Raw genomic sequence first — 142495 nt, 5'->3', positions numbered from 1 at the left:
GATGATGTTCCAAATATGATGTTCAGGATAGCCAAATTGGTCTTATGGCACCTTCACGATAGCCAATGTCATGCTCCAAATATGATGTTCAATAACATCATCTCTTTCATTTTTTTCCCTTTTTCTTTTCTGAAAGGAGGATAATTCCTACTTATGTTGAGAAAAAATTGAATTAAACATTTTTCAAATAATTCTTCGTTTTAATTGGCTTGTGTTGCATGATCAATTATGCAGGATTCACAGGACCCAAATCCTTTGATTCGTGCTTTAGCCGTCCGGACAATGGGTTGTATTCGTGTTGATAAAATTACCGAATATCTATGTGATCCCCTTCAGAGGTGTCTTAAGGTTGATTTTTAGTGCTTATACATTTTTTGCACATGCTTTCTTGTCGAAACTTAGTCTTAAGTTTGTTAATAATTTGCAGCTTGCAATGGTTACTCTTGAACATGTTGTAAAGTAGTTTAATTGGCTTGGCTTGCATCTTGTTATCTGTTTCTTAGTTTTCTTTACTTCATAACAGGATGATGATCCATATGTTCGGAAGACAGCAGCCATATGTGTGGCCAAACTTTATGACATAAATGCAGAGTTAGTTGAGGATAGGGGTTTTCTGGAATCTCTCAAGGATTTGATATCTGATAATAATCCTATGGTTGTAGCCAATGCTGTGGCTGCTCTAGCCGAAATTCAAGAGAATAGTACTAGACCCATCTTTGAGATCACTAGTCACACTCTGTCAAAGCTCCTAACTGCCTTAAATGAATGCACAGAGTATGTGTACTTTTAGTAGTGCTTACTCAATTATTTTTATGTACTGAATACTATTTATGCGGTTAGATCATGTTATCTTTTTGTTAAAATTCCTTTCATTTGTTTATCTAACTTGATTATGATAAGTGTTCAGGTGGGGTCAAGTTTTCATATTGGACGCTCTTTCTAAATACAAGGCAGCAGACGCTCGTGAAGCTGAAAATATAGTAGAGCGAGTTACACCACGATTACAACACGCTAACTGTGCGGTTGTACTTTCAGCTGTTAAGGTGTGGATTTTATTTTCTAATGTTCTGAATCATTATGCCTTCAATTATCATCATTTGGTTACTTCTGTAATTGTTTTGTCTTTTTACCTCTTTACTTGCAGATGATCCTCCAACAAATGGAACTTATAACTAGTACTGATGTCGTCAGAAATCTTTGCAAAAAGATGGCTCCTCCACTCGTGACACTGTTATCTGCTGAGCCTGAGATACAATATGTTGCATTGAGAAATATCAACCTTATAGTACAAAGACGACCCACAATCCTTGCTCATGAAATTAAGGTAAATAAAAATTAGTATCTGTGTAGAATCTTACTGTTTGATCCAATATAACAAGGAGTTGAGACTTGTTATCAACTATGTAGCCAGATTGTAAGCAAGGCAAGCTCGTATAACTCTTGACTCTTTGTAGGTGTTCTTCTGCAAGTACAATGATCCAATTTATGTAAAGATGGAAAAGTTAGAAATCATGATCAAGCTTGCTTCAGACCGAAATATAGACCAGGTATGCAAATCTTGCCAGGAGTTACTATTTTATATTAGACTTAATTGGTTGAAAGTTGTCAGTCTCAAAGGGGAGTTAAAATCATGCTTGCTCCAACATTTCTGCAGGTTTTGTTGGAGTTTAAAGAGTATGCTACGGAAGTAGATGTGGATTTTGTCCGAAAAGCTGTCCGCGCCATTGGTCGCTGTGCAATCAAATTAGAAAGAGCAGCTGAGCGGTGCATTACTGTTTTACTGGAGCTTATTAAGATCAAAGTAAATTATGTAGTTCAAGAGGCCATTATTGTCATCAAAGATATATTTAGAAGATATCCAAATACGTAAGTTATGGGTTTTCATTTTTTAATTTTAAATTTAAATTGAGATGACGAGGCTTCTTCCCTTACAAACTTTGTAATTGATTGCTATCTTGGTGACAGCTATGAGTCCATTATTGCCACTCTGTGCGAAAGCCTTGACACTTTAGATGAACCAGAAGCCAAGGTACGTATGTTTATCTCCCTGATAAAATATAAATCCCCAGCTTAAGATTTATGTTTTTTCTTTTTGTATTGCTATTCAATATTTCACTGCTTTAGCCTTCTGATTTTCACTTCGTGTTTCCATGCTCATGTTCTTTCTCACTCTCTCCCCCAATAGGCATCAATGATCTGGATAATTGGTGAATATGCAGAACGAATTGACAATGCTGATGAGCTACTTGAAAGTTTTCTGGAAAGTTTCCCTGAAGAGCCTGCACATGTCCAATTGCAATTGCTAACTGCAACTGTCAAACTCTTTCTTAAGAAGCCGACTGAAGGACCACAGCAGATGATACAGGTTCAACTTTTGTATTATTCACACATAGTTATCCTCTCTAGCTTCTTTTTCCCGTCATTTGCCATAAATGCCGTATTAGAATGCGTAGTACCGTTATTAGAGCAGCCATTGTTCTGATTTCATTGTTCTAATATAGTGTAGCATCTAAGAGGCGACACTCTTTTTTACTATGAATGAGAATGTCTAAAGTTATATGTTTGTTCTCCTTTTGAAGTATTTCCTTGCATACTTGGACCATAGTTGTATTTTCTAGATATTATCCAAGTAAAGTTCTCACTTTGTAGATCCGTATTTGCAGGTTGTTTTAAATAATGCTACTGTGGAAACAGACAATCCTGATTTGCGAGATCGGGCCTACATATATTGGCGTCTTTTATCAACTGACCCAGAGGTGGGTTTGGCCAAAACGAGTTTCAGTTCTTTCTCATTATAATAACCTATCTTATTTGTTTCCCTCTCTTAGTCGATATATAGTATTTTGTTTCTTTGTCCATCCAATAGTTAATAAATGCCCCTTTTCTTTTACATGTACAACCACAAATTTGTTTTTCTATTTTCATTTTCTTCGGGGGGACAGTTTGGGTTTGAAATCTATTTTGGGTGAAGATTTCTACCGGTTACCATTAATGTGCTCATGCGTATGCCACTTATGTACAATTGGCCTGCAGTGAACCCTTTGCAAAACCATAGTTTGACAATTTAGAATAACATATCCTGTTAGGGTTGTAGTTTTGAGCTCATGGGCACGCTTCTTATTTCACAGGCAGCCAAGGATGTGGTGTTAGCTGAGAAGCCAGTGATCAGTGACGATTCAAACCTGATTGATCCATCTCTTCTTGATGAGCTTCTTGCTAACATTGCTACGTTATCCTCTGTGTATCACAAGCCTCCAGAAGCATTTGTTACCCGTGTGAAGGCCACAGCCCAAAGAACTGAAGATGAGGACTATGGTAGTGAAACAGGAAATTCTGAATCACCTGCTCATGTTGCTGATAGCTCTGCATCCCCAACCGCAACTAGTTCAGGTGTTCCATATGCTGCAGCTAGACAACCTACACCAGTTTCGCCTGCACCTGCACCTGCTGCTCCAGTACCAGATTTGCTTGGTGACCTGATGGGCCTGGAAAACAGTGCTATTGTCCCTGTGGATCAACCTGCTTCTCCCGCTGGGTAAGTATAATCGAAGTTGCATAGTGATCTTATTTATGTGACAGATTCTTTGTTATGTGGAGTGGACTGACTCTGCTGGCTGTGGGTGATATTGCCTTCCAATTTGTGTGAAAATTAGCTATGAGCTTTCGTCCAAAACAAAAAATTGCATATGAACTGTTTGATAAAGCGATCCAGTGGTTTAATTTCAATGCCGCAATAGTCATTGTCCAATGTAAAGTATCAAAATAACTTAATTTTCTGACCTTGATTGCAGACCTCCGTTGCCTGTCGTTCTCCCAGCGTCAACTGGTCAAGGTTTACAAATCAGTGCTCAGTTGACATGTAGGGAAGGACAAATATTTTACAGTTTATTGTTCGAGAACAACACACAGGTTCCACTAGATGGGTTCATGATTCAGTTCAACAAAAATACATTTGGTCTTGCAGCTGCTGGACCCCTTCAGGTACTTATTAAACAAGTAAATTGTGTGAGATTTCTCACCAAATAAAATTTGTAACAAAATACCTTAATGCCTATTAGGTTCCACAATTGCAACCTGGGAAATCAGCGGGGACTCTCTTGCCTATGGTTACGTTCCAGAATATGTCTCAAGGTCCTCCAAGCTCACTATTGCAGGTTGCTGTGAAAAACAATCAACAACCAGTCTGGTACTTTAACGATAAAATCTCATTGCACGTCTTCTTTACTGATGATGGAAGAATGGAGCGTGCAAACTTTCTTGAGGTAAAATCATCATGCACCTTCTGCTTCCTTTCAACTTTTAGTGTAGGGTCGTTTTCATGGTCAATGTTTGAACTTCACGACACTTACTACTAGGGCCCCGTTTGGTATTGCTTTTTTTTCATCAAAAAATGCTTCACTTTAAAGTTAAGCAATATAAAAGTGTTTGGTGAACTCCTACTTATTTTAAAAGCAGTGGCCTGCTTTAATAAAAAGTGGAGTGAGCGTTTAATGAATATTTTCAATTCCTATAATACCTTCATTAGATTTTGAAAAATGACATTGTTTAACCTTCTACACTCATTTTATCCCTAGGGGAGCAAAGTGACCACCACCACCTACCACTACAAACACTAACCTTACACCACCACTGCCATCGTTGCTACCACCATAACCATAACCGCCACCAACTCCATCACAACCGCCACCACCACCATTGCCACCGCTATTGTTGCCACCACCGTCACTGCTATCGTTGCTACCACCGCCACCGTCACCACCATAACCACAATCGGCACCCCTGCAGCCAATACTGCCACAGCCACAGCTGCCACCGCCCCTACCACCATTGTTACCTCTACAACCCAACCACCACAACCATTATTTTGGCACCACCACTGCCCTTGCCACAGCTGTCATCGCCACCACCCTCACTACCATGTCCATTTTTGTCATTATATACAGTTATATCAAACTATTACATTAAAATTTACCGAACACTTTTACAATGCTTTTCATACAACACTTTTAAAAATAGAGTTTATTAAACGCTCAACTGCTTTATTTTACAATGACGTGGTTTAGTTAGACTTGGAAGGGAGCTAAGTTTGGGAGATGATAGAATACGACAACAATGGACACCTAACATCCCATTAGGGCCATTACTACAGCAATGCTTTGCTTTTGTGCCTGGTTGCCGTATTTCCTTTCAGTTAAAAAAACTCGAGAGGAATATGATGGAATGAAGTTGAAGTGGGTCAAAAAGTAGGCTGTTGATTAAAGTGGGAATTTTAAAGCACAAAGTTGTGGTAGAGAAGTTAAAACGGGGGTAAATGTTTTCGGAAAAGCAGTATAGTCTGGAACTTGTAGCACTTAAAACTCTCATGCTTATCCCCGTTGCAGACATGGAGGTCTCTTCCGGACACAAATGAGATTACAAAGGACTTACCTGGAATTGTGGTGAGCAATGTTGAGGCGACTCTGGACCGCCTGGCTGCTACAAACATGTTCTTCATTGCGAAACGCAAACATGCCAACCAGGACGTGTTCTATTTCTCAGCAAAAATCCCTCGAGGAATACCGTTCTTGATTGAACTCACCACTGTCGTGAATAACCCCGGGGTCAAGATTGCAATCAAGACTCCAAGCCCGGAGACAGCACCTCTTTTCTTTGAAGCCATGGAGACTCTCCTCAAGGATTGATTCTGTTTTATATGTTTATAATTTTTGTATCTCTTATGTTTTTTCTTTAGTATTTGTAAACTCAGCAGCGGATGTCGAGTTTTTTTATCTTTTTTCGTTGTCGATCCGTCTGCCATTCTTTGTACTTTTCCTTCATTGCCACTTACATTGACCTTAAATTGTTCAAACTTTTGAGTTATATATTTCAATGCACTGGTTGTTGTGGTTCGATTCAACTCGGTGTCTAATCGTTATATTCTTCGCCCTTAAGTTTGATGGTTCAATTTGCGTGTATAGGATGTGTTTACCGATCACAGTCGTTAGAAATGTTAGCGACAGTTGCCCTGTCCGTGGATGACGTTGAACCGTTGACCTTACAGGCTCTATTTGCATCAATGGTTGAAAGCCATCCACGCTAGTGGCAGATTGTGGTAACTGGCAAGCACGCCTAGAGTTAGTGCTATGGAACCTGGATTTCCAATTTCTGCGTAATTTCTAATCAACCAAAACCGTATCTTCCATTCCATTGATCTTCATATAACCATTGAGAGCTACATATGACCTAATTTGAGTTTGAGGAATGACTAGATGTACACAAAAAATGAAATTGAAAATGAAAAGGGTGATGTTGTTTACACATTCTTGGCGCTAGGCGACTGATCATTGTCAAGAGTAATCCATAACCGTTTAGAACTAATTCACATTGCTGATACACATTTATCATGAATGGATTTCGTGTGAACTTTTAGGTGGACAGTAAACAAAAATGGAAAAGAAAAGGAAGAAAACACGAAAGTGAATGAGCTTCTTCGCAAGTGGCATTCTACTACAGTGGTGAAGAGGAGTATTGCTCTTGCACCACATTGCACGTGGGAACTGAGGAAAATCGCCCAATTTGCATTTGTTTATACATTTTCTCTCCTTTTGGGTCTGAGGCTGTTTTCTTCTCGTCGAGTTAGGGTATCCGAGTTCACTCAGCAATCCCACCAGCCACAGCCGGAGGTAAATCTTCGTACAATCTTTCTCCCTAGTTTCCATCTAGAGCTTTGAAGCTCTTTAACGCTCGTTTGACCAATAAAAAAATGATGTTCATATATAGTTAGAATATTTCGAGTAAATGTGTTTGATTTAACAGCAAACGAAAAGAGTTTCAAGTTTTGATTTGTAGTATCATTTGTTAGGTTCTAGAGAATGCAGAAACCAAATGAGATTTCAAGTATTTTTTTCTCTAGTTTTTTGTTTTCGAAACTTAATTATGCGTTCCATTCAGTTTAATTCAAACTTTTTATAGCTGAATTATGTACTTTTAGGTGTTAATCACCACCTAGAAAGTAACAGTGATCCTAATGAAGCTGTTCATTTGACTAATCTATGAATCTAAAACCAATTTATCACTGATTAATACACCTACATTATTTGTGGCTGGTAAAATGAATATATGGTTGGAGGCAGGGCTTGCTATTGGTAAAATGAACATATTGAATCAATGATATTAGTCCCACAATTGCTCAATTGATTTTGGTGATTATTGACTTAGGTCCGGTTCGCCACACAGCTCTCCTTCACCTGTCAGAGGCCGCCGGTCGAGATCATTGTCGAGGTCTAGGAGAAGTCGTTCTAGGTATACTGGAAATCTCAAATCCCTATTTTTAACCTGTTTTGGTTTTATGGTTTCTGTTTTATCCAAACCTAAATACTCTGTTCAACGCATTTGTGGAAATTTAATGGCTTCCTTTCCATTTACACTTTAGTCCTGATATTCAAGTGAAGCCTTACTACTTGGTTGTAAAAATAACTGTTCTAGCTTCTAACATAATGTTTTTACCTATCTTGTCCTTTCTTTATTAGACTTCACATATTTAATTGCTTCATGTCAATTTGGAAAGTAATAATCTTTCGAGAACCTTAATACATATTATATTCCTAGAGAATCACATATGAGCTCTTGTTTCAGGTACCGGACTGCCATCTGGTTACAGGCCCTCGCAACCAAGAATCTCGTGGATTTGGCTTTGTCGCAATGGAAACTGTTGAGAATGCAGAACGCTGCATCAAATATTTGGATCGGTCTGTGCTTCAAGGTCGATTAGTTACAGTTGAAAAGGTATTAGTTTCTGTCAAATGATCAAGAAAGTTTCTGTGCAGTATGCTGTTGAATTGTTTATACTTTTTTCTTATGAAGATTTTACCTCTTAAAAATGTTGCCTAACAAGTTTTGGCAGCAGGTCTGGTCACTGTAGCTTTCACTATCTAAGCTCTACACAGTCGAAACTATCCCCTTCACGACATGAGTATTTGCGTCGACATTCAATAATCATCAATACAAACTCAACTATTTTGCCGAGGGTTGAACGCCCTTTATTCCTCTCTTTCGTTTGCAACAGCATCTTCCATGGTTGTTATTTACCTTACTATTTAATGCACTGCTATGGACTGTCCTTTGCGATGATTATGATCCACATGGAAGCAGCCGCAAATGGAAGGTACTGTTACTGTTTTAAGTAGATTGTTGACTTGTTTACCTATCTTTTATTCACTTCGAGTCATCTATTCACGTATTTATCTTGCATGACGCTATTTTGTGTTTTGTGTAAATGTGCAGGCAAAAAGGGAACGAGGGAGGACTCCAAATCCTGGAAGGTATCAAGGTTTGAGAGATAAACGAGGTACAGGCATGGATCAATATTCTAATTTTCTAGCAATTGTGCATTGTTGCTGACCTTAACATGGGTTGGTCACAAAACCGAACTCTTACTTAGAGCTTTTGTCACTCCTCTCCCTGTAACCTTTTACACACACTACCGCAGGAGGTCTACTGTGTTATTTTATGCCTGGCCCTCTAGATCTGAACAATCTGCATTTCGGGTGTACAATCGAGTTCGCCATAGCTAATTTTTGGATTAGAGCCTATTATAATGCTTTGTTTGAGTGGATTCACATCTCATGTGAACCATGGCTTACAAAGATGCAGGACGTGATCGTGATCATGACCCTAGACGATAGTGAAGTTATTCACCTCGTAGGTTTCAAGACAGAGATCCTTATTCCGGGGACCGCCGAGGAACATCACTCTCTCGATACGGTATGAGGGTGGATGAACACTGGGACTCGTACAGGAGGCGCAGAAAACGCACCTTGTCCTGTGGCAGAAACCCTAGATAGAGAAAATTAATCCAAATGAGCTTCTGACCGTCCCTGCATTTGTTAGTTTTACACCTAGATGTGGGGTTTTGGGATCTTTAGTACATTTTCACCAAGTATTTTTGCAATGTTGTTGTACTTGTGTATTGTATTTGTATGTTAACAATTTATTCTTAATAAAGTTGTTTACGTCTTCCATTTTATTCCCATTATCTTCATTTAACCATTAAGAGTACATGTTACCCAATTTGAGTTTGAGGAATGACTAGATTAAGCGAAGGAAGACAAAAAAGCAAAATGAAAAGGGTGACGTTATTTACACATTCTTGGGCAAAGATAATCCTTTCGAGAAAAATTTACTTATAAAAACGCTTTGATTTGGCCTCCAAATACTTTAAATTTGAAACGCTTTTAAGTCAAGATGGTCCTTGAGATTGACATAACTCGTTAATTTAGTCTTAGAGATTTGAAATCGATAAAAGTGATCATTGGGTTTGTCCACCATTAGATAAGGACCAAAATAACAAAAACACCCTCAATTTAATAAACAATGAACCAAAATGATTGGACAAAAATTACGGGTATTTTTGTTATTTTATTCTTATTTCATGGAGATTTTCACATAATAACCAAAATGATTGATAGTGTCATGCCCCGATCCTGAGATACGTCCAGGATCGACACGTGACGTCACCACATACTTGTACATCTATCATGTCCCGCCTCCGAGACATGAACAACACAAAAATCCAGGTCCAATAATGTAGTAATTTTTTTGTTTACTATATGGCTAAATCTAACCTTTGTGTTAGACTGCCTACGTACCCTTAGACGGAATCAAGTCATTCGTAGTTCACTATTCAATAGGCCTCGACAATTATCATAGTACTTTCTAGCAGAAAAGTATAGAATTCTAGAATCAATTAATAGGACTTGACAAGCATTGATTCCAGTTTCTTAAAGCAATCAATTCATGACCAAGGTTGTCATTTTGTCATTCACATGCATCACAATGTTTTCAAACCCATATTCACGATCATAGCAAATAATCAATTCAATGACTCAAAGATGCATAATTTAACTATGTTAATTAATCAATAAGATCAAGTATCAATTCACGAAGCTTAATACAGCAAATCCTCATATTTCCCCTACTTGGATTTCAAGCAATAACATTGTAACTCTAAGTTACAAACACAAATGTCTACCATGAGCAATCTATATTCGCTAGAATCTAAGGTCTCGAACTAACTCAACAAAACCAAACTAGAAAGTGGTCGCCAATCACGGAATTATCAATCAGTCCATACAATTCTAGGCAAGCTGTGAGCACCCATCACGGATGTACCAAGCATGATCACATTTAAAATATGTATGGCCCCTATTGCGAATATACCAAGCAGGACCATAACCTATAGCTCTAGGTAGTGATCACCCATCTTGGATATACCAAGCATGATCACTCCTCTAATGCATATGGTCCCCCATCGCGAATATACCAACAAGAACCATAGCCATAGTCTAATCGTATAGGCAGTGATCACCCATTGCGGATATACCAAGCATGATCATCCTTGTAATACGTACAGTCCCTCATCGCTAATATACCAAGCAAGACCGTCTTCTATAACTCTAAGTAGTGATCATCCATTGCGAATATACCAAGCATGATCACTCCTACAATGCGTATGGTCCCCCCCCCCCCCCCCCAATCGCGGATATACCAAGCAGTCACATCTCCTATAACTCTAGGTAGTGATCACCCATCGCAAATATACTAAGCATGATCACTCCTACAATATGTATGGTCCCCCATTGCGGATGTACCAAGCAGAACCATAAGCATAGTCTAATCGTGTAGGCATTGATCATCCATCGAGAATATACCAAGCATAATCACCCCTATAATACGTACGGTCCCCCATCGTGGATATACCGAGCAAGATCGTCCATGTACCACACTGCTTCATGGTGCAATAGTATGATCAGACATCAAGCATCATACATTCTACGTCATACAATATTTCATCATAGATTGCCACTGTTAATCACATACTTTAACAATTCCATCCACTTGACAACAATTATCCAGTCACACAGATATACATGTTCTACGATATAACTCAAGTATGGTCCTCGACTCATTTACTCATACTAACAATTACAGTTTATCATCACTCTCATCTAGAAGCCAAATAAACATGAAACTCCTTGTAAACTGTCACTTGCATGCAAACCAAGGTGCACATCCCTAGGATGACCCGTTAACGGGAATAAGTCCACTAACTCTATAGGGTTTCAATTAATACTAATTTCAGTATTTAAAAGCTACTCGGAAAATTTGACCCAAAGTCAACCCTCGGTCAACATGGCCAACCATAGGGTCGACAACCCTACGTAACTCGATTCGGAAGATCTACCCACTGGATTCCCAATCCATAACTTCCTAAGAGTCTCAATATGTTTCTACAACAACATATGAAAACTTTGTAACAAACCAACGATCGAATCTCCGCCAATCATAAATTTAAGTAGCAATCAACGATTGGTTCTATAAACGTATGAATTCATTTCTGGAAGATCGTATGCCAGATTTTCGATATGTAATTTCTAATATTCTCAGCTATTACACCCAACGACATATAATAATTTTGTACCGATCTAACGGTTGGATTTGATGTCAACTACAAATGTCAATAATCTAAGATTCGTCAATCCGAATGTTCAATCCAGAAGATCCGTACATCAGATTTCTAATCCGTAAGTTGCTAATGTATTCAAATAATACGTACAATAACATATTATAATTTGGTAACGATCTAACAATCTGATCATTGACTACCGTACAAGGGTCAATAATCCAAGATTCTCCAATTCAAAAGGTCCATACATTGGATTTCCGATTCGTAAGTTCCTAAGGTTCTCAAATAGTACGAACAACAACATATTAAAATTGCATAGGGACGGTCGGATCGACCTCAATTATGAAAATCGAATGCGCGGTGGTTCTAGCAAACGAAAACCAAATTTTCTGATTAGCTCCAAAATTCACCAAACTTCACAGCATGTAAAACAAGTCTAGGGGAGAAATTTTATACCTGAGCTAACCCCCAAAGGTGGTCGAAAAGTGGTGAAAACCATCGAAGAAATCCCAAAGACCGTGAATGACACACCCACAACACACGGCCATTGGACATTCGACGCTCGATCAGAACCCAAATTGTTATAACCTGTACCTTAAAATATTTTTTTTCTGAAAATATGACCCGACCAAAATGCCCTTAATGGGTGTCTTGAGTAAATACAGACTTTTCAATTAATTTCTACTTTCTCAGATTTTCTTATTTTATCATATTAGGTTGCTTATTTACGAGTGCGTAGGCGAAGGCAAAATTGAATTCAGAGTTGTGGAAGTTAAGTTATAATTTTAAGTTGATGAAGGGTATTATCATAGTTTCAGTTAAATATATTTTAAGTGAGAATTACCCTACTCTGATTTTCCTCCCTTCTCACTTCTGCAACTCATCTTCTTTCTCGAACTCCGATTCTCTCTGTCACTCTCTCTAAGCCACTGAACACCATCACTCCCGATCACCATTTTTCCTGACCAGAACCAACTCGAAACCACCAATTCACCATCTAGGTAACCTATGGAGTTGAAGGATGGCTCTGCATATCCAATCCAATGACGGGAAGGAGCTAAACAGAGGGCTCCATATTTCTCGGTGAACGCAAACTAAAACTAGACACTCCGACTGTCAATTTTTACTCAGAAATCTTCTCATTCGTTTCAAGTACCCTTTCTAGTCCCTATGAACTTAGATCAAGCTACACTTTCGAGGTTTTAACCCTTATGAATTTCTGTTTGCATCCTCAGTGTTTCCAACGAGGAAATCCAGTGGAACCTCGGTGAAATCTGAGAAAATCGACCCTAGTTACCAAACCTTAGTCCTTGGCGAATTTCCAGACTTCATGTGTGAAGTTCAAAGTCAAAATCGAAGGGTTTAAGGTGGTGCAGCATCTGATTTCTGTGCCCAAACACCGGCGAGTCTCACCGATGTAATCTCAGTGAACTCGATCAACACGAAGCTTATAGTTAGCACTCTCTTTCCTTGAAGAGGCTGGCTACCCAAGGAGAATTTAGTTGGCAATCTTCTTCTCCTAGGTCACTCATCTTCTTCCTCAACCATCCTTACTGTCGGAACTTAAATACAGTCCGTAAGTTTAGTGTTTGTAGTAGTAGGTGGGGTCGGTCACTTTTTCATTTTTCAAAACTAATAAGGGTATTATAGGAATTTAAAATATTCATTACAAGCTCACTCCGCTCTTTATTAAAGCAACTTACATGCTACTTTTAAAAGCAATAAAAGTTGATGTCTAGAGGTCATTTAAATAAGCATGATGTTTTATTTTCATCAATTTTTTTTTTTTATTGCTTAACTTCAAAGTGAAACAATGTTTGGTGAAATTAAGCTACCAAACATGGGTGATTTGAACATAGGGCCTATATATTCCTTTTGGGAATTGTTATTGGCACTCCAAACTTTCTATACCAAATAGATTAACCTTTCGAACTGCTGCTTAATCCATGGGCAGGCAAGAGACAACCTGGCGAACTGAAAAACATCTTAATTTTAGAAAAAAATATAGATTTGTGAAGAGTATATAATGAGATTTTTTTTTAAAGTGCCAATTACATCTTTTTTTTTTTTTTTTTAAATCTGCTAAGATTAGTAGATTAAACCAACCCTTCCATATCACGTGCCAATCTGTAATTTTTTAAATATATTTTATTAATTTTGAATATGTTGTCAGAGCTCTTACCGCGCCTTGTCATGCACGTGCCTTTAACCCTTCCGCTTTAGCGCAAGTGTTGTATGGCTATACTCTTGAATTAAAAATCAAAAGTACAATAGAAAACGTAAATAATGTCGTATATCCTTATTAACGGTTATTTAAAGTTTTGAAAGCCAATTAACTCGAAAAATAAAAGACGGGATAATTCTATATAGACGCATCTAATTTTTAAATCCCCAAATCCACCAATTTCAAAGAATAAGAACAACTCCACTGTTGGAGTTTGCTCAGGGGACAGGCAAGGAAAAAAGGCCCTAGAGGCCGGGCTGTGGACTCCAGCGTGGGCGAGCCCGAGGGACTGTGGAGGCCTGAGCAGCGGGCCTGTGAGGAATTGCCAGCCCGAGAGCCCGAGTGGATCTGATGCAAGGCGACGTCAGTCATAATATAAAATTAATAAAAATATTAATATTAATAAAAAAAAGTAAAATTAAAAAAATTGTAAAACCCAGCTTCGAACTCAACGGCTCTAGCTGGAGTTCGTCGCCGAGGTGATGAACACCCACAGACAAATGGCAGAGATGGGTGGCTGAGGTGTGGGAGCTGCTGAACTTGAAAAATGGCACAAAAAAATGGCAGAGATAGATCACCGGAGATCAGGACCGTTGATGGAGGCTGAGGTGGGTGGGATGGTGAAGATGGAGGAAGAGAGGCGGCGGTGATGGTGAAGATGGAGGAAGAGCGGCAGCGGTGAGTGTGGTGAAGATGGAGGAAGATAGGCGAGGAGGGATTGGTATGTTGGGGGCCGGGGGGGGGGGGAGACAGGTTGAAAACTAGGTGTGGAGGGGGGGTGTTGCGAGCTTGAAGAAAAAATGGTGCGTTGGCACCATGTGAAAAGAAGAAAAAAATAATAATAAAAAGGTTTTGGAATGGTGTGCTGCACCATATGAAAAGAAATAATAAAAATAATTTTTTAATAGAAAATAGTACAACGAGATCGATTAAAAATCATATCCGAAATTATAAATAAAATTATTTTGTATTATTTATAAAAAAAAAAACTAATATTTTATTACCTATTGCCAGGGCTATTGAAGTGCAATGGTGGAGATACAAAAGTCTATTGCCTGAAGGATTACTGTTCATTAAGACAATTACTGTTCACTAGATAGATAACATAGTGTATTACGTGGGGATGACTCTAATGGTGGAGTTGCTCTAATATCGCGAAACAGAAGTAAAAATGAACCTTCTATTTCTTTGGCCAAAGAAAAGGAAAAAAATCAACCTTCTATTTTTCCACTTTAATCGTACTGAAGTTTCCTGTTTTACCCCTTTTGCTAAGATCAAGATGAAAACCCAAGGGAACAATACCATCTCCTCCCGCAAAGTTTGCGAACTGAACGGCCTCTACCGTGCCGTCGTATTCGTCCGCCAAGGGTCGTCGTCGTCGTAATCTTCCGCTGGCATCGTCTTCCCAGGTTCCTTCCTCCGCCAGAGTCAAAGCAGAGAGAAATAGGGGTAAAACGGTCAGAATGGTGTGTTTCCATTTCACGTTGGAGCTCTGAGGGACACGTGGCTGGTAACGTCACCCGCTGTCCTTTTTTTTTTTTTTTAACGTCTTCTGGAGGCTTTCCTGTGCTTTGTTCACTCCCTCGTCTCCGCCTCCGCAGGACCGCAGCTCTGCAGATTCAGGAAGGTGGTTGCTTTCCAAAGCCAAAACCAAAAAGAAAGCAACCCAGAAATGTTCAGGTAACAAACAACATTTCTGAAACACTCTGCAAATCAAATAGGGCAAAGGGTCTCACACCCTCTGCCCCAAAATTTGAAGTCTTTCAGTTTCTGTTGGGTTTGAATTTGACTTTTTGGGACAAAGATTCTTGTTGGGTTTTCATTAGTCAAATCGAAGTTCATGGCAGGATGGTCATCCTTAACAACTGGGTTTGTCTTAGATTGCGTCGAAACTACTGATACATGTCAGAAAGATGGTGTTTTTCCTGAAACTAATGATGTTGGTTCTGTAAAAGATGGTGTGGATTCTGATGAGGGTGATCAAAAGGGTAGGCTGAGATGTATATTTCATCAAGTCTTGGCTGTTTTTCTTAAGGAAGTTGGTGATAGAGATGGTGTTGTTAGGCCTGTCCCTGCCGTGATTGATGATAGGCAACCTGTGGATTTGTTCAAATTGTTCTGTGTGGTGAAGGATAGAGGTGGGTGTGATTTGGTTTCGAATAACAGTTTGTGGTCTTTTGTTGCTGTTGAACTGGGTGTTGATCCGGAAGTAATGTGTTCTGTGAAATTGATTTACTTTAAATATTTGAACGAGCTGGAGAAATGGTTTACGGAGATTTGTGGAACTAGGAGCTTGGGAAATGGGGAGTCTGGATGCAAAGGGAATTTGCATCCGTTGTCTTCGGAGTTGGAGAGAGAGTTTAGAGGTTTGTTGTCGGGTTGGCCCGAGCAGAAGGGAAAAAGTGATGGAGAGGTTCATCTAGAATCTGGAGAATGCAATGGTGATGATGACGAAAAAGTTTGTAATGACGATCAGAACGATGTTATGATATCACTCTCTAGTCTCAATAAAAATGAAAATGATCGTAAAAGAAAGCGAGAATCCTTAGTAGGAATGCTGAATTGGGTTGGCCAGATTGCAAAGCAACCAAATGATCCTTCAATTGGAGCAATACCAGAGCCAACTAAGTGGAAAGAGCATAGGAGCGATGATGAGTGCTGGGTGCAAGCAATTAGAGCAAAAGAGGCATTGCTAATAAGAAGGAATGTTAATTCAAAGACTGAAGAATATCTCCAGCAGGTACATTTGTTTGTTTGTGTGTTTGTCTAAAGAGTTTTTCCTTTTGCTTCTCGACTACAGCCATTTCTTGAATTTGACATGCATAGTATAGTTAGTCTTTCGAGTATACTCTTCTTGCTTCGTAACTTTTATCTTATGAAATTAAAGAGTTGTTGTTGTATCTTTAAAAATTTTAAGTTATTAATGAGATGATGAAAATCATCCCCTGTGATAATTTGCCATTGTTTCTGCCTCGAGTAAGTTAACCTCCACAATATGATATCATCATCCACCTTAATAGGGCATTGCATTAGTTTGTAATCTGTGTTCTGCTAATATACTTTTTCGGGAACTGCATGGCACTCGTAAACCTAAACAGGTTTGCAGATAGTTCACACATCAACCCTACTTAATTCAGCAATATCCACTCTTTGGTCCGGTGCTTCTGGTTCATCAAGTTTGTCTAGCTATACTCTTCCTTTTCCTTTTCTGCTCCAATTTTTGTTTTCCTGGAACTGTGAATATTCACATATGAAATTAAATTAGTTTCCAATTTTATAAACAGATCATGGTCTAAACTTGCAGAAGAAGCTCAAGACGCATCCATTGTTGTTTGAAGATAATATTGTTGCTGGTCACCAGTGCTCAGGGAGGTTACGATGTAGTGAAAGGCTTCCTCATTCAGTTAAATCTCGCTCATGCCCTTGTTGCCATAAAAAAGAGGTGGAAAACGATTCTGTGGAGCAAGCACCTGCAGAAGTTGATTTATTGGCCACTGATACGGCATCTGAGGATAATCCCCGCGAAAAGGATGTCTCTGTAGGCGCTCACGCTCAAGCTGATGTCCCTGAATGGACTGGTGTGGCTTCTGAAAGTGATGGTAAATGGCTAGGCACACGGGTGTGGCCCTTGAAACATGAAGAAGACAGCCTCCCTAATGAAACAGATGCCATTGGCCAAGGAAGACAAGATAGTTGTTGTTGTGGATTTCCAGATTCTGTTGCATGTTTCAGATTTCACATTACTGAGGCTAAGATGAAATTGAAGAGAGAACTTGGTTCCTTGTTCTATAATTGGCGATTTGATCGAATGGGTGAGGAAGTTTCTCTTCGGTGGACAGCTGAAGAAGAAAAGAGATTCAAGGATTTGGTAAAGTCAAATCACTCAAATTCTCCTTTTATTGAGGGAAATAACTCAAATTCTTCTTCCTTTTGGGATAGTGCATCCAAGTGGTTTCCTAGAAAAACACGGGAAGATTTGGTCACCTATTACTTCAATGTGTTTCTTGTCCAGCGCAGAAGTTATCAAAATCGTGTCACTCCAAAACACATCGATAGTGATGATGACGTAACAGAGTTGGGATCTCTAAGTAATGGTTTTAGGCGTGAGGTAGTCGAACTTTCAACCAATTCTCTGCCATGTTCCCTGAATCAGAAGTCCACTGATTTTGACTAGATATAAAATCTGTCCCTGGAGTTAGAGAACCGGCCTGGAGTTTCAACCGCTGCATTAACATATTAAATGGGGATGCAATTTTCAGGGGTGTGTGTGTCGTTGTGGAAGCAGACCTGGTGGGATTAGTGGTGACGCCAGAGGGTAGAATTGGTGGAATGCGCCGAAGAATGTTGTTGGTACTCAACAAGTGTCTCCAGCTTTCATTTTGAAGAACCATGCTACAATTTTGGATGGCTGCATCGTGATACTGTATCTTATACCAGGTTCTATAACCTTGGATACAACTATAGAAGTAGATAGGGAAACATGAGAGGAAGAGACACAGAGTTGTCAAGTTTTTTGGGGCTTTTCTTTTCCTTTCTTAGAAAACCTTTTTTTCTTTGTTGTAACTTCTGACAGGTTTTTTCTTTCTATAAAAACTAAAATTAGCATATGGAACTAAATGTTGTGACCCTTTGCCTTTCAGTTTTAAGTGATGTGATTTTGTCTTTGCCATTCTCGTTTTGGTTCTCTCTCTGTTCCAACACAAACGTGTCGGTTATACTTAGGCGGGAGCCTTGTGCACTGGGTACGACCTTTTTAGATGTTAGATTAGTCACCGACGGGATTCGAACCCATGATATTTTCTGAAAGTCCTCAACAGGACGAAGTCTTTATTTACTTCTTCTAATTATCCTTACTGGTCCTAATTAAGTTCGTATACATAGAGTTGTTCCAAGAGTTAACTGCTATATATAAGTTTGATGTTTTGATTTGGATAAATTTTGTTCGGTTCCAGAGAAAATGCAGGAAAGTGTTGCCTGATAAGCTTAGCAGCAGGTCTGGTCACCGTAGCTTCATCGAATTCACAATCTAAGCTCTAAAGAGTTGAAACTATCCCATTTACGACATTAGCGTCTGCGTTGAGATTCAAAGGGTTATTCATGTTTCTTTGTTGGCAGCAGCGTCTTCCATGGTTGCTTATTAACCTTACTATTTAAGTACACTGGAGGCATCAAAAATTCTTCTCGTTGCATATGCTGCTATGGACCGTCCATCGCGATGATTATGATCCATATGGAAGCAGCCGCAAATGGAAGGCAGTGTTACTGTTTTGACTAGGACTGAGATACTGTAGTATTCTTATATTCATATCTCATGAAGCACGGCTTACAAAGATGCAGGACGTGACCGTGATCATGACCGCAGATGATCACGGAGCTATTCACGTCGTAGGTTTCAAGACAAGAGATCCTTATTCCAGGGACTGCCGAGGAAGATGACGTTCTCCATATGGTGGGAAGGTGGATGAACATTCGGACTCGTACAGGAGGCACAGGGAACGCTCCTTGTCAATTGGCAGAAAGTTAGAAACTCTAGATGCAGAAAACATACCCAAATGCGCTTTTGACCATCCCCTGCATATTTGTTTTACACCTACATGTGGGGCTTTGGGATCTTTAGTCCATTTTGCCCTTTTATTTTCGAGACGAGCTTGGCTCCTAAGGAGTTACTCCTCAATTCATTTTTTATTCGTTTCACAAGACTTTGTGTTTATGATCGGAATTGTTTATATAATAAATCATTTTGTAAATATCATCTTTATAAAAATTAATTAAAACTAAAGTCGTTTACTTAATCAATTGTAGTAAACAGATAGACGGTCCATAATGCTTTACGATTTCGTTCATTTGTTTTTTTATATAGTTTGATGATTAAAGGATCTTGTATTTTATTTATTTTTTGTAGAAATGATCTTGATTTGATAGAGTAATTTATAATATTAACAGTTCTGACCATAAACTCGAAGTTTTGTAAATCGACCACAAAATAAATTAAACTACTCCTCAACCGTTGAGGAGCCAAGTTAATTCCTTTGTTTTCACCAAGCATTTCTGCAATATTGTTATACACAATTAACAATTTATACAAAAGCGACACCTATCTCGTTTGCTATTGTTATGGCAGCATTTAACGTAACTTTCACTAAGCTTGCAAGTGTATATATGTCGTGTTTTTTTTAACATAAGCTATGTTAAAATAATCTTGGTTTTCATAAATCGCTAATCAATTTTCTTTTTCTATTTGAATTTCAATATTTATTGTAAGTGAGATATTTTAGATCTAATTCTCTTCAGAGATCAAGTTGAACTACATTATTATGACTAGCGCATTGTAAGGCTTAACCCACTTCCCTATCCCTAGGACAGATACTATCGTTTGTTAAAAAAATAGAAGTTCATTTTTGTTGGTAAATGACATGTTTAGCAAAAAGAAATGTGGAAGTTTTATTACACAAGCATATGGTATCTATCTAACTCATGTGACGGATTACCGGCGGTGTCCTAATATTGCAAAATGATTCACCAAGAATTCTGTTCAAATTATTTAGCGACTGATGTTGTCAAACTTTGAATTCTGACTAAAAATTACTTAAAACTTTTTATGCAACATCACTCTTAGACCAACTTTAATAGTTGGGGATGAAGCTTTAACTTTTGGGCTTAACTCACGCCAGCCCACTCGCCCAAATGATTTGGTAGGTCCAAAAGGAATTAAGCCTTGCTAAACTCTTTAGAGTGAATCCAGCTTAAAAATATTTTTTCTCTTCGAGACTTATTTTAGCTCAATAGTTGAAAATGGTCTTATAGTATTGCATATCAAGGCTCTTAAATTTGACAAATAGGAGCTAGCAGTAGTAGATCCAAGAAAAATTATTCAGGGGTCATATGTTAAAAGTTCACAAACATTCTTAAATGTATAATAGCCTTAAAAATTAAACCGTAGTTTCATTATTCATAATTTATAAAACAAATAACAATAAAAGTTACAATTGTCCACGACACGTTTTTATATTTTGAAAACGCTGCATTATAGTTTCATTATCAATCGAAGAAAAAACACTGCTCTCAATATAAACAATCATACTATTACTCAACCGTTGACCTTCCATTCAAAATTACGCAATGGACTTTTCACAATTCATAGAAGAAAGGTTCTCTTCACTGAAGCAGTAACAGCCAGTAGAACCAAACACAATGTAATAAGCAACTACACATGATTATATACTATATTTCACCTCGTCTCAACCCTTTTTTTATTTTTTTTTGCAAGACTACCAATTCCTTTCAATTGAGAAAATTCACTATTCAAACTCATATCAATAATATAATGCCCACGTTAATCTTGAAGTGCCAAGAGTTGACAAGAAAAAAAATTCATTTGGATAAAATTGAGCAAAACAAATTAGCTTTTGTTCATCAAAAGTCCAAAATGAAGCATTCGTGTGATGACCCATCCCTAATTTTCCATGTAATTTTATCCTCAAGTGTGTAAAATGACATTTATGCCCTTTTTGGCAGAAGTGGAACCTGACGTGGACGTAGTTATTCGGCTTTTGAATTATTTTTCTCGATATCATAATTAATTAGTACTCGTTGTTACCATTGCGTGAGCGTGACTTAGACCTAAATCAGAGTTGTAACGAAAAAGTTATGTTTAGTTAAAGTGCGTTAACAATGGGTAGATTTGTACACGTGCGTGCTAATTATTCAGTATTGGAAACTACTATTTTTGATAAGGCGCGTTAGATTTCGTGTGATTTCAAATTTGTACAAATCTTATCCCCTTCTCTCTTTAAATATGTCTCGTGCCCTATTCTCCTTCACCAACCAATCAATCACTTTCCCACATTTTCTCACCCAATCAGACAACTTATCTCTCTTTCTTCTTGACCAATCAGAAAACCTCTCTTTTTCTCTTATTCTTCTTCTTCTTCTCTCACTCCGAGCCTCTCTCTTCCATGTGCAACACAAAGAATCATCATCAAACCTCACAAGATCGACCCTTAAATCACCACTATCATGCTCCCCTCATGCTCACGAGTCCATCTGTACGAGCCGATCTTAAAGTGGTTGAGTTTTGAGTGTCCAACTCGAAGTTCCGACTCGAGTGTAGATTTTTCTAATGATTTTCCGTTCGAGTTGCACGGTTTTGGAAGGTTTGGAAACATCTAGAAAACTCTCTGGAGTCCCTAGCCTAAGTTCGAAGTGGAGCCATTGTGAAAACACATGGTTTTAAGACGACTAAAATAGGTCCGAGACTTTTAAGGCTTTTTCAGTCTATTTCCGTCCACTTTTTGGACTTTTGAAAGGTATAAACTTGTTCTCCTCTTTTTGGGCTTCATTTCAATATAAAGTACGTTGGAAATGGTTGAGAAATGAGGAAGTTATGAAGTTTTAAATTTTTTTTCCAGAAACCAGCAAAACCAAATAGTCGCGGCGAACTGCGGACGACGGAGGACAACCGAAGAAGAAGGAGAATATTCCGTTAAAGTTAACGCAATATTCTGACGCCATTAAACTTAACGGAATATTCCCTAGGGTTTCTATCAGTTTGTCAGGCATGTGGGTGTGCATATGGTCATGACCTGGCGACGCGTGGCGATGCGCGAGGACGCGTTCGGCTTTCGAGTGGTGCGTGGTTGACGCTATAGGTCCATGACATCGAGTAGAATGTTTTCATATATTTAAACCTTCCATTTGAGCAAACTATGGGGGATTCTCTTAGCCTTTTAATGTATGTCCTAATTAATTAATTAGTATAGTTGTTTCACATATAGGTGAGAATTACCTCGAGGAGGTACAAGGACAAGCAAGGCTAGGAGGCTACAATTCGACCATGTATCAGTGAGTGGGCATTTGTTTTTATATATTGTTGATGCACAAAATCAGCGAAGACTTTGGTACAACAGAAAGTGTCAGGTTTTGTGACCTTCGCTTGGTTGCTTGGTTGCTTCAGTCACTAGTGAGGATAAGTACGTAAATGAATAGAGACAGAGAAGCAAACACAGGATGTACGTGGTTCACCCAGATTGGCTACGTCCACGGAGTAGAGGAGTTCTTATTAGTAGTGAAGGGCTTACACAAGTACAAAGGATCAAGCTCTCAATTTAGTGAGTTCTTGTGAATGATTTAACACAAAATGGCATTAGGCAATATTGTGGGGGAATGACCCCTATTTATAGAAAAACTTGTAGCTTTGTCACATTGACATGTGTCATGTTGTGATTGGTTCTTGATGTCGACACGTGCTGCGCTCTGATTGGCTTCTAATCTTGACACGTGTCGAGTAGTGATTGGCCTCCTGGTCGGAGGGGAACTCTTCCTTGACAGTATAGCGTTGGCCGGTGCTCGGTAGTTTCGGGATTGGTCAAGTATGGTACAAACAGTGCTCCCCTAAGTTCCCGAGTGAGGGAAACTCCTCGGTTGGGGACTTGCAAGATCCAATCCCTTGAGTAATCACGAAACTTCTAAGTACCGAAGTGTGGTCTGATCTTCATCTGCCCTTCTCTGGAAGTACCTTTCCTCCATCCGGGAATGGTGTATTTAGCTGATGTTGACGCACAAGGTAATGTATCAATTTCGATGCGACCATAAAGATCTTGTACTGTGGGATATGCCACACCGATCTCCACCATGCTAAGAATGACTGGGGCATCACCATATATCCAGTGCATCACTCCGACGAAAAGTTTGTCACCGACATCATCATCAGCTTCACCCTCGTGGGCCGGGACACCACTTCGGCTGCTCTCACCTGGTTCTTCTGGCTGCTTTCGCAGAACCCATATGTAGAACAAGAGATCTTGAAGGAGATCAACGACACGGCGTCGTCTGAGTTAGCGGCGGGAGGAGGTCACGACGAGGTGAAGGAGATGGTGTACACCCACGTGGCGCTGTGCGAGAGCATGAGGCTGTACCCGCCGGTTCCCGTCGACAGTAAACAAGCTGAACATGTGGCAGCCATCTCTTGCTCAGGCCATGGAAGAGCCTACTTGGACGGCCTGATTTCTTGATGGAAAGGAACCTGTTTCATGCAGCTAAAAGTGCAATTCTAGTAGCTGAGTGGCATAGAATGGGATCACTGGACTATCGGTTTGAAGGAGATGTATCATCATGGAAGAGCATTTCATGCCACAAACCACACCCACGAAGAAGATAAGTGGTTGTCAGAAACTTTATATTTCTTTATGTTATTTCTTAATTATTCTATAAATGGTGCCAGCTTTACTTTGTTTTGTCTGCCTCAATGGTTCTATAAGTGCTGCCCATCTAAAAAGATAAATTTTATTATAATCATTTGATTATTTTAACACAAAAAACAAAGGGAACGTTACATTATATGTTGGAGAAAGCAACAAACCATATATTATGGCACCAAAAGCATTAGTTAGTAGTGACTCAGCAACACATATTTCGAAATCCATTTTTTCTCAGCATTTGATTGATTACACAATGGCCAAACTTTCATCATGCATCCCATTTTCTGAAAAGCTATTACAAATATTATTATTTAATATTACAGGGTATAATATATACCCATTATCCATTTGTCTAACAGAAAAAAAGCCACGGTAAAACTCAAGATAAGAGCACTTTTATTATGAAGTCTCTACTTTTCACTTTGATAATGTCGGCCATGAAATAAATATAATTATGTTTTCTCAATATCATTGTTTATTTAATATCTTATTATTTTATTTGTGTCATGATGACTAATTATAAAATAATAATTTTATTATTTTTTATGTCATGACACATGATTTATACACGTTATTGATTTATACAACATGTGATTTATCAAACAACTAAATAAATCATTTATTCATGATTATATATATATACACACACATTTAGGCAATACCTAATATATTGTTGATATATGATACAAATCATTTACCACACGACTGAATAAATTATTTATTTATAGAAGAACATAGTACAATATTTTGCCTTGATAAACTTTGTCAATTTGATTTATTCATTATACGGTCGTACTTATACTGTCATTTATTGTCAGGAATTATTGAGCAACTAGGTCCACTGATTAACGTTGTTGCTGATTAACGAGGTCTATCAACTTATAGACTGATGAGCCACGTGCTTGTGGTGATCTCTTGTCTGACCGGACATCCACTTGCTCGGACATTCACTTATTGGGATACCTATGTGCCTGGACCCAACTCGATGACCCTACAGATAGTCCCAACTCGATGCCCCTACGTATGGCCCCGATTCAAAGACCCGACTTGCGGACCCGATCCGCGGATCCGACACATAGACCCAATATGTGAACCCGACAAGCAGACCCGAGTCATGTCGAGAATCAACTCATAATGAGTGCATGTCGACATAAAGTAGATACTTGCAATAAGGAATAACACGAGCAAATGCCTCGCCGCGAGCATAGCCTCTAGCCGAGCAGCCTCGTAACGAGCATCGCCTCCAGCCAAGCAGTCTCGTAACGTGTGATACCTTTAGCCGAGTATTGCTTTATGTTGAGCATTACCTTAGGTTGAGTACTGGTTCAAGACATCTAGCCACTTCGGCCCGTACATGGATTGGATTTGAAGTCTCCAGCCAAAAGACTCTCTTGACTGAAGACTTGGGGGACTACTGTTGGTACCATATATTTGGGCCTCGTATTTGGGCCTCACACATTAAGCCCACGACAAATGTAAAATAGGAGGAGCCCCTTATTCTATAAAAGGGGACTCCCCCTCATTCTAAACCAAGTCTGAAGTCCTCATTTCTAAGGGCTAGAGCTGAAAACAAAGGCTAGAAGCCTTGAGAGAGAGTCCTCACACCACCGAGGCTCTCCTCTCCCTTCTCTTCTCTCTCCGGGGGACTTCCCCTCAAACACTTGTATCCATACAATTACAGAGAAACAGAATCAACTACAGTGTGGACGTAGCCCAAACATTGGGGTGAACCACGATAACCCTTGTGTCATTTACATTTCATGCAGATTCACGGTCGGATTTACGTTGTTCCAAGACTTCCGGTTTTGTGCATCAACATATATTATATATAAAGTTTATAGTTTCCACATGTGCTTTTGGATTAATTTTACTCATATCATGCCATGTTTTTTTTAATTTAAAAAAATGCCATTATATTGTTGAGATTTATATATTGTCATAGCATGTTCATATATATTATACTTGCTCATCATGCATGCTTGCACCAGTGTAGTACTCTCCCGGGCCAGGGCTTCACGTGTACGTTCACATCGCATCGCACGCTCACCTTGGATCCATTGTAGGTGACAGTCTTGTTGTATAGGTTGCAATAGGCAACTCCGACTTGTATGTGATGCGCCTAGCACCAGTCTTCACGTGATTGTAGTACTAGAGTGTATATTATGATTACACTAAGTCCTGTTCATGGCAGAACTTATCTGCATGAGCTCGTGTATTAGTATAGGTTGATGAGCACTTGATTTTACTTATGCTACTGTTGAGATATTATGATTGGTGTATTTTTGGATTTATTGTTGACTTACAGTTGATTTCATACTTAAATGTAGTATGATTTTTTGGAAACTATACATATTTTACGGAGAGTGGTTAGTATGTTCAGAAATAAATGTGTTTTTATAAACCTTTATTTTTGCCCACTCACCCTTCTATTTTTTGCCCCTCCAGGACTTAGATAGCTAAACTCGCTGTGGCATACGAGGAATCTTCGGTGTATTCTGACATTTCCATAGATAGATGTAGGGGCTTTTTTCTCGATTGTGTATTAATTACTTTAATTAGTTTCGACTGCACTACTTTTGTTGTACTATCATCTATGCTCCGAACATTTGTGTTTTATGGGTTCTTCCCATTGATGCGCACTTGCTACTTTAGATTAAATAAATGTTAGCTTTGGTTTTAAATTTATCCATATTTTTCTTATGTATCATTTTCCTTTTTGGTTACGTCATATTCGGGTGTCGACCAGCACTCCGGTTGAGGTGTGTTAGTTTGGTATCAGAGCATAGGTTTGGCAACCCTGCATTCCTCGTATGTGTTATAGGTCCCAATAATTTTTTATCTCTTATGCCAGAATCATTCACCACATGTCCCTTTTGAGACTAATTTTCCTATTTTTGAGCAACTCGATGAGGTTATCGCCAACACCATTCAGTCCATAATTCATCCTCCCCAAAGGACTACCTTAGATACCGTATCCCATCTTTAGATAAATAATTTCTTTAGCAACGAGGGACTCGAGAAATCCGAGGCTTGGATCGATCATGTTGACAAGACTTTTCGTGTTATGCAGCGCCAAGGGAATCTTCCAACGGAGAGATGGGTCGAGACATTAACTTGGTTCTTTCGTCTAGGAGCAGAATCATGGTGGGCTCAAGAGTCATGCCCGTTGTCTGCTCAAGATGCCATAGACTGAGAGGTTTTCAGGTGCCTATTTGAGGCTAGATTCACACCTCTAGAATACAAGGATCGAAAGAAAGACAAATTCACAGAGTTGAAGCAAGGTAGAATGTTAGTCACAAAGTGCCACCGGAATTTCACTGACTTATCCCATTATTGTCCCATCATCACTGAGAATCCTAGAGAGATGCTCCATTATTTTATGAAGATGACTAGTAAGTGATTGCGTTCTTTGGCGACTTCTACTCCATGCTCTACCTACCAAGAATTCTTTAAAGTTCTGCTTCGTGTTGAAGATTCCAAGAATGGCCCTGATAATGATGATGATGATGAAGAGGATAATAGTAATGCTCAGAAGAGTAATAACAGGGGGCAGTCATCCTTTGGCCCTCGAAAGACTCAGAATTTCAAGAGAAGTAGTAATAGTTCTGGATCGTCTAGTGGTGGTTTAAATTTTAGTACGCCTCAAATGGGCGGTAAGTCTACTAGTAATTCACGTTTTCAGAGTCAAAGGAACCCTAGCAATTCTGGTGCTCAATTCTGCCATAGGTGCAATAATCGTCATTATGGTGAATGTAAGAAGGGAAGTAGTGGATGCTACACATGCGGTCAGATGGGGCACAGAGCTAATCAATGCCCTCATAATCAGAAAACTCAACCTTCTACCACCTACAGTTTATCTCCAGCAGATTCCAAGTTCTAATGCCTAGCCGCTGACAGGTTATGGTGGTGTTTTCCACTACTAGGCTGAAATATCCCAGTATTTAGAAGAAGCGTATTAGTACCACTTGATGTTCCCTATTAGCAGGGCGGATATCCACAGTACTAGGGGGTTATACGTTGTATCAGGGCTGCTGAGCGCAGTGGTATGCTGGATAACAGTACTAGAATCTTAATGTAGCTTCTAACAGTGGTGGCTTGGCCAAGCTAACTATTCAAACCAATCAAGGTCGAGGCAATTAAGGACGTGGTAATCAAAACCAGGGAAACAAGGGTCGTGGAGGAAGACAACAAATGCAGGGTCGCGTCAACAACATCACCAAACATGATACTCAGAGTAATCCTGATTTGATCATGGGTGTGTTGAATGTTCTTGGCCAGTTTGCTAGAATTTTAATTGACTCGGGTGGTACTCATTCGGTTATTTCCCATATGTTTGCTCAAAAGACTCAACCTCACCCCACTCATCTCGATTATGATTTGGAGTTCTTGATGCCTAGGGGTGAAACTTGTTATGTTAGTTGGGAGTTGTCACGCCCCGAACCCGGGATCAGTAATAAAAACTCAAACCCGAATCCGAAACGTGAGTTAAAAGCTCAATAAATAAAAGGAATTTGACATGGGTTGAAAAATGAACTTCTCTTATTAAAATAATTCATGATTCTTAAACAAATCAAGAATTCTTTACAACCTATATAGTAAATAGATGAATAAACTTTCTCTACTCCAATCTAATTTGATCTCATCCTGCCTACCCTCTTGAATGTCTAGTTCGTAAACCTACATAACAATAGAGGGATGAGCTTCAACAGCTCAGTAGGGACATAACCTTATCACAGTAAATTGACAATATTAAATTAAGTGTCATGAAATCATATAGCCAAATATCAATCATTATCGATAGAAATGCATGAATGCAATGCAACCTCTTCAACTACCCCCGTTAATATAATAAAACATGCGGACCTGCACATCCCATACCATGCATTTTACCCCTACAGAGGTGGTTTGAATATTCTATTATAGAAACTAACCTCCATATGATATCCCAAGTTCATAAACCCTTTTTGCTAGTCATCTTATCTAATTCATTGATCTCCAGCCTAAATCACCCATATCGACAATTCCCGTCGATATCCTATTCTAATGTGCACATCGGGCTTGCCTGGAACTGGTTTCACAATGAATAGATTCAACTACACAAAAGATCCCTTCCAACTACCCTCATTTTCATACTTCCAATCTGAATATTGAAATTCCAACCACATCAACATGAATGATGCACAAATAATGTCATTTTATCTTTCACATATTTAACAGTATATTCTCAACGAATAGCATTCCAGCAATAATTCCATAACCAATAACAAGTAAACACTTAACTGAAGCAATTAGCCAATTAATATCCAATCATATTAATCAACCAAAAAGATCAAGAATATTATAGCACTTCACGAATTTAATAAAATCAATTTCCGTAAACGTCTGCCTTATTTCCCCTACCTAGATTCCAAAGCTAAACCAAAATTCATGTCATTACCGGAGTAGCTAAACTCCATGTACTTATCGACGTCAATACCACAATAGCTAAGTTCCACCTATTTGAGGAAGCTTCTTGATTGCTCCTAACACCGTATCTTTCTTTCAATCTCTTTTCTTTCCTATATATATATCTTACATATAAATATATACACGCACAACATATGTATGTATATATGTATGTATGTGTGTGTACACACACACACACACCAATCTCTACGTAATGCATGCATTGCACGCTATCTCTATCTCTCTCTCCTATGAGAGCTCACATGCCGCATACCCTTCTCCCTCCAAAAACAATGGAGCGAGGCTCCTATTTAATCCTAGTGCATGCAATACAGCTCCTGCTACTAGCTATAACTAGCCAGCAACAATTGAGTGCTCGTGGAGCACCTGGGAGCTCTAAACAATGCCACATTAACCTTTAAAAAAATAAATGAGAATGCCACCACCTAGCTAGAGACAGCTCCACCATTCTTCCTCCTACCAGCACCTCATGCTAAGCCAATATGCTGAGTCAACAACATGTACTCAAACTTCAATATGATCAATATATACATAAATAGATTGTAAACTTATAGGCTAAGTATAAGTTCATTTGAAATACTAGTTATAGTATATCACATGGAAACCCTAAGTCAAAACTAGAAAATAATAGTATATATATATATATACTAAATAGGGGTTCTCACAGGAGTATCGAGGATGTCCCATTCTTATCAAGGATGTCATAATGCCAACTAACCTTGTTCCCTTAGACATCGTTGATTTCGATGTTATCTTTGGCATGGATTGGTTAGATTACAATCGTGCCATGTTGAATTGTTACTTTCCATCGACCGGGCATGGCTATTGTAATTTTTGTAGGTAAACGTAGTGGTCTGAAACACGGAGTTATCTCTACCATGAGGGCGAAGTGAATGTTGAGAAAGGGTTGTCAAGGCTACTTAGCTCATGTAGTGATGACTGAAGATACTCCTACTCATGTGGAAGACGTTCGGGTAGTCAGACATTTTTCTGATGTTTTTCTCTACAATTTACCTGGCCTACCACTGGATCGTGAAGTGGAGTTCACCATCGACCTAATTCCAAGTACCGACCTTATTTCTCTAACTCCTTATTGTATGGCTTCTGCAGAGTTGAGGGAATTAAAAACCCCGTTGCAAGAACTTGTTGATAAAGGGTTTATTTAGCCGAGCACTTCTCCTTGGGGAGCTCCAGTCTTATTTTTTAGGAAAAAAGATGGAACGTTGAAGCTATGGATCAATTACAGACAACTGAATCGGGTGACAATTAAAAACTATTATCCGTTGCCTCGTATCAATGATCTTTTTATCAGCTTCGTGGTGATTGTGTTTTCTCGAAAATCGATCTAAGGTCTGGCTATTATCAGTTGAAGATCAGAAGTTATGATATTCCAAAAACAGCCTTCCGAACTCGATATGGTCATTATGAGTTTCTCGTGATGCCATTTGGGTTAACTAATGCTCTAGCAGCTTTTATGGACCTGATGAATCGAGTATTCCGTTCGTACCTTGACAGGTTCATAATTGTCTTCATTGATGACATTTTGGTGTCTTCTAATAGCGAGGTTGACCATGCTAGACATTTACATCTGGTTTTAAAGAAGCTAATAGAGAATCAATTATATGCTAAATTCAGTAAATACCAGTTTTGGCTGGATCAGGTTTCATTCTTAGGACACATAATATCAGCTCAGGGTGTTCTTGTGGATCCTCAAAAAGTAGCAGCAATGGAAAATTGGGAGCAACCTCAGACTGTTACTGAAGTACAGAGTTTTCTTGGTCTTGCTGGCTACTATCGGCGCTTTGTGAAAGACGCTTTATGAAAAATGGAATGATGATTGTGAACGAAGTTTTCAACAGTTAAAGTACTGTCTCATTCATGCGCATGTCCTGGCACTTCCCGATGACAGTGGGAATTTCGAGATCTACAATGACGCATCTCTGAATGGTATGGGTTGTGTGCTAATGTAGCATGGAAAGGTGATCGCGTATGCTTTGTGACAATTAAAACCCCATGAAATGAACTACCTAATCATGATATTGAATTGGCAGTTATTGTTTTCGCTTTAAAAATTTAGCGGCATTATCTTTATAGGGAAACGTGTTGAATCTTCACTGACCATAAAAGCCTCAAGTATATCTTTACTAAAAAAGAACTTAATCTCCGGTAGCATAGATGGATGGAATTGATTAGTGATTATGACCGCACTATTGAATATCACCTTGGTCATGCAAATACTGTAGCAGATGCTCTCAGCAAGAAATCTCATGGTCGACTTAATGGTCTTTATGCATGTCGTGTTCTTCTTCTAACCGGCCTAATATCTACTAGGGCAGTTTTGGGAGTGGATCACTAGGGAGCCCTACTTGCCAACTTTCAAGTCATACTAGTTTTATTAGATCATATTCTCAAGGCTTAGATGAATGACTCAGAATCCCAGGAGTTAAAGCAAGCGATGTTGAACAGCAATAGGGGAAATCTAAGGATTCGAAGGCCTGATGGTATGCTCATGCAAGGCGATTGAATGTATGTACTAAATGTGGAAAAACTGAAGAAAGAAATACTTGATGAGGTGCATATCTTAACTTATGCGATGCATCTCGAAAGTACTAAAATGTATCATACCATATGACCTTTCTACTACTAGCCAGGAATGAAAAGAGAAATTGCGGCATACATGAGTCGCTGTCTGGTCTGTTAATAGGTCAAAACGGAAAGAAAGAAACCATTTAGGTTGCTACAACCGCTTCCTATACCCCAATGGAAATGGGAAGATATCACAATGGATTTCATGTACAAGCTGCATCGTACACGTAATGGCTATGACGGTATTTGGGTGATTTGTAGATCGGTTTACCAAGTCAGCGCATTTTCTACTTGTTCGTGAGAACTACCCATTAAGTCGATTGGCTGAACTTTTTGTTTCTGAAATTGTCAAGTATCTTAGTGTTCCAATTAGTATTATTTCTAATCGGGACCCCAGATTTACTTCAAAATCTTGGGTAGCTTTTCAAGAAGTTCTAGGTTCAAAATTACCCTACAGCATCGCCTATCATCCTCAGACTGATGGGCAAAATCAGAGAGAACTATTCATACGTTAGAAGACATGCTGAGATCTTCAATCCTACAGTTTGGAGACGCATGACACAAGCACTTACCTTTGATAGAATTCACCTACAACAACAATTTTCACTCCAGCATTGGTATGTCACCATTTGAGGCGCTTTATGGGAAACTTTTTCATACACCGTAGTGTTGGTCCGAGGTAGGCAAAAGAGTTTTAGTGGGCCCTGAAATTGTGGATGAGATGACACATAATATTCAAGTGATAAAAGGCAATCTAAAAGCAGCACATGATCGACAAAAGAGTATAGTAGACAACCATTCGACAGACAAAGTTTATAAGGTTGGAGATTAGGTATTCTTAAAGCTGTCACCATGGAAAAGCGTTGTACATTTCAGGAAGAAAAGAAAGGGAATCCCTTGTTACATCGAGCCATATCAGATCATTGAGCGAGTCGGTGAGGTTGCCTACCGACTTGATCTACCTCCAGAATTGTCAAGAATGCATAATGTGTTCCACGTGTCCATGCTACAGAGATATGTCTCTAATCTGTCACACATAATTCCTCATCAGCCGTTAAAGCTTAACCCAAATTTGACTTATGAAGAGGTTCCAGTGACGATTCTTGACAGGAAAGACAAAGTCCTCAGGAACAAAATCGTTCATATGGTGAAAGTCTTATGGAGAAACCACTCTGTTGAGGAAGCTACCTGGGTGATAGAGGGGCGTATACGAGATCTTTATCCACATCTGTTCTTCAACTATGATCTTTAGTAGTGTTGAAATTTCGGGGACTAAATTTTCTAGAAGGGTAGGTTGTGACGACCCGTCCCTAATTTTCCATGTAATTTTCTCCCTGAGTGTGTAAAATGACGTTTATGCCCTTTTTGGCAAAAGTGGAACCTGACGTGGACATAGTTATTCGACTTTTAAATTATTTTTCTCGATATTGTAATTAATTAGTACTCGTTGTTAGGAATGCGTGAGTGCGAGTTAGACTTAAATTAGAGTTGTAATGAAAAAGTTATGTTTAGTTAAAGTGCGTTAACAACAGATAGGTTTGTACATGTGCATGCTAATTATTCAGTATTGAAACTACTGTTTTTGATAAGGCGCGTTAGATTTCATGTGATTTCAAATTTGTACAAATCTTTTCCCCTTCTCTCTTTAAATCTGTCCCGTGCCCTATTCTCCCTCACCAACCAATCAATCACTTTCCCACGTTTTCTTACCAAATCAGATAGCTCGTCTCTCTTTCTTTTTTACCAATCAAAAAACCTCTCTTCTTTTTCTTCTTCTTCGTCTTCTTCTTCTTCTTCTTCTTCTTCTTCTTCTTCTTCTTCTTCTTCTTCTTCTTCTTCTTCTTCTTCTTCTCTCACGCCAAGCCTCTCTCTTCCATCTGCAACACAAAGAATCATTATCAAACCTCACATATCGACCCTCAAATCACCACCATCGTGCTCCCCTCATCCTCACGAGTCCATCCGTACAAGCCGATCTTAAAGTGGTTGAGTTTTGAGTGTCCAACTCGGAGTTCCAACTCGGGTGTAGATTTTTCTGACAATTTTCCATTTGAGTTGCATGATTTTGGAAGGTTTGGAGACATCTAGAAAACTCTCTAGATTCCCTAGCCTAAGTTCGAAGTGGAGCCATTGTGAAAACACATGGTTTTAAGACGACTAAAATAAGTCCGAGACTTTCAAGGCTTTTTTAGTCCATTTTCGTTCACTTTTTGGACTTTTGAAGCTATAAACTTGTTCTCCTCTTCCTGGGCTTCATTTCCATATAAAGTACGTTGAAAATGGTTGAGAAATGAGGAAGTTATGAAGTTTCAAATTTTTTTCCAGAAACCGATGAACCAGATGGCCAGGGCGGACGATGAAGGACAACCGGAAAAGAAGGAGAATATTCCATTAAAGTTAACAAAATATTCTGCCACTGTTAAACTTAATGGAATATTCCATCAAATCTGACGGAATATTCCCTAGGGTTTCTGTCAGTTTGTCAGGCGCGTGGCCTGCACGTGGGCGCACGTGTGGCCTCAACCTAATGGTACATGGTTGATGCGTACAGGTCCATGACGTCGAGTAGAATGTTTTTGTATATTTAAATCCTTCGTTTGAGCAAACTATGAGGGATTTTCCAAGCCTTTTAGTGTATGTCCTTAATTAATTAGTACAGTTGTTTCACATGTAAGTGAGAATTACCCTGAGAAGGTATGAGGACAAGCAAGGCTAGGAGGCTACGATCCGACCACGTATCAGTGAGTGGGCATTTGTTTTTATATATTATATATAAAGTTTATAGTTTCCACATGTGCTTTTAGATTGATTTTACGCCTATCATGCCATGTTTTATTTAATTTTAAAAAATGCCATTATGTTGTTGAGATTTATATATTGTCATGGCATGTTCATATATATTATACTTGCTCATCATGCATGCTTGCACCGGTGTAGTACTCGTTTGTGCCAGGGTCAGGCTTCATGTGTATGTTCACATCACACCGCACGCTTACCTTGGATCCATTGTAGGTGCTAGTCCTGTCATACAGGTTGCAATAGGCAACTCCGACTCGTATGTGATGCTCCTAGCGCCTGTCTTCACATGATTGTAGTACTAAAGCATATATTATGATCACACCCAGTCCTGTTCATGGCAAAACTTATCTGCATGAGCTCATGTGTTAGCATAGGTTGATGAGCACTTGATTTTACTTATGCTACTGTTGAGATATTATGATTGGCGTATTTATGGATTTACAGTTGATTTCATACTTATATGTAGTATGATTTTTTGGAAACTATACATGTTTTACGGCGAGTGGTTAGTATGTTAAAAAATAAATGTGTTTTATAAACTTTTGTTTTTGCCCACTCACCCTTCTATTTTTTGCCCCTCCAAGACTTAGATAGCTGAACTCATTGTGGCATACAAGGAATCTTCGGCGTATTTTGACATTTCCATAGATAAATGTAAGGCTTTTTTCCGGTTGTGTATTAAGTACTTTAATTAGTTTCGACTGCACTACTTTTGTCGTACTGTCATCTATGCTCTGAACATTTGTGTTTTATAGGTTCTTCCCACTACTGCGCACCCGCTACTTTAGATTAAATAAATGTTAGCTTTGGTTTTAAATTTATCCACATTTTTCTTATGCATCATTTTCCTTTTTGGTTACGTCACCTTCGGGTGTCGGCCATTATGCCTAGACTCCAGTCGGGGTGTGTCAATTCGAGTTTGTTGCAGCATGCCGGTCTACTCTGCTTGTCCAGTGTTTCTTATGAAGTAACCTATTCTAATACTACGTTGTTTTCTCGAAGAAATATTTTTAAGAAAATTAATAAGAAGAGCAACTCCTATATGAGATATTTTATCAAGCAGTTGAAGAGCATGCATAAAGAACAACTCCATAAAAAAAACAACATCTAAGTCATTTATAAAGATTCACAAGAATTCGGAAGGTCAACTAATCATGCTCCTTCATCCATCCACCCTTTGAAGAAAAAGGGAGGTAAAAAAGAAAATTATAAGAAAAGAAAAAAAAAGGGGGGGGGGGAATGGGTGTACCCTAGACCTAGAGAGAGAAAGGGGAACCACACTTTGAATTCCCAAAATCAAGAAAGCGGGAGGGGAGAGTGGGTGCACGCCAGCTACATCTTTTGCAAGGAAAGGGTAGACTTCAAATCAAATTTCAAATTTATTCAATTTTCTTTCTTTTTCCTTTTTTTATTGTATTTTTATTTTTAAATTAAATTGTTAATTTGTTACATAAAAATGGTGAGTGGTATTTTGCTTTCTTGCTTGCTAGTAGTAGGGCAATTTTTTCCACCGTGGTCTCTCAAATGTGCACTTGCTAGGATAAGATCCGACAGCTTTGTTCCTGACACATGTACGTCATTTACCTCTCTCTCTTTTTTGTTTGAGAAATTATTCATTGTAATTGGAATATAAGTGGTACACATAGAAGTGGTGAGAAATTTTATTTTTTAAGTTATTAACATTTTATCACACATACTCTACTATTTTTATATTGACACGTGATGTAACACTCCAATCACACTGCAGAATCTCTCCCTTTTCCCGGTGACCGCTTACTTTATCTCCTCCTTCTTTTTAGCTTCGGTTTGCCTACTGGCTAACGACTATTGGCTGGCTTGGCCTTTTATTCATCTTGGAGGTGGAGCCCAGGTAATACTTTTGAAAAGACTAAACTACCCCCATAATGCCAATGACAGCACATCTGATCGTACTTGGGGAATGATTCGAATGAAGGTGAGTGAATCGCAACCGTAGGTTTGGTTGTCGGACAAATGGCAACAAATTACATCACATGCAGTTTACAAATTACAATATTTTAATACAAAAATTACAAAAATTTACAATGCTTTTTTCAAAAATACTTAAAACAAAGGGAAATTTAACGAAAAGCTTCCGGTACTGTTCACTTTAACGAAAAATCACATTTTTACACTAAAAAGTCAATCATGGTACTATTCATTTTACCCTTTATTTTGTCCTTATCGTTAAAACTCAAAGTTTTCAACCATTTTTCATTAGTTTTCCTTAAAACAAATTACAATGAATATTCTCTCTCTCTCTTCTGATAGGATTTACAATGGTAATAGATTGTTTGTTATACCTAAAGCCTTTTATAAGTATTTTGAAAAGAAAAAAAAAAGTTTAGGAAATTGACTAAATAATTATTCTACAAATTTCAATGAATGAACTAGTCATAATCAAATACTTACAATATATGGATAAAAAAATTAACGAAATATCTATATCGAAACACATTCACAAAACAAAACGCTTGAAGCTAAGTGTCTATGGTTTCTTGGATTGTGGGCCTTAGGCTACATGCCTCTTTCAGGTTCCCACCCTTGGCTACATTCATTACAATAATTTAAATCTCATAGACGCCAATTATTGAACAAGGGTAATGTTAGGGAGAACAAGAGTAATGCTAAAGAGACCAAATTTTTTAACCAAAGTTTGCAAACCAAAATGATGTGGTTGTTGATAATTAGATTATTACTCAAGTGTTGATTAACATGCTTATTTTTTTGTTTGTGGCACATATTTAATTTATAAATTTAGTTTATAGTTTGGTCTTCCTTAGCATTATCCATTGAACAAATGAAAACTACCTTGGGTATCATTTTTTTGTTTGTAATTTCTAGTTTTTACCTACTGTTGTGGTCTATATTTATCTGACAGAGAGACTAGGGCCGGCGGCAGGGAGAGAGAGGAGAGAGATGTGTGTTTGAAGAATTGTAGGGGAATGTGTGTGTTGTTATCCCTCCTACATTGTGCCTTTATTTATAGTAGTAAAAGGAGAGAAGATATTCCTTCTCCTCCAAGTAATACAAGTTGTAATAGGAAAGGATAACTAGAATCAAATCTAATCTAGGATTTACACAATCATACTTATTCTAGGAATGTTTACAACACTCCCCCTTGAGTGTGCAAATACTTAAGGTAGATTCAGCATCATGCAGAAGTTGAGGAAGTCGACTCGTCGGCACTGATTCCAAGGAACAACGCTTATTCTCAATAAGGTATGAACTTGCATAAGTAGTAAGTCTCACTAAAAAACCCTAAGGCTATGGCAAAAACCCAAGTAGGGACAAAATCCATAGTCTAAGGAAAAATGCGTGAGAAATGCAAAGTCAAAAGAAACGTCTACAGGACGTCATCAGGGATATGACCAGCCCAAGGTGGGTGCCTCGTTAAAACCTAGTTAGGTAGCAAAAACCCAGTGGGAAAAATGCTCCTAATCGTAGGGAAAAAGAGTACATTAAGATCAAGCAAGTATCCAGAAGATACTCCCCCTGAGTTTGACATAATTCCAAAGAGAAATAGCAAAGTTACAACTCAGAAAGTTTACGCATACCAATTCCATGAACAAGCTTCTGAAACGTCGCCTTCGGTAGTGATTTGGTGAAGAGGTCGGCCAGATTGTCTTGTGATCGGATTTGCGTGACTTCAATCTTCTGATGCTCTTGCTGTTGATGTGTAAAGAAGAACTTTGGCGTAATATGCTTGGTGTTGTCTCCTTTTGATGTAACCCTTCTTGAGCTGTTCGATGCAAGCTGCGTTGTCTTCAAAAATCGTCGTCGGGGCATTAACGGCGGGATGAAGATCACAGGAGCTTCGAATATGGCTCATTACTGCTCTCAACCAAAAGCATTCCCGAGTTGCTTCATGTAAGGCGAGAATTTCAGCATGGTTAGACGAAGTGGCAACTAAGGTCTGTTTAGTTGACTTCCAAGATATTGCGGTGCCTCCAACGGTAAAGACATAACCCGTTTGAGAACGCGCCTTGTGCGGATCAGATAAGTATCCAGCGTCGGCATAACCAACAAGGCGAGAATCAACCCGATGAGCATAGGGTGCGGCATCACTCGAGGATTCGTAGGGATAGAATAAGCCCAAATCCGTAGTACCCTTAACGTAACGGAAGATGTCTTTCACGCCAGTCCAATGTCTGCGTGTTGGTACATTACTGTATCTTGCCAAAAGATTAACAGCGAAGGAGATGTCGGGTCTAGTGCATTGAGCTAAGTACAATAAAGTGCCTATCGCACTTAGATAAGGAACTTCAGGTTCCAAAATCTCTTCATCATCCTCCTTCGAACGGAAGGGATCTCGATTTGCATCTAGCGTACGAACGACCATAGGAGTACTCGAAGACTTCGCTTTATCCTCATTCAAACGGCGCAACACCTTCTAGGTGTAGTTCGATTGATGTACTAAGATTCCATCCGAACAATGCTCTATCTCGAGACCAAGACAGTATCGAGTATTTCCTAGATCTTTCATCTCAAATTCCGACTTCAGGTGCGAAGCAGTTCTCGCGAGCTCTTCAGGAGTTCCGATGAGATTCATGTCATCGACATATACTGCAACAATCGTAAATCCGGAATGTGACTTCTTAATGAACACACAAGGACATAGTTCGTTGTTCACATATCCCTGACTAGTCAAATACTCACTCAGACGGTTATACCACATTCGTCCGGATTGTTTCAAACCGTATAGTGAACGCCTCAGCCGAATTGAGAGCGTGTTCCGGGGTATGGAAATATTTGAACCAGTCAATGTAAGTCCTTCGGGAACTTTCATATAAATTTCCGTATCAAGATCCCCATAGAGATACGCGGTTACTACGTCCATCAGCTGCATATCCAGTTTTTCGGAAACTACCAAACTGATAAGGTATCGAAAAGTAATCACATCCATAACGGGTGAGTAAGTTTCGTCATAGTCAATCCCGGGGCATTGTGAGAAACCTTGTGCTACAAGACGAGCTTTGTAACACACAATTTCGTTCTTCTCATTATGCTTCCGAACGAAAACCCACTTGTAGCCAACGGTCTTCACATGTGGAGGCGTAGGAATTACAGGTCCAAACACCTTACGTTTCGTAAGTGAATCAAGTTCGACTTGGATTGCTTGTTTCCATTTTGACCAATCAGCTCTACGTTGACATTCATCAACGGAACGCGGTTCAATGTCATCGCTCAACATGATCTCAGTAGCTACTGCAAATGCTCATGCATCGTCGACAATCATCTCATTTCTACACCACACATCATCTAAGCTAGCATAATAGACCGAAATCTCACGATTCTCGAGAGGAGGATTCGTCTCTTCAATGACGCTTCCATAATCTAGAATTTCCTCATGAGTTGGGTAAAATGAGTAAGCGATAGTCGGATTCACGGTAGGCTCTTCAGGACCTTGTGCCGTGGTTTTCCTCTTCCGGGGGTGTGAATCCTTTGAACCAAGGGGTCTACCACACTTTTGTGTAGGGGTAGATGATTGGCTAGCCGCTAATGTACGTGGATCACCAGAATTGGCGTCCCGGGCTTCCAGGAGGGTAGTCCGTCGTACATTTGGTACATCTATCTTTGCAGGCGTATTCGTAGCTGGAATATGTGATCTTGTCACGCGCGCTAGATCGGTGAAAGCATCTGGCATGCTCTGAGCTATGCTCTGGAAATCTAATATGTGCTGCACTTCAGCTTCAGACTGAGCGGTGCGGGGATCTAAATGAGACAAAGTGGGAGTCGTCCACGATAATTCGCGTCGTTCATTAGGAACGTTGACGTTCTTATCTCCCTCTAACGGCGGGAAGATTGTCTCATAGAAGTGACAATCCGCGAAACAAGCGGTAAACAGATCGCCTGTTAAAGGTTCTAAGTAACGAATAATCGAAGGAGAATCATATCCGACATAGATTCCCATCCTTCGCTGAGGCCCCATTTTTGTACGTAAGGGCGGCGAAATCGGCACATAGACCGCACAACCAAAAACGCGCAGATGCGATATGTCGGGTTCGCATCCGGTGACCAACTGAAGGGCACTAAATGGTTGTGTCGCAACAGGCCTCAGGCGGACCAACTTTGATGCGTGCAATATTGCATGGCCCCAAGCAGCGATCGGGAGCTTGGTACGTATGACCAACGATCGAGCAATCATTTGTAAACGCTTAATGAAAGCCTCTGCCAGGCCGTTCTGGGTGTGAACATGGGGTACAGGATGTTCAACTTCAACCCCAACCGACATGCAATAGTCATCAAAAGTTTTAGATGTGAATTCTCCAGCATTATCCAATTGAATAAATTTGATCGGATAATCAAGGTGGTGAGCCCTGAGCTTGATAACTTGAGCCAACAGTTTGGAGAATGCAACGTTCCTTGTGGATAACAAGCACACGTGTGACCAACGAGTAGAAGCGTAAACCAAAACCATAAAATATCTAAATGGTCTGCATGGAGGTTGAATTGGTCCACAAATGTCCCCTTGAATCCGTTGTAGAAAAATGGGAGGATTCGAACGAATCTTGTCATAAGAAGGCTTAGTAATAAGCTTTCCCATATAACATGTTTGACATGCGATTTCATGGATCGAACTTAAGCTTCTGGTTAGTGGATGCCCGTATGAAGTTTTGAGGATACGGCGCATCGCTATTCGTCCAGGATGTCCCAAACGATCATGCCAAAGTGTAATTTCGTGCGCGGTCCCTGTGGTAGGGTCGGCCACATAGTGGCATTCGATAGGGTGTATGGTCGTAGTATACAGACCACTCGGGTTACGCTCCATCTTTTCTAGAATACGCTTCTGGCCATATTCGTAGGAAGTTACGCACAGAAATTCAACTTCGTTTTCTACGTGGGTTTCAGCGTGGTAATTGTTATTTCTAATGTCCTTGAAACTTAGTAACGTTCTTCCGGAACGTGGAGAATAGAGTGCCTCAGCAATGGTCAAGATTGTACCATTGGACAACATTATACGTGCCTTACCGTATCCTTCTATCAGGTTGGATGGGCCTGAGAGGGTTGTCAGAGGTACATTCTTAGGTACGAAGTTAGTGAAATAGATGCGTTCACGCAAAACAGTATGCATGGTTGCACTATCTGCCAGACAACTAACTTCCCCACTAGTCATACCTAGAATGAAAAATTAATTTGAATTGGTCACATGCATAAAAGTTTATAAAAACAAGTATCAATTCAAAATAATTTCATTTATTCAAGGATTAAAACTGAATATCCAAAATAAATCGCCAACTAATAATCCAAAACATGAAGGAAAATTGTTCAAAATCAACCAAAAAACAAGGTGGGGTGCGGCCACTAGGTGGAATTCGGCCCCAATTGTCTTATTTCAACTAAAAAAAAAAGTCTATGTCTAAGATTCTAATCTTCAATAGGAATGGTATCCTCCTGAAAGTCAGAAACCTCCATCTTTGTAGTCTCTGGTTCGTCCACTTGCATGAAGTTTGATTCAATCTTCTTACGACGAGAATGATATTCATCTACAACCTTCTTAGGAGCACGACAAATACGGGACCAATGGTCCTTTGAACCACAACGATAGCACATATCGTCATTCATTGTGGCAAGTGCTTTGCCCTTATTCTTGAAGTTCGGGGCCTTAGGAGCGAGGTTTGGGCGCTTATGGGCTTTGTTTCCTCCCTTGGATGAGCCTTGACTCTGTTGACCTTGGTGGGATGGCTTCTGGCCGCCCTTACCACGCCTGTTTTGGCGTTTTGGGTGCTGATTAGTGCTATAATGTGCTTCAGGCACAGCAGTAGCCCCAGTAGGTCGAGCTTGATGATTCTTCATCAACAGTTGGTTCTGCTTTTCAGCAAGAAGTAAAACAGAGATCAAATCTGAGAACTTAGTGAACTTCTGAGCTCTATATTGTTGCTGCAGGACAATATTAGAAGCAGAGAAGGTCGAGTAGGTTTTCTCCAGGAGATTCTCTTCAGTCAAAGTTTCATTGCAAAACTTGAAAAGTGATCGGATTCGACAAACTTCAGAATTATATTCATTCACAGACTTAAAGTCTTGGAAACGCAAGTGCTGCCAGTCGTGTCTTGCTTCAGGCAATAATATGTCTTTTTGGTGATCAAAACGATCAGCCAAAGCGACCCATAATGCACGTGGATCCTCCTCAGCAAGGTACTCAGTTTGTAGAGCATTATGAATATGTCTTCGGATGAAGATCATAGTAGTGGCTTTTTCAGCTTCGCCAACAGGTTCAGTTGTTGCTTCTTCAATAGCAGGACGCAAGTTCTTGGCAGTGAGGTGGAGCTTCACATCTTGAACCCACTTGAGGTAGTTCCTTCCAGAGACCTCCAAAGCGGTGAAGTCGAGTTTGTTCAAATTCGACATGTTCCTATCACAAATAGATGGACAAGATGTGGTTAGTGTAATAGAGAAAAATCAATCCATTCACATAGGAGTAGAACATACAGGTTCTAATAGACATGTATTGGTTTAATTTTGCATGAAAAACTTCGGGTTTTCATGGGTGATATGTTTAAGAGAAAACTTCAGGTTTTCAAACAAGGCATGTTTATAAGAAACTTCGGGTTTCAAAGTAATTATGAACTTCAAGTTCATATATTCCTGCAGGCAAACACAAATATATATGCAAACAAATATGCAACAAATATATGCAAAAATATTGTATAATGATAATTGAATTAATTTATTTGGTCTTCGAGGCCAAATTAAAGTGTGGGGGAAAAAATAAAAACCCATATGATTAAAAAAATATTAAATAGAAAATCTCGGGGCCTAAAAATATAGGCCGAGAACCCTTGGGTGTAGGCTGCAGGTCCACGGGGTGAGAAGAGGAATGGGCTGCTGTGTGCAGCCCCAAAAAAATCTTTTGTTTCACAGATACGGGCTGCAATAAGCAGGCCCAGAAAAAAAACTAAAAAAATATTTTTTTTTCGGTCTGGACCGCTGCAGGCGCGCCCAGGAAATCAAAAAATTTTCTTTTCTTTGCGGGCTGGGCCGCTGCAAGCGAGCCCAGCAAAAATTTGTTTATTTTTTTTTCTTGTCACACGGGCCGAGAAGCGGGAGCCCGTTAGGGCTTCGGGGTGCAGGACAAAACAAACCCAGCAGCGCTGGGTGTGCGTGGCAGAGGAAGAAGGTCGGAAAATTTGGGACGGCGCCACTGCAGGTGGTTGTCCATGGTTCAAAAATCACGGCGAAGGCCGTGGGGGTTATTGCTAACCATAAATTTGGACGGAGAGTGAGGAATTCTCAACGTAGTAAAACCCTAGACTCGTCGATTGAAATTTCAAAGAAAAAATCGACTGTCAATAAAAAAAAACTCGTCGGCGACGACTGCAGGTTGTCGGGGGTATCAGGGCATGGCTGCAGGCCATGTTGTTTGATGGTTTCATGGGTGGCGACGCCTTCTGGGCGTCGGGTCTGGGTGTTGAGCCTGGAGTCGTGGCTCCAAGATTGGTTCTCGACTCGGGAAAGCATGGGGGATGGGTTGGGCCATCGCAGGCTGCGGGCCTGGTGGCTTGTAGCCTTGCGTGATGCAAAGGCACGGGTTCGAAGAACCCTAATTCCCCAATCGCAAAAAAAAAAAAAAAAAAAAATTTATTTTTAATTCAATTATATTATATGCATGTATAATTCTAATGAATCACATATTTACGTTGATGCATATGCAAATAATAGTTTCAATGCATGTACATATGTAAGATTCAATTCATGGTAAATATCAAATTCACATAATTGTAGCAATTTTGGTTATGAAACATACACAATTTATGTAGAATCTAAAATACGTAAAACGTAAAGTTGGGTCATGCATCATGGTGAATGTTCATGCTATCAGGGCTTGCAAAATATTGAGTTAAAAGCCGTTGTTTGGAAAAGAACATGATTGCGTGATGATATGGATGAACTGGTTTGATGTAGAAAAAAATCTCCAACGTCAAATTCCTAAGCGCAGCGGTAGGAGCGTGCTGATAACGTGTTGTGGTCTATATTTATCTGACAGAGAGACTAGGGCCGGCGGCAGAGAGAGAGAGGAGAGAGATGTGTGTTTGTAAAATTGTAGGAGAATGTGTGTGTTGTTATCCCTCCTACATTGTGCCTTTATTTATAGTAGTAAAGGGAGAGAAGTTATTCCTTCTCCTCCAAGTAATACAAGTTGTAATAGGAAAGGATAACTAAAATCAAATCTAATCTAGGATTTACACAATCATACTTATTCTAGGAATGTTTACAACACCTACATGATTATCTATTTTTTTTGGAGTTAAAAAAAGAGCCCACAATATCACGGGCAAGATATGTATGGGCCACACATTTACATTAGGGTGCATTTGTTACATTGGATTGTCTCGAACTGAACTAGCTTAAGGAACTAAGTTGGACTGGCTTAGACTAAACTAAACTAGACTGACTTAGTGAAGCGTTTGGTACATCGTCAGTCAAAAAACAAAATAATTAACAAACTATAATATTATATTATTTAACACATTTCCAATAATATTTTATTATTAATTAAAAATCTTTCTTTCTTCTTTTTTTTTTTCTAAAAATCTCTACCCCTCTCTGGAAATTTCTTTCCTCTTCTCCCTCTTTAGCTTTGTCCCATCTCTTATTTCTTTCACTTTTTCCTGCAAAAGCCAGATCCTTCCCATCTTTCCTTTGAACTCTATAGTCTATACAACCAATCAATCATCATCTCTATCAGTTATCTGACTAACTCCATTGATCGAGAAAGAAAAAATCCTTGAGCATTATTTGAAATAGAGCAAAAGGGTATTTTAGAGATGGGTAGAAGAAGAAAGCAATTCCTAAGGTTTTTTTGGAAATTTTCTATTCATCCCCAAAGCTAGCCATCTAGGATGTTTTTTAGGAAAAAGGAAGAACAAGCATCACCTACTGCTGGCCACGGTGACGACTCAGCAGAAGAAGAAGGAAATCCAAGGATTGGATGTTGTTGTTTAGCAAGCAAAAGCTGGGGTCTAGATCTTGGCCTCAATTTTATTTTAGTCTCGCTTAATACGAAGCGAAGTATGGAACTAGATAATGGGGTTGAGCAAAGCGGGGCAGGCCTCGTAGTCGAGGCAAGTCCTATTTATTGTAGTCCAAGACCTTATCAAATGTAGGATAATAATCTCAGTTAAGGCAGTCCAAGCCAATCCTTCCTAAGAAGGTGAAACAAACACACCCTTATGAGGCATTTGTTTGCCCTCACAAAGTGGGATTGGACTAGACTGGACTAGCTGTTAATCCAATACCATGTTTGTTCCGTGCTAGGATTAACATTAATGAGACTAAAGGGGACTTGTATGGACAAAACCCTTCACTAAGAGGTCTTAGTGAAACCTCCCAATAACCATGGGACTGCTAAGACCTTCACTGCGTCTTCATCTTCTCACGTTCTCTCTCATCGGCATCCTCATTCTCCTCTCTTTGCTCGCTTCGTCTGCTCGCGTTGCCAACATCGTCAAAACTCGCCAACCCAGAATCGCATCGTCTGCTTGTTTCAAATCTCGCAAAACCCAGAACATTCTCTCCCTGCTCTTGTCGTTGTTTGATTCACTCTTATTTGAATCGCAAAGCCCAGACCCGAAAGTCAGTAGATAGAGCCCAGATTCGCTGAAATTGCAACCCACATTCGAATCGCGAAACCCAGATTCCATTACAAATCCTAGACTCGAATTGCAGAACCAAATTCGTTAGAAGCTATGCATCTTTCAATTGCCAAACACGGATTTACACAGAACAACTTTTCAAGAATAAAACAGTGAGAGCTTTCATTCATTCAAGATAGTTTTCTGGAAAAAGGAAAGGGATAAAGAGAGAGGGAGTTCTTTGGTTCTTGAGATAGTGGAAAAAGGAAAAAGGATAAAAGAAGAGGGAGAGCTTTGGTTCTCAAGAGAGTCTGGAAAAAGGAAGAGTGTTCTAGAAAAAATGAAAAGAAATACAAAAAAGAAATAAATAAATATTTTTTTTGTTAGTCCGACACTGCAACAAACGCTTTACTAAGTCAATCCAGTTTAGTTTAATCCTTTAAGCTCCCACTACACGACAAAACCACCCGGCTCACAAAATCCCAGCCGAGCCGGAGCCTCCCATTTCAACCGGCACTACCCGTTTCTACCGGTTACAAAGGCGTGACTGTACGGCAAATGGCAGGTGGTTTCCTTGGCAGTTGGTAAGCATTTAGTGTGCTCCTTCCTTCCTTCCCCACCCTCTCTCTCTCTCTCTCTCTCTCTCTCTCTACTTTCTCTCTCATCAGCAAATTCCAATCCTTTTCACTCTTTCTCAAAAAAGCTTCTGCATTTTTCATAATCTGCAAATCCTCCATTTCTCCAGTCTTCAAGGTCACTCCAAATTATTCAAAAACTTGTTTTGGGTACTTTTTCTTACCTGGGTTTTTCTCAGAGCTTCCTATTATTTTCTCGGCATCCAAACAGGTAATGCACTTTTTCTCTGCTTTTTTGAATTGGGATTTTGACACATTTGGTTTCACAGCCATTTGCAGTTTTTACTGGTTTAAGTTCAAGTCTTTGCTGAATTTGGCTTCAAAAGCTGCTATTTTTTAGCAGCTCCCTCACTGTTATTAATTATTTGAATATTTTTTTTTGTAAATTTCACAGGTTGTAATGCCATCAAGTTGTAAGAATTCATGGTGGAGCTTATTTTTTGAAATAAAAAATTAAAAAAAATCCAGTAGCGGGGGCACAAACAGTTGAACCAAAAATCCAAAATTTTGTGCCGGTTTTGCTTGTTCTCCTTTATTTAATCATGTTGGTTTTTATTTGTCTGATTAGCTCAGTCAAGTGGGCTTTTTTAAATAAAATTTTAATTCAGTTTTTAAATAGGCCAAAAAATTTGGAAAACTTTTAATTTTTGAATTTCTGACACTTTCTCAGCTGCCAAACAGAAGTTTTGGGATTTGCTTTGGTTGAGTGCTGACGTAATTTCACCATAGAAGTAAATAGATTTATTTATTTATGTTATTATTTTCTGAAAAATGTTCAGCTGTTTCTGGTGAATTTTCAAAGAGAAAAATCCCCTTGAATCTAAATTCAATGCAGAAATTGTGAGAAAACAAATCGAATATATAATACATATGTATATTGTGTGTGTATTGATTCAGGTTTTGCATGCAGAGAGAAGCTTGGTTAAAAGCATATATCTTTGATCTGAAGGAAATAGTGCTTCATTTAATGTGATCAAGCTTAGCCCGTGAACCAGTGATTGAAATTCTATGTTTGGCATTGAAGATTTCCCTAAAGATTTCGTGTCAGAGCTCAAGAATTACTCACATTCATAAAGAAAGGTTCCTCTCTCTCTCTCTCTCTCTCTCTCTCTCTCTCTCTCTCTCTAGAATTAATTCCAGTCCCTGCAGGTCTCTGGTTTTATTTATAACATAAGGCCTCCATTTTTCTTGTGCCACAGGATCAAAGTTGGTGGTAGGGATTTTCTTGGCTAAATTGGTTCATAAGTCTGTCTGGTTAAGTTTAGCAGTAATGAATGTAAGCAAAACCCATGTGAGAAAACGGATTTAAGATTGAAAACGATGGGTTTTTGTATCTCGAATTGTCGAATTCAGAAGTTGGGTATTGAACTGTGAAGTGGTTTTATTTTGGTTGTTTGATTGGGTTTAGTACAAGTTGTACTGTTTGATTGAAAGTGGGAAGAATGCTGGAGGCAGAGCTCTGTGGTTCTCGGATTCTATCGCCTTTTCGCGAAGAAAGCGGGGATGAGGAACTTTCAGTTCTTCCCAGGCACACAAAGGTTATTGTCACTGGAAACAATAGAACAAAGTCTATTTTGGTGGGTCTTCAAGGCGTGGTCAAGAAAGCTGTTGGCCTTGGGGGTTGGCACTGGCTGGTATTCTTCCTTCTCACTTTTTTTCTTCAACTATTTTTGTTTTAATTTAATTGTTTCTTAATTTGGTTTTTTGTGGACTTGTTTACCATTATTGCTTTTATTTTTTAACTGTTTTGCCAATTTTGCTCTCATGTGGATTTGTTGTATTCTATGGAAAGAAAATATCTTTCAAATTATGGGATACAAAATTAGGCATTAGTTGCCAGCAAGGTATATCATTTCATGTGGTTTGTTGTTTCCTGCTGTGAGAATAATTGTACAAATATGATTCCGGATTAACTAAATGTATTCTAACAATAATTGAGGTTCTTGCATTTCAAACAAATTTAGGGTTTTAGGTTTCTTGGAGTGGACAACTACAATTTGTAGTTCTTTTCCAAGTGGGTTTTCATTGGCGGGAATCGGGATTTTGCTCTCATTCTTCTTGATCTTTTTTGCATCATATAAGCAATCATGTCTTCCATTTTTTTTTTTTTTTTTTTTTATGTAATTGTGAATATATTTTGTATCAGAAATTCTGTTCTGTGTTTCTGTTTATTTGGAATCCTTCTCATCATTGGCCATGTAGGGCTTGTTATTATCCAAATTCTTTCAAAACTTGAGTTTCATGTATGGATTTTCATTGTTATCCTATTCTGCACTTTAGGGATTTATTTTTTAAACCGTTAATTTTTTGCGATACAAGGTTCTGAAAAATGGGGTTGAAGTTAAGCTGCAAAGGAATGCATTGAGTGTGCTCGAACATCCTACAGGGAATGAGGAAGATTCCAATCTTGAGTACTCTAGCAGCAGCTCTGACCACGGTGATAAGGAAAATGATTTCTGTAAGTTGCATATACCATACCTAACGAAGCATCAATTGAGTCAATTCTAATTTCTTTAGGTGTGGTATTCAACTGGTAAGGTTGTTCCATCGCAACCTAGAGGTTGTGGACTCGAAATGGGAAAACAGCCTTCAGAGAACGAAGGATACGACCCTACATCTGTCCTGTTTTGGATCTTGATGATGGGATCCTTGTGTATGGGGTCACTCTTTTTATGATGGTTTACATTTGGCTTTCATTTAGAGCTTCAATCTAATGTTAATAATTGTATTTCTTTTGGCAGCTAGATGTTTTGAGTTCCATAAGCATAGTAAACCAAGAGTTCGATTTTCAAGGCCATATGTTCCATCCTCAGCAACCAAGTCAATGAATCGTGGCAGTTATAGAGAAGTTCAATACATCCAAGCACCCCAGTCGGTAAGTAACTTGGAAAGAGAGATCTGGGTATTCATGTTTGTCATTGAAAATTTATCTTGTCTACTAAATGAGTCTCCTCAATATGCTTTCACTTATTTGAAGAACAACGCTGTAAATTTTGTGAGGAATAAAAATTATGAATTGGGAGTTTTACTGCTTTAAGTCCTTTGAATTAAATGGTTTTTATGCTTATGATTTCCTACTCAAGTAATAACAAACGGTTTGCTTCAATATGCTTGTGTCGGTCACTCCAATGGTTCTAGTAGATGACACGTTTTCAGGCTAAGCATAATGTTCATGTTCTGATATATAGTTATCCTTTTACACTTAATGCTGTATGAATATCTGAATTTCTATGTACACCATTATTGTGTTGCCTAATGTGTTGCGTGGATGATCAGAGAGTAAACTTGGGAAAACTAGGAACAAGCTCGTTGAGGAGGTATTGCAGACACTTCAATCTTGTGGGTATCGCTGATTCCTGCTCTTCTTTTGTTTGTTCTGCCTGGTGATGAAATCTTTCGACTAAATCCAGCTCTTGCAATTTGAAATTGTAGTTAAGCGGGAATTCTAATCCAACAAGGGAACAGTTGATCAATGCTGCACAACGACATTTTACCTCGCAGCAGGTCTCTCTCACTCATGATTGTGTACACAGAAAATTATATATATGCTTTACAAGCATAAATAGAATACTCGGTGTCATATTTTTTGTTCTTGGTTGCAGATGCCGTTGGATGAGGTATCTGTGGTCACTGAGTTCGTCGATGCAGGCAGGAGTAGGAAGTGGAAACAAGCAGAGCGACAAATGTGAATGTTAAAAAAAGGAAGTATGTTTGTATAATAATATACATATGTATCTACTACCCTAACCGTTAGATCAGATCTAATCATAGACTGATGTAGAGAGTCTTCGGCTTTAGTATCGTCTCCCTCGAATCCTAACATTGTAGTACAGGGCTCATACCTGAGTTGTTCTATATCAGTATTAGATATTAATCTCATCATTATATCTGCCATTTGAGTATTATATGATGTGCTTGGTTTTAGAAGCATATGGTTTTGTACAAAATCTAATGTGCAGACTGCCGAGGAGGGTGAATAATGTACCTCTCTCTCCTTATCTCTCTTCACGTGATAAGACATGGTCTCACGTGAGGGGAGAGCGGTTTTGCACCGTGGGAGTTGTTTTTCTCCAATCATGTAGTTTTTTCAGGTTCTTTATTTACTGGTGTAAATTGCTGAGATGGTACCTTTATTTCCTGTTTAAACTTTTGAACGATGGAAAAGCATGGTGGAAATAGAACTAATCAATCCTCAATTATTTTTGGTGCATTTTCGATCATGTATTTCAAAAATAGATACGTATGAATTATGTGTAAATGGAAAGTCTTTAGTTCGAATGTCATCTACGAAGCTTGGTAACAACAATCAGCAAACCCAAACAAAAATTTCAACCAAATAAATATAATAATTTTTAGGCATTAACTATTGGACTTGTACTTTTTGCCCGTTTCTTCTTTGTCGGCCGGAACCCAACAACTCCAAAATTATCCATTAATTATTTATTGTAGTTGGCCTTGAAGACTTACATGCATTTATATGTTGCATATTTTCTGTATATATTTCGTTTCCTTGCAGGAACCTATGAATGTGAAGTTTATAAAATTCGAACTCGAATTTTATTTTTCTTCGAATAAGTGCCATGAAAACTTGGAAGTTTTCTTAAAAACACTACACCCATGAAAACCCAAGTTTTTTATGAAAATTTAAACCAAAACATGTCTAATAGAATCTGAACGTTGTACTCCTTGTGTATGGATTGATAATTTTTTATTTCATTGCACTAAGCACAATCTTGATCCCTTTTGTGACATCGACATGTCAAATTTGAATAAACTCGATTGTACCGCTTTGGAAGTTTCCAAAAGAAACTAAGTGGGTAGAAGATATAAAGCTCCACCTCACTACTAAGAGCCTTTCAGCTACCATAGAAGCTGAGACAGATGTCCCAATTGGTGAAGCTAACAAAGCCATTGCCATGATGTTCATACGAAGGCATATGCATGATGCACTGCAAACCGAGTACCTTATTCAGGAGGATCCATGAGTTTTTTGGCAGATCGTTTTAATCACCAAAAAGACATATTATTGCCTAAAGCAAGACACGACTAGCAACATTTATGCTTCCAAGACCTTAAGTTTGTGAATGAATATAATTTTGAAGTTTGTTAAATCTGATCACCTCTCAAGTTCTGTAACGAGGACTTAACCAAACATAATCTCTTGTAAATGACCTATTCGACCTTCCATGCCACTAATATTGTCTTACAACAACAATACAGGCACAAAAGTTTACTAAGTTTTTGAATTTAATGTCTGTTTTACTTCTTGTTGAAAAGCAAAACTAGATGTTGATGAAAAATCATCAAGCTGGACTCAATGGCTCGACCGCTGTGCCTAAAGCACATAATAGCGAGAATCAACACCCAAACCACCATTTTAGTCGTGGTAGGTGCAACCAAAAACCAAAAGCCCAAGGTCGTGAAGTGAAGGCCCATCCAAAGGAGGAACAGAGCCCAAAAGCACTACAACCTTGCTCATAAAACCTCAAACTTCAAGAACAAAGGTAAAGCACCTAACACCATGGATATTGATATGTGTTATTGTTGTTGTTCGACCCCGAGTATGCCGAGCTCCCGCCAAGGTCGTAGCTGAGTATCATTCACATCGTTAAAAGTTTGAATCAAACTTGCTCAAGTTGTGGAATTTGAAGATTGTGGAATTTGAAGATATAAAGATGGAGGTGTCTGACTTTGAAGAGGTATTTGCTCCGATGGAAGAATAGAATCGCAGACATGGGCGTACATGTAGCCGGATTCAAACCCCCTTCCAAATTATTTTATTGGTTTAAGTTTTGAACAATTTCCTTTATTTGGACTATTTGTCGGTGTCTGTTTTAAACTTTGGATATTGAATTTATGGTCATTTTCTCGAATGCAATTTTTTGAGTTTCCTTATATTTGTGACCAATTCAATTAATTTATTTCTAGTTATGACTAGTGGGGAAGTTAATTATATGGCAGGTAGTGCAACCACGAACTCTATTTTGCGTCAACGCATCTATTTTACAAACTTCATACCTAAATTATCGCACCTGGCAACCCTTTCAGGCCATTCTAACCTAATTCAAGAGGCTCTTTATTCTCCACTTTCCAGAAGAAATCACATTCCTGATTTGCGATTGTTGCAGTTTATGTCGACGACATGAATTTCATTGAGACTCCCAAAGAGCTTGAGAAAACTGTCACTCACCTGAAGTCAGAATTTGAAATGAAAGATCTTGGTAAAACTCAATACTGTCTCAACCTAAAGATCGAGCCTTGTTTAGATTCTTGTCCATCAGTCGAACTATACCCATAATTGTGTCGTTTTAATAAGGATAAAACGAAGCCTTCAAGTACTCTAATGGTCGTCCGAACGCTAAATGCTAAATGAGATCCTTTCCGTCCTAAAGACGATAAGGAAGAGCACTTGGAACGTGAAGTTTCATACCTCAATGCAATTGGCATTTTATTGTACTTAGCTCAAATGCACTATACCGGACATCTCATTTGCCGTTAAATCTGGACAGGTGTTGAAGACATCTTCCGCTACCTTAAAGGTACAACAGATTTGGGTTTGTTCTATCCCTACAATTCCGAGAGAGAACTGCTAGCCCCTCGGTTTTCAGGTTGATTCTCACTTTGTTGGTTATGTTGCACAAGGTACTTGTCTGACCCGCACAAGACACATTCTCAAACAGGTCATGTATTTACTGTTGGAGACACGACAATATCTTGGAGGTCAACCAAACAAACCTTAGTTTCGACTTCTTTGAACCATGCTCTCACTTTACATAAAGCTACTTGAGAATGCTTTTGGTTGAGAGTAGTAATGGTATATATTCGAAGCACCTGAGACTTTCACCCATTGTTGACGTCCCTACAAGGATTTATGAAGATAACGTAGCATGTATTGAACAATGTATCGAACAAATCAAGGAGGGATACATCAAAGGAGACAGTACGAAGCATTTTGCGCCCAAGTTTTTTTTTTCTCTCATCAACAACAAGTAGATCAGAACATTGAAGTCAAGCAAATCTGTTCCCAAGACAACCTAGCCGATTTATTCACCAAGTCACTGTTGAAGTTTACTTTCTAGAAGTTTGTTAGAGGAATTGGTATGCGTAAACTTTTTGAGTTGTAACATTGTTAGTTCTCTTTGGAATAATGTCAAACTTAGGAAGAATATCCCGAAGTATACTCGCTTGATCTTAATGTACGCTTTTTCCTTAAGATTAGGAGCATTTTTCCTTTTAGGGTTTTACTATTTTAACGAGGCACCCATCGTGGGCTAGTCATACCCTTGTGTACGTCTCGTAGACATTGGCGGAGCCAGAAATCGAAGCTATGAGGGGCCTCTAAGCCATATGCAAGAAACTAACAAAAATTAATATAACTAATGAGAAAAAAAAGGTTCATTTTTTGTAGTGGAATGAAAAATTTTAATCAAAAGAAAGCGATAAAGTCACGATTTTTTTTTTAGAGGTAATTATATTATAAACACCGAATTCCTTTATAAGTTTCTACATTTAAGTTGAACAAAAATTAACATGCATGGCTTCTTCAATTAGAACACTTTTTTTTTTGTCAATTAGAGAAATATAATAAAGTCAAAGAATGCAGAGTCCAACCAAAAGGATACAAAGAGAAGCTACAAAATGAAAAATTTCAGGGTTGGCCCGGACCTCTCCTGGTCCTCAAGTGGCTCTGCCATTGCCTGTAGACATTTGATTGACTTTATTAACTCACCCTTTTTTTTTCCTTTGACATGAGTTTTTGTCGCATATTGGGTTTTACCATAGTGGGGCTTGTGAGACTTGTGTCCATATGCAAGTTCCCTTGTTTGAGACTAGCATGTTCCTTAATCAATGCCGATGAGACGACTTCATCAACTCTGCTGAATCTGGTGTTACATCTACTTAAGTATTTACACACTCAAGATGGAGTGTAAATAATATGTGAATGTGTAAATCCTAGTTAGATTAGGTTTTAGATTACCTAGGGATTGTACTTACTTGGAAGACAAGTTAATTATCTTATCTTGTTTACTACATTTTAAGGCACTGATATAAGAAGAATCACGCGATTCTAAGCATTCTACAATTTCTCTGCTCTCTTTACTATTGTTGCCGCATCCTCTATGTGAAATAGGCCACAAACAAAAAACATATTTTATTTATTTATTATAGTTCATAGTTTTCCCAACAGTGTACTCTCCAGATCCTTTTGGTGAGGATCTTGACGATCCGTGAATCATGTATGTTCATCGTACATCATGCGGTCAGTTTTTGTTAAGTACTGTTTGTGTTTAATTTTAAATAAAAATATTTAAAATAATTTATGACTGCACAATGTAAATAAACGGACATAATTCATGAATTTTTAAGATCCTCATAAAGAGGATCTAGCGAGAGCCTGGATTCATAGTTTTCAGCCTAACTAATAATTTAGTATTTTTTTTATTTATTTTTCCTTTCTGAAAAGTTCACACATACAAAAACACACCCAAAAACAAAAAGAAGAAGCAACAGCCATCACACCTCCAAAACGCACTCCACCTAGTCCACCCTCTCTCTCCCCCCTCACCTCCTTCCCTCTCTCTAAAATTCCCAATTCCAACTCCGATTCCGATCGAAGCGTCTTCAATCAACAAAAAGGTACTCAAATAATTCTCAAACCGTTGCTAAATTCGGGTTGATATTATTTACTTCTTCTCCCATCCTCTTTGTTTTTTTATTCGGTTTTTGAAGAATTATTCTGTAAAACCCTGTTCGATTTTTTGTTTCCGCTTTTAATTCATTGGTTTCGAGCTTTTACAGCAGATTGTATATTTGTTTCTATAAGTATAATTTGATTGCTTTAGTTGCTTCCATGATGATTTGATGATGTTTTACTCGTGATAATTGTTCAAAAGTGTATAAAATTTGGTGGTGGTATTGGAGAAGTTTGGCTCTTCACTAATTTTTAATTATTTTTTGAGCTCCATGAATTGGGTTTTGCTGCTAAATATGATGGATTTATCGGGTTTTGCAGTAATTAACATGGTGGGGGGTTTTGTACTAATATCACTAGGAACGTGTTGGGTTTATTGTGTTTGAACCGCTGGTTTAATCTGGGGGTGTCAATACTCGAAATGTAGTAATTGGACATGGCGTTTGAAATCGTAATTTATATTTTGTTGGTGTTGTGGAAATTGTTCAACGTATTACCTTGTTACCGTTGTCTAACAGCCTTTTTCGTGTTTTTTATGTTGAAGGGGATATGTGGCACCAAGTGCCTCGAGTTCTAGGTCCGCAGCGAAGATAGTAAGTAAAAGAAGACGATGGGAGGCTGCTGCTGCTGTTCATCCAAAGGAACGGAGCTGAATGCTGCACCAACATACTATTATGTAAGCAAAATGCTTTCCCTCACTCACCCTAAATACTGTTCTTTAGTGTTGAGCTACGTCTCTTTTGTTAAAAACATTTCGTGGGGTTGTTTGTTTCTTGTAAATGTTTAAGTGGATTTAGCCTTTGATAATCAACTTGACAATGAATTCAATCTTTAAGTCAGAGTGTGTTGGAAGTGAAGTCGATTTTGTGATTTATCTCGTTTCTTGTTCTATATATCTCTTGAACTTGAATTGTAATGCAGTGTCCAAGGACCTCGGATGAGCACATTCCCTTATCGTCTCACCAAGGAGGTGCCTCTGCACTCTCTACTGGGCTCCTAGTTGATACAAATTTGGATACATCAATACCTGACACTTATAGACCACCTCCTGCCCCTATTCCATATGATGCGGCTTTAGAGCATCCTCATACTCCACCACCGGTGCAAGAGATTTGTGGCAGCAAGAGTGAAGCAGCATTGCAGATAACAACAAATTCTGATTCTGTTCAAGAAGCAGTTGGTGGAAATACCCAAGAAGCTTCACCCAAGTGTGCAGACCTGAAGGATGTGGACTGCAAAGCCCAAACGGATTTGGAACTTGATCCAGTGAATAAGTCAGAAATTGAACTTGCCAAATCAGTGGAATCTATTACTTTAGCAATAGAGGAAGAGGATGTTTGTCCCACTTGTTTGGAAGGTAAAGTCCTTAGCTCAACCATTCTAGAATTGTATAGTTAAACTGTTATCTTTCTTTTAAAGAGGAAGTTCCTTCATTTAATTTCTAGTGTTCAACAACGTTGTTGCTGGAAGTTGTCTATTCAAACTGCACTCTTTGTTTTCTGCTTGCCTCTAAATATGTGACACATTCAGTTACTAGATCATTTCCTTTCTTCTCTGCAGAGTATGATCCACAAAATCCAAAAATTACTACAAAATGCGATCATCATTTTCACCTTGCTTGCATTCTTGAATGGATGGAACGAAGTGACACATGTCCTGTGTGTGATCAGGTTTGCCTTGTTTAATATTTTCCTATTGTTGTGATTTAATGAGAAGAGATATCCATTGTCACCTACAATATTGAGAGGCCTTTTCTTCACTTACGATGCAGGAAATGATATTTGAGCCTCCAATCTAGTAGCAACCAGCAATTGAAGTCCAGTTATTTCCTTATTGAATTATGGTTTGAGAAGCAGAGGTTACAATGCACGAAGGTTCTTCTTTCCTCAATTTCTGTGTTACTGTTCGGTGCCAGTTACAGATATGGTTGGTCTTTGGTTTTGTTTCTGGGGCTATGCTCATTCAAATGCAGTGCCCTTATGCATTTGTTTCCTTCAAACTCAATGATAATCAAAAGGGAAGAGGGGGGTAGAGATGACACTGGCGTGAAATTAGTATTGAACTCGATTTTCTATTTGCAGTGCATACACATTAGATCTTAGAGCAACGTATTATGAATGATAGAATGACGTGGGTTAAATAGATATTGAAGATGGGAATGGTAGTCAGATTCGTTGTCCACAACGGGAAGTTAGTTTCCAAACAAGAAAGATGAACGTATTCTTCTCTCTTTTTTCCGTGTGTAGTTTCTTTTTTTACTCGTGTGTTGAGCCTGTCCATATGTGAGCTGCTGATTTTTGTTTACTCCCTTGTCATATAAATGGCATCAAATTACTTGTTCGTTGCGGGCGGTGGATTCGATTAGTGTAAGGGAAGATGGAAGGTTCTTGTTGGTTTTCAGATTTCTTGTATATAACTCTTCAGTTTGGCGATCGGTTTTGATTGACATATAGATTCGCGTTATACATGTTCATCGGTCTGTCTTTTATTAATACTATACTTATATACATATAGTTGCTCCTGTTTTTGGGTCACCTTGGCTGCTCCCTTAAAAAAGCACACCGAGTCTGTTAGTATTTAAGCACACAGTAGCTGAAGTTTTCTATATTTTTCTGCGATATTTGAGCTTAGACAACATTGATGCTTATACATTTACAAGGTACTTCCCCAAGCTGCTTCTGAAAAAAGCACTTGTATGATTTTTTATGCTATGCTAAACACATGCGAACGCATACACCTCCAACTGCCTGTTCATGTAGGTACCTTGTAGGTACCTGAGAGGAATGTGATTACATTCCAAGGAATTTTTACTAGTTCTTTCAAACGGTCATTATGCACTCGTACTAGACCTGGTGATCGTGTGGTTTTCGTGACGTACCTGATATCTTAACCGATTGTGTTGTGTCAAGCCTGTTAAAATGAACTAGTAATATGACTCAACCCAAACTCGACGTGTTAAAATTAACGGTAGTATGACCCGACCGTTAATATATTTTATTTCAATAAATAAACAAATGAAAAATGTCATACTAAATTAGTATCTATAGAGCACACTATCGCATAAATATTACTTCAAAACATAAAAACACATTTGTCTTTCAAGTATCTACAACCTAATTTTAAAATACCAAAGTCGTATAGCACATGTTGTGTTAATTGACAACCCTAAATTCTAAATTACAAATTCTGATTATGAAATACCTAATTTTACAATTTCTCTTGAATCGAAAGATACTACAATCAAATTTAAAAAAAAAATTAACTTAATTTGGAAGGATTGGTGGTCAAATATGAATATTAGCTAGGAATTTGTATCTTGATTCGCAACCTTGCATTTAGGTTATGGGCGGGTCGATGGTGGTGGTTGTGATTCATCACTAGTGGTACTAGGAGTCTCTTGACTGGCACGGGAGAGATATGATATATAGAGTGAGAAGGTATTAAAAAATTCAACCCTAAGGATTTAATCTAACTTATGTGAGATTAAATTCTACGGTTATTGTAGTAAACTTTTTTTAATAGTTTAAAGGCTTAAATGCTAAAATGGTCTCTGTGTTATGGACATATGGCCAATTTAGTCCCCGTGTTTTCGATTTGGCTAATTTAGTCATCGTGTTTGTCTATGTTAGTCAATTAAGGACACTTCATTCAATCCTTTTTAAAAAATTCACAAGAAAAATTATATGAGATATAATTATCCTTTCTCGAAAACTAAAAATCAATGAGAAATAACACATATAATAGATAAAACTATTAAGGTTGTGGCATAGAAAAGAAATGCGGTAATGTTAGGGAGGAGGTCGGAGAGTTGGGAGGAGAATAATTTTTCTTACAATTTTTAATTTTATTTCATTTTTAAATATTTTAAATCAAAAATAATTTTATAAATAAGTTTATAATAATTTATAAATTCTTTTACAAAAATTAGATGGAAATGTCCTTAATTGGCTAACGAAGATAAACACAAAGACCAAATTGACTAAATTGAAAACACATGGACTAAATTGACCCTATTACTAAAACACATGGACCATTTTGACATTTAAAGCTGGTTTAAAATTACCAAACTAACATTTTTCTTAATGGATTGAAACGGGTTATCCGCTGGTACCTGTTAACGGATTCTTAGGGGTGATCCGATAACGACTTGATTAATTAACGTGTTGATCAGAAACTTGTTAGCTTTCATGTCCTTTTGTGTCAGGTTAATGAATCGTACAAGAAATTATCATATTTAACTCATACCCTTATTTTCTAAATTAGGAACGAGTGCAAAATGACTACTTTGAAGCGTCAATAACAACTTCATTATTGTAAACTAGTAGCATTTCATGAGGTGTTAACTTTTTCAACTAAAATATAGGATAGCACTTTACATGGTTTGAGGTGATTAGTGAAAATGAAGATTAGCACAAGAAGGGCTGGTGGTTTAAGGTGATTAGCGAAGAGCACACTATAATTGTTATTATTAGCTTTTTATAGTGTGCTCTGTTCGTCATGGCAAGAGAACCGAACGGTGGTGGTGGCGACGACGACTTTCGTCGTCAGAGCACCTTGGAAAGGCGTCGGAAAGACGCGTCCAGGGATCGGGTCGCGGTTACAGAGATCTGAGTCCCTCTGGATTGGCCCGCAGGTCCAACTTCCAGAAATGGTAAGGCCTTCCAAAAAATTTGGGGCATTCTATTTATAGAGGTCCTAATGACTATTTTGCCTCTAACTTTACATGCTTATTTCTTATTCGTTATATCCGTTTTGCGAACGGTTTTCACCTATGCATTTGTGGAATTGAGCTCTCTGCAAAAATTCTAAGATTTACCCCGAAAGTTATACAAAAATTCAAACTTGAAATTGTAAAATTCCTGAAAATGAACGAAAATAAATTTAATTCCTGAAAATACAAAATACAAAATTGAAATAGTAAAATTCAAGAATGGAATTTCACGAATGTACCCATATTAGTATCGATAAATTAATATGAGTAGATTATGAATGGTCGATCAAAAGGCTTATGGGTATAATGCTATAAGTAAAAAAAATTGTACCCATTCCATTGTACTATGAATCTATGTGGTTTGTGTATTAATATAAAATGTTGACGTAATTTAACCGTGACCGTTCAAATAGAAGAAGAGGGAATGGGAGGAAAAAAAAGAAGGAAGATAATCCTTCTCCATATACAATTGGTTATATACTAAATGAGTAGTACATGAAGAACATTGAAAGAGGGCAAGAGAGAGAGAGAGAGAGAAAGATGAATACCCTACTTTGGATATCAATTATTTCTCTACAAAGAAATTTGAAAAAAAATTAGTTAGGGTCCATTAGTTATTTATTTGGATTTGAAATTATAATTTTTTAAGTTAAAAAATAAATAACTAAGATGGAAATATATTAATAGTAAAATAATTATGTATATAACGTTTAGAGACTTGGATCAAAAACTGAAAACAAACAAAATTTCAATCATAAAGCTTTGGTAACTAGGGACTGAAACCTAATTTACACTAAAATTAATGTCCAACTATTAAAATTCTATTGTATTCCACAAAAATATTCATGGTATTTCGATATAATCTATATACTAAAATATTTGAACGCTAAATATTGGTCATTGTATCATTAATCAAGAACCATACGACCAAAAACCGGTGTATCACTGGAAAGCTCAATGGATCATGATTCTATTAACATTTTATGGCGTTACATTTTTTTTATTTTTTATGAAAGTGTTTGGGCCCAAAATAATGGTTTGGGCCGAGTTTTATTCTCGGCCCGGAAGGTACGAAAGGTTATTGTGGATAGTCTAGTCTATGGGCTTCTTAGCCTAGGTCGGCCAAGTATTACTGCCAGACAAGTAATTGAATCCTGGCACAATAAGGAGTCTCGGCAAGATAGGACTGGTCGAGATAGTGTTTGATCAGAATAAGAAGTCCTAATCCGAGTAGGGTTTTAACTCGATCCAGAAATGACCTAATGCTATAAATAAATGAGGTTGTGCATCATTCAAACCCCCCTCCAATTCAACACACAACTGCCATGTGCAAATTCTCTCAACAACCTTGAGATTTTTTCTTTTCTCTTTTCGCCGACACACCTTAAGTTTGGATAAACAGCACTGTGAAGGCAACCGGTGATATCTTCAGTTGGCATAACAGCACTATCACCGTAGAACCAATCGGTCTCGCAGCATCTTCAGTCGGCATAGATAGCACTGCGTCGAGGGTGACTGGTTATCTATCCAAGTCTCGGTCGAAAAGGATTTTCGAATCCTTATTGGTCGAGATCATCTCATTAGTCTTCTCGGCGAAGTGAGGTATTTTATTAGGCTCGGCACATTGCACGCCGAGTTATTTTATGATTGGATACTCTCAAGTGGGATTTAGAGTTCGGCATTCCGACGGCCGAACCACGTTTATTGTTAAGACATATATCCGCTTTGAGTATTTGTGCCCTTACACTTTGATGTCGATTCGACGTGAGTTTACTCTGATGAATACCATCACAGTGACCGAATCCGACGACGACGATTTGTGAACTTCGTAAGAATATTAGCCTCGTCTTCAGGTTCGAGAACTCAAGAGGCCGAGACGTGTTCCTTTCTTGGTCGCAATCGCAAGACACAGAAGTCGGTCGCGCACTCAACACAACATCAGCATATTTTACTCCTCGGCCGAGCTCGGCCAACGAGTTGGCACGCCCCGCATTCAACCGAATGACGTAGTTAGCTCATAGATTACTCGGCCTGCGCGCCACGTAGGCTTGGTAGTTTTTAGGATCAACAGAAAGTTATGGAGTTACATTTGGAGTCTTTTAGGTTATTATCAAATTTTATATAAAAAGTAAGATCATAATGTCGATTACAAATCGTCAACGTGTCTAGTGCTGACGTGTGGGTGCAAAATCAGCTGCAAACGACAAGAGGCAAGATGATTAAACAAGTTTAAAAAACTTTAATTGCAAATTACAATATTGCTTTTTCGATATTTTAAGTCGTTTTTACCCTTTCTTGCATTGTTTTTTCTTAGTACATCGATATTTTTACATTAAGAAAAGAGATAGTTCAACTAAGCCACACAAAAAACAGTTTAATTTGGTATCGAATTTATCATCCATAAGATTCGAACCTAAGACATCTCACTTCCAATTCTTGCATTTTATTTACCCTATCTTTTGACAAACTGTATTATTATTTTACTCAAATTTTAAAACAAGTTTGTTTTCTATTGACATATTAATCTTGACTTTTATTTTTATTATTACATATAAAATAGGGCTTTTTATATTAGCACCCCACAAAATGTTGAATGCACCCCATATTAAAAATTAATATTAATGACTTATTTACTCTACTATGCAATGACAATTTTGACCTTATTAAGTTTAAAAAATAATAAAAAATTTACTGAAAATATGACTTTAGCCCCTGAAATTTAATTTTTTCCACATAAAACCCGTCATAAGTTTTTTACTCAAATAAAACCCATTAACTAGATTCCACATCAGCAAATTCATTAATTATATTTGACTTTACACATTTAAAAAATTTCAATGCCCAAAACACCCCCATTTGAATGTTTGATGTACACAATTAGTTCCATATAGATTGTAAGGGAGAATGAATGATTTTACGAAAATAATAAATAATAAATTTATTGCCTAATATATAATAACAACAAAACATGCCTAATATATGTAATAATACATGCTTAGTTAAGTGAACAAATTATATTTTACATATAAATGTAGGTAAATTATTTCACACACATATATATAACATAAATAAAAAAATAAAAAAATGCCTGGTATACGTAAAAATTCATGCAAAATAATTTACCTACAAAAAATGTTATTTGATTTAGTGCACCTACTCTTCGAATTTTAAAATGTTAGATTGCTTAAAAAAAGCAAAATAATTTCCCCACTGTATGTAAAATACATGCAAAATAATTTACCTACATAATAAAGCAAACCCAATGCATGCAAAATAATGTACCTACAAAAAAAATGTAATTTGATTCAGTGCACCTACTATTCGAATTTTAAAATGTTAGATTGCTTAAAAAAAGCAAAATAATTTCCCCACTGTATGTAAAATACATGCAAAATAATTTACCTACATAATGAAGCAAACCCAATGTATGTAAAATAATGTACCTACATAAAAAATATTATTATTTTATTCAATACTATTTTACCTATTATTTTGTACATATAATAACAAAATGTGCCCAATATATATGATGATACATACAAAATAATATACCTACAAAATATATGTTACTTGCTCATCATAAATTTATATATAGGTGTAGATTAATTAGTATAATATGTTTGATCATATATGTAGTAATGTGCATACATACGTACATACATATATATATACATATATACATTTATACATACATACATATATATATATATATTGAGCTTGTGGTAGTACTATATACATTTGAACATATATATGTGTGTATATATATATGTGTGTGTGTGTTAGGGGTAATAATATGCAATAAATTATTTGTTCATTGTAATTAAGGTGAGTAATAATATTTATTGATTTATTTTGAATGTTGTGGTACAAGTTGTAAATATTTTGTATTAATAGGTCAATTACTTTCCTACATGGGCAATCACTTTTAAATTTGGGTTTTATTTGAATGTTTATAATTGGGTGGGTTTTTATATAGGAAATAAGAGTTACAAGGGTCTATATCTAAAGAACCCAAAAATTTATAAATACACCCCAAATCATTTTTAACGTATTATTTATCTACTTCAACTATCAAAAATCCCTCCCACCATCCATTGTTGAATAAAACCCTACGCAATGAAACTACAAACATGTTGATTGAGAAAAAATATTTTTGACGAATGAAACACGAAATCGGTGTTTCGAAAGCTTTGAAATCATTATTATTGTTATTAAAAAACGTTCAAATGAACCTAAAATTTTTTTCAAATCATTCGGCAAACTAACGTTCAGATAGTTTGAAATCATTCGGTAAAATTAAAAATGAGTGTTGTAAGATTTGAGAAATGTGACATGTTGATTGAGAAAAAATATTTTTGACGAATGAAACACGAAATCGGTGTTTCGAAAGCTTTGAAATCATTATTATTGTTATTAAAAAACGTTCAAATGAACCTAAACATTTTTTCAAATCATTCGGCAAACTAACGTTCAGATAGTTTGAAATCATTCGGTAAAATTAAAAATGAGTGTTGTAAGATTTGAGAAATGTGGGGTATATAAAAAATGTGGGGTGTATGTAGAAAATGTAAGGTGTATATTAAGAATGTGGGGTGTGAGGGTATTATGGGGAAGGAAGTGTGGTGTATTAAAATAATTTTTAATTGAAAAAGTAAATATGGGATGTAGTAAGTATGTGGAGTTTATTCAACAATTTGTGGAGTACTGATATAATAAGCCTAAAATAGTAACATCATATGAGAGTGTTTTTTAAACTCTGTCTGTGTAAGTTTATCTTACATTGCCGGTCCCAAGCCCGGATAAAAGAGGAGGGGGAGGGCGTCAGGTAGTCAACAGCCGGCACTCCACAGTTACATCGAATCCTTATGACAATGAATCTAGAACGAAATCGCACTAAAACTAGGACGTCACCCGTAAGTGGCGCGCTATGTGGCCCGAGCACAGTGATAAGTGAGCAAGGGTCGCTGTATCTCCATCGGCACCCGGATGCAGTGTTAAATGAGCAAGGGGGCCATAGAAACTTCTTTTCGAACGACTCCACTCAAAGTTGTTTGGGAGCATATGCTCCTATCAACTTTACACAGGACACACAAAAGAAGTACTTTGATCCTATTAGACGGGGGATGGTGAAGAAGCTAGGACAGAAGGGTAGAGTTCAAGAGAGTAGAATGCGTTTAGGAACGTGGAATATAGGAACCTTAATGGGAAAATCTATGGAAGTAGTGGAAGTTATGGTGAGGAGAATGATAAATATTATGTGCCTACAAGAAACTAAGTGGGTTGGTCTTAAGGCAAAGGATCTAGAAAACTCAGGGTTTAAGCTTTGGTATTCGGGCACAAATAGAACGAGAAACGGTGTTGGCATCATTGTGGACAAGACCTTGACACAAGATGTTGTAGATGTCAAGAGGGTAGGAGATAGAATCATGGCAATCAAGATTGTAATAGGACAAGAACTCATCAATGTGATTAGTGCGTACACACCTCAAGTAGGGTTGGATACGAGTTCGAAGGAGAAATTTTGGGAAGACCTTGGAGACTTGGTACAAGGAATTGCTCAGACGGAGAAGTTATTTATAGGAGGAGATTTAAATGGACACGTGGGCAGGGAGACAGGCAACTATGGAGGTTTTCATGGTGGCCATGGTTTTGGGGAGAGAAACGAGGATGGGGAAGCTATCTTGGATTTTGCAATGGCATATGATTTCTTCTTAGCCAACACCTTCTTTAAGAAGAGAGAAGAACATGTGATCACCTACAAGAGTGGGTCGTCAAAAACACAAATAGATTTTCTTCTAATGAGGAAAGGGGATCGTATAACTTGTAAGGATTGCAAAGTTATACCGGGGGAGAGCTTGGCTAATCAACATCGCTTGTTGGTGATGGATGTACATATCAAAAGAGTGAGAAAAAAGAACAAGACTTGGAAGTGCCCAAAGACTAGATGGTGGAATCTAAAAGGAGAAAAACAAGTCATTTTCAAAGAGCAAGTAATCACCCAGTGTGTGTGGGATAGAGAGGGGGAAGCTAGCCAAAGGTGGGATTCCATGGCTAGTTGTATCCGAAAAGTAGCAAAAGAGGTATTAGGAGAGTCCAAAGGCTTTGTGTTGGAAGTATGCCCACAAAGCCACTCATTTGATGTAATAGCTTTTGGAATACTTATTGTATTAAACTTTTATATGTTTAATGAAGGGCAAAGCTTATTGTTAATCACTATTTATTGTATCTTGTGTTTAAGCAATAAGGGAATCCAAGGAATGTATTTGATCTAAGAGATAAGTGATTTAAGTAACTTAGATTAACGAGACCTTTCTCTTATGTTCATTCCTAAAACGTTCCTAGGCATAGGATTGCCAATTGGGCATTGACAATCCGCTAAGGTTAGTATGTGTTATGTCGACTCAAATGCGAGTATGACAAGTCTCAAGTCATTTAGTGTTGGACACTAAGACAAACACATAGGTGCTCGAAAGAGTAATCGAGTACACTGAACAACGATCAAAAGAGAATTCAAACATACATGTCATGTAAGAACTCGATAGTTGCAATATGCAAAGTAGTCCTTTGACCTGAGGCATCATAGATGTCTAATGGTTAGGTCCTTGATCTTTGATCATGTTAAATGGCATTCCATTGGAGTTTCCACGGCATTGTTGGGATCAAGCTATCTAGTCATGTAGGCATATGAATGCACAACAAGGGATCTCTAACCTTCCATGGTGGAAGGAGAATATTCTAAGATATGATTCGAGAGTCTTTGGCCAAAGCATATGAATATGACTTAGGAAGTTTGTTCCAAATCATATTTAACATAATCATATGGAGAAGTATCACATTGGATAGTAGACATGAAACAAACTATCACTCAAACAATGTGATTAAGAGTATTGTATTAGAGAATGACCGTATTGCATTGTAGTTGTAACTGGATAGGTTCTCTAACCACTTCTACTTAGCTTGGGTAACCATGATATGCTGCTAGGTGTCACTCATGATTTGTGGAAGCCTTGAAGATTAGCAAACACTAATCAAAGGGAGAATTGAAATGTTGTTTCAATTCACAATCGATCGTTAAGAGTAACAATCGCCCACTGCCTCGCTAATTGGAACATAATGGATCGTACACCGAGTAAGGGTGAAAGTGAAGAAATATAAATGAGATGGATAAGCAATTAAATGGTTTAATTGAGAATGGTCAAGATTAATTAATTAGTTAATTAATTTTACGAAATGTTCGTATTGGGCTTTTAAGTTGGTTTTGGGCTTCGGGGCTCAAAAGCGTTTTAGTCCACAAGGCCCATTATGTTTAAGTTGTATGACAACTAAAACAAAATGGGCAATTAGCCCAATAACAAAGGTAAGGCCGGCCATAAGGGTGAGGGTTGCAAACTTGGATTAATTACAAGTTTGCCACTCACTTGAAATGAAGTATAAAATCAACTTTATAGCTTTATTTCTCATTAGGGTTTTTTCTTGGTGAAATGAGGTGAAACACTTTCTCTCATTTTCTCTAAAGAGGCCGGCCACTTAGAGGGGATTTAGCTAGCAATCTTTTCTTCTCTAAGTCATCCATTTCATCTTCACACCTCACCCTTGGTGTGGAGACTTAGAGACACCAAACCTTTGGTGTTTTGGAGATCCTTTCCTCACATCCTCAAGGAGAAAATGAGCACTAAAAGGGGAAAATTACAAGCAAGATTCAAGTAGCTTGGAGGTGACTTGAAGGCCCTCCACTTGGGTGAATCCCTTGTGAAAACAAGGATGAGCTTCAAGGGTAAAGAAACTCTAAATCTTTACTTCTCTTTAATGTTGTTAAAGAGTCTTTTGGTTCACCATATACTAGGCTTTGAAAGTCATGGGTTTTATGAATTGATTTTGAATGCATGCCTACTTTAATGTGTTAATAGTTTGCACATGTATTCAAATGTTCTTACTTGTTCTTAGCTAGGACAAAATTTTTCCTTCACTTTGCTCCACACCAAAAGGAATCTTGGTGGTGGAATGAGGAGGTACAAACAAAGGTGAAGGCTAAGAAGGAATGTTGTAAAGCCTTATACAAGGATAGGACTGATGAAAATGGTGAAAGGTATAGAAGAGCGAAGCAAGAGGCGAAGAAAGCTGTGAGAGAAGCTAAGTTAGCGGCTTATGACGATATGTATAAGCGACTAGATACCAAAGAAGGAGAGTTGGATATCTATAAACTAGCTAGAGCAAGGGAAAAGAAGACAAGGGACCTAAACCAAATGAGGTGCATTAAGGATGAGGATGGAAAAGTTCTTGCTACAGAGAACGCGGTCAAAGACAGATGGAAATGTTATTTTCATAATCTTTTCAATGAAGGACATGAAAGGAGTACTTCTTTAGGGGAGTTGAGTAACTCAGAAAAGTGTAGAAACTACTCCTTTTATCGTCGAATCAGGAAGGAAGAAGTGGTTGTAGCTTTGAAGAAGATGAAGCATAGAAAAGCAGTAGGCCCAGACGATATACCGATTGAAGTGTGGAAAGCTTTGGGAGAGACAGGTATAACATGGCTCACTGACCTTTTCAATAGGATTTTGAAAACGAAGAAGATGCCAAACGAGTGGCGAAAGAGCACATTGGTGCCTATTTACAAGAATAAGGGCGACGTACAAAATTGCATGAACTATAGGGGTATTAAGCTAATGAGTCATACAATGAAGCTCTGGGAGAGAGTCATTGAGCATAGATTGAGGCAAGAGACACGGGTTTCGGACAACCAATTCGGGTTCATGCCAAGGCGCTCAACCATGGAGGCAATCTATCTCTTACGAAGATTGATGGAAAGATATAGATATGGGAAAAATGATTTACACATGATCTTTATAGATTTGGAAAAAGCGTATGATAGGGTCCCAAAAGACATTCTTTGGAGGATTTTAGAGAAGAAATGAGTACGAGTAGTATATATTCAAGCTATAAAGGATATGTATGAAGGAGCAAAAACTGCCATAAGAACTCATGAAGGACAAACCGAAAGCTTCCCCATAACTGTAGGATTACATCAAGGCTCATCCTTAAGTCCTTACCTTTTTGCGTTGGTAATGGATGAGTTAACAGGACATATTCAAGATGATATTCCTTGGTGTATGCTTTTCGCAGATGATATAGTGTTGGTAGATGAAACTCAGGAAGGGGTAAATGCGAAGCTTAACCTTTGGAGAGAAGTGTTGGAATCTAAAGGTCTTCGCCTAAGCCGATCAAAGATAAAATATATGGAGTGTAAGTTCAGTTCAAATGGAGGCCAAAATGAGTTAGGGGTGAGGATCGGAGATCAGGAAATACCAAAGAGCGACCGTTTTCGCTACCTAGGATCTATCTTGCAAAAGAACGGAGAATTAGATGGAGATCTCAACCATAGAATACAAGCTGGATGGATGAAGTGGAAGAGTGCATCCGGCGTGTTGTGTGATCGTCGTATGCCACTGAAGCTTAAGGGAAAATTTTATAGGACGACAATAAGGCCGGCAATGCTGTATGGCACAGAATGTTGGGCGGTGAAGCATCAACATCTACACAAAATGGGTGTAGCGGAGATGAGGATGCTTCGTTGGATGTGTGGGCACACGAGAAAGGATAAGATTAGGAATGAGGATATCCGAGGTAAAGTAGGAGTAGCCAAAATTGAAGGAAAGCTGAGAGAAAATCGGTTACGGTGGTTTGGACATGTGCAAAGAAGGCCTACTGACGCTCCGGTTAGAAGATGCGACTACGGGACAGAGGTTCAGGGCCGAAGGGGTAGAGGAAGACCTAGGAAAACTTTGGAAGAGACTCTAAGAAAAGACTTAGAGTACTTGGATTTAACGGAGGACATGACACAGAATCGAGCACAATGGCGTTCTAAGATTCATATAGCCGACCCCACTCAGTGACTTGGATTTTTCAAGTCTTCAATCGAGAAGTTTTCCCCACTCGGGAAATTAAGGGAACAATACCTCAACCTACATGCTCCACTCACAAAGCTTCAACATACAAGCTTCAACAAAAGAAAAATTCAAAGAACTTAGTGAAGAAGACTTTGGTGTATTTAACACAATACGTTGAAATGAAACAAAGCTTATTTATTGATATCTCCAATAAGTTACAAATATGTACATATACATAAGTCAAAATAAACAAACAAGAGGGAGCCTTCACAAAGGTTGCTTAGGAGAAGTCTCAGCAGTCGGTAGAGCCCCAGAAAGAGAAGGCACCGGAGGGGGATCATTCGGAGCCTCAGTACTGGACAGCACCCTAGAAGGAGGGGGCATCGGAAGTTGATCATTTGGAGCTTCATTACGCGGTACAGTTCTAGAAGACGAAGGCAATAAATGCCTTTGGAACAAACCCACAAACCTCTGATGATCATGTAAAATCTGACCATCAGATTCCTTCATCTGGTCAAGCTTCATCTTCATGTTTGTAGCATAGTCATGTGCGAGCCGGTGCAACTGTTTATTCTCATGCTTGAGCCCTCTAATCTCCTATTTGAGACTCATCACTTCAGCCGCCAATGATTCAACTTGGCGGGTTCGAGCAAATAGGCGTTGAGCCATATTAGACACAGAACCTGCACACTGAACACTGAGAGCCAGAGAATCCTTAACAGCCAACTCATCAGACCTTTTGGAAAGTAGTCTGTTATCTTTAGGAGTGAGAGGTTCCTGGCCACCACCGCAGTGGTCATATCATTCTTCATCACGGAATCCCCAACGGTAAGAGGACCAGTAGGGGATAAGAAGGATGGGCGCCATATGTTGTCTGGAGAAGGCGTGGCTGCCTCTTCAACAAGGTTCAAGTCAAAACGACGGTCAGAGGGGCCAGACATTTTCAAAGGTGTTGAAGAGAGAAAAGGTCGGACAAATCAAGATCTTAGAAATGTAAGAATGGAGCTTCTACTGGTGGAGATTCAAGTGTGCTTTGGAACTTAATACCAGCCTCTATAAAAATCTGCACTCGATGGAGCTTCAGAAATCGAAGAGGCGCCTGCTCAGAAATCGAAAAGGGTTTGCTTTCTCAAAAGCTAAGCTGCTCAGAGACCACGAGGGCCGATCTCAGGAATCGAATAGGCGTTTGCTTTTCCAAAGGCTAGGTTACTCAAAGACCACGAAGGTCGATCGCAGAAATCGAAGAAGCGCTTGCTTTCTCAAAAGCTGGGCTGCTCAGAGACCACGAGGGCCGATCTCAGAAATCGAAGAGGCACCTGTTTTTTCAACCTTGTAAGCACCTGTCACATGCACACTCAACTTTGCAGAAATTACGGGCATTCTGTCGAAGATTTCTGGTGAAGTAGAGAGCACGTGAATGTTACTGTTCAATCATCCACTTTCCACACGCAACATTAGCTCACGGGTACCACAGATAACTTTGTCAAAAATCTCTGACAAAGTTTAGACACGTAAAGCTTGCAGCTCCCATTACATCGCTATGACCAAGAAGGGTAAAAGAATAGCAAAGAAACAGCACTAAAAAAGTTTAGACACATAAATTTTGAAGGTCTAGCTACCATATTATTACCCACAAGGGTAAAGGAACAGGACCACTGCTGGATAATTGGAAAGTCCCTGTGTGTCAACCTCTGTGCTCCGTGGCAAGGTAGACTAGCAAACAGGCCTAACCTTTACTCACATTCGAGAATACACTCCCAACAAGATTGCTTGCTTCAAGATCGAAGAGGCACCGTCCTCCGAATCTCGAAAGCCAGACTCCCAACATGATTACTTTCTCAAAAAGCGACGAGACACCGCTCTCCGAATCTCGAGAGCCAGACTCCTAGCAGGATTGCTTTCTCAAAAATCGAAGAGGCACCGTTCTCCGAATCTTGAGAGACAGATCCCCGACAGGATTATTTGTTCGAAAACCGAAGAGGCACCGTTTTCTCAACTTCGAGAGCCCCTTAGATAAAGCTTGTCTGTAATCCTCACACCGCTTTCTCAACTTTGAGAGCCAGATCTCCTTGGATAAAGCTTGTCTGTAATCTTCACACGTAACATCAGCTTTCCAGATACCACGGACCACTTTTTCAAAGTGCTCTGACATAGTTAAAACACGTGAAGCTGGCAGCTCCCACTACCGTGCTATGACCAAGCAGGGTAAAGGAATATCATTACTCCTTGTTGTTAGGGAGACTCCTATATATGTCGACCTACATCCTCAACGGACAGGCAGACTTGTAAAATGCTCAACCCTTCCTCATATCTGAGAGGGCACTCCCAACGAAGCCTCTCGAAATACTCAGCTTTCTTTCCCCCCGAGAATACCTCTGCAAACAAGCTACACCAGAGCAAGAATATCTCATATCATCAGGGTTAAAAGCAAGAGTATCTCATATCATGCTTTTTCCCTGTTTTTCCTTTGGCCTTGTTCTTACCTGCAAGATAAGGAGAAAGAGAGCAAACAGTCAGCACTTGGAATCAAGCTTCCAGTTCGGAACTGACTGCCTGGAACCTCTTACCTGATTACTTACCTGGCATTGCTCTTGAGTACTCATCTTCAACATCTTATGCTCCCCGAGAAGATACCACATCTGCCTGAGGAACAAATAGGGCAAGTGAGAAGGATACAAGGAAGCATGTTGAGACAAGCGCAACAGAACACGTGCCGATACATCCACTATTTTGTCAACATCAAAAGTATCCCATATCAGCAGGGTCGAACGTACTCTAGATTTGATGGACTTGTTTTGACCCTCAAATTCTTCAGTCGGCCTTATACTCTGGCGAAAACCAGAAAACCCTCCAGCCCAGTTCAAGAATAAGCCTGTGGAAAGTTACTTCTTCAAAAGCAAAAGTATCTCATATCACATTTTCTCCTTTTCTTCTCTTTATCCTTCATGCTGCCTGCAAGATAAGGAGAATGATAACAATCAGCCGGAACTCAAAATCAAACTTCTGATCTGGGACTGATTGCTTGGAGCTCTGATTGCTTACCTTGTCTGTCACCTCTTTCAGCAGATCCCCTAACTCGGCGACTTGTGGGACTCCTACTACATGGTTTGTATCGCGCTTGATCAAGCCTGAAACTACAAGTAAGCGTCAAGTGAAATTGATACATTACCTTGTGCATCTCCACCAGTTAAAGATACCACCCCTGGAGGGAGGAAAAGTACTTCTAAAGAAAATGCCACATCTACCTATGAGACATATAAGGCAAGTGAAGACGATACCACACTTCGGTACTTAAAAGTTTCGTGATTACGAGATCATTCTCCCACAATATTTCCTAATGTCATTTGTACTAAATCATTCACTTGTACTCACTAAAGGAGAGCTTGAACCTATGTACTATGTAAACCCTTCACAATTAATGAGAACTCCTTTACTCTGTGGACGTAGCCAATTTGGGTGAACCACGTACATCTTGTGTTTGCTTCCTGTCTCTATCCATTTACATACTTATCCACACTAATGACCGGAGCAATCTAGCGAAGATCACAAACTTAATATTTAAGATGATATTCTTTGGTGTATGCTTTTCGCAAACGATATAGTGTTGATAGATGAAACGAAGGAAGGGGTAAACGCGAAGCTTAACCTTTGGAGAGAAGTGTTGGAATCTAAAGGTCTTCGCCCAAGCCGATCAAAGACAGAATATATGGAGTGCAAGTTCAGTGCAAACGGAGGCCAAAATGAGTTAGGGGTGAGGATCGGAGATCAAGAAATACCAAAGAGCGGCCGTTTTCACTATCTAGGATCTATCTTGCAAAAGAACGGAGAATTTGATGGAGATCTCACCCATAGAATACAAGCTGGATGGATGAAGTGGAAGAGTGCATCCGGCGTATTGTGTGATCGTCGTAGGCCACTGAAGCTCAAGGGAAAATTTTATAGGACGGCAATAAGGCCGGCGATGCTGTATGGCACAGAATGTTGGACGGTGAAGCATCAACACGTAGGTGTAGTGGAGATGAGGATGCTTCGTTGGATGTGTGGGCACACGAGAGAGGATAAGATTAGGAATGAGGATATCCGAGGTAAAGTAGGAGTAGCCGAAATTGAAGGAAAGATGAGAGAAACTCGGTTACAGTGGTTTGGACATGTGCAAAGAAGGCCTACTGACGCTCCGGTTCGAAGATGTGACTACGGGACAGAGGTTCAGGGCCGAAGGGGTAGAGGAAGACCTAGGAAAACTTTGGAAGAGACCCTAGAAAAAGACTTAGAGTACTTGGATCTGACGGAGGACATGACACAAAACCGAGCGCAATGGCGTTCTAGGATTCATATAGCCGACCCCACTTAGTGGGAAAAGGCTTTGTTGTTGTTGTTGTTGTATATGAGAGTGTTTTTTACACACAAAATTTTCTCGAAAGAAAATGCGTTAAGAAAAACGGTCTCAACTTGGTTGGTTTGAAATTGAAAATGTACAGACAATTACAGAAAGGGTATCTAGTATGTACTAGTGTGCACCCAAATGGGTGGCTTAGTACATGTCTAGTTAACTTTTTAGGCATCAAGATTTAAAGGCCTAAACTTGGATGAGTACCACTGTCATTTTGTACACATGCATACCTATAAAAAAAATTTCTACCTTTTTCCTCAGTGGTCTAAATTTAAAGTTAGGCAATAAGTGATGTATGTACAACAATAAATGTAATGTTTAAAGAACAAAAATAGTGTTTTGATGAAATTTTTAACAAAGATTAATATAGGCAACAAAACAAGATTTTAGTTTGTGTGGTATTTGCACACACCCCTAATGTTTTTTTAGTGGTCAATGACAATTTTTTCGTAAAAAAAAGTTTTTGATGTGGTTATACATATAAATTAATTCAAAATCAGCCCTGCAAACAAAATTTGAAAAATTCGAGATTTTACTATAAATTATTTTTAAAAAGAACTAAAGTTTTCAACACTCCAGACCTCCAAATTTTTGCATCTGCAAATTTATAGTAACTATTAAGACTCTTATTATTGAAAAAGAATAAAAAAAAAATCTCGTAACAGGTGATATGCACACAATTTATACAAATAAATGACTTAACAAAGTTAAACGCATACTATTAATAAACGCTCATATGCGCACAAATGACTAAAGAACCGTCCACGAATTGCCTATATTTGCAGGGCCGCACGGTTATCCCTAGAACATCTCCTAAAAACTAAAAGGAAATAAAAATTGTCATTTAGTATTACGGTCTAGTGGTATTTCTCTTCACTTGTAAGTAAGAGGTCTTAGGTTTGATCCTTACCAAATGCGAGTTTAAATCACATTATTGTTAACATATTATGAGGCTAAACCCACCCTTACCATCTTAACGTAGATAATATCGTTTGTTAAATAAATAAATAAAATCTAAGAAAAATGCAAATAATCTTGAAATTTTAACTATTGAAGCAAAGGGAAAAAGGAAATTACTTACTATTCGACCACTTTGGCAGAAGAGGAAATTACTGTGGGCCTTAGGAAATCTAGCAGCAACTCAAGAAATTTACTGGACCATGACTGCAAAGCAGGCGACTTTTCTGAACACGTACATATATATTCCAATCGTATTTCTCTGATTGTTTGTCCGAATTTATTTTTGTTGTTGCAGAAAGCTCTCTCAGAATTTCCCTCAGCCTCTATCTCCACCCCAAAAACCCCAACTGAGCCACAAAAAATGTCTTCCCCAAGCAAACGCCGTGAGATGGATTTGATGAAACTGTACAAGTTCTCAAATTTATATAAATATTAATATTTTTTTACTTATTTCTAATTTTGATCGTTTAATTTCAAGTTTGTTCTGTTGTGTTTTGGGTGGTATGAACCAGGATGATGAGTGATTACAAGGTGGAGATGATCAATGACGGCATGCAAGAGTTCTATGTGGATTTCAATGGCCCCAAAGAGAGTAAATCATCCGAACCCAGAACATGATTTTTATTTTTATTTTTTCAGTTTTTTTTAATCTTTGTGTGTTCTTATTTATATTTCAGCTATTTTTTATGATATCTTTGGTGGGTTTTATCCATTTTAGGTAAAGATGTGTTCTTTTGTGTTCATCATGTGCAAGTTTTTTTGGGTTTTGGAATTATTAGTAGTCGGAATTTACTTAAACTTTTCTAAATTAACTGATTTGGCTATAGATTAGAGTGGTTTAGAATTGCATCCATGTAACTAGTATGTGATTTTAGAATTTCGACATGGATTTCGCTTTACTGCTGTTTCTTCAACAGGAGGAAGTCTATGGGTACTTTTGCTTCTGGGTAATATGGATATTGAATGAAAGGTGGGATTTTTTCTTTTCTTTTTTGCCCTTTTTTGAACGGAACGTGGCAGGTCTGTATCAGGGAGGTGTCTGGAGAATAAGGGTGGAGCTACTGGATGCTTATCCTTACAAATCTCCGTCAATTGGCTTTGTCAACAAAATCTACCACCCAAATGTTGATGAAATGTGAGTTGAACGACGCCAAAAATTCACTACTTTGGCATTTAATCGTGTCTTATGTTCTTTTAAATAATGTGGCATTGTTTGTAAAACTTGAACACACTGTAAATCTTGTACTTACGTCTGGCTAATGGTGCTTTTTTGAGTTCCAGGTCGGGATCTGTTTGTTTAGATGTTATCAACCAAACTTGGAGCCCCATGTTTGGTAGGCCTATACATGTTTTCTTGTACCTGTAAAATTGATATGTTTATCCGGAGACTAAAACATTTTACTTTCATTTATACTTTGTAGTTATCCTTTTATAACTAGTGCTGCTACCTTGACGAAATGAGAAATTTACATCTTGTCTTTCTTAACTATGTGTCAGACCTGGTTAATGTGTTTGAAGTGTTTCTGCCCCAACTTCTTTTATATCCCAACCCATCAGATCCATTGAATGGAGAGGCTGCTGCTTTGATGATGCGCGATCGCACTGCTTATGATCAAAGAGTAAAAGGTGGTAATGCAGCTTTCGTAAATTGAATATATATTGGTTGTCACTTATATGGGCTGCCTGACATGCTTGAACTTTCCGTTTGGTTCCTTGTTTTCATTGTTCACATATACAAAAAGCTAAATCCTAACTGTCACATTTAAGAAAGTGTTTGAAGGTCCTGAATCTGTGATGTTTAAACATATAGTTTTTGGTGTAGGTTTAGTGGAACATTTAAACTCGTTTGAATTGTTATGAAATTTCACCGTATGGTAGTCAAAAGGGGTAGAGGAAGACCTAGGAAGATTTTGAAAGAGACTATAAGAAAATATATAGAGTAATTGGAGCTAACGGAAGACTTGGCATGAGCGTAATGGCATTCTAGGATTCATTCAGCCAACCCCACTTAGCGGGATAAAGCTTGGTTGTTGTTGGTAGTCAAATTAGGTGGGAAATATTTGAGACGTCCAAATCTACTTGAGTTCCAGTGTTTTAATTTTAAGACTTGGGGGGCTCTTTAATCTATCTTTCAGGGGACTCCAGGTATCAAATGACAATATTAGTGTTCTGTTTGAAGATTTGAATTCTTTAGAAAATTAAATCATGTGCAAATAGTAAACTTTAGCTGTATTTAGAATTTCAGTGTATGCTTTTGAAACTTCTATACGTCACATATATTTGAAGCTTTTTAATATATATGATTATAGCGTGGAAGATATCTTCTACTCGGGAGATCAGATATTACTGTCTATTCTAAGGTTACAGTTAAATGGATTAGAGAAATTTTTTTCGTAGGATCAAGGGTACAATCAGGTGCTCATCTACTAGGAAAATGCCTGCAATTGTGAAGATTTTGGGGAAAATGTAATTCAATTCTTCCGGTTCTGAAATATTGATCTCACTGAGGATCAAAGTTGGCTGTTTTCAGCAGTCTTTTAAAGGTATTCTTAGGAGAAATTTGTTCTCTGATGTCTAATACACAAATCTATACATCCGTCACTTAAACTGGTTGACTTGTAACACAAGGATGCCTGGAGCTGAAGTGACCCGATGTCTCGGAATTAGCATATAAGAGCTTAAATTTTCATGCTTTGTTGGTCTTTAGGTTCAGTTGAAATTATTGGAGTTGCAGAAAATTAAAATCTTTAGAATCAGTATCTGATCTGATACAAGGATTAAGAACATGGGTCTTAGAGTTTTCAAATAGGAAATAGCTTCACACCTACTCTGTATGTATCAAGGTTTCAAATATTATGACATATTTGGTGACGAGCTCGCTTCACCAAATATAAGTCATGATATCTCCGTGTTCAACATCTTTACTTGGATTGTCCCAACGGCCTCGTACCCTACTTCACCATGTCATTTTGCTTTAGGATCAGTGTTTGTAGATATAATGCTGATTATTCTTTGTATTTTACAGAGTATTGCGAGAAATATGCAAAGCCGGAAGACGTAGGGGGTGCTCGAGAAGATCAATCAAGTGATGAGGAGCTGAGTGAAGGTGAGTATGACTCCGGTGACGATGCAGTCGCAGGCCATGCCGATCCTTAGGGGGGCGTTTGTTTGCCCTCACTAAGTGGGACTGAACTAGACTGGACTAGATGTTAGTCCAATATTGTGTTTGTTCCATGCTGGGACTAACATTAATGAGACTAAAGGGGACTAGCATGGACAAAACCCTTCACTAAGAGGTCTTAGCGAGACCCCCCAATAACCATGGGACTAGCTAAGACTATCTTCTCTCGTCCTCGTCATGCTCAACAACCACTCCGGATAGACTCCCCGTTATCTCCGGTCACCTAGATCATAATAAAATATTAATAATTTATATATTAAATAATATAATATTAGAATTTGTTATTATCCAGCTTCTTAGTCCAACACTGCACCAAACGCTTCACTAAGTTAGTCCAGCTTAGTCTAGTTTAAGCCAGTCCAGCTTAGTCTTTGAAGTTAGTCCAGTCCGAGATAGTCTGGCGCAACAAACGCCCCCTAGGTGTATAATGCTGGCCAAATGAATTGTCTGCTGTACATTATGTTCTGCTTCGGAATGGAAAATTAAACCGAAAAAACTGAGGGATTACGGAAAAAGTCCTGCCCTTGTGTCATTGCTGTTCATGGAGGTTGTGTAAGTTAATCAACTATGATTAATTGTTTTGAATGTTGTGAAAATGTCTCTCTCTGCATAATTACCAACAATAGACGATCAATTGGGCCGAGTATTTGAACTTTGGAGCTTTTCCATTATTAGGAAGAAAAATATCACCGGATCAAGAGTTGGCTGATTGCGAACGGTGAACTATGAACATTGATTAGAACGATCCATTACAAAACTTAAACATGGGATTCAAGAAAGTTTTGGACTAGTGGTAATTTTGACTGAGGAATGCTTGGCTCCAAGGGTTGAGGAGTTCTTCCTCAAAACACTTTGCGACCGATTTATGAAATTTTGTGCTTATAGTTGGAACCGTTCATATTATAAATATTTTGTAAAAAATCATTTCTGCCAAAAAAATCAATTAAAAAACAAGGTTGTTTAGTTAAATCAACTATAGCAAATAAAAAAACGGTTCGTAATGCTTTTGCACTATCCGACCATTTGTTTTTATAAAATTCGATGATTAAATGATCTCATACTTTATTTATTTTTTGCAAAGATTTTTATAGACTGATTTATAATATGAACAGTTCTGAGTATAAGCACGAAGTTCCATGATTCAGTCATAAAGTATTTTGTGGAGGAACTTCTTCTCACCTTTTGAGGAGCCAAATTAATTGCATTCTGATTTCCATTCCATGTAGACAGAGTAAACTCCTCTAAGCCAGACTAAAGGGGAGGTTGAAGAGAAAACCCTTATCCACCAGAGCAATTTACCGTTGATTGCAGCTCTATAAAGTGACACGTATATTTTAAATTTCAATGAATAAAAAATAAATCCATATATTTCATAAAATAAATCAATAAATTATGTTTACACCCTTCCTTCCCACTAAAATTTTAAACTGGAATGTGAACCAAAAATACATTTAAGCAATAAATAAGTATTATTACTATTACGTAAGCAAGAAGCCCTTATAGCTCAGTGGTAGAGCGTCAGTCTTGTAAACTGAAGGTCCGTAGTTCGATCCTGCGTGAGGGCATTTCGTTTTTATCTTTTTGGTTCTTTATTTTTAGTTTTAATATTTTTTCTGAAAATGTTTTTGCAGATTATAATTTCGATGCAGAAGAAGATGTCACGTCCAACAGTTAACTACACTTTCGAATCGGGTCCCACTTTTATCAGAAATCAATCATACAATCTAACAGAGGAGATGGAGGTCACCAGATGGATTCGTGACAATTTGTTCGTTTCCTTACTTATTGTCAGACTATTTACTTGTGTTCGACAAAGAGTCATTTATTATTTTTTGACTTTTTTGTCCATATGTTTTAAAGATTTATAACTGCTACTGCTCACTCTAATTCTCAAATTTAAATTTGATAGTAATGAATTTTGAATTTGTTCATTAATTATTTTAGCTTTTTCGTGAATTTTTTTTTTTGTTAAAGAGGATGTATTCAATTAGGATTTTGAGGAATTTTAATTCTTTTAATGAATCTAAAAGTATTCAATCAGGATTTTAAGTGATTATCTGAAATTACTGGTGTATTCAGTTAAAATTTTAAGATAGTTTATTAAAATCCGTAAAAATCCGGGTGTATTCAATTAGGATTTTAAAGATGTTTATAACATTCTAGGTGTATTTAATTAGAAGTTGATTTTAAAGAATTTGAGAAAGTTGAACAATTAGAGAGAATTTGAGAGATTTCGTAATGTGTTTTAAACATCCATAAATCTCACAGCTCCATGAGATTTCGAGGGAATTGAATCAAAATTTTATATGGAATCTCTACAAATCAATTATAAACTCCATAAAAATTCATGAATTTATAAATCCATTAAAGTCTCTCAAATTCTCAATTAAATACACAAATATCAAAACAAATTTTCTAAGTTTTACAAGTAATGATATATATTGTTAATTATTCAAATTTAATGAATTTCTTGCTCCAATCATTTGCATCGTATCATTTGTACATCACCCACAAGGCTTGTGATGAGAAAGAAATTTCCGCTCAAACCCATTTGTGAAAGAAGGAAAGAGATCTGAAAGATTCACTTCGGATCTCTTCCACCAAGATCATCGGATCAAGTGATTCGGACTATTGAAATTGCATATCACTTGATCCGGTAGCCTTGATGGAAGAGATCCGGAGATGATCTCTTTCCTTGAAAGAAAAGAGTAGTATGTGATTAAGGACTAATATATCATTATAAATTAAGAACAGAATCTCATTACTTTTTGCTTCCTTATAATCGGAACCGTAATAGGACGCTCATTTGAATAAATAATAAGTCAAAATGGTTTACTGAAATTGAGGATACTTTTGTTATTGTATCGTAATCCTAACAAGTTTTCGCAACTCCAGTGTTGCTATAATCCAAACAAGTTTCAGCAACTCCTGTGGTGCATACACGCTCATAAGTTCATCCGTCAAACTTCGGCACAATAATAAAAGAAGCATCTCAATACGTATTCAGATTCACCGTTCCGACAGCGCTGTAAGCTCACAACAAATTCAGAGTCACAAGGACACACCGTTGCATTTCCGACCACGGCAAGACAGTGCGGAGAAACAAAGAAGTTGTTGCAAAATACTTGCCTACAAAATGAGCAGAAAAGCATCCTGTCAATTCAGATATTACATTGATCTTCCTACGTTGTAACACAAGCATGACAAGTACTACGTCGATATCTTGTCAATTATCAAATCCTTAACCATCTGTGCTTGAATTCAGAGATTAATAGACAACTTCAAGTCAAGCATTTGGTCAGACGATCATCGTATGAATTTGTACGTATGAGTGCATTCAGTTTCGGATGTGATACGTATAAACAACTTCGAGCACATGGGAGCCCGTTATCTATGCAGAATGTACATCCAAATGTTAAGCTTTCTGCATCTTTCCGTATAGCTCACACTCCTAATCGAGACATAAAATTACAGCTCGGAAGTTAAGAGATGAAAGAAAGAGTTTACCTGGATTTGCACTCGGAATATGGCGATGAGCTGTGAAAGTTTTCACTCATGACAGCAATTCGGAACTCCTGTGCTTCTTTCTGCCCTCAACGAACATACAACAAAGTAAGACAACGAGATAGAAATACGGTAGAAGACTGATTCTACATCAAATTAAGATCTCGAGATGCCAAACTCAAAAGTAGTAAAAGAGAAACATATTACCCAGAAGTTAACATGGATGCAAACAATATTTCATATGCCCGACTCCCGCAAGTCATCATCGAACAATCCTTCAAAAACTCTGGAGCTGCATTACAGTTTATTTATAATATGAAAGAGCAAAATCAAAATTTTAATCCCCAATCTGGAGGCAGACAAATGTTATTCACATAAGCATAACAAGAAATGATGATGTTATGCCAAAGGAATGGAATCTCTTTCGGACTAAAAATTGGTATAGAAAAACTATCAGAATGGGGTATACAACTGTTTTATTTCAGACTCTATAAATGCTAGAATAAAATCTGCTTACGAAAAAAAAATGGGATCTACGGTGAAGTATGAATTTGAACATTTGCAAGAAGCCTGGTGACTTTGCTAAGAGTTTCGCGAGCAGCTACAGTGTCTTTATGATCTTCACCACAAACAGAAGTTCTGATAAAAAGCGCCTTCCTAATTAGATCATCAGCTATGTCGAATTGTCCCCCTCTTAGCATCAGCTTGGCCCTAGTTTCTAGCACTGTGGCTCTTGATAGCGCAAGCTCCTGCCAAAGATAAGGATTCAGCTGAGCATTAGTCTGGATCGGCCTCCAACAAAGTGATTTATCGAGCCACTTCTCAACTGGGGTTACAAACGCTTGGTCCGCTGCTTCCAGGGCATTGGTGCATAGGCGGAGGAGTTCTAGGGCAGCATTGCAACGAGAGAATGTTATGAAGGCCCGTATTGCAAGAGGCAAAACCACTTCCTTGACAAGATACAGCAGGTCCGAAACCTTAAGCTCAACGACCACAGGGTCATGGCTGAATCCAAATATTAAGAAACAGGCTGCCCAGATATGTTCTGAGTGTTGAGATATTGATCCACGGCTGATAACAGCTTGAACCATCGCTTGTGCAACTCCGCTCGCAACTCTCTTGCGAGCATAAAGCTTGACGAGTTCATGGAAATGGATATGGTCCTGCCTGGTGCTGCTTCTGGCAATGTTAAACCTTAACAACATGGAAGTCGCTTCTGCTTCTGATTTTTTGGTGTATGATGAAGTAAAGCCACAAGTTAAAGACTTCATCAGCTTTCTCCATAACCACGTCCCTTGATGCTTTTCAGGTATCTTGTGAGCAGCTTGGGCCAACAAAGAAACTGGAATCGCGGCCGGTGCAAACCAAGTACTTGCCTGGACCATTCTCGTTGACAAGCTCCTCGGTCCGTCTGCGTGATCAAAAATCGAGAAACACACCTCGAGGAGTTGCATAAGGAAAGTATGCCGCCTCAACGAATTAGTCCCCCTGCTACTCCATGAAAATTCTTTTAATGGCATTCTATTAGTTGTTTCCAACAGCTTACTTGGAAGTATGGGCAGCTCAGACAATATTGCACCTACAATAGAAAGTCCCAAGGTTGAGCGTCCCACTTTCTCCTCAATAGCCCGTAAAGCATCCAATTCTTCATTTTCTGTGTATTCTTTTACGCTACCCTGCATGAGCGACATTGCTTCTGCCCCGGATAAGTACGAGAGTTTCAAAGGCTCCAAATTCATCACAGAAGGAAGGCGTGTGGATATTATTATGTGCGTCTCTCCACCAAAACGGGGAAGAAGATCCATTACAAGTTTGTGGTCCCACCAATCCTTTTCACTTTCTAAGTTATCAATCACCACCAAAAATGGCATGTTTCTCATGAGTTCTCTGCGTACTCTAGCTATGGCTGTGTCTTCCTGTTCTTCAAAGCTTTTGATTCTGTTTTTGTCAAAGCAATTTTCAACCCCTACATCGACTTCTAGAAACGACCAGAGATTCAAGTAGTTTTGCCTAATATACCTACTTTCCCCTCCTATCCATAAAACCATCTTGTACTTCTGGTGATATCTGTAGGCAAATTCAAGAAGAAGTTCCGTCTTGCCAATTCCCGAGTCCCCCGACACACAAGCAATCCCCTTCCCATACACAACCTTTGTTGATCTTTTTCTCCTTGAATATCTTCCACCACTTTTGGGCTTTGATTGTCTTTGAGGAATTTCTGTGCTTTGCATCTCAATCTCTTTCTCTGACTCCTTCCACACAACTGGTTCTTTTCCCTTTCTGCTTCCAATCTCCAGTTTTCGTTCCCTTCGCCTTTCATCAAATGAACTGCTCCTACCCCACCCAATTGTCAAGTTCTTTCGTCTAGGCCTAGCCTTAAGCTCAAAATAATCTCTTTCTGCTTCTCCACTGACATCACCAAAAAGTATGAATTCCAGCTCAGAGAGTTCCTTCTTCCTGCCAATAAAGTTCTCATTTCGAGGGAAAGGGAACTCCTCTTTCTCCACCTTCTCTCTCCACTTGCTTAACCGGTCTACAACACTTCTCCTCCCTAATCTAATTGCTAATAATGTGACGGCCCTTAATATACAATCTCTCCAGTTACCATCCTGAGCCTCCAATTTCCATTCATCCACCCGGGAGAGGCTATGAAGAGCTTCTTTCCACTCCTTCTCGAGTCCTCCATACAAAATCCATAACTCTCCCCCATGTCTTTCCCACAGCTCTCCTCTCTTCTCAACGATATCCCTGACAAGGCAATCACCTGGACGCAAATCAAAGAATATTGGGACCAAGTTCTTCTTGCTAGCGAAAAATTGAAGTTCCTCGATGGTATATGGATTTCGGAATGACTTCCTTGTTAGGATGACAATCCCAAAAGAAGAAACGTCCATGGCCCTCTCAACAATTCCATGTTTGCGAGAGTTCCTACATCGAGCTCTATCAGATACAAAGCAACTCATCCCCTGAACTTCCAACTCAACTCGGAGCCAATTAGCAAACCTCAGCAAAGAGGGTTTACGGCCATGCAAACCTATGAAAACATCACAGCTCCTCAGTCTATTAGATGTCATTGAAACCGGACCAGATATATATGAGTCTCCAGAGTTTCTCCCAGGCCTTCTCTGCCTCTCTCTTTGCCCAGAATACTCATAGACCCAGGCATGGCTGTGACTAGATAGAATGCTATTAGAAATGGCTGTTGAGGAAGACACGCGGTCAAACTTCTCAAAATCACCTGAGACTGAAGCAGCTGGGGCCGGTGACATGTTTGACAATTTATATCTTACATTTGCTAGAGATTCAAGGTCTGGAATTCCAGAGCTGGAACTGAGGGGATCTGTACTTAAAACCATGCTATCACATGGAGCATCAGACCTTGTTGATTCAGATAGTTGACAAGATGGCGATCTTGGGGAGAAAAATGGCGACTGGTTTGCTGAAAAGAATGCCGAAGATGAGGTGGACATATTCCTTGAAGTTGTAGCCGGTAAAGAACAGAACCTCGAGCTATCATCTCCGATATCCATATCTACAAACTTTCCCTCTTTCCGAATGACTCAAATACAGTGCAGTTGCATAAGATGTAAACGCCACTCTGAAATGGAAGACACATCTTCAATCAGTAGTCGAATTCCAAAATCCCATGTAAACAACTTTAAAATGCAGTAGAATTGAATTCTCTTTTCCAAACTAATCGGTTTTAGAGTCGAGAAACTAAGACAAGCATTCTACAACACTGTAAGAAATGTACACATAGTCGATATCTGACAGCAACAGACAAATGGAACCACGAAACGAAAGTCTACTCTTCACACAATTAGGAAGAGGACCAAGACAGCAGTATATGCCTTAACACAGAAAAACAACGTTGTTCGTGTTCGAAACCAAGAGAGAAAAACAAAAGAAATTCATTCAAGCGATACAGTAAATGATATACGGCGACAATGCAAATGGAATCCAAAAATATATGGAAACCCAAAAGTCAATACCTAAAATAATTGCAGCCAAAAACTTACACAAATTTTAAATTTATGCTTCCCAAAAACCCAACCGACACTTGAAACACACTCACTCACTAAAATCATAGAAACGAAATTTGATAGAGGATGGTATTTTGAGGCAATACAGATCCAATGCGAAATATAATAACACGGAAAATAATAAAACTTGAAAATTCAGATATGAACACTTGCCAGGATTCAAATCTAAGAACAAGGAAGCAAAAAATCCATCTTTTCTCCTCGAGTAGAAGAACCCAGTTGGCTGAAATCAATGAGGCCCCCGAAAAAGTTCAGACTTTGGCAAAACCCAAATCTCTGGAAAATGAACACAGCGGAGTTAAACCAGACGTGTAGAGAGAGAAACCACAGGTGTAGAGAGAGAAAGGAAGACTGAAACATGGAAATATGTAATTGCCCCAAAGGCCGAAACGGGGAAAGGGAAAGTATCTTTAGGACAAAGGACAAGATTTTTCATTCGGAAGACGAGGTTTTGACAAAATGCAATCACTGTGGGATTGAAATAATGGGCATTTAAGATATATACCATTTTTAGACACGGTTTTTATTCAAATTTTCAGCCCCAAAAATTTAGAGTTAGGGACAAAGTGAAGATTTTTCGTGAAAAAAATGAATTTTCTGAGTGTTGGGTTTTGGTTTTTACCTCTTTGGAGACTACAAAAAATGGAAAAATCTGAGAGACGCTTTATTTCTGCTCTCTCCCTCTCTCTCTCTAAAGTCACTGTGATGTCTGAGGGACTGAGGAAGTGGTCTGAAGGGGAAGGAACACCGTTGAAGTGAGGAAAAAGATGGGGCCCAGAAGAAGAGATCTGACGAGGTATGCCTGGTAGGCTCCATGTTCATACCTTTTATTGCTGTGAAATTTTTTCAGAGAAATCCACTCTGTTTTGGGGTTCTGGATTCACATTTGTAACTTTTTGGACTTTGGTCACACTGTTCATGTGGGTGTGTGTCTTTAAAAGGTTTTTATTTTTTCATCAATCTTGTATAAATTTCTCTGTTTAGATCTTTAAATTGTTGTACTTTTTAGTTTTTTCATATGGCATCTTGGTGTTTGGATGCTTGACTCAAGTCAGGCTGATTCAAAGATATTTCAGTTGTGAAGCTACGTTCTGTGAGTTTCTGAGATACTTTTTGGGTTTTACAACTTAAAGTCTTAGTCTTTTACTCGCCAAATTGAATAAGTTTTGGTTAGTGGCAAATTGGATTAGCTTTGGTTATATTTGTTCGTTAGTGGTTAATGGTTAACTTGTTTCGTTAGTTATGATATTGTCGCTATTATAAAATTAGGTCATTCGGCTAAATAATAAGCTCGTTTAAGTTACAATTATAAAATTTGGCTGAAGTTGATTTGATTCAAAGATAATTTAATTGTGAAATTCATGGGCTTGTGAGGCAATCTCTCAATTTACCATCTAAACCCTATTTTTGTGAGTTTCAATCAACTCGAATGAGACTTTTATGTATTAATTCGTTAACAGTTAACTTATTATGTAAGAGTATATACGATTTTGTCGCTATTGTAAAATCGGGTCAACCAATCAAATAGTAAGCTCATAAAAACATATATTAAACCTGTATTTAATTAACTCCCACTAATTATACAATAGTTGTTATTATGAATTAATTGAAGGTAAGTGTTTATACCATATTTAGGGTCTCGTATTTAGACCTCGTATAAATACTCGGATGACTTAAATATAATTATGTAATAAAGGAATGGGCAAATATGTAATAAGTGAGGAGTCCTTATTCTATAAAAGGACCCCTCACCCTCACAATTGGGGGAGGCCAATTCCTAGGCCCTCTCTCACCCTCAGAAGCTCTCTCCATCTCTCTCCCTCACAAACAGATAAATACAATATCAATGTGGACGTAGCCCAAACCTTGGGGTGAACCATGATACATCTTGTGTTATTTACATTTCATGCAGATTCATGGTCGGATTTACGTTGTTCCAAGACCTCCGGTTTTGTGCATCAACATTTGGCGCCGTCTGTGGAAATCGATACGAAAAGTTGTGTCGGTTCTCTTTCATTTTTTCACTTCCGCAGTGAATCTGCAAAATCCATTTCAAATCTCCAAACACCACTCAAACACAACTCAAGAAAACCTCAACTCATCATTGTTTATTTCACAATGAACTTCTCTGCTGCTTCAATCTCTATCGTCCATCACGACATCATCACAGTAATAAACTCACACATCACAGTTTACAGGGTCACAGTTTACAGAGCCAATCAACAAATATCTTTTCTTCTCTCTAAACCCACAATCTCAGATGAAGCTCGTTGTTTTTCCCTTTCTCATATTCTCCTGCAATTTCAAATTTGCACTGCCTATGCAAATCTCTCCGACGCCGTCCTCTGCAACCCCTTCGACATCGCCACCTGGGTCTACTCCCTCATCTTTGGGTTTCAGTTAAATACGGATTCAACCAGTCCCGAGCTGCAGGAGCGAGGAACAAAGCTTGGGACTGATGGCCGTGGTATCCGCATAGATCGGTGGGTCCTCGAGAGCTGGTTTGGGCTGTTCATTTCTCGGATGCGGTGCCAATTCGTCAGTGAACACTTAAGCCTGGACATCGGGGTTCACTTCCTTAGCTGAATCAACGGAATTCGAAGCCGTAAAAGTACTGACGCGCTGAGTGGTGGCGGTGATCTCGCCACAACTGCGCCGACAACTGGTGCTGCCTCTGACGACTCATCCATCTCGATCTCGTCGATAACTGGTGTTGCCTCAACTACGGCGACGACCAGTACCACTACTGCTTGCACGTCTTCGTCCGCGCTCACAAACGTCGAGTCGATGTTGGATGATGATCAAAGCAAAAACGAGAAGCAGAAGCACAGGAAGCAAATGAGGAGATTACTGAAAGTAATGATGAAAGATTAGCTGACCCTCCACGACCTCTCATTCCGCCCCCAGGGTCCCCCTTACGGCGTCGATTTACGTCCCCGACACCTTCCACGATGCCCACCAAGTCCTGGTCGACTTTGGCACTAGCTACATCGGAAAGATTTTTGTTGAAGCGGCCCGTCAGTTCCACAATGCAGATTGGGTCACGGTTAGAGATGGGGAGTCGGATTTTGTTAAACAACACCAAAAAAGAGATTCAATGTGCACTGTTCTAAAAGGCCGCGTGTACAAATTGTCTCCATACATGAGATTTCACCCTGGAGGTATGTACATATTTTAGTCTGCTCAAGTTCAAATGTTAGTTGGAGTGAGCTGTGTCATTCCAAGTATGTATTGCTGACATCTCATCAGCCATAAATAAAATATGTAAGCATTACACATGAAAAAGAAAAATGGGGATTTCCTGGGACACAGATGAGGAATGGTTCAAGGAATATTTCAGGAAGTATGGAGAAGTGGTGGAGGCTGTGATCATGAGGGATCGTGCAAAAGCGGAGATAAGATTAATGTACTTATCATTCCTTGTCTGCCATCTGCAAAAGAGAAAAGAAGACAGAAATAAAAGCAAAAGTAAAGCAGAAAAGGAAAAGAGAAAAGAAGAAGAGAAGCACATGGGGACACTGCAAAAGTAAGGAATAAACACCCCACCAAAAAGATGTGATTTACTTTTCTTATTTCTAAATGATGTAAATTATTTTTCTTATCTTTCAGATACATATGTATAAACCCCATCAGAGGGTAATAAAAAATAAAAAATAAATAAAAATAAGGGGGCAAAGCCCAAAACAAATGGGCTGGCATGTTGTGGAGGGCGAAGGCTCATAAGCCCAAAATAACACCAACCAGGTCATCAAAAGTATGCACAGTACTCCACAATTATTCGGCAACCCGCCGCTATTACCACCAATCAAGTGATCAAAAGTACGCCCAGTACTCCAAAATTATTCGACAACCTGCCACTATTACCACCAACCAGGTGATGAAATGTACAACCCGTACTCTAATATCATTTGGCAACTAGCCATTCATGCCACCAACCAGGTGAGGAAATGTACAACACGTAGTTTAATATCATTTGGCAACTAGCCATTCATGCCACCAACCAGATGATGAAATATACAACCCGTACTCTCCTTCATGCCACCAACCAAGTGATCAAAAGTACGTCCAGTACTCCAAATTATACATGAGCATTACTCATGTCATTTATACATAAACATTCATGAGCATCACTCATGACAATCATACATAAACATTCATGACCATCATTCATGTCAACATTCATGAGCATCACTCATGACAACATCCATGAGCATCACTCATGTCAATCAGCTTCAAAAGCTTCATTTACAGAGCTCTAGCTTCAAAAGCTTCATTTACAAAAGCTTCAGCTTCGAAAGTTTCATTTACAGAGCTCTAGCTTCAAAGCTTCACTTGCAAAGCTTCACCTACAAAGCTTCAGTGCAGGGTATACAAATACAGCCTCCGAACAACCGCCACTTCAGCCCATACATGGATTCAATTTGAAGTCTCCAGCCAAGACTCTATTGACCGAAGACTTGGGGGACTACACTATACACCATATATTGGGCCTCAACTGGGCCTCATGAAAAATACTTGGGGGACTTAGCCCATTATTTATGTATTGAGGAGCGAGCCCTTATTCTATAAAAGAGACTCCCTCACCATCATTAGAGAGCATCACTCCTAACCCATTATTCATGTACTAAGGAGCGAGCCCTTATTTTATAAAAGGGACTCCTTCACCTTCGTTAGAGAGCATCGCCGCCAGCTGAGCAACCGCCTCGCCGCGAGCATCACTCATAACTCATCATTTATGTATTGAGGAGCGAGCCCTTATTTTATAAAAAGGACTCATTCACCATCATTAGAGAGCATTAACTCTAGCCCATCATCCATATATTGAGGAGTGAGCCCTTATTCTATAAAAGGGACTATCTCACCTTCAAACGCCACAAGCCAAGCCACCCAAGGCAATATAAGCCACGAGCCGAACAGCCTCGCATCGTGTGCTACTTCTAGTTGAGCATCATTTCAGATTGAGCACCGCCTCATATCGAGCATCAGTTCAAGACAACATCTAGTTACTTCGGCTGACACATGGACTGAATTTCAAGTGTCCAACTAAAAGACTCTCTTGACTGAAGACTTGGGGGACTACTGTTTATACCATATTTAGGGCCTCGTATTTAGACCTCGTATAAATACTCAGGGGACTTAAATGTAATTATGTAATAAAGGAATGGGCAAATATGTAATAAGTGAGGAGTCCTTATTCTATAAAAGGACCCATCACCCTCACAATTGGGGGAGGCCAATTCCTAGGCCTTCTCTCACCCTCAGAAGCTCTCTCCATCTCTCTCTCTCTCACAAACAGATAAATACAATATCAGTGTGGACGTAGCCCAAACCTTGGGGTGAACCACGATACATCTTATGTTATTTACATTTCATGCAGATTCACGATCGAATTTACGTTGTTCTACGATCTCCCGTTTTGCGCATCAACAGTAAGTATTAATAAATTTAGCATAACCAAAAATTGACTTTGGGATAAAGAAAATAATAAGAAAATGTAGAACAATACTTCAATATTTCAAAGAGAGAAATTTTATGAGTGACGCCTCTCATGTCTAGCCTACAAATGGTGGAGGCAGATTCTCTGCCCTCCCACTTCTCGTGCCCTCCCGTACCCTTCTGTTTTATGTGGTCATGGTTAAGCCACGTCAACATTTTATATATATATTTTTTTATAGGGATAATAAGACAAAAATGAATAGTAATATAAAATGTTGACGTGGCTTAACCGTGACCACACAAACGGGAGGGCACGAGAAGTGGGAGGGTAAAGAATTTGCCTCCCCACTTACCCTACAATTGGAAAGCTTTTTAGGTGAAATGATCTTTGAGATTGTCATATTCTTCATTTTGATTCATGAAAATGAAAATCGATAGGAATGGTATTTAAGTTTGTCCACTGTAAATCATTTGATCATCTAGTGGATATTCTGTCAATATCCTCGTTAAATGGAGAAGGTAGTTTGATAAAAAATACCTTTAAAAGGTGGTTACTACTCGTCCATGTGACAATTTAACAAGGTTATTGATAGATTTTTTACAGAAATACCAAATGATTTACGACGGACAAACTTAGGGAACCACTTAAATCGATTTTCTTTGTCAAGGAAAAAAACTGAGTAATGTTAATTTCAGAGACCATTTTGGACAAAAAGTCTATTTTGATATAATATAAAGCGTGCATGTGGTCCAATGTCCTAGTGGATAGGGTGTTGGGTTTTCATCCATATGTTCCGATTCTGAAACTTCCCTTTCTCCTAAATTATTGTAATAGTTTCAAATTTTCTCCCACCAACTTTTGTGGTTTGAAGAACCCTTTGATTTGCTCAGGGATATTTTATTTGAAGAAAGTTTGTAATTTGTTATGTTTGTTATGTATTGTCATTTGAGGATAGTTCTCTATGTCGTCCGGGACGCTCTTTTCCCTTCGACCGGGTTGGAAGCCCCGACAAGGTTTTTTCGATGCCCATTAAGCACACTATCCTCAGTTTGTACGTGTTATATTTCAATGCAATGAATAGCGTACTTTTCCTTTAAAAAAAAAAGATCACTTTGTTAGCCTAATTTATTCATGAATCCAATAAAACTCAACAAAGGCATAAAGCAGCCCATAGATGAAGCAATTCACTTACCATCGATGAACTCAGTCGGAACACACATCTTAGGCGAGGGTTCAGATTCCCATTCTTCCCTAACCTCCAAGGTATCCCTTGCCCACTTATGAGCGCATTTACTCGAGGCGTCGAGCAATCTACAATGATACCTCAGTTGCTCCACACCATTTAGTTTGCTCTACATTGCGCCCATAGCGCCTCAAGTCGTGGCCCCAATCGCACGACCTCCCTTGGCTTCAGCCAAACTAAGTAGCCTAAGCCATAGGCCTCTGCCACGCCACCTCTTCGGTCCACGCCAAGCCGACTCCCAGCCCCTGCCAACCAACGTGTCGCACCACCTCAAAGGTTGCCCCGCGACAGTACCACCTAAGAAGAAGACAAAGAAAAATTATTTTTTCTTACCTTGGTACGGCACGGAGAAGAAGAACAACTCTTTGTCAGGGCAAGCAAAGAAGAAAGCTAGGGGAGGTGGAATAAATTTCCTATGGCTTTCTTTCTTTCTTGTAGGGATAAAGATTCTCTAAATTTATTTAACGAGGCTAAGCGATTTGCCAAAGTTGTGGGATGTAAAAATGCATTGGTAAGGAAGCATTCCGCCTAGAGGGAAGCACCTGCGCTAGCGGTGGTGGATGAAGAGGAAGCGAGAATGTCAGCTTGACTAACATAAACATTGGTAAGAATCCAATGCCCCGAAAACCTAAGGGTTCCTTCTCAAGGTTTGTCCACGGAGGGTGAGTCAAGGCCTAAGATCAGGCCGAAGTGCGTAGTCGATGGACAATAGGTGAATATTCTTGTACTACCCCTTGTTGTTCCTGAGGGATGAAGGAGGCTAGGTTAGCCGAAAAATGGTTATCGGTTCAAGGACGCAGGGTGCTTCTTATTTTTCAGGGTAAGAAGGGGTAGAGAAAATACCTCGGTATACATAGATATCTTTCTATCTATGATTAATATTTCTAGTATCAATACACAACTTTTTCTTGAATCAACAAAAATATTATTAATAAAAACATTAACAGTAATGAAGCAAAGTTTAAGCAGCAGACTACGACTACTCACAGCTCCCCTGCTTATGAACCTGCTCATGGAGTAGAAAAGTCAAAAGGTATTAAAGATAAGGATTAATTACCAAATCCTATCTTTAATGCAATCCTAAATAGAGACCAACACATAAGTAAAGATCCTTATCACAATCAATTAGGATATTCCCATCATCATTCCAAGATATTATGTCCAAATTAATATCTTGGAAATATTTTTTCCTTGCACATCCTGTGGATGACATAACTTGGCTAATAGGAAGCTGCCATGTGTAGAGCAAAACCCTATCCCATGGCCGGCCACCTCCTCCTACATATACCCATCATCCCCACAAAATTTCGGTAAACTTTTCGCTATAAAAAAAAACCCCTATACAATCACTCTATTCACAGTTAGTGAATTAGGCATCAAAGATCCACTGGTCAATTCCCACTCCAAAAAAAAAAAAAAAAAAAAAAAACCTCTTCGTGGGCTTGTGAGGCTTTGGTCTTTGATAAAAAATGTTGATTGTTTTATAGGCACTTTTTTTGTCAAGACTGAAGATCATGAAATTGTCTACTATAGTAATTATTGTTTGATTTGTAATGAATTATGTATAGTCTCATACCTCGCTTGGTGTCGAAGATTGATTTGAATTAGATAACTATTAGATTCAACGAATGTTGAGTGAAAACATGAATGTCAACTTATGTCGTTTATTCAAATTAAAAAGAACATATAAATTTACTTTGTTCATAACCGCTCACTTTTTTGTCTCTCATACGCTCTAAAATAGTGTCTAACTTTCTTTTTTGACCATACAACAAGAGTTTGGAATCAATGAGTGAGGATTAATCGTCATTCATTCTTGAATTTTGTATTAAAGATAGAGATTAGAATATTAAAATAATATATATTTAATTCAATCCTTAATATCAAATATAAGAGTGAATGCTGACACAAATTTCGTAAAAATTTCTCATTGAAAAATTGCGTGTCTTTTAATTCCATTCAAAATACACAGATCTTTTGCCAATCATTTTTAATAAAAAATACATGTGTTTTTATTTTTATTTTTATGAAACGATATATTAACATTAAGTGGGTGAGAGAATAAATTGGTTGTGAATTTGTTCATATTAGATTTGCATTTAAAACTTTTCATTTATAACTGAAAAAAAATATCACTAAATAATAGTATTAAGTGACAACAAAAATACATGTTTGTTTTGGTAAACAATTTACACTAAATTTCCCATGAACCATTAATGGATTATTATAACAGTTTTATCCACCAACTAGAGGACTTACCGGTTGACTTAAAATCATATTGGACATGTGGCTCTTTCAACGTCAGTCCAAAACACTCTTTTGCTACTTACTTCTTGAGAGCACATGCTTCCATGTGAAACCACACACGGATAGAGAGCTATGATTTGTTCCAACTCATTATCCTCCATGCAATCAACGGCTTAGATTGCAACACCTGCATCACTCCCTAAGAAAAATAATAATAACAGTATATTTTACAAATTAAAGATTGGAGTTTTAAAGTTTGAAATGGGTTGAAGTTGAACACACCCCACAGATTTGTAGACAGCTTCTCTGCTTGATTGTGATTACGGACAATGTAAAATTCTTTTTGTGAACCCAAAAATAGTGAATAACCGTGGTTTATCATCAGTTGTCTCCTTTTTTTATGAGAAGAACACAATACAAGTAGGGATGTCAATTTTAACCGTTAAATCCAATAATTGTGGATAATCGCCTGAATGGAACAGTTTTGGGTATGGAAGGTTGGGTATATTTTGGATATGGAGAAAAACCGTTTATATTAGTCAGTTATGGTTTTTGATATGATTATAGGGATCCCCAATGTTAGATCCTACATCGCCCAGGTGAGTGAATCCTCTATGCCTTATATGTACATGCTCACCTCCATATAGCACGAGGCCTTTTGGGAGCTCATTGGCTTCGGGTTCCATCGGAACTTCGAAGTTAAGCGAGTTCACGCGAAAGCAATCCCATGATGGGTGACCCACTAGGAAATTCTCGTGTGAGTTTCCAGAAACAAGACCATGAGGGCGTGGTCGGGGGCTCAAAACGAACAATATTATGCTACGGTGGAATCGAGCCTTGAGAATACAAAAGTTGCATTTTGTAGGAAAGTAAAGTTTTGAACCAAAACCAATGCGAACTCAATTGTGTTTATGAGAGATATCAAAGATAAGCTAACATCATCATTGTTTTAATTTTTGTACTCATCAAGATTCATTCGTTAGATCATTTTATACATCAAATGTTTAATAACGAAATTAATATCTACTAACTTATAATGTCTCAACTGAACTAAAATATATTTTTTGTATTGACGAAGAAGGATATGCTCGTTAACCGATAGAGAATCCGTTACCCGGTGGGTACGGTTATGGATTATACTCAATGGTTAATTTGCGATTATAGATATGGTTAATTTTCGTGGTTATGGGGATGAATATAACATTTTTCGTCTCTAAACCGAACCGTTGCCATCCCTAAATACAAGTTTTCAAAGTAGAGATGGATATAAACTACTCCAACGGTTGGTAACTATATTGACAAAAGCTTAATTATTATATTATCATACTTCGAAGTAGGCTTTACTCGATTTTATGTGTTAAGTTGTTTGTCAATAAGTAACTTGTACTTCGAAACACTGTTTCGTTGTGTTATTATTCGACTTAAATTATAATTAGACATGAACTTAACCATGGCGGAAGAAAAAGGATACATTATATACCAGTGCACCTCAATTCTATGTTATTTGTGAATTATGATTTGGACTTATTTTCTGTTTAATATTTCATTTCAGCATATCGGCTTTTGCCTTGTTGTTAGCTTGTCATACGTGATTTAAAATGTTGTGAAAAGTTTAAAAATTCCTTCTTCTTTTTTTTCTTTTTATAATTTTTCATTTTTGTCAATTTCAAATACATATCAAATCCATATGTATGGGTGGTTCATGGCATTTGCAAATTGCATATTAAAAGTGGATTTGGATTTTATTCAGAATATCTTTGTGAGGATTCTAGAGATTTTCATATCCTATTCATTTGTTGTATATTGTGTAATCAGAAATTATTTTTAATTTTTTATAAAAAATTAAATAAAAATAATATCTAACTATTTCTAATCATACGATGTACAATAAACGAATAAGATGAGATCCTCAACAAAAAAAATATCCAGAGAAATCCTTATGCATTATAAGTGGGGTCATAGGGTAGGGGGAATTCAATTGTCCACCCATCTGCCATCACCATCCTAAAGTTTTGTCCAATCAACTCCAACAATACACACTTGTCCAACTTTAAGCAACATATAGCCAACTAATTGGACAGCAACTCTCAGATTTGAGGTCTCAAAATCTAATCGAATTATATTCACGTCCGTGTCGGGTTGCAAAGTTACCATACTAGATGATGCATAAACATGGTCATGGTGAATAAGTCTTTGTACTATGGTTGTTTCTGAAGAGACCGTCGGTCTAAACGATACTGGTTTACGAGGAAGATTTAAATTCAAATATAACAAAAACAAAAACACAATGGGAATAAACTGACTTAAGGTAAATGATAGATTAAGAGATTTTCTTAAAACTAAAAATTGGAGGTCTTGAGCTCGAAACACACTGCTGGTGTGGAAGCCAGACTTATAACTTTGGTAAGTTTTCTCGACCTCAGAAGAGGTGGAGGATTTATCATCATTTGTCTCCCATATATGTGTGTGTGTATATAACTAACATTTATAAATATTTGATATTTGTACAAATTAAAGTGACTTAAATTTTCAATTATTTTTTTATAAAAGCGCACTAGACAACACGTACAAAGTTACATTAATTCACAGTTTTTGCTCTTAATAATGATGCCCATAATCAAGAAGTTGCCTAAGCTCCTTTTTCTTAAATTAAATATAGCCATTAGCCTTTATAGGTGGCATTACCTCATTGTTTATCAAACAAATTCATTGAGACTTGAGCATTTGAGAAAGATGCTTTGGTTTAAAATTATGAAATTTCCAGTTGTGCTCTCACTTTTCTCTTTCACTTTTAATATACCAATTTTAGACAACTTATTTTAAAACTAATGCGGTCTATAATGAGATGATAAGAAGAAGAAATAGGTTACTTAATGTCTAATCTTCTCGATACGAAAAATACTTTGAATATGATGGGTTATCAAATGTGTTCTATCTTAAATACCAAACGAGTCTTTAACATCTAAAATATACAATTAGTTTTGAAATAATTCAAACACTATAGTAGTATCATATAATTTTGGCTTTTTAGCTAATATGGTATTTGAGATAGGCATAACTCTTCATTCTTCGAGAAAATTGATAAAAGTGATCCCTGAGTTTTTCTACCGTAGATCATTTTGGTCACTCCCTGAAAAATATGTCATTATTTTCGTTAAGTAGAGGGGTTGATTTGACAAGAATACTAAAAAAGGTAGTCACATGGTCGTTCACATAACAATTAAACTAGGATATTGACCAAATTTTTATGAAAGGATCAAAATGATTACAGTGGACAAACTCATGGACCACTTATATTGACATTCATTGTTGAAGGTATGCTATTCATTAGGTTCCTTTTAGCGAGACAGTGAACGATTATAACTCTTATTAATCGGTTATGAATTGAAACTTACTTTTGATTCTCCATTTAGTGATTATATGTCTTCAGGACTTTCACCAACCATGAGTGATAATTAGCAGTACATCATGGCTAATCAAGCTAATCAGAAGACTTTGGAGAACCTACTCCGTTTGGGATTACAATGCAATACGGCCCTTCTCTAATTCAATATCATTGATCACATTATTTGGTTGATAGTTTATTCATGTATGTTTATCCAATGTGATTATCTTGTCTATTTGTCACATTTATCGTCTTTGGTGGCAAATTTGTACTGTTTGCAACTGGTTCTTGTGGTAGTATGTTGGGGTTTAACTTATTTGTTGGATGCGTAAATTAATCTCTAAATCAAGAAATTGGTCATTGAAGAAGATGTACTCATATGACACCCTCATGTATTTGTTCGATTTGTATAAATGAAATCACTCTATCATTATTTGTCAAAAAAAAAAAGAAAAAAAAAAGGGTAGACATCGTGTCATATGAAGCAATTCTACCTTATATTTGGAATTTAAATTGGATCTAACTTCTTCCCTAGAAGCAAAAGTTTTGACTCAATAGACTGCAACCTCAACAGAATCTAATTGCTAAACAAAATCTTATTGCATCCAAAATTTTGATTGCTACACCCACATTCAAAAGAAAAATGTTATTCATGGCTGGTCGAAGGTCAACCATGCTCGACCGTTTGAGATGAGATCCGATGGAGAGTGACCGATCAGCTATGGAATTCGTAGGTTTGAAACAACTGTAAGAAATAAAATTGATGAGGATAAAATTTGAGTACATTTTTTGAGAAACATGTATAATTCGAATGAGGATCATTTCCGGATTCTCTTTGTGGGGATTTTCTCCGGATTCTCACATCGTGATCATTCATTGTACATCGCACGGTCAGTTTTCGTTAGATACTATTTATGTTTAATTTTAAATAATAAAATTTAAAATGATTTCTGACCGCACGATATACAATAAACGGCTACGATGTGAGGATCCCTAGGATCCCCACAATTTGGATTCGAATGGAATCCAAATCTGTATAATTCTATTGATTGAAAGGAGTTACAAGGTTTAGAATTAAAATGGTGTTGTTGATGCACAAAATCAGCGAGGACTTTGGTACAACAGAAAATGTCAGGTTTGTGACCTTCGCTTGGTTACTTCGATCACTAGTGAAGATAAGTACGTAAATGAATAGGGACAGGGAAGCAAACACAAGATGTACGTGGTTTACCCAGATCGGCTACGTCCACGGAGTAGAGGAGTTCTCATTAATTGTGAAGGGTTTACACAAATACATATGTTCAAGCTCTCATTTTGTGAGTTCTAGTGAATAGTTTAGTACAAAATGACATTAGAGATTATTGTGGGAGAATGATCCCTATTTATAGAAGAGAGTTTCTAGTTTTATTCTAACATTGACACATGTCGTGTTGTAATTGGCTTCTGATGTTGACACGTGTCGCGCTGTGATTGGCTTCTGATGTCGACACGTGTCGCATTATGATTGGCCTCCTGGTTGAAGGGAAGCTCTTCTGGGTCCTTGACGGTATAACGTTGACCGGTGCTCAGTAGTTTCGAGATTGGTCAAGTATGGTACAAACAGGTGTAATAAAGCCTTGCATCGATAAAATTTAGTGAGAAGAATCCTGAGAAAAAAAATAGAGTACAACACTGTATCACGAATCAATTTTAGACTTTAATTTAGACCGTTCAAAAGAAATTTAATAAATTAGAGTTGTGACGCATATTTAAACCTTTTTTTTTATTGCTTTTGTTCAAGAATTCTTCTTCTCGTTCACCATTGTTCCCGCCTCCACTTACCCCCTCTTCCATATGCGAGCCATGGTTGGCCATTTTCTATCTCCGTCGGTGTTAAAAAGGTTGAAAAAAAAATTTGATGTTCATGTTTTGGCCCGAGATCCGTCGGACCTTTTAGCCGAAATGTAGAGTAGTTGACGTGTAGCCGGCCACAATGGTGGTTGTAACCAAGGAAGAAAATATCGGTGATATCGGAAATATCGGTAGTCCGAAAACACGGAAATATCGATGGAAATATCGGTAAAATATCGATATCGATAAAAATTACATGGAAACCACGGAAATTGTAAGAAAAACTTGGAAATTTTTATTGAAACTTTGTAGGATGTTTATTTAGTCAATTATCTATTAGTTTATCACAAAAAATTGGAAAGAAATGCATTGCATGATGGATTTAACATTATCAAGTTGATTATATAGCGATCTGACAAACATATTGAGTGTAGAAAATATGTAGTAATTAATGAAAGAAGTCTAAACACACCATAATCATTTATATATAATGAATTAGTACAATATTTTACACTTTAGTACCACATAGAGTTCCTATGAGGTTCAAATTTGTCACTATCTTCATCATCTCTATGTGTAGAATGAGTGTATTGTGAAGAGTAGTTATCAAATGATAAATCCCCAAAATAGTTTTGCATGTAATTGTTAATATGCCACCCATATGGATCCGAGATTGGTTGAGGTTGTCCATAAGAAAAATCATTTGAAGATTGAGGCTGAGATTGATTCCATGAGTCGCTCGATTCCATCCCAACAGGAATGGGATATGAAGGGTAGGGAAATGGTTGGTTATGAGTATAACCATAGTTACTACTTCCCAATCCAACAGAGTCTGAAGTTCTAGATAACGAGTCATCTTCTTGACTTGACAAAATCCCTTTGCCTCTTTCTCTGCGAGTATAGTCCTTCCCTATGGCACCAATTCCTGGTCCTGCCCGCCTACTGCCATGGTCATCATCCTGTGTTGCATGCGTGAAGTTTGCCTCACCAGTGAAGGGGCTCATATATCCGGGAGGTGGTGGTCCATAATAGTTTCCATATCCACCACCACTACCTCTAGCTCCACTACCTCCAGCTCCACTATGTCCTTCATCATTCCCACCTCCGGTGGTAGGTGAGTCTCCTGATCTTGTACTAGAGCTATCATTAGTATCAGCACGATGTTGTGGTTGTGTAGGATTGGAAAAATGTGGAATTCCAGTGTTGCTTGGTCTTGGGTGCAAAAGTTCTTCGAAAGAGTCAGCGCTGCTAGATCCCACCTCCTCCTCTAATACTCTTTCTACATTTATCCCTTCATTACGTGCTTCTTCAGCAACTCTGGGAGCTGGGTTGCCTTCATCATCATCTAAATGAAGAGGTCTAATCCATTGAAAAAGTTGGTTACCCTCTGTATCATCATCTTCACCAACAATATCAAACACATCTAGTGGGTCACCACGGTCGACATGATCGATTTCTGCTTCCTTATCTCGAATTTGAAGCTTCATGTTGTAGTAGCAATAAACTAATTTTTCCAAGCTACTATGAGCCAACTTATTTCTTTGCTTTGTGTGTATGAGTGCAAATGTGCTCCAATTTCTTTCACAAGCAGATGAGGAAGCTGTTTGTGATAATACTTTTATTGCTAACTTTCTCACAGTTGGTGCATCGGTCCCATACATGATCCACCATTCAGCTACAATGAAAAATAATGTTGATAAGCCTAATAACTCCAACAAATTCTATTATAAACTTATAGTGAAATATGTTTATACTCACTAGGAGACATATTTGTTCGAGCAGCAACTGATGTTGGTTCTCCAAATGTTCTTCTTGCATCTTTAAACCATGTTAGCTGAATACAATAAATTGTGTTAGTTTAATCCAACAAAGTAATTATTATAATTTAAGTAATTGTGTACCTCATTTCCAAATTGGCCAACTGCTGGTGATGCAGGGTCTAATTTAGAGTATACATTATGTACAACACGTATAAGGTTACCATCATCTCCAACACCGGGTCTGTATTGGTATCGGGGATTCAAATAATATGCTGTTCAAAGAAACACATACTCTAATAAGATAAATAATACTTATGCAACTAAAGAAATGAATTGCAAATTATGACATAATTTATACCTGCTGCATGCAAATCGTGGTATAATGTTTTATACCATCGGTCTTCAATTATTTTTACGACCCACCTTGCACCATGTTTTCTTTCCAATTCATCCTTCACTACACGCATCAACTCATATACTGCCCCCATAGTAGGATACACTTCTGTGTCAACGATCCGTAAAACTTTGTAAAGAGGTTCAAACACTTGACACACATGTTCTGTTTGACTCCAAAAAGCATGATCAAGCACTATACTTTCCACCATACGACCTGTATTTGAGCGGCTGAAATTGTGGTTGGCCCAATCGTCACTAGTGAATAGTTGCTTCAACCCTGCTTTCTTCTTGAGTAGGCTGTTTAATGCAATATAGTTTGTAGCGAATCGAGTGGTAGCTGGACGAATAATTTCTCCTCTGCAAAATTCACGCATCTTTGCCAACAACCAACCGTGATTGTAAATATAATTTGTGATCGTTCTAGCTCTTTTGACCACAGTAGCAACATTCTCTCTCTTCCCTATTGCCTCAAACATAAGATCAATACAATGTGCTGCACATGATGTCCAAAACACATTATGATGCTTCATTAACTTTTTTCCAGCTTTGACAAATGCAGAAACGTTGTCGGTCACAACTTGGACAACATTATGCTCTCCCACCTCCATAATTACATCCCTCAATAATTTGTAAATATACTTGTAATTCTTTATATGGTCTGAAGCATCAACAGACTTCAAAAAAATTGTCTTTCCCTTGGAGTATACCATGAAGTTGATGATAGATAATCTGGTCGGGCCGGTCCATCCGTCACACATGATTGTGCAACCATTAGTTTCCCACTTTGACCTCAACTTGTTAACATACTCGCCAATGTCTTTATACTCCATATCCAAATATTTGTTTCTTATCTCATAGGGAGTGGGAGGTTGTACTCCAACACCGGCCTGTTGACATCCCACTACCATATTTTTGAAATGATGTGATGATGCCTTCGCAGCAGGGACATTTTCATAGATAAAGAACTTGCTAATTAGACGCCCCATTCCCTCCTTCACATTACCTCCCTTGAAATAACTCCAAACACTCTTTTGACGTGCGTTGGATGACTTATATAAACTTGGGGCTATTGGTGGTGTTGGTTGTGATTCTCTAAGACTGCCTCCCCGTCTCATTTGTGCACCACCACTTGTCCCGGAACCTTGTCCCCTATTAGGAATTTTATGAAGGTGTTCTCTTTCCCATGCTGACTGTTTGGAAGCACGTAATGCTTGTTTCAAACTGCGTCGTTCTTCAGGTCCCATGTCATCATCACATTCGTCCTCATCGTCATCATCGTCACTGTCAACCGCTTGGCCATAGACTTCTCCCCGTAGCCCAGCTCGAATATTTTCCATTCCTTGTGTCATATTTTCCTTCTGCTGTTTTTTATTTTTTAATAATGTGCTGATGAATGCCTTCACTTCTGGGGGGACATTATCGCATCGTTGGACATTTTTTGCTGGATCTAATCCACTAAGATGGTACTTAAGTCGTGTCACTCCACCACTTTTCATTACCCGACCACAATATTTGCAAATTGTGCCATGTTTGTTTCCGTCTATTGGGTCGCCATGTTCCCAAGCTGGATCACGTTTACTAGCTCCACTAGACATCTTAAACGTACCTACATTTATTTTTCATGAAAATTAGACAAAAGAATTAAATAATAAAGTTATTCTACAGAACCTAAATAATAAAGTTATTCTACAGAAGAATACAATATGAAGTAAAGAAAATGATTGTAAAAATTTAAGTAATTAAAAAAATAATATGGAATAATAAAACCTAATATTAATGAATAATAATCCAATTTGATAAAAAAATAATCCTAATATAAATGATGAATAATATTCCTTTTTGATAATAATCCTAATATAAATAATCCTACTATAAATGATGATAATTATGTTTCATGAAAATAATCCTAATATAAAACATAGTGATGAATAATATTCCTTTTTTATAATAATCCAATTTAATAATAATCCACTTTAATAATAATCCAATTTAATGAATAATCCAATTTGATAATAAAAAAAACCTAATATTAATGAATAAAAATGAATAATTCGTATTTTTTTTTTCCTAAGTTTTGGACCTTTTGGTTCAACCCAACCCAACCCAAGTGTGGTTATGTTTGAGATTTGGGCCTAAGGTCAAGTTTGGAGACTACATTAAGTGGGCTTTAATGAATAGTCCAATTTGATAATAAGCCAATTTAATGAATAATCCAATTTAATGAATAATAATCCAATTTTATAATAATCTAATTTAATGAATAATAATCCAATTTGATAATAAAAAAACCTAATATTAATGAATAATAATCCAATTTGATAAAAAAATATTCCTAATATAAATGATGAATAATATTCCTTTTTGATAATAATCCTAATATAAATAATCCTACTATAAATGATGATAATTATGTTTCATGAAAATAATCCTAATATAAAACATAGTGATGAATAATATTCCTTTTTGATAATAATCCATTTTAATAATAACAAGTAATTGTTAACATTACTTAACTACTTACAAAAATTAGCATGCAAGTATTAATTACTTAAAAAAATTAACATACGAGTCCACACAAATTTATTTGTTGTTGTATAAATTACAATAATATAAATATAAGTTTGTAAACTTACCTTAAATATGGAACCCTTTGTATTCAAGCTTTGGAATTGATCTGGAATGGCTTTGAAAATGGTAAGGGAAATAAAATAATAAATAACATTAAACATATTAAAATTTTCCTAGGGAATAATTATACAACATTACTTAATTACTTAAAAAAAATTAACATGTAATTGTTAACAATACTTAATTACTTACAAAAACTAACATGCAAGTATTAACATTACTTAATTACTTAAAAAAATTAACATGCAATTGTTAACATTACTTAATTACTTACAAAAACTAACATGCAAGTATTAACATTACTAAATTACTTACAAAAACTAACATGCAAGTATTAATTACTTAAAAAAAATTAACATGTAATTGTTAACATTACTTAATTACTTACAAAAATTAACATGCAAGACTTAATTACTTACAAAAACTAACATGCAAGTATTAACATTACTTAATTACTTACAAAAACTAACATGCAAGTATTAATTACTTAAAAAAAATTAACATGCAAGTATTAACATTACTTAATTACTTAAAAAAATTAACATGCAATTGTTAACATTACTTAATTACTTACAAAAACTAACATGCAAGTATTAACATTACTTAATTACTTAAAAAAATTAACATGCAATTGTTAACATTACTTAATTACTTACAAAAATTAACATGCAAGACTTAATTACTTACAAAAACTAACATGCAAGTATTAACATTACTTAATTACTTACAAAAACTAACATGCAAGTATTAACATTACTTAATTACTTACAAAAACTAACATGCAAGTATTAATTACTTAAAAAAAATTAACATGCAAGTATTAACATTACTTAATTACTTAAAAAAATTAACATGCAATTGTTAACATTACTTAATTACTTACAAAAACTAACATGCAAGTATTAACATTGCTTAATTACTTAAAAAATTAACATGCAATTGTTAACATTACTTAATTACTTACAAAAACTAACATGCAAGTATTAATTACTTAAAAAATTAACATACGAGTTCACACAAATTTTTTTGTTGTTGTATAAATTATAAGAATATAAATATAAGTTTGTAAACTTACTTTAAATATGGAACCCTTTGTGTTTAAGCTCTGGATCTGGAATGACTTTGAAAGGGGTAAGGAAAATAAAATAATCGAAAAGGCTCCTCTGATACTGATACTCCACCTCTTGAATTTTTTTCACAATGACAACTTTGAAAGAATAACACAATACCTCTGATACTCCACCTTTTAAAACAATATTGGCACACAGTTTTGAATGAAACCACCGTCCATGGTTTGAAAAGACTACAAATTATAATGGTACTAAAAGCTGCATGAAATTGTCCAAATAATTGTAAAACTTGTCGAGAATATGGAGTGAGTCATGTGTCCTCCTGACAGGAGGAACCCACACACACACACACACAAATGACCACCATTCATGGTCTGAAAAGAATACAAATTATAATTGTAAAAGCTGCATGAAATTGTCCAAATAATTGTAAAACTTGTCGGGAATATTGAGTGAGTTGTATCCTTCTGACAGGAGGAACCCACACACACACACACACACACACATATGACACATCGCACGCACACACAACGCACGCACGCAGACAACCTCAGTCTCTCTCTCTCGATCCTTCTCGTTCTCTCTTCTCCCTTCTCTTCTTCCACACACACACTCACACAGAGAGCTCCTCAGTCTCTCTCTCTCGATCATCCTTCTCGATCTATCTTCTCCCTTCTCTTCTCCCACACACACACTCACACAGAGAGCTCCACAGGTTGACATCGGATCCAACACATGCAGACACAGAGATCGGACTCACAGAGATCTCCGATCTCTCTTCTCCCAAACACACACACGCACACAGAGATCTCTCGATCTCTCTTCTCCATTCTCCGATCTCTCTTCTCCCTTCTCCGATCTCTCTTCTCCCAAACACCCACATACAAAGAGAGATCTACGATCTCTCTTCTCCCAAACACACACACACACACAGAGATCTCTCGATCTCTCTTCTCCCTTCGCCGTTAATCGTGGCTCAGGCGAAGTCAGAGTTGTCTCAGTCGTCTGTGGCGGTGCGCCGCTGAGCAAGGATCGTTCGTCTTCGTCTTCGTCAGGTGAGATTCCATGAAACCCTAGACCCTAAACCGACTTCACCCTGCCTTGAATCGTTTATGCATGCGTGAAATCTGCAGTATATATGTGAAATTGATGTTAAGATTCGTGTTTTTGCAAGGTTTTTGGGACGAAACCGGCCTGGGAATCGCCCCACCGTCTCCGGCGTTCTTCTCCGACGTCGCCTCGGATTTCGATTCCACCAACCCATGGATATTTCGCCGATATTTCCAAAATATCGCGATATTATCGATATTATCGATAATATCGCGATATTTGGCCGAAAAGCATTCGGATACCACTTTTAATATCGCCCTCCCGAAAAACCGATAATATCGGCGATATTTCGCCGATATTATCGGCATTTTCTTCCATGGTTGTAACCTCCATTCTTTCATTGGTTTTCTTTTTTGGTTTTTTAGAGATTCAAAGAAACAAAATAAAATGTTTTAAAGGTTATTTTGGGTTTATTCCTAACCGTATTAGTGTAAAAAGACTTTAAAATTTAACTAATGGGTGGTCAAAGAAATTAAGGGCATGTTTGGTATTTTACTTGAATTCAACATTTTAAATTAAAAAACAATTTTCAAATTTTAGGTCTTAAAAACTTGTTTGCTAGGAATATTTAAAAAAACTAAAGTAAAGACTAACTAAAAAATATAATTTATTATCTAAAAACAAAAAAAATGAGTTTGTACAGTTTTTAAACTTAAACTCACTCATTTCTTTTCTCTCCCTCCTCCCCTCTCACTCCAAATCTATCTCTCTATTTTTTCTTCTTTCTCTTTCCTCTTTTTATTTTTTTATTTTTTATCCTTTTCGTTTCTCCTCCAATATGCTCTCTTTATTCTCTCGGTTCTTTCTCTCACTTTTTTTCCTCCCTATCTCGTCTGTTCCTCACCCTTCTTTCTCTTTCCTTCAATCATCTCTTACTTTCTTTCCTCATCTCTCCTCTTTCTCCCTCTCTTGCGACCCCCTATTTTTAGATATTTTTGTCTAGTTAAAGTCGTAAGATTTAAAAATTTTAAATCGCAAACCAATCAAGTCTTTGAGTCTTAAACAAAATTGTTTTCAAGAAATGTTAGTAAGAAATATTTTGTGAAATGATAAATTTTTTAAAATAGGATGCCAAACAAGCCCTAAGTGTCAAGAAAAAAACTTTGGATGTACATAGAATTACTCTTAATTGACAAAAATATTATTCTTATAACTTATTTGTACCATCTTTCTAATAGAGCCGGAACTCACATGTATTGAAGGGCCCTAACTCTTTCAAAGTGATGATACAAATTATGACACAAATAGATGGTAAATGTGACATTACTTTTAAATTTAACCGTCCACAAGTAATGATGACACAATCTAAACAAATCTTAGAATATCTCACCCATCCATGTTGGGCCAAGTTAATAAGGCCCAACTTAGGTGTCCAGGTTGAGGAAGCAGCAGATAATATTAAAAAACATAAAAACAGTCACCCAGCCCAAACATTGGACATCATAGTATTTTGCTAAAAAAGAGGAAAATGATTATCATCAAATATCCCCAACAAAATCAAATGTATTTAGAATATAAAAACATTTGTTTTTTGTCTTATAACAAATAGTTTCAGTGGGGGCACCTATCAATTATCATTGCTCCTTATAGCCCCTGACTTTTCCCTTGCATTTTGATTATCAAATCACACAAGGTAATTGCAGAAGAAACCACCCAGCTTCTCTCTCAATTTTTTTTTTCTTCAGTAATTTTCAGTTTCAATTGAAAACCAGGATTAGTTTTATGGGGGTTTTTTGGTTATTATTTTATTGAATTTTGATGTCCATAATTTGCATTATCCATATATCCTTTATAACGAGTGTATCAGTATCAATGGGTTCTATTCTTTTTTCATCTGGGTCATTTCTGATCTAGGGTTTTAGGGCCTCTTGGGAGTTTTGTTGGGGTTTTGGGCGTCTGGGTTTTCGTTAAAGCTTTGATTACTTATTGGGGTTCAAGGGACTAGTGCTTGGAGTAGGTTTGTTTGGGATTTTTTGAATTGGGATGGCTCGGTTGGTTCTGCCATGCAAGAGTTCTGCTTTAGTGAGGACAAGTATTTTGGGTTTGATCTCATCTACTCCTGTGATTGCTCTAAACCCTTTGTTTAGTGTGTGTGTGTGCGTGTGTGTATTTGATTGGTGTGTGTTTGTTTGTAATTGTATGTATTGAAAGATTGTAACTTGCAAACAGTTTCACTGGTGTGTGTGATTGTAAGAGGTAGTCTATTTTCTAGTAAAACACAGAAGCATATTTGAAATCCAGACTAGGAATCTGCTAAAGGGTTGAAGTCGTATCACTTTTTCGTGGTTAATAGCTTTGAGTCTTTTGTTTTTTTCTTCAACTTTCTTCACATTTGCGATCTCTTATTTTCTGGCCGGCTATTTATCATTCTCTTTGGAATATGGAATGCCATGTCTTTGTGTTGCATGGTTTTGGATAAAAGGATTACGGAGTGACAGCGTGTTTCAATGGTGTAGATGCAATTTTGTATTTGGTTTGAGTATTTGAAACTTAGTCCGCTTGCTGAATGTTTTCTCTTTCTTTTCAGCTTCAGTGTACCAGTCGTGTTAGATTGTTGGGGAATTCAGCTAAAAGGCTTACCAGATACAGGCGCTTCCTTACATCGGAGGTCTGTGCATATTTGTCCACTTTTTCATCAGTTGCATTTCAGTGCTGACTTTGTTATATCAACTTTGAAATTCGAACCGAAGCTTCTGAAATCTAAACTCTCTTAATGAACTGATGTTTTCAGGTCGCATGCTCAAGGAATTATCGCATTCCATATACTGCATTACCTGTGAGTTGCAAATTCTTTTATCGGAAACTGTGTTCTGATATTTCTTTGCACACACACATATTTGTATGTGTTGTGTCCTTGGATCTTTTTGTGTACAGAACAAATTATTCATGCTCCAAACCAATGTTATGGTTGTTCTGTCTTATGGTTTTGTTAATCATGTGCAAATCTTGAATCATTCCAGAGGGACAAACAAGGGAGCAGGAGGCTAATCTGTTCAGTTGCCACAGAAAGCTTGCCAGATCAAGTTGACGAATCCAAAATGGCTGCACCAAAGGAAATATTTTTGAAGGATTACAAAATGCCTGACTACTACTTTGACTCGGTATACTACACTTTAATAAATCAGATTAATATATATTCTTTTGGTTTCTGATCTTTTGTATGCGAAGTTTATCTGAACTTATGGAGCTACTACTTCAGGTGGATTTGAATTTTTCGCTGGGTGAGGAGAAAACAATTGTTAGTTCAAAAATATCTGTCTTCCCCAGGGTTGAAGGTAGTCCTGTGACCACTCTTCGCATTTAGTATTTCATTGGTGAAAATATCTTTGTCTTTGTTATCCTGGTAACTTCCTAGTTATTTTAATGAATTGATTGTGCTTGTCAGAAAATACTATCACTTGTCTGGCGCAATGTTTTAAATCTAGATTTGCTTGTCTTTTCCAGTACACCACATATATTTTTGTTGAAGAATTCCTAGTAATGTTTTTATTAATAAATTTTTGTTATTTTGTATGACAGGGTCTTCTTCCCCGTTGGTTTTGGATGGAACAGATCTCAAGTTACTCTCAGTTCGGATCAACGGCAAGGATTTAAAGGCATGTAATTTGTATTGTGTTTGAGCCATTTTGGTTTTTGGTTAGTTTCGTGATTGCTTTCTGCAGAATATAAGCATTGACTCAAGCTTATTCCTTAATGTAATGTATAGAAGGGATTTTTTCGTACTTCATAAAATTAGGAGTTTAAGTTGCCTCTTTTCGTTGACATCTTACTTGAACCTGAGATCATGATCATACCTTTTCTATTATAGAAATATTCTATGTCCTGATTTCTATTTTCGAAGGTTCTTCCACCCCTTTCTAGGAAGCCAATGATTTATTGCATGCTTATTTCTTTTTCTCCCTTGATAGGAGGAGGATTACAACTTGGATTCACGCCATCTGACACTAAAATCACTACCTAGTGGTGCATTTACTTTGGAAATTTTAACAGAGATGTATCCTCAGAAGAACACATCATTAGAGGTGCATGTCGTCATATCTACAATATTTTTTTTTTGCCTGGTATGTGTTTCTTTTTGGCCCTGATTGTAGTTTAATTTTACTGCAGGGACTTTACAAGTCATCTGGGAATTTCTGCACCCAGTGTGAAGCTGAGGGTTTTCGTAAAATTACATTCTATCAGGTTTGGTAAATTTAATTGATTATTTACAAAATGTTAATTGACTTCTGTACTGATAACATTTCATTTGCAACAGGACCGTCCTGATATAATGGCAAAATATAGATGCCGCATTGAAGCTGATAAATCATTATACCCAGTGTTGTTGTCCAATGGAAATCTCACAGAGCAGGGAGACCTAGAGGTGATCATCACTTACTAAACAAAGCAGTACATGGAGATTTACTGTTGTTTTATTTGTTCTAATTTTGTGGTTGTGGTTCAGGGTAATAGACATTATGCTCTCTGGGAGGATCCCTTCAAGAAACCCTGCTACTTGTTTGCTTTGGTTGCTGGACAGCTCGAGAGCAGAGATGACACATTTACTACTCGTTCGGGTCGAAAAGTGGCTTTAAGGATTTGGACCCCTGCTCAAGATGTACCAAAAACAGCGCATGCCATGTATTCGCTTAAGGCAGCTATGAAATGGGATGAGGATGTGGGTTTCTTTTTCTTTTAAGAGATTATTGGTTTTGATATCAAATTTCTATTATTGAATTGTTTGTAGAGTTTATTGTTATCTGCTAATGCTAACATTTGACTATTCTAATAGGTTTTTGGTCTCGAGTATGATCTGGATCTCTTCAACATTGTGGCTGTTCCAGATTTTAACATGTATGTTTTTCTTCTCTTTCTAGGTAGAAGCTTAAAATATAATTATGCTACATCTAAAATTTGAACTTTATGTGGTGGAATGTGACTGATGGATTCATTTTATTAACCTTAATTTATTCTATAGTTTAACTACTGATACTTTTGGTTCTTATTTGATTACCAGGGGAGCTATGGAAAACAAGAGTTTGAATGTACGTATACTTCCTAGAATCTAATTTTTTGATATATGTATGTATTTATAATTTTATATACATGTATTTATTTATATGTATAATGTTGATTAATTTTTAATTTTTGCAGATCTTCAATTCCAGACTTGTCTTGGCATCTCCAGAAACTGCTTCCGATGCAGACTATGCAGCCATTTTGGGAGTTATTGGCCATGAGGTTTGTTTTTCGCATCTATAAGATTAGGACACAAACCTTCATCCTATGAAAATTTTGAATTGGATGGCAGGAGCAAATTGGTGCTGATTTTTTTTTTCCATCCATTTTTGTTTTGCAGTATTTCCATAACTGGACTGGCAACAGGTTGGTTTGCAAAGTTTTTGGTTTGTAGAATACGCATCCTATCCCATGAGAGGGTTCAGTATTTACACCAAGGCATTAGGGTTTAGCTGGACAACCTCTTTGTAATTGCAAGATTATGTTTAGTGTTGAACTAATTGTTTGGCTAATATACATGCAGAGTGACATGTCGTGATTGGTTTCAACTTAGCCTGAAGGAGGGTCTAACTGTTTTCCGTGATCAGGTTTTACTTTTTATCTTTTCTCATGGAGTATACTTGTCGTTTTGATCTTATGACATGGGGAATATTGCTCATTAAGGACATATATTATGTGTAGGAATTTTCATCTGATATGGGGAGTCGCCCTGTAAAGCGGATTTCTGATGTTTCCAAACTTAGAAATTATCAGTTTCCACAGGTTTGCTTTCTTATTTTGTAGTTCTTTGGTTATGTAGTTTGCACGTCATCTTATTTTATACTATTTTATGGAGCTTATTAGATGAGTTATGAATCTATTTATTGCGTACATTTGATGTTCTAATGATATGTTGTATGGTGCCACATTTAAGTGCTGATATATGTTTTCTGGTTTTTTAGGATGCTGGTCCCATGGCTCATCCCGTGCGGCCACATTCTTACATCAAGGTCAGATGTCATCTTATGTTTGGTACCTCATACAAAGTTGGCTTTTTTCTAATCCCTTTTTAGTTATTGCCTTTTGTTCATATTCATGTTTTCTTTCTTTTATGCAGATGGATAACTTCTATACAGGCGAGTTTTTTTTTTGTTTTGTTTTATACTCTAGGGTAAAGGTCTTTTTTGTTTGTCATAGAAACATGTGCTCTCAGTTTTGACATATTTTGGGTTTCTTGTGCAATCACGTTGGATCTGATTGTTTGGGCCTTCATCAACATCTACTTGCAGTGACGGTAGGGATTAAAAACTATCCTTTCTATCTTGTTTTCCTTTTCTATAATGTGTGGAGAAGACATCTAATTATCCTCTTTTATTCCATTTTCTTCTGACAGGTGTATGAAAAGGTTTTTTTTTCTCTCTTTCTCTCTCTCTCTCTCTCGCTCTCTCTTATATATATATATGTTACATATGCACGTGGACAAAATCGATTGCTAGAGTCAATGATACAATCTTACGGTCCAACTTTATCAGGGAGCTGAAGTGGTCAGGATGTACAAAACCTTACTTGGAAGTCAAGGGTTCCGAAATGTAAGACTGAGAAGCCAATTTCAAAAACTAATGCTTGAATGATTACAAGGTTTACTTCATATGTTCAAGCTCACCATTTTCGAAAGTTAACTTATATGAGTTTTCCCCATTTCAGGGCATGGATCTTTACTTCAAGAGACATGATGGACAAGCTGTAACCTGTGAAGATTTTTATGCTGCCATGCGAGATGCTAACAATGCAGATTTTGCAAATTTCTTACTATGGTGTGCTTTTGTCCCTCACTTAGAGTTTCTTAATTTTGTTCCTGATGGTTCTAATGCTTACATTTTAGAGTGTAACTAAACTGTAGGTACTCCCAAGCTGGGACCCCAATTGTCAAAGTTGCATCCTCTTATAATGCTGAGGCCCGTACTTTTTCTTTGAAGTTTAGGTATGTAATCAGGGTATAATTCTTTATGTTGCCTTTATCTATCTTTTTGTTTGGTGGCACTGCTTACTACCTCTGTTTGATGGTGGACATGATCAGTCAAGAGGTACCACCAACTCCAGGGCAGCCCATTAAAGAACCCATGTTCATTCCCATGGCGGTAGGTTTGCTTGACTCAACTGGCAAGGAGCTGCCTCTCTCGTCTGTGCATCATGACGGGACGGTGCAGTCTATTGCTAACAATGGTCAGCCAGTCTACACAACTGTTCTTAGAGTAACAAAGGTTGGCTCAGATTTTCCATCTTTAGCTATTCATCTTTCATATTTGGGATCTAAAGAATCTTTAGCCCCCACTTTTGTCTAAACAAGACCCTGCGTAAAGCGGGAGCCTTGTGCACTGGGTACGACCTTTTTAATAATTTCACTGATATGCTATTAAGAGTTTGTAGTAGCTTGACTAACAGAAATTTTTGTGTGAACATATTATTTTTAACTTGTAAAACTGAAATCTCTTTTCAAACATGTTAACTGCAAAGCCTCTAATTTGTTTTCTAGCTGGTCAGTCTTAACATATTACTAATTTTGCTTTACTCTCCTATGCAGAAAGAAGAAGAGTTCGTCTTCTCTGATGTGTCTGAACGGCCAATTCCATCTCTGCTCCGGGGCTATAGTGCACCTATTCGTCTGGAGACTGATCTCACGGATAGTGATCTATTTTTACTCCTTGCTTATGATTCCGATGAATTCAACCGGTTTGTCTTGTGCAAAGCAGATAAAATCTCTCACTAAATGAACCCCTGTTTGAAGTTTTCTTATTTACTTGTTTATATTTGTGCTGCAGCTGGGAGGCCGGACAAGTGCTGGCACGTAAGCTGATGCTCGATTTGGTTGCTAATTTCCAACAAAACAAACCGTTGGTTTTGAATCCGAAGTTTGTGATTGGGCTCAGAAGAATACTATCTGACTTAAGCTTGGATAAAGTATGATGAAGCCTTTTATTTTTTTTTCAAAAATATTTTTGTGATGTGGGAAGACTTAATTCTTTAGTGAACTGTATATGCCTTTGGTTGACCAGGAATTTGTGGCAAAGGCAATAACTCTCCCCGGTGAAGGAGAAATAATGGACATGATGGAAGTTGCAGATCCTGATGCTGTTCATGCTGTTCGTACTTTTATCAGGAAGCAGCTAGCCCATGAACTGAAAGCAGAGCTTCTTAACACAGTATGACAGTTTGGATTCACCTAGAATTTTATTTAGCTATCCATCGTGTACTTTGTTTACTTTTTCTATTCTACTGTGAACAAACTTGAACTATACATGTTTCACAGGTTGAAAACAACAGGAGCTCAGAAGAGTATGTGTTTGACCATCCTAATTTGTCCAGGCGTGCTCTGAAGAATATTGCTCTTGGTTTGTTTTACTCTTCTGAGACATAATGTTTTCTATGTTGGTCAAGTTAACTTTTCATGAACGCATTGTGCTAATATTTTGTTTCATCTATAGCATATCTTGCATCGCTCGAAGATTCAAAGTGTACCGAGCTTGTTCTAAATGAGTACAAGACTGCCACAAACATGACTGAGCAGTTTGCAGCTTTGGCAGCCATAGCACAAAACCCTGGTAAAACTCGTGATGATATTCTGGCCGACTTCTACAGCAAATGGCAGGAGGACTATTTGGTAAAGCTCTATTTCCAACTTAATAGTCCCTAAATTGCTAGAATGAGTTATATTTATTAGTTCTTTGGCGTGCATTTTCCTCTTTCTCCCTCCCTCCTTCCTCGTCTGCATGTTTTTCTGAGCTTCATTACATGTAGCTAATGATATCTTGTATGATGTTCATTAAACCTACATTTCCTTCTTGTTAAGTTGCACTGTTTAGGACTTTAATGGAGCAACGTACCAGATTTTTTGTTTTCTTTCCCAAGTCAATTTTAAGGCAAGATTGAACCCAGGAGGCTTTATGATAGTGACTCATTGTCTGTTTTGCTGAGACTTATGTTGTTCTTCATCGAGCTCCTTGTCAATTTCTTATTACCAATTTCAGCTTTTGAAACTCCTTCAATGAACATCTGCTATCGTATATCAGATGTTTAATTTTACCTGCATTTTCCCCACCTATCCACCTTTACATACTAAGTAACTTAGTGCTATTGGACCTCGAAAAAAAAGGGCTTAGTGCTAACCTGGCCTACATATAGTTTTGATACTTTTGTAATAGTTGTTTAGTACCTTTCTCATGATGTATTCTCTCATTTATTCAACTGAAAGATTCTTCATTTGTTATTTTGTATTGTTGTATTCCTCTCCTCAGGTTGTGAATAAATGGTTTGCACTTCAAGCCATGTCTGACGTTCCGGGCAATGTTGAGAATGTGCGGAACCTCTTAAGCCACCCAGCATTCGACCTGCGCAATCCAAACAAGGTGTACTCACTAATCGGAGGTTTCTGTGGTTCTCCTGTGAATTTCCATGCAAAGGATGGGTCAGGCTACAAGTTTTTGGGAGAAATTGTGATGCAATTAGATAAAATAAACCCTCAGGTCCTTTCATCGAGTCCTCTTGAATAACATTTAATTGTGAATTGCTTGGTTGTCGTTATATGTTATTTCTTCCCTAATACCATCCATGGTCATGGATTGCAGGTGGCCTCCCGCATGGTGTCAGCCTTCTCAAGGTGGAGGCGCTATGATGAAACCCGGCAAAACCTTGCCAAGGTAACTATTTCATTCTCATCGCTCGCATTTTTGTTATCTTTTCTACTGTACATTTATCGGGCATTGCTTAGTTTCTCGGACTACAAGGCTCAATGTTGTTATAAAGTTAGAAAAGAAAAATCGATTTTTAATAGGGAACTTTAACGAAAAACACCTGGTACTGTTCACTTTAACAAAAAACCACATTTTTACACTAAAAGTCAATCCTGGTACTATTCACTTTACCCTTTATTTTGTCCTTATCATTAAAACTCGAAGTTTTCAAGTCTTTTTCATTAGTTTTCCTTTTTTAATATGCAGTGTTTGCATTTTTTGTATTCGGGAGCAGCGCAGTAATAGATTTCTGGTATGGTGTTTGCAGGCACAGCTGGAGAAGATATTGTCTACCAATGGACTGTCAGAAAACGTGTTTGAGATCGCCTCCAAGAGCTTGGCCGCTTAGTTTTTGCTTAATTTGGATGAGAAACTGCACATGCATGTGTATCGTTCTCTTAATATATAGAGAAATAATCACCTTTTGACTTGTTATCCAGGAGGAGGATCCTCACAATAAATGTCTCTCTCTGGTCTCTGCAAGTATACTATACATATGCTTGTTTACTGTTTATGCTTTGCACTTGTGAAGTTCCATTTTCCCATGTACAAATTCTGTTAATGGTTATTGGGTTGCTTTTATGAATTGTTATAGTACTCGAGAAAAAGTTCTTCTGCACTCGACGAATTCTTTATTTATTTATTTCCGTTACGGAGGACCGGAGGAGTACTATTTTTTTAGAGTGTCAATATCAGCTTCGAACTAAAAACAAACTGCAAGTGAAAACATCTCTCACCAACTTGATCCAAAGAAAACTACAATGTAAGGAGTTCATTCAACGATGACCTCTGCATTTTAAAAATGTTTTATGCATGGTGCTCAACCAAAGATCTTTGGGAATTTTAACGAAAAGCATCCGGTACTGTTCATTTTAACGAAAATTCATATTTTTACACTAAAAAGTCAATCCTGGTACTATTCACTTTACCCTTTATTTTGTCCTTATCATTAAAACTCAAAGTTTTCAAGCCCTTTTCATTAGTTTTTTTAAGATCTTTAGCTTTATATATATATATATATATATATATATATTTTTTTTTTTTTTTCATGTCATTGTAGCATTTGGGTGTTGCAACATTAGTGGTCTTGCTTCATGTAAATTAGTTTTGAATGTTGCAACTTTAGTGATCCTGTTTTATGTAAGTTTATTCTGCTTAATGGTCATATTTGCAATGGAATGTATTGCTCGACAATGAAAGTGGGGGGCGGGGTATGATAAACTCTCCTTTGCATTATTTGAGATGGAGGTCACGCCCGCGGCACGTGAGATGTTGACTAATAAGAAGCTCAATAACTTATGGAATTTGGGTTTTGCCTCTTTTTCAAACGTCCTAGAAAGGTTGATATCACGGAAGAAAACATGAGTTCCATATTTTCCAACGAGGTATCTACTTTGTTTTGACCAAATGGCCCCAAAGGGAATCCTAATCCATTACTCATGGATGCAATAATTTGTGAAATCTCAATCAAATTTTACTTAATTAGTGTTCTTAAGACTCAAAAGTAGCCACTTAGTATTACAATCTAGCATTATTCCTTTTTATTTGTAAGTGAGATGTCTTATATTTGATTTTCATCAAAGATAAATTTGAACCACGTTATTATGGCAAGTTCACTGTAAGGCTTAACTCACTCCCCAAACCCTAGTGTATATACTATCATTTGTTCTAAAAAAAAAAAAAGAGTCAAAATATCTCTATCCTTTTTTACTTATAAAAGTTAATTTTCAGTTAGGTTTGATGTAGCCCAATCCCAAAGCCTTTTCCTTTTGTACCAACTTTTGTAACTCATTAAATGAAGCATTTCCACTTTTAAATATGATGGTGATTTGCTTTTTAACCTCATATAAAGAGAGAGAAATAGAACATAGTAATGAGTGAATAACATATCCCAAAAGCATGTGGTTGGGAACAATTTGTACCAAAAAAGTGGAAACTATGTTTGTAGGCATATTTGTGCCCAAGTCTCTAAAGTAGAGATGATGAGTAAGCTATTTCCGCACAACCACACATTGGGGTTGAACCAAAAAATAAAAATAAAAATAACAAGGAAACATAGATTGAAAGGCTATTTGTTCTGAAAAAATTCACAAGTGTAGTTCAATAATTAACAGACGAACCTGATGCAAGTTGTATACTTAAACATCCTATACCAAAATTCTAAATGACGCCGTGACGCACACGAAACTATACTTATGGTTTAAGAGTCAATGCGCTTATATTTGTGTATGAAAACAATATACAAAAGGGGTCAAAACTTAAAAAGTAATAAGAAAAGGGAGAAGAGAGAAGAGTAAAGGGCCTTTAACCTTTTGCAATGTGATGAAACGGGATGGGGAGGAGGCTTTTGGCCCTTTGGGGCATAAAATTCTCAAAAGATACATAGGAAAGGCATTACAAAAGGAGAATACTTTTCTGGTTCCGGGAAGGAGAAAAGTCTTCTTTCTCCACTAACGTGGCAATAAGAATAATAAAATAATGTCTTTTTCCTCCATTATTACCATTTAATGATCATTTCTAGAAATATTTATGTGATTTGTAGACTGTTTAATCATAAGTTAATATAACAAATAGCATTATCATGATGAATTAAATAAAATGATGATACATTAAGAGCAGTAACTGCCCAATTGTATCTTCATTCCTAACTAATCAACCTAGCCAATTTGTATTAAAATATTAGTATTTTCTATTTTTATAAAATAATAAAAGGTAACTTTATTTTTAATTTCGGATAATAATAAAAAATTGGTTGAAAGTATTTGAAATATTGAAATGTACTATAAAGTGGAAGAACATGGTTATATATTTATAAAAAAAATTATAATTTTTTTATATATTTTATAAATTTTTTATAATTTAAATTGTGGCTGATTTCACGCGTCGCATAGCCCATGCACTGGGCAGTGATTATTGCTTGACTTCTCTATTAGACTCGCCTTGAGCTCAATTGGCCGACTGGTTTGGAGTGTTTGGGGGAGGTAGAGTGGATTGGGTTGCCCATTTCCAACGCAATTAGCAACAGTGGAGTTGCTCGAATAAGGATTGGGGAAGGATTTTCCTACTTTTCGAAAATGAAGCAAGTACATATTATATTTTTTTTAATACAAAGATATAGTTAAACTAAGAAGATAAGGGGAACAAATTGTTAGTATTATTTTTTAAGTGAAAAAAAAAGAAGTGAGTTTTAACCAAACATTCCTACTAATGTTCATTTTTAACAAAAAATACATTTTTACTTTAAAAAGTCACTCATATACTATTTACTTACAACACTTTATTATCATTTTGATTAAAACTTAAAGTTTTTGAATCATTTTCATTAATTTTCTCAAAAAAAAAAGAAAAAAAAAAGAGGAAGAAAGAAAGAGAAAGAAAGGGGCAAGTGAGAGATGCACCAATCGTGCAAGTAAGTTTAAAGTGGCGGGTAAAGGGGGAGAAATGAAGAATTGTAGGCCCCACATTTGATTAGGCAGTGGCCAGTGGGGACTAGTTGGTGTCGCTCTTGCGCACGAAAGCCATCAAGAACTGGGTGCCCACACGTGCACACTTGTACACAAAATAAAATACCCCCCCAACCTTTTTGTCCCTCTCTCTCTCTCTCTCTCGCCCTATATATATATATATATATATATATATATATATAAACAATTGTTAATTAATCTCCTACTAAAGCTATCACTTATTGTCCCTCCCAGTACGGCAATTGACAGAACTACCCTCAACCGAACCCATCATTTATTAATACTCGGAAATTATATTTACGACTAAATAAGTACTGATTTGATACTGAAGTATTTTTATAAAAAAATGGGTATAAGAAAAAGTTGAGCTCAAAAAAATGTTTGGTAAACACTTGAAAACAACTTATTTTTACAATTTTGGGTGAAAAAAGCTGAAAACGTAAAGCAGTAAAAATGAGCTTTGAAAAAAAGCTGAAAACGTGAAGCAGCATACATGTTGGATTATATGTTGAATGTTGGATTATGATTTTTTTTGTTGAACATTGGATTATGATTTCTTCTTAAACGTTGGATTATATGTTTAAGATCAAGTTTATAAATATTTTTCTTTTAAAAATAAATTATATTTAATAATTCACCTCTATTTGTTAAGAAAATTAAATTAATGGCACATCTAGTATACCATTTTTGGTTATTTCACAAAGTCACAACTGTTTTACATAAAAGTTTACCAAACACTAATATGTTTTTCTTTTTCCAAAAGTACTTTTACAAAAAAGTTTACCAAACACTCAGCTGCTTTATTTCACAGCTGCTTATTCTCACAGCACAGCAGAAATAATTTTTTTTAAAGCACATCAATACCAAACCAGCCATAAGTTAAATAAGATTTATTTGCTACTTTATTTAAAAAAAAAGGGAGAAAATTTAGGTCCTGACCGGTCAGGAGCCAATACACTGACTGTTGCACGTGGCCCAACTAGATAACGACAACTGTCCATTTTAATTCTCTAAACTCATAAGCAAACACCTCTATTTTTCTAACCAAACATCATCTTCTCTCTCGCCAAAAATCTCCAGCCACCGTCCTCTCCCACCCAACCCAATCACTTGCATCGTTCACCGTCCGCTCCCACTGGCCAAACGTCCTTCATTAGAGTTCTTCTCAAACTTCGAATCAGACCATGATACCAAATTGATGACAAATCCTCCGTTGACGACATTCGCGTCTCTTCCTCCTGCCTCTCTCCCCAACCCCAATCCACCATTTTTTTTCGATGCAACCATGGCAGCAAGGAGAGAAAGGTGGCGTGAGTCGCGACCTGTGAATGGGTAGGTGCAAATGTCATTCCATGGCGAAAGAGAGGGTTGGATTATGAGTGGGCAAGGCTGGGTTCGACGAAAGATGTTTTGGTGGAGGCAAACAGCAAAGTCTTAGGAGGAGAGAATGGTTGTTTGGTTATAGATTTAGAGAAGGTATTGGTTGACATGTGTCTTTTATTTGTTGGTGGCCACTGGCCAGTAAAACTATACCCTAACCAGTCAGTGTCTAAGTATTATCCTAAAAGAAATATAAAAATATTGTTTCAACAGGTTAATTAAACGATTAGCTATCTTAACTTTGTTTAACTTGTTGCATCGGCTACCTCTTAATTTAGGGTTTTACTTCATTTTAGGGTAAATCGCCAAAATGGTCCTTGAGATTTGTATAACTCATTACTTTGATCCATGAGATTCCAACTCGATAAAAGTGGTCCTTGAAATTGTCCACCATCCATCATTTTGGTCATTTCATAAAAAACTCCGTTAAGTGTCCCGGAGCTCTTGGCAGAAAGTTTAGGTAATTTTCAAAGTTTCGTAACTTAATCGTTTCTTAACAAAATTCGACCTATAATATATCAAAATGAAGATAGGAAAGTGTAGAATAAGATTATACCTATTTCGAAGCCCAATGGTTGCCGGAGATTGCCGGAAAATAACCTTAAAGTTGACTGGTCCGAATGAAAACTTGAAAACTCGTCGGAAACTGGGTAAACTTTAAACGTTCATAACTTATTCAATACTCAACGAAATCAAGTGATTCAAAAACGAAAATATTATATATATATATTATTTTTATTTTTTAACAAACAATATTATCTACATTATGGGGTTGAGAGGGTGAGTTAAGCCCACAATAGGCTAACAATAATATGGTTTAAATTCGTCTTTGTCAAGAATCACCTAAATTCTCTCAAACAAGTGAAGATGAATATTACTAGATCGTAGTACTAAGTGGCTGAGTTTGCTACTAGTATAACCATGAAAAGAGAAACGAGGGTATTTCAGTAAAATGGGATCCCAATCATAATTTAGAGGTGTTCAAAATCACAACACAAAACAAAGTCATTGCCGTGTTTGACCCCAAAAGTTGTCGCCCAAAAATATTTAATTAAAACAAATATATAAATATATTTACCACTAAATATCGTTTTATTAATTTCTACATAACACACGCGCACACAGTATAGAGAAAAATCAATCAAATCTCGGGGACTCACAAAAGTTGGATTTTTGATTCGTTTTTCCATTTCCCGATTCAGTCTTCAATACCCAAGTCTCCAAAATTTTCGTTTGATCTCTCCGTTTCCTGTTCTGGGTTGTTTGGTTTGTTCAATTTTATCTAGAAAATCCGACTATTTTCTCCCCGGGAGTCGGAAGTCCGATGAAAAACGGCGAGTTCCGGTGAAAGAGAGAAGCGGAGATGAGGGGGGTTAATGGAGACTCGAGAACTGGGAACACCACTTTGGAGACTATAAACGCAGCTGCCACCGCGATCGCAGCCGCGGAGAACCGTGCGCCTCACGCCACCGTTCAGGTAATTTTTTCACAAAATGTTATTTTTGTTGGTTTTTATTGATTCTGAATATGTTGATTGGACTTGGTTTGGAAGGCATTTCAAGTTGTTAATCTTTAGTCCTGGTAAATTTTAAAATTTTATTTTAATCCATGTTTTTATGAGAGAGATTTAAGATCCAGTTGTGTTATGTGAATCATTGTTCTTGTTGGTTACGTAAATTTGATTTCTTTTTTATAAATTGGGTATTTTTTAAATCCATTGGAGCTGCCTTTTTGGAAAATTTCTGGTCTGGAAAGTGCTTTTGGAAGTGGAAATCTCCATAGAATTTCATAGGAGTTGACCTGCTTTTAGCAAAAGCATGGAGCTTTGGTTACAAAATTTTAGAAATGATAAGATATTTTCTTGGGATTATTGAGTGATTTTCATTAGGTCTCGCTTGCGGCCAAATGAATAAAAAAACAAACAAACAAACAAACAAAAAGGAAGAAAAAGTTTCCTTCTGAATTATAATTTGTCATTGTAGTGGATAGGGAGTCTCAGTTTTAAGTTTTAACTACTAAGTATTGAGCTTCCGCGGTGGAAATGATTCAACATTGACAGAAGGCGAGGGAGGGAGAAAGCTATCGTGGTTTATACAAAACGTATATGGAAAGAGAAAGAACGAATGATGAATAAATGAGTTAAGAGTGAAATGGACGTGCGTCTTCTCTTGTTAATAAAAGCAGACTCCTAAGGCTAATAGTGAAAAAGGGACCACTTATGCTTATTCAAGCTAATTTATTTAAGTTGAGAGTAGAATTTGTTCTTAGGTCACGCAGCAGCTGTTTGGATTCAGCATCCCAAACTGATATGATGTAATAGACTCAAATTGTTCGTAACCATCCGTAGTGTGGAACGACAACTAATGCTGTTTTTATTGTATTAAATGTCTGTTTTAATCATGAATTTGGTTTAATGCAGAAGAGAGGATGGGGGAGTTGCCTGAGAACATATTGGTGTTTTGGATTTCAAAGACACAGAAAGAGAATTGGGCACATTGTTCCAGAAACAACGGATACTGGAGGTCATGCTCCAAGAGCGGAAAGTTCAATCCAGGCACCTTCAATTGTATTTCCCTTTGTTGCGCCTCCATCCTCTCCTGCATCGTTTCTTCAATCAGAACCTCCTTCTGCCACACAATCACCAGCTGGTTTTTTCTCTCTTTCAGCCAGCATGTACTCCCCTGGGCCTGCCTCAATTTTTGCTATCGGTCCTTATGCTCACGAAAACCAGTTGGTCTCACCACCTGTTTTCTCAACCTTTACTACTGAACCATCAACTGCTCCCTTCACTCCTCCTCCCGAGTCTGTTCATTTGACTACACCTTCCTCGCCCGAGGTTCCATTTGCTCAGCTTCTTGATCCTCACTTCCGGAATGGTGAAGGCGGTCAGAGATTCCCATTATCTCACTATGAGTTTCCATCTTACCAACTTTACCCTGGAAGCCCAGTTGGTCAGCTTATATCGCCAAGCTCGGGCATCTCGGGTTCTGGTACTTCTTCTCCTTTCCCAGACCGTGACTTTGCTGTTGGTGGTCCTCACTTCCTGGAGTTCCGAGCAGGTGATCCTCCTAAGCTCTTGAACCTTGACATTCTCTCCACGCGTGATTGGGGTTCAAGACTAGGTTCTGGTTCTGTGACCCCTGATGGTGCAAGGTCAACAGCTTCTGATGGTTTCTCTCTAAAGCCTCACACCCCTGAGGTTGTATTAAATCCACGATCAAACAATAGAGGTCGGAATAATGGAATTGTGATCAACCATAGGGTCTCATTTGGGTTAAGTTCTGAAGCATTTGTAAGATGTGTGGAAAAGAAGACTCTGGCATTAGCTGAAGCTGCATCAACATCTATAGAAGAAGCAGAAAAGGCCCAGAGCGAAGAGGATCCTAGCAAAGCAGCGAGCAGTTCTGAGTGCCCTGCTCCTGAGACATCCAGTGAGGCACCAGAGACAGCAGTGGCCGACGAGGAGGCACAACTGCATCAGAAGCAGCGATCCATCACACTTGGTTCTAATAAGGAATTTAATTTTGACAATGCCGAAGGAGGAGATTCAGGCAGCTCTAATACTATTGGTTCCGACTGGTGGGCAAATGAGAAGGTTAGTCCGAAGGAAAATGGGCCACCAAAGAATTGGTCTTTCTTCCCTATGATGCAGCCGGGTGTTAGTTAACTAGTATGCATCTTGCTCAATGCCTCCCTATCCATGGAGCATCGGGGGTAAGGCATGGATTTTGGTTTTCAAAACCGGTTGACGCTTAGTGCCACAGCGCCTCAAATTACCGACAAATTTTGGGTTATAGATTGGGAAATCTGTAGATGATGACTGAGCCAGGTCTAAAGCTGTTCTTTTTGTACATGGTGACCTGGAATTCAAGCTCTAAAGACAGGTATGGATAGTATAAAACCACAGATTAGTGTCAGCTTTTGGATAGGTTCATGTGTTTTATGCATTATAAATTACAATACAAGTAGATAAGGATGATGATCCCATTAAATGAACGATAGTAGACTGCTAGTTGATGAAAGTTGTATCTTTGACTCATTTTCCTTATCACATTTCTTACAACTCTAGTTTTGAGTCTTTTTAACGTCGGTTCACTTGATGAGTGAGATACTAACATGATTTTGCTGGTGCATTCCTTCGGAATTAATTCGAGGGGAATTTAGTAGCAGCAATGTTCGGAATTAGTTTCCTCGAGAGAGTATATGGCTTTATGCGAATTAATCTGCATATCAATAGATTGATCCATACAGAAAACGTGTTCATTTGACACTCACAATTTGTATTTGCTGGAGAAATTGGTCGTTCGATTTCATTACGCTAATTTTGTTATATAATAATTCGTTGGCCAAACAAATCCAAACGGGACCGTTGACCACCTCGAGCAAATATTAAACATATGTATGGGGCCGAAGACCACTTAAACGTTAAAGGGCCCGTTTGGTAATAATTTGGTTCTTTCCATTTTTTGATAGTCTGTTTTTGCTCAACCCCTTTAACCCTGGTGGTAGTATTAGGCCATCTCTAACTGAAAGAAGGTCAGAGGGTTCTCTTTGGCCTTATAGCCCTCTAAGAAATTAATATTTTAATGAACAGTGCATGATCATATTTCTTACTATCTCTAACCGAGGGGTCAGAGGGTCATAGGCCAAACATAGTCATGTGAAAAAAAAAACCATCTCCAGTCGAAGGCTAAACATAATTTATTATTTAAATTTAAAAACTACAACTTAAATTTAAAATATTGTGAAGCATAGTTTTCCAAGATACGTTTTTAGAAGTTGAGCCTATGAATATGAACGTAAAACGTTAAATACATTTTTCCACCAGAGGCTTAAGCAAATTTAGATACATATTGAGATCTCTATAATTGACAAAGGCTTGGAGCTTGGGAAATCACATTTTCCCTTTGGCCTGACCCTCGGTTAGAGACAGTTTTCGTGTCATTTCAAGCTATTTTCGGCTCTTTGGTCCTCTGGCCGGATTGGTTGGAGATGGCCTTACCCCCTTGATCTCTTGGGAAAGTGCAAAAACTCAAAACAAACAACCAAATGGATATAAGACAGACAACTCCCTATGCAGTAATAAGGATGCCTTCATTTTTCAAGTATGTCATCCTAAAACGTACTTTGATAATTTGATAGACTAATGACCTTGAAGCACGTTAATATGTTTTCCTTGAAGTGACATTTGCCCTCACTGTAATTTGAGTTTGCTAAAGGGTCTAAGTAAAATATTTAGAATACAACGAAGTTTGGAATTTTAGTTTGGCAATAATTTAAATTCCCTTAGACTCTTCTAATAAGAAACTATATGATTTTGTTGGAGGAAGGAAAGGAGAAATGAAAGAAATGAAAGATTGAATTGGATGTTGATGATGGATTGTGAGGTGGTGTCACTACTAAAAATCTTTGCAAAACATACTGCTTTTGAAGTGTTCCCATATGGTTCATGTAATCATTAGTTTACTTGCAGGACGAAAAAACAAAAGAAAAGAAAACAAAGTGATCATTTATCATTTTGATGAATTATTCTACGAAATCATCAATTGTGTTATCTATGTACATGTTCTCTAAGGGCATATTTACACGTATGGCTAAATGATCTGTTTATTGGAAGTGAAGTAGATCTTGTGCGAGATGTGTTGACGAGATACGTTTTTGACATGAAGACTAAATCGTTGAGATTATCTATGCCCGTAGAACCTAAGCCAGATGCATTTTTAATTAATGCATATGGAAAGATGTAACGTTTATTCGTTCTATTTTTCTCGATATGTTGTTTCCAGCATATGGTTTATTCGTTCTAAGTTTTGGCTTCAAACTATAAGTTTTTTTCATATTTGTTTTTCTCTCCTCTAAGGGCATATTTACTTACATCGTATGGGTACGAGAAATAATGAGTATGAGAAGAATTGAAGAATAAGAATATAAGGAAAACTAATGAAAATGACTTGAAAACTTTGAGTTTTACTGATAAGAACAAAATAAAGGGTAAAGTGAATTGTACCATGATTTGACTTTTTAGTGTAAAAATATGATTTTTTGTTCAAGTGAACAGTACCGGAAGCTTTTCGTTAAAAGTTCCCAAGAATACATGGGTATGAGATAAACAACTCCTTCTATGGTGATGAGATATCTTCATTTTTCAGGTATGGCATGACTAAAATTTGAGTTTCCTAACGGGTCTAAAGTAAATCATTTTTAGTATATAACAAAGTTTGGAATTTTAGTTAGGCAAGAACTGAAATTTTCAGACTTTTCTAAAAAAGAAACTGTATAATTTTTTGGAGGAGGGAAAGGAGAAATAAGAGATTGAATTGGATGTTGATGATATTTGGGTATTTATAGAAGAGAATGACTGACTACCATGTTGCGAAGCATTATGGTGCAGAGATAAGTGACTCTGTCTGGGTCGAAAGCCCCCCATCTTCGTTTGTTGGTATTCTGAACAAGGACGGACTACCATGTCCTCCTTGCTAGCTTTTGTTAGGAGTTTGTAAGACCATCTCCAACTGAAGGAGGGCCAGATGGCTCGTTTTAACCCTTTGGCCCTCCAAGAAATTAATATTTTAATGAACATTGCAGGGCCATATTTCTTACTGTCTTCAACTGAGGGCCAAGCCAAACATAGCCCTGTCACAAAAAACCATCTCTAATTGAAGGCCAAAGGGCCATAGGGCCAAACATGATTTATTATTTTAATTGAATTGCTATGGTTACTTAAATTAAATTACCTCAATAATTTTATGTTATGAATTTTCAATAATTTTCATGTTGTTAAATGTTTTTAAAAATGTTGTTTAAGTTTCATGTTGTTAATTTTTTTATGTTGTTTAATGTTGTTTAATATTGTTTAATATTGTTTAATGTTGTTTCATGTTACTTAATGTAAAAAAAAAAATCGTTAAAAAAAAAAATCAAATATGACGTCAGCATGTGGCCCAGCCTGGGCCCAACAGGTTGGCCCTTTGGCCCTTTTTTGTCTAGTGAGGTCCATGAACCCTTTGGCTTGGCCCTCGGTTTGAGATGATCCAAGGGGAGGACCCTGGCCCTTCGTGTTGGGTCTCTATCCTTTCCCTTTATTTTCTCTTGTTCCTGTTGTTTCCAGTTAGCCTGCTATGGGCTCTCACATGTTCCTTTTGGCTGCGGCCCTAGTAACGAAGTTTCCAGTTCATTAAAAAAAAAAAAAAAAAAAAAAGAAGAGAATGACAGCCATTCAGAAGGTTGAGATCCAATCAATTTGGGTGAAAGTGTGCATCCAAAAGCCATATTCGTTCATTAGATAGAAATTGACATAGCTTATTAAACGATATCTTTCTCCCAACATCTATTAAAGAAAATCACGTCTTTCTTCATGTGACTGTTAAGTGAAGAGTTATATCTCTTCCTATTCTGGCACGAAGAGTTATACCTCTTCCTTGCAGATGAAGATTTATATTGTTTTACTAGTTGACACATACAATTAGGGGTGGACTCAAAAAATCGAAAATTGAAAAAAAGGGATTGAACACCAAACCGAAATAAAAAAACTGAAAAAAAAAAAAAAACCGAATCGAACCGAACCTTACTGTTCGGTTTCGATTTTGGAGGTTTGGAAATTGACATGCCTTAACCCCGATATCCCCAAATACCAGGATGGACATGTGATGACCGACACCCGAGGATGACGAAGCCATTTTAACATGCATGCAAGTGATAATGGTAAACGAAAGTAAATAAAATATGTAAATATATAGAAATACGCAAATGCGGAAACATGTTTAGAACATATAACTAATCAATAATATTGTGAAAGAATTATTATAAAAAGGTACGAACAAAGGAATGAGTCCTACACTGAGAAGACTCGAAGATACCTATGTGGGAGTGCCCTGATGTCGGGATCGTACGCCTCGATTCTAAGTCCTTAAAGGGGCTCAAAACAAAACATGAGTTGACCATTGTTGATACACAAAATCAGTGAGGACTTTGGTACAACAGAGAGTGTTAAGTTTGTGACATTCGCTAGATTGCTCTTGTCACTAGTGTGGATAAGTATGTAAATGGATAGGGACAGGGAAGTGGTTCACCGAGATTGTCTACGTCTACGGAGTAGAGGAGTTCTCATTAATTGTGAAGGGTTTATACAAGTACATAGGTTCAAGCTCTCTTTTAGTGAGTACTAGTGAATGATTTAGTACAAATGACATTAGGAAATATTGTGGGAGAATGATCTCCTTTTATAGAAGAGAGTTTCTAGCTTTGTTTTGACATTGACACATGTCGTGTTGTGATTGGCTTCTGATTTTGACATGTGTTGCCTTATGATTAGCTTCTGATGTCGACACATGTCGCACTGTGATTGGCCTCCTGGTTGGAGGGAAACTCTTCTGGGTCCTTGACGGTATAACGTTGACTGGTGCTCGGTAATTTCGAGATTGGTCAAGTATGGTACAAACAGTGCTCCCTTAAGTTCCTGAGTGAGGGAAGCTCCTCGGTTGAGGACTTGCAAGATCCAAGCCGCTGAGTAATCACGAAACTTCTAAGTACCGAAGTGTGGTATCGTTTTCACTTGCCTTATCTGTCTCACAGGTAGATGTGACATCTTCTCTGTAAGTACTTTTCCTCCAACCAGGGGTGGTATCTTTAACCGGTGGAGATGCACAAGGTAATGTATCAATTTCACTTGAAGCTTACTTGTAGTTTCAGGCTTGGTCAAGCGCGATACAAACCATGTAGTAGGAGTCCCCCAAGTTGCCGAGCTAGGAGATCTGCCGAAAGAGGTGACATGCAAGATAAGCAATTAGAGCTCCCAGCAATCAGTCCCATATCAGAAGTTTGATTTCAAGTTCAGGCTGATTGTTCTCATTCTCCCTATCTTACAGGCACCATGAAGGATAAAGAGAAGAAAAATGAGAAGAGATGATATGAGATACTTTTGCTTTTGAAGAAGTAACTTTCCACAGGCTTATTCTTGAACTGGGCTGGAGGGTTTTCTGGTTTTTTCCAGAGTATAAGGCCGACTCAAGAATTTGAGGGTCAAAACAAGTCCATCAAATCAAGAGTGCATTCGACCTTGATGATATGGGATACTTTTGCTATTGACAAAGTAATAGATGAAATGGCACGTGTTCTGTTGCGCTTGTCTCCACATGCTTCCTTGTATCCTTCTCACTTACCCTATCTGTTCCTCGGGTAGATGTGATATCTTTTCTGGAATCATAAGATGTTGAAGATGAGTACTCGAGAGCAATGCCAAGTAAGTAATCAGGCAAGGGGTTCCAGGCAGTCAGTTCCTGACTGGAAGCTTGATTCCAAGTGCTGACTGATTGCTCTCTTTCTCATTGTCTTGTAGGTAAGAACAAGGCCAAAGGAAAAGATAGGGAAAAAAAATATGATATGGGATACTCTTGCTTTTAACCCTGATGATATGAGATACTCTTGCTCTGGTGTGGCTTGTTTGCAGAGGTATTATCGGGGGGGAAAAGAAGCTGAGTATTTCAAGAGACTCTGCTGAGAGTGCCCTCTCGGATGTGAAAAAAAGTTAAGCATTTTTTTTATTTGCAGGTCTGCCTGGCTGTGGAGGATGAATGTCGACATATATAGGAATTGTCCCAATAGCGAGTGGTAACGCTGTTCCTTTACCCTTCTCGGTCATAGAAATGTAGTGGGAGCTGCAAGATTTATGTGTTTTAACTTTGTCAGAGCACTTTGAAAAAGTGGTTTGTGGTATCTGGAAAGCTGATGCTGCGTGTGAAGATTGCAGACAACCTTTATCCAAGGAAATCTAGCTCTCGAAGTTCGGAGAGCGGTGCCTCTTCGGTTTTTGAACAAGCAATCATGTCGGGGATCTGGCTCTCGAGATTCGGAAAACGGTGCCTCTTCGATTTTTGAGAAAGCAATCCTATTGGGAGTCTGGCTCTTGAGATTCGGAGAGCGGTGCCTTTTTGATTTTTGTACAAGTAATCCTGTTGGGAGTCTGGCTCTCGAGATTCGGAGAGATGTGCCTCTTAAATTTTTGAGCAAGTAATCCTGTTGGGAGTCTGGCTTTCGAGATTCGGAGAGTTGTGCCTCTTCGATTTTTTAGCAAGCAATCTTGTTGGGAGTGTTTTCTCGAATGTGAGTAAAGGTTGGGCATTTTTGCCAGTTTGCCTTGTCACGGAGCATGGAGGTTGACACACATAGAGACTTTCCAATTATCAAGCAGTGGTGCTATTCCTTTACCCTTGTGGGTAATAGTAGGGTAGCTGGATCTTCAAAATTTATGTTTCTAAACTTTGTCAGAGATCTTTGGCAAAGTTATCTGTGGTACCTGAGGAGCTGATGTTGCGTGTGGGGATTGTTGACATATTACTCAGGAAAATCTGCTTCTCGAAATCCGGAGAGTGGTACATTTTCGATTTTTGAACCAACAGCCCTGTTGCCCTTTCTTTTATAGGCGCACCAATTGTGTGCAAGAAATACGTTCAAAGAGTTATTGCTTGTAGGAATTTTCCCCTTATTTTTGTACTTCAGAGATTTATTGCACCTCATTTCTCTTTCATCATTTCTGAGAATGTCTGGCCCATTCGACCGTCATTTTGACTTGAACTTTGGTGAAGAGGCAGCCATGCCCTCTCAAGACAATATATGGCGCATATCTTTCTTATCCCTCACTGGTCCTCTTACCGTTGGGGACTCTGTGATGAAGAATGATATGACAGCTGCGGTGGTGGCCAGGAACCTTCTTACTCCCAAAGATAATAGACTACTTTCCAAACGGTCTGATGAGTTGGCTGTTAAGGATTCTCTGGCTCTCAGTGTTCAGTGTGTAGGTTTTGTGTCTAATATGTCTCAAACAGGAGATCAGAGGGCACAAGCATGAGAATAAACAGTTGCACAGGCTCGCACATGACTATGCTACAAATATGAAGAGGAAACTCGACCAGCTGCAGGAATCTGATGGTCAGATTTACTTGATCATCAGAGGTTTATGGGTTTGTTCCAAAGGCATTTATTGCCTTCATCTTCTGGGGCTGTACCGTGTAATGAAGCTCCAAATGATCAACCTTTGGTGACTCCTCCTTCTGGGGTTCTGCCTAATATTGAGGCTCCGAATAATCACCCTCCCATACCTCCTCTTTTTGGGGCTTTGCAGATTGCTGAGACTTATTCAGGGCAACCTTTGTGAAGGCTCCCTCTTGTTTGTTTATTTTGATTCATGTATATGTACATATTTGTAACTTAGCGGAGATATCAATAAACAAGTTTTGCTTCATTTCAACATATTGTGTTAAATACACCAAGGCATTCTTCACTAAGTTCTTTGAGTTTTTTCTTTTGTTGAAGCTTGTATGTTGAAGCTTTGTGAGTGAAGCATGTATGTTGAGGTAGTGCTCCCTTAATTTCCCGAGTGAGGAAAACTTCTCGGTTGGAGACTTGAAAAATCCAAGTCACTGAGTGGTCGTGAGACTTCCGAGTATCATGATGCAGTAGCATATGGTAGGAGTCCCCCAAGTCTTCGGCTGAGGGAGTTGACGAATGAGGCATTTCATTTCTAAGTGCTTGCCCAAAACTCCTCCTTCATATATATTTGTTATGAAAGTTGTTAGACCCAAAGAAGATGAGGCCTATACAATTTTTTTTTTTGATTTTTTTTTTGAATTTTTTTTTCGAATTTTCAAATTTTCGAATTTTTGAATTTTTGAATTTTTGAATTTTTGAATTTCTGAATATATATATATATATTTTTTTTTTTAAGCTTTGTAGGTGAAGCTTTGGTGTTGAAACTTTGTAGGTGAAGCCTTGAGGTTGAAGCTTTGTTGGGTACCATGAATTGATTTTGCTTGACACTATCTTGATCAAGATAGTGTGAAGCTTTTGTGTTGAAGCTTTGTAGGTGAACCTTTTGTACGTGAAGCTTTTGTGGTGGGTGAAACTTTTGTTGGTGAAGCTTTTATGGGTGAAGCTTTTGTAGGTGAAGCTATTGTGGGTGAAGGTGAAGCTATTGTGGGTGAATCTATTGTGTTGAAGCTTTGTAGGTGAAGCTTTGGAGTTGAAGCTTTGGAGTTGAAGCTTTGTAGGTGAAGCTTTGTAGGTGAAGCTTTGGAGTTGAAGCTTTTGTTGGGTACCATGAATTAATTTTGCTTCACACTATCTTGATCAAGATAATGTGAAGCTTTTGAGAATTTGTAGTTATCCTCCATTGATGAAGCTTTTGTTGGTGAAGCTTTTGTTGGTGAAGCTTTTGTGGTGAAGCTTTGTTGGGTACAATGAATTGATTTTGCTTCACACTATGTTGATCAAGATAGTGTGAAGCTTTTGAGAATTTGTACTCGTCCTCCATTGATGAAGCTTTGTTGAATTTCCCAATTTATTATTATTATTATTATTATTATTATTTTTTTTTTTGGAAAACTAGAAATTTGAAAATGTGGGAGAGACAACATAAACAAATTTTGCTTCCACACTGTTGAGCAAGAGATTGTGATGCAAGCCACACCTTGTAGTAGTCAAAGGTTTAGACAAACCATATAAATTGAATTTGCTTCGAACAATCTTGATCAAGAGTGTGTGCAGCTTTCTACAAGTTGTAGTTGCCCTTCATTGATGAAGCTTTTGTTGGCACCATAAATTGGTTTTTACTTCACACTGTCTTGATCAAGAGTGTGTAAAGCTTTTAAGAATTGTGGTTGCCCTCATTTAATGAAGCTCTTGTTGGCACCATAAATTGTGGTTGCCCTCCTTGATGAAGCTTTTGTTGGCACCATAAATTGGTTTTACTTCACACTGTCTTGATCAAGAGTGTCTGAAGCTTTTGAGAATTGTGGTTGCCCTCCATTGATAAAGCTCTTGTTGGCACTGTAAATTGGTTTTGCTTCACACAGTCTTGATCAAGAATGTGTGAAGCTTTTGAGAATTGTGGTTGCCCTCCATTGATGAAGCTCTTGTTGGCACCATAAATTGGTTTTGCTTCACACTGTCTTGATCAAGACTGTGTGAAGCTTTTAAGAATTGTTGTTGAACTCTTTTGATGAAGCTCTTGTTGGCACCATAAATTGGTTTTGCTTCACACTGTCTTGATCAAGAGTGTGTGAAACTTTTGAGAATTGTGGTTGCCCTCCATTGATAAAGCTCTTGTTGGCACCATAAATTGGTTTTGCTTCACACTGTCTTGATCAAGAGTGTGTGAAGCTTTTGAGAATTGTGGTTGAACTCATTTGATGAAGCTCTTGTTAGCACCATAAATTGGTTTTGCTTTACACTGTCTTGATCAAAAGTGTGTGAAGCTTTTGAGAATTGTGGTTGAACTCCTTTGATGAAGCAATTGTTGGCACCATAAATTGGTTTTGCTTCACATTGTCTTGATCAAGAGTGTATGAAACTTTCTACGAGTTGTAGTGTTTGCATTGTTACAGAGGGGAAATGTCTAAAGCAGATGGAATAGGGTTGAAAAGCTTGATCTTTGTATGCCATGCACTGAAGTTGTTGTTGGCTTGCAATAAGACTTTCTTGGTGACTATAATTCTTGTTGGGCATAAGTGCTCCCCTAGTTGAGTTATTAAGCTTGAGGGTTTTTGATTATTTGTGAATGCTAGGAGTTCACATGTACAAGTTGTACCACTTGTCTTCTGGTAGGTGGAATGAATGGTGAGTTGCTTTCATCACTTGGTTGGTGGTATGAAGGTGAGTTCCTTCATCACCTTTCATCACCTGGTTGGTGGCACGAGGATGAGTTCCTTCTTCACCTGGTTGGTGGCATGAATGGTAATTTGCCAAATGATATTAGAGTACGAGTTGTACATTTCATCACCTGGTTGGTGGCATGAAGGAGAGTACAGGTTGTACATTTCATCACCTGGTTAGTGGCATGAAGATGTGTTCCTTCTTCACCTGGTTGGTGGCATGAGTGGTAAGTTGCCAAATGATATTAGAGTATGGGTTTTACATTTCATCACCTGGTTAGTGGCATGAATGACAAGTTGCCAAATGATATTAGAGTACGGGTTGTACATTTCGTCACCTGGTTGGTGGCATGAAGATAAGTTCCTTCTTCACCTAGTTGGTGGCATGAGTGGCAAGTTGCCAAATGATATTAGAGTACGGGTTGTACATTTCATCACCTGGTTGGTGGCATGAAGGAGAGTACGGGTTGTACATTTCATCACTTGGTTGGTGGCATGAAGGAGAGTACATGTTGTACATTTCATCACTTGGTTGGTGGCATGAAGATGAGTTCCTTCTTCACATTTCATCACCTGGTGGTGAGAATAAGGGCAAGGTGTTGAGGCACATTATAGCAATTGTCGAATGACACAAAGTATGTTGAACCCTTTCGAAGCACAGTTGGCTTATGTATGAATGTGTTGGAATGTATGATTGAACGAATATATTGTGAAGCTGTTCGTTTATTTGTATAGTCTTGTTAACATAGACTTTGTTTCATGTTGGAAGCATTCATGTTGAAGCTTTGAACCTGAGTGTTTCATTGCTAGGAATGTAAGAGGATTAGGACCGAGTTGTCTAAATCACATTTTTATTGAATTCATTCCAAATAGTCTTCGTTACATAGGATGCCGAACGGCTGAAGCTTAACACTTGTACAATGTGAGTTTACTCGTAATAGTACTTCAAGTGATCAGCGTTCCATGGATGCCCAAGGGTCTTGCCATCGGAGGTTCTAAGCTTGTAGGAGTTAGGGCGACTGATGCCAACAACTTCAAACGGTCCATCCCAGTTTGGACTAATTGTTTCTTCACTTGGGGCTCTGTCGTAGAGTAATCTTTTCTTCAATACCCAGTCCCCTACTTTGAAAGAACGAGGTTTGACCCTTGAGTCATAGTAGTTGAAGATGCGTTGCTTGTAGGTGACATTCCTCAAGTGAGCCTGGTTTATATGTTCCTTGACTAGATCTAAGTTGAGGGAAGTTGTTTGTCATTTTCGTTTTGCACGTAGTTCTGGACTCAGAATGTTGCTTGCTCAAGCTTAACTGAGACAACTGCCTCTGTACCAAATGCAAGTGAGAATGAGGTTTCTCTTGTTGATGTTCGATACGAAGTACGGTATGACCAAAGAACTTGGGGTACAAATTCTGGACAACAACCTTTAGCCTTGTCCAAACTGGTTTTCAAAGTTCGCTTGATTATTTTGTTGATGGCTTCAACTTGTCTATTAGACTGGGGATGAGCTGGGGAGGCAAAACATAAGTTGATGTTGAACTTAGAGCAGAACATCCTGAACTTATTGTTGTCAAACTGTCGCCCGTTGTCAATGACTATCGCATTGGGAATGCCGAATCTGCAAATGATGTTCTTCTATACGAAGTCTTCTATTTTTGCCTCAGTAATGGTTACCAAGGGTTCTACTTCTGCCCACTTTGTGAAGTAGTTAATTGTAACGATTGCATAGCGAACCTTGCCCTTCCCCGTAGGCATTGGGCTGATCAAATCAAGTCCCCATTGGGGGAAGGGCCAAGGGCTGATCATAGGAGTGAGCGACTCGGGATGGGAGTGAGGAATAATTGCGTAATGTTGACACTTATCACATGGGCGGGATATTCTGATGGCATCTTGGTGGAGTGTTGGCCAGTAATATCCTTGGTGAAAAGCCTTGTGTGCTAGGGATCGAGATCCAGTATGATCTCTACAGACTCCTTCATGTATTTCCCGAATGATAGTTTCCGCCTCTGCGGGCGTAAGGTATCTTAGGTATGGTTGGTTAAAACCCCACTTGTAGAGTTGGTCATTAATGATCAAGTAATGGGTAGCCTTGTATCAAATCTGCTTAGCTTGGACTTTGTCATTTGGAAGGGTGCCATGAGTAAGGAATCTATAAATCGGGGTAATCCAACTATCCCCCTGTTATAAGTTGCACACTTCCGTAGCCATGGTGCTTGGTGCTGCCAACAATTCAACCTGAATTTTTTTCCCAATCTTGTCTTTCACCGCTGAGGCGAGGCGAGCCAAAACATTTGCATGACTGTTTACCGCTCGAGGAATTTGGGTGATCTGGTAGTGGAAGTGCTTGAGCAACAATTGTGTTTGTGCCAGATATGCTGCCATGGAGCTATCCTTAGCGTCAAAGTTGTTGGTGACCTAGTTAACCACCAATTGGGAGTCACTGAAGATATCAATTCGTTTAACCCCAAAATGTTTAGCCAAATGTAAGCCTGCTAGGAGGGCTTCATATTCGGCCTCATTGTTCGACGTCTTGAATTTGAAACGAAGAGTATACTCTATCGCCACTTTGTCAGGGGTCGTAAAGACTAGTCCTGCTCCACAACCCTGTTGGTTGGACGAGCCATCAACATATAGACTCCATGTTGGGGCTGTTGGTTATATTTTTTAAGCTTTTGAGGGTAATGAAACCACTTCTTTAGGCGTAGAAACAATGTTAACAGGATATGTGAACTCGGCGATAAAGTCTGCCACTGCTTGGCCCTTCTTAGCTGGCTTTAGTTGGTAGGAGATGTTAAACTCACCCAATGCTATCGTCCATTTGATCATTCACCCCGAAGTGTCAGGACTTTGGAGTATCTGTCGAAGAGGATGATTGGTAAGCAAGAGGAAAGCTATCTTTCGGGCATCCTTTGTTTAGGTCGATGTAGTCGACATACATTCTCCATAAGACCTTTTAGAGCAAGAGACTTTCTTTGGTCAGATTTTTCTTAACAAGGACCACATTTGCTACCCATGTTAGGTAATTGACTTCGCGGACGAAGCCTATGCCTTTGAGTTTTTTAACTTCTGCCTTCATTGCGTCGTATCGTTTAACGTCATAAGATCTTCGCTTCTATCTCACCGGCTTGGTCTTGGGGTCAATACTCAAGCGATGACATATGATATCGGGAGAGATGCTTGACATGTCCTTGTATGACCAGGTGAAGACCTCAGTGTTCTATTGCAAAAAAGAGATCAATGCCAACCAAATGAGTGGTGACAAGGTGGTGCCAATCTTCACTATGCGATCCGGATAATTTTTTGAGATAACTCTTTAGCGGGTTGTGCTTGCTAGGTGAAAGAGTCATCTCGAGGATCGTCGGGTTGACTGTTGCCAATATGAAGATCCAAGTTGGCTTTATCTGGGCTGGTTTTTATTACTTGGTCATGTATAGAAAGGGTTTTCTTGGGCACATACAGGTGCTGTTGCTTGACCGAAGTGTTGTAACATGATCATGCACTAAGGTGATATTCTCTGATGTAACCATTGCCATAGGGGGTTGGAAATTTCATCAACAACATATGTGTGGATACCATGGCCTTGAGATCATTGATGCCTGTGCGTCCCAAGATGACATTGTATGCCGTTGGGCAATCAACCACCAAGAAGTTAGTGGTAATGGTAGTTGTGTAAGAGCCTGTACCAATGGTGAAAGGTAAGTGTATGGTCCCTAAAGGTTGCATAATATCACCGGAGAAGCTTATCAGAGGAAAAATCGAGCGATCGAGCAAGTGTTCAGCTATATTAAGTGCCTTGAAAGCTTCAGCAAACATGATATTGACCGAAGCCTCCGTGTCTACCAGGATTCCTCGTACTTCAAAGTTGGCTATGTGAGCTTCCACGATCTGTGGGTCGTTGTTGTGAGGGTAGATGATACCTTTTTTTTCCTTAGGGTAGAAACATATTGGATCCTAGTTAGGCTTTTGATACTTGCCTCCCCTGATGTCTTCCACGTGAAACACTTAGTGGCCGGACCTTAAAGCTCATTCACTATTTTCATGGCCCTGTTGGAAGATTTAGATATGGGTGTGCCACCACTTATGGAATATATCACATTCACCTGGCATTGGTTACGGTTACCCCTTGGAGGGTGAATGAGGAATTGATCAATTTTTCCTTCACGTGCCGAAGCTTCAATATGATCACGAAGGGCGATACACTTTCCGCCGTCATGGCCGTTATGCTCGTGGTAGCAGCAAAACGTGCTTGAGTTCTTCATGGGCTTGTAACCCGACTGCCTCGACATTGGCTTCGGTATCAGGTGTGCTATGCTGGGGTAAATGGCCATGCATGTGGCGTTCAAAGGTGTGTATGTCTCATACCTCGGGGTGGGGCCTGTCCTGACACGTGCTTAGCCCACTGTGTTGACTACCTGGGGGCATGCACTGTCGTGGCGATACTTTTGGTTATCGCGATAGTGTCCCTTACTTCTTTTATTAAAATGAGACTGGTGAGGGTGTAAATCTTTCCTTTTGCCATGAGATTGATATGTTTGTTGACTTGGCGAAGTATTAAGTAAGGCAGGGGGAGGCACCGCTGCCATTTGGAAGGTTGTGGTCTTCTCATTTGGTTGGATCTGGCTTCCACTCCCTACTTATTGATAAGGGGTGGCTGTGAGGGGTTTCCCTTGATATGTCCTTGCCTCGGCGGAGACATGGTTGTAAGCTTGTGCCATCACCTCAAAGTAAGTCTTCCAAGTGTTGTCATTGATCATGTACTTGAAGAAACAATCACATAGGCCTGCCATGAAGGCTTTCAGGGTAGTCTTGTCGTCTGCCTCGGCACAACGGGAATACTCATGGCTGAAGCGGCCAGCATGCATACGTAATGACTTGTCTGGCTTCTAGCGAATAGTGTACAAGTCATCTGCAGAGTGCAAGCGATTGGTCTAGAAAATATGTTGAGAAACAAACAGTTTCCTCAATTCCTCAAATGAGTCTACCGTCTCAAGTGGAAGACGGCAATACCAGTTTGGAGCTCCGCCAGAGAGGGTGGAAGGGAAGAGAAGACATCGCTCTTTGTCGGTGTACATCCGGTATGCCATGGTGGACTCAAATAGGTTAAGGTGTTCAATCGGGTCCTTCTTTCCAGTATAGAGTTGTAAGCCAAGCTTCTGCTTTGTCTTTACTTGGAGGGGGTGTCGAGGATCCTCCTTGTAAGAGGGCCAGGCCTAGGTTGGTTCCAATCAGGTATCTCAGCTTGTCGTTCGACCTTCAACTTGTTTACTTCCTTAAGGATCTGTAGGATGAAAGGGTCCTGAGTGGAGTCATGTACCATTAGAGCTTTCTGTCGTAAATCTCCATCTCATTTTGGAAGAAGGAAGGTTTGATCAAGAGCATGTGATTTTTCCCTGGACTCGCTGTACTGACTTCCAAGGTATGTCTGTCGGAACATCTTTGAGTCCCCTATACCTTCGTGTTCTTCTAGGACTTGTTTCCCCTTCCCCAAATTGGTAGCTGGCCTGGGACATGAGAGGGGACCGAGTCTTTCAAAGACCCTTGGGTCATTGATCTTCGAGCTTACATGGATGGGATGGTCTTGACGTTGCTTTACATGTAAGGAGGTGCCTTCATCCACTCCTCATGCTTCAGGTCGAAGCAGCTGGGTTGAGAGAAGTCTCATGTTGGTTGCCATTTCGATGAGTAGCTCGCTCCTTAACAAGAATACCCATGTCGATGGCAAAGGACCCTTCGTGTTGGGGGCACCCAGCTGATGGTTGACTTCCACAAGGTTGATGAGCTCGTGTGTTTTAGTATATCTAACCTCATGGAGCATCTCGAAGACATTCTCATACTGCTCTTGAAGGATCTCATTCTTCATCGCTATCTTGTTATTCTGAGCTTCCAGCTTATCGACTTTAGCCTGTAGAGCGAACTTCTTTTGTTCTTTCCTTCATTGCTTCGCACCAGGTGCGAGAGGGGTGTCATTATGTGTGCTGTGGCTTCCTTCGCTCCCCATGTTGGAAAGGGATGCCTGGTCAAAAGAGAGTGTATGAATGGTGGAAACCAACTTAACAAAGCTGAAGAGAGTGCGAATAAGTGTCGTTCCCACAGACGGCGCCAAATGTTAATGCACAAAATCAGTGAGGACTTTGGTACAACAAAAAATGTTAAGTTTGTGACCTTCGCTAGATTGCTCCGGTCACTAGTGTGGATAAGTATGTAAATGGATAGGGACAGGGAAGCAAACATAAGATGTACGTGGTTTACCAAGATTGGCTACGTCCACGGAGTAGAGGAGTTCTCATTAATTGTGAAGGGTTTACACAAGTACATAGGTTTAAACTCTCCTTTAGTGAGTACTAGTGAATGATTTAGTACAAATGATATTAGGAAATATTGTGAGAGAATGATCTCCTTTTATAGAAGAGAGTTTCTAGCTTTGTTTTGACACTGACACGTGTCGTGTTATGATTGGCTTTTGATGTTGACACGTGTCGCCCTATGATTGGCTTCTAATGTCGACACGTGTGACTCTGTGATTGGCCTCCTGGTTGGAGGGAAACTCTTATGGCTCCTTGACGGTATAATGTTGACTGGTGCTCGGTAATTTCGGGATTGGTCAAGTATGGTACAAACAACCATAATTTATAAAAATAGTAATAATACGAAAATCGATTTCTTTCTGAACATACTAACTCCCTGTTTTGAAAATACATAATACTACATAATAAATTTTTCTAAAAACTCTACATGCTATAAATCAAATTAATGATGCACTCAACTAGGGGTATCATAGTCGCCCGAAAGCATAACCATCACCCGAAGCTGAAACTGTACGACATTGGGTTACGCTAGTG

At 38.1% G+C, this 142495-nt stretch overlaps 10 protein-coding genes and 1 non-coding gene across 21 annotated transcripts in view; 9 read left to right on the top strand and 2 right to left on the bottom strand.

Annotated features, from left to right (window-relative positions):
• LOC126599578 (beta-adaptin-like protein C) overlaps positions 1 to 5896 on the top strand; it is a 7399-nt gene extending 1503 nt beyond the window's left edge. Inside the window, exons 3-15 of the mRNA XM_050265975.1 lie at positions 235 to 348; positions 524 to 774; positions 908 to 1043; positions 1145 to 1324; positions 1455 to 1547; positions 1655 to 1866; positions 1966 to 2029; positions 2186 to 2365; positions 2664 to 2756; positions 3129 to 3535; positions 3792 to 3981; positions 4059 to 4262; positions 5382 to 5896. Coding sequence (XP_050121932.1) covers positions 235 to 348; positions 524 to 774; positions 908 to 1043; positions 1145 to 1324; positions 1455 to 1547; positions 1655 to 1866; positions 1966 to 2029; positions 2186 to 2365; positions 2664 to 2756; positions 3129 to 3535; positions 3792 to 3981; positions 4059 to 4262; positions 5382 to 5681 — 2424 coding nt within the window. The 3' untranslated portion in view covers positions 5682 to 5896. The remainder of the gene's footprint in view (positions 1 to 234; positions 349 to 523; positions 775 to 907; positions 1044 to 1144; positions 1325 to 1454; positions 1548 to 1654; positions 1867 to 1965; positions 2030 to 2185; positions 2366 to 2663; positions 2757 to 3128; positions 3536 to 3791; positions 3982 to 4058; positions 4263 to 5381) is intronic.
• Positions 5897 to 6038: 142 nt separating this feature from the next.
• On the top strand, positions 6039 to 9004 carry LOC126599579 (uncharacterized). Its single transcript, XM_050265976.1, has 5 exons — positions 6039 to 6662; positions 7198 to 7281; positions 7615 to 7764; positions 8263 to 8326; positions 8468 to 9004. The coding sequence occupies exons 3-5, from the start codon at positions 7681 to 7683 to the stop codon at positions 8746 to 8748; spliced, it is 429 nt and encodes a 142-aa protein (XP_050121933.1). The 5' UTR covers positions 6039 to 6662; positions 7198 to 7281; positions 7615 to 7680; the 3' UTR covers positions 8749 to 9004.
• A 5930-nt stretch (positions 9005 to 14934) lies between these two features.
• On the top strand, positions 14935 to 18336 carry LOC126600600 (AT-rich interactive domain-containing protein 2-like). 2 transcript variants are annotated; one of them, XM_050267184.1, is made up of 3 exons: positions 14935 to 15177; positions 15269 to 16407; positions 16972 to 18336. In XM_050267184.1, the coding sequence occupies exons 2-3, from the start codon at positions 15508 to 15510 to the stop codon at positions 17839 to 17841; spliced, it is 1770 nt and encodes a 589-aa protein (XP_050123141.1). In that variant the 5' UTR covers positions 14935 to 15177; positions 15269 to 15507; the 3' UTR covers positions 17842 to 18336. The 2 variants fall into 2 exon arrangements, with proteins under 2 accessions (XP_050123141.1, XP_050123142.1); XM_050267185.1 differs by lacking the exon at positions 14935 to 15177 and having other exon boundaries at positions 15230 to 15347; positions 15515 to 16407.
• Positions 18337 to 46913: 28577 nt separating this feature from the next.
• On the top strand, positions 46914 to 50819 carry LOC126598352 (uncharacterized). 4 transcript variants are annotated; one of them, XM_050264705.1, is made up of 8 exons: positions 46914 to 47090; positions 47851 to 48020; positions 48140 to 48574; positions 49260 to 49398; positions 49682 to 49815; positions 50217 to 50279; positions 50373 to 50444; positions 50543 to 50819. In XM_050264705.1, the coding sequence occupies exons 3-8, from the start codon at positions 48383 to 48385 to the stop codon at positions 50627 to 50629; spliced, it is 687 nt and encodes a 228-aa protein (XP_050120662.1). In that variant the 5' UTR covers positions 46914 to 47090; positions 47851 to 48020; positions 48140 to 48382; the 3' UTR covers positions 50630 to 50819. The 4 variants fall into 4 exon arrangements, with proteins under 4 accessions (XP_050120662.1, XP_050120661.1, XP_050120659.1 ...); XM_050264704.1 differs by having other exon boundaries at positions 47838 to 48020; XM_050264702.1 differs by having other exon boundaries at positions 46914 to 47151.
• Positions 50820 to 55413: 4594 nt separating this feature from the next.
• On the top strand, positions 55414 to 58105 carry LOC126600720 (probable E3 ubiquitin-protein ligase RHB1A). The gene is made up of 5 exons (XM_050267353.1): positions 55414 to 55577; positions 56177 to 56308; positions 56554 to 56989; positions 57193 to 57302; positions 57404 to 58105. Exons 2-5 carry the CDS (start codon positions 56243 to 56245, stop codon positions 57428 to 57430), a joined length of 639 nt encoding a protein of 212 aa, XP_050123310.1. The 5' UTR covers positions 55414 to 55577; positions 56177 to 56242; the 3' UTR covers positions 57431 to 58105.
• A 17711-nt stretch (positions 58106 to 75816) lies between these two features.
• LOC126600729 (ubiquitin-conjugating enzyme E2-23 kDa-like) lies at positions 75817 to 79354 on the top strand. Of its 4 annotated transcripts, none has more exons than XM_050267369.1 (7): positions 75817 to 75982; positions 76090 to 76169; positions 76598 to 76712; positions 76859 to 76911; positions 77075 to 77203; positions 78603 to 78734; positions 79180 to 79354. In XM_050267369.1, the coding sequence occupies exons 1-6, from the start codon at positions 75939 to 75941 to the stop codon at positions 78731 to 78733; spliced, it is 552 nt and encodes a 183-aa protein (XP_050123326.1). In that variant the 5' UTR covers positions 75817 to 75938; the 3' UTR covers position 78734; positions 79180 to 79354. The 4 variants fall into 4 exon arrangements, with proteins under 4 accessions (XP_050123326.1, XP_050123325.1, XP_050123324.1 ...); XM_050267368.1 differs by having other exon boundaries at positions 77075 to 77206; XM_050267367.1 differs by having other exon boundaries at positions 76495 to 76712.
• An 897-nt stretch (positions 79355 to 80251) lies between these two features.
• TRNAT-UGU (transfer RNA threonine (anticodon UGU)) lies at positions 80252 to 80323 on the top strand. The gene has a single exon. It is a non-coding gene; the product is annotated as a tRNA-Thr (tRNA).
• A 1179-nt stretch (positions 80324 to 81502) lies between these two features.
• LOC126600524 (uncharacterized) lies at positions 81503 to 87096 on the bottom strand. 4 transcript variants are annotated; one of them, XM_050267096.1, is made up of 5 exons: positions 86928 to 87096; positions 86459 to 86581; positions 82470 to 85860; positions 82266 to 82345; positions 81503 to 81887 (listed from the first exon to the last, which is right to left on the bottom strand). In XM_050267096.1, exon 3 carries the CDS (start codon positions 85790 to 85792, stop codon positions 82796 to 82798), a length of 2997 nt encoding a protein of 998 aa, XP_050123053.1. In that variant the 5' UTR covers positions 85793 to 85860; positions 86459 to 86581; positions 86928 to 87096; the 3' UTR covers positions 81503 to 81887; positions 82266 to 82345; positions 82470 to 82795. The 4 variants fall into 4 exon arrangements, with proteins under 4 accessions (XP_050123053.1, XP_050123054.1, XP_050123056.1 ...); XM_050267097.1 differs by lacking the exon at positions 86928 to 87096 and having other exon boundaries at positions 82470 to 82554; positions 82780 to 85860; positions 86459 to 86921; XM_050267099.1 differs by lacking the exon at positions 86928 to 87096 and having other exon boundaries at positions 82266 to 82356; positions 82471 to 82554; positions 82780 to 85860; positions 86459 to 86921.
• A 13799-nt stretch (positions 87097 to 100895) lies between these two features.
• Positions 100896 to 103053, bottom strand: LOC126598817 (uncharacterized). Its single transcript, XM_050265182.1, has 4 exons — positions 102566 to 103053; positions 102349 to 102479; positions 102206 to 102281; positions 100896 to 102122 (listed from the first exon to the last, which is right to left on the bottom strand). Exons 1-4 carry the CDS (start codon positions 102975 to 102977, stop codon positions 100963 to 100965), a joined length of 1779 nt encoding a protein of 592 aa, XP_050121139.1. The 5' UTR covers positions 102978 to 103053; the 3' UTR covers positions 100896 to 100962.
• A 6061-nt stretch (positions 103054 to 109114) lies between these two features.
• LOC126599516 (puromycin-sensitive aminopeptidase) lies at positions 109115 to 117761 on the top strand. Its single transcript, XM_050265907.1, has 32 exons — positions 109115 to 109472; positions 109939 to 110019; positions 110143 to 110187; positions 110372 to 110512; positions 110611 to 110686; positions 110931 to 111007; positions 111320 to 111433; positions 111519 to 111593; positions 111667 to 111774; positions 111856 to 112068; positions 112183 to 112244; positions 112408 to 112435; positions 112545 to 112631; positions 112750 to 112775; positions 112933 to 112996; positions 113091 to 113171; positions 113351 to 113398; positions 113506 to 113524; positions 113678 to 113682; positions 113782 to 113793; positions 113921 to 113977; positions 114093 to 114202; positions 114289 to 114369; positions 114466 to 114649; positions 114970 to 115118; positions 115208 to 115346; positions 115442 to 115588; positions 115696 to 115777; positions 115871 to 116046; positions 116681 to 116908; positions 117011 to 117082; positions 117444 to 117761. Exons 1-32 carry the CDS (start codon positions 109395 to 109397, stop codon positions 117522 to 117524), a joined length of 2946 nt encoding a protein of 981 aa, XP_050121864.1. The 5' UTR covers positions 109115 to 109394; the 3' UTR covers positions 117525 to 117761.
• Positions 117762 to 123110: 5349 nt separating this feature from the next.
• On the top strand, positions 123111 to 126104 carry LOC126600501 (uncharacterized). The gene is made up of 2 exons (XM_050267071.1): positions 123111 to 123496; positions 124439 to 126104. Exons 1-2 carry the CDS (start codon positions 123383 to 123385, stop codon positions 125684 to 125686), a joined length of 1362 nt encoding a protein of 453 aa, XP_050123028.1. The 5' UTR covers positions 123111 to 123382; the 3' UTR covers positions 125687 to 126104.
• The last annotated feature ends 16391 nt before the right edge of the window (positions 126105 to 142495 follow it).

This window comes from Malus sylvestris, chromosome 14 (genome assembly GCF_916048215.2).
Source record: "Malus sylvestris chromosome 14, drMalSylv7.2, whole genome shotgun sequence".
Taxonomy (NCBI): domain Eukaryota; kingdom Viridiplantae; phylum Streptophyta; class Magnoliopsida; order Rosales; family Rosaceae; genus Malus; species Malus sylvestris.
This window is presented reverse-complemented; position numbering and strand designations above follow the sequence as displayed.

Excerpts from the sequence above, each read along its gene's own strand:
- LOC126599579 (XM_050265976.1), top strand. The coding sequence starts at position 7,681 with ATGGAAACTGTTGAGAATGCAGAACGCTGCATCAAATATTTGGATCGG. Across the intron at positions 7,765-8,262 it reads GATTAGTTACAGTTGAAAAG|GCAAAAAGGGAACGAGGGAG; the intron begins GTATTAGTTTCT and ends GTAAATGTGCAG. Across the intron at positions 8,327-8,467 it reads AGGTTTGAGAGATAAACGAG|GAGGTCTACTGTGTTATTTT; the intron begins GTACAGGCATGG and ends ACACTACCGCAG.
- LOC126600600 (XM_050267184.1), top strand. The coding sequence starts at position 15,508 with ATGGCAGGATGGTCATCCTTAACAACTGGGTTTGTCTTAGATTGCGTC. Across the intron at positions 16,408-16,971 it reads CTGAAGAATATCTCCAGCAG|AAGAAGCTCAAGACGCATCC; the intron begins GTACATTTGTTT and ends CTAAACTTGCAG.
- LOC126598352 (XM_050264705.1), top strand. The coding sequence starts at position 48,383 with ATGCTGGAGGCAGAGCTCTGTGGTTCTCGGATTCTATCGCCTTTTCGC. Across the intron at positions 48,575-49,259 it reads TTGGGGGTTGGCACTGGCTG|GTTCTGAAAAATGGGGTTGA; the intron begins GTATTCTTCCTT and ends TTGCGATACAAG. Across the intron at positions 49,816-50,216 it reads ACATCCAAGCACCCCAGTCG|AGAGTAAACTTGGGAAAACT; the intron begins GTAAGTAACTTG and ends GTGGATGATCAG.
- LOC126600720 (XM_050267353.1), top strand. The coding sequence starts at position 56,243 with ATGGGAGGCTGCTGCTGCTGTTCATCCAAAGGAACGGAGCTGAATGCT. Across the intron at positions 56,309-56,553 it reads CTGCACCAACATACTATTAT|TGTCCAAGGACCTCGGATGA; the intron begins GTAAGCAAAATG and ends ATTGTAATGCAG. Across the intron at positions 56,990-57,192 it reads TTGTCCCACTTGTTTGGAAG|AGTATGATCCACAAAATCCA; the intron begins GTAAAGTCCTTA and ends TCTTCTCTGCAG.
- LOC126600729 (XM_050267366.1), top strand. The coding sequence starts at position 76,122 with ATGACGGCATGCAAGAGTTCTATGTGGATTTCAATGGCCCCAAAGAGA. Across the intron at positions 76,713-76,858 it reads CACCCAAATGTTGATGAAAT|GTCGGGATCTGTTTGTTTAG; the intron begins GTGAGTTGAACG and ends TTTGAGTTCCAG. Across the intron at positions 77,207-78,602 it reads TGATCAAAGAGTAAAAGGTG|AGTATTGCGAGAAATATGCA; the intron begins GTAATGCAGCTT and ends TGTATTTTACAG.
- LOC126600524 (XM_050267096.1), bottom strand. The coding sequence starts at position 85,792 with ATGGATATCGGAGATGATAGCTCGAGGTTCTGTTCTTTACCGGCTACA.
- LOC126598817 (XM_050265182.1), bottom strand. The coding sequence starts at position 102,977 with ATGCGTGAATTTTGCAGAGGAGAAATTATTCGTCCAGCTACCACTCGA. Across the intron at positions 102,282-102,348 it reads TTGGCCAATTTGGAAATGAG|CTAACATGGTTTAAAGATGC; the intron begins GTACACAATTAC and ends TATTGTATTCAG. Across the intron at positions 102,123-102,205 it reads TCGAACAAATATGTCTCCTA|CTGAATGGTGGATCATGTAT; the intron begins GTGAGTATAAAC and ends TTTTCATTGTAG.
- LOC126599516 (XM_050265907.1), top strand. The coding sequence starts at position 109,395 with ATGGCTCGGTTGGTTCTGCCATGCAAGAGTTCTGCTTTAGTGAGGACA. Across the intron at positions 112,632-112,749 it reads TGGGAGTTATTGGCCATGAG|TATTTCCATAACTGGACTGG; the intron begins GTTTGTTTTTCG and ends TTTGTTTTGCAG. Across the intron at positions 114,203-114,288 it reads TTTGCAAATTTCTTACTATG|GTACTCCCAAGCTGGGACCC; the intron begins GTGTGCTTTTGT and ends ACTAAACTGTAG.
- LOC126600501 (XM_050267071.1), top strand. The coding sequence starts at position 123,383 with ATGAGGGGGGTTAATGGAGACTCGAGAACTGGGAACACCACTTTGGAG. Across the intron at positions 123,497-124,438 it reads CGCCTCACGCCACCGTTCAG|AAGAGAGGATGGGGGAGTTG; the intron begins GTAATTTTTTCA and ends GGTTTAATGCAG.